At 34.8% G+C, this 144,179-nt stretch overlaps 2 protein-coding genes across 5 annotated transcripts in view; both read right to left on the bottom strand.

Moving 5' to 3' along the window:
• LOC107513427 (cytohesin 1 interacting protein) overlaps positions 1-48,773 on the bottom strand; it is a 66,952-nt gene extending 18,179 nt beyond the window's left edge. The window contains exons 1-5 of one of the 3 annotated variants that reach the window (XM_016150107.2): positions 48,759-48,773; positions 47,784-47,884; positions 47,155-47,272; positions 2,798-2,847; positions 2,445-2,499 (exon numbers count right to left, since the gene is read on the bottom strand). In XM_016150107.2, the coding sequence (XP_016005593.2) occupies positions 2,445-2,499; positions 2,798-2,847; positions 47,155-47,157 (108 nt within the window). In that variant the 5' untranslated portion in view covers positions 47,158-47,272; positions 47,784-47,884; positions 48,759-48,773. Of the gene's footprint in view, positions 1-2,444; positions 2,500-2,797; positions 2,848-10,146; positions 11,305-47,154; positions 47,273-47,783; positions 47,899-48,758 lie in introns of those variants that run through there. The other 2 variants (XM_016150109.2, XM_016150106.2) reach the window with 2 other exon arrangements.
• Positions 48,774-73,565: 24,792 nt separating this feature from the next.
• Positions 73,566-142,215, bottom strand: ACVR1C (activin A receptor type 1C). 2 transcript variants are annotated; one of them, XM_016150110.2, is made up of 9 exons: positions 142,166-142,215; positions 115,193-115,423; positions 97,141-97,380; positions 92,116-92,346; positions 89,336-89,503; positions 87,848-88,004; positions 85,991-86,115; positions 83,713-83,843; positions 73,566-80,669 (listed from the first exon to the last, which is right to left on the bottom strand). In XM_016150110.2, the coding sequence occupies exons 2-9, from the start codon at positions 115,344-115,346 to the stop codon at positions 80,544-80,546; spliced, it is 1,332 nt and encodes a 443-aa protein (XP_016005596.2). In that variant the 5' UTR covers positions 115,347-115,423; positions 142,166-142,215; the 3' UTR covers positions 73,566-80,543. The 2 variants fall into 2 exon arrangements, with proteins under 2 accessions (XP_016005596.2, XP_016005597.2); XM_016150111.2 differs by lacking the exon at positions 142,166-142,215 and adding an exon at positions 141,593-141,752.
• Positions 142,216-144,179: the final 1,964 nt, after the last annotated feature.

Raw genomic sequence — 144,179 nt, 5'->3', positions numbered from 1 at the left:
CCAGAACCACAAGTCTGTCATGTGCAAGCCACTTCTAGAAACTAGATTTTGTTAACTTGTAAGGGATTTCTATTCACTCTAGAAGGCATTTAGAATCCCCATATCATAAAGGTAAAAGGAACTTTTAAAGATGATGTAATATATTCCCCCATCTATGTCAGAGACTCTTTGACAACTTTTCTGTCTGTCTCCTTGACACAGCCCAGAACTTTCCTGAAACGGAAGGGTGTTCTAGTTCATGTGGCACATGAACCAAAGCTATAACACACACTCCTCTGGGAAACCACTTTTTTAACAACTCTCATTAGCAGTGAAAAGCTATCCTCTATGTCCAGTGACCAAAGTCAGTACAGTGAAGGGAAATGTTGATTTACGCAGCTGGCACCTGCGTATGTGTTTGCAACAGGTGTAAAAATTGTAGTTACAAATAGAGAAGAAAAAGCAGAGGCCCCAAAGTTATGGAAAGAAATAATTAGTCGAATCTCTCCCTCTCTCTCTCTCCCCGTGCCCCCACCACCATCTTCTTCCAGGTCCCATTTTTAATAACAGAACAATCCTTAAGAACACAAAAATCACATTGCCCTATCTCATGCCCAATGATCTTCATGTTAATATCTGTCATTTGCTGATCATCTACTGGTACCAGGTGCATTACTAAGTACTTTATATGTGTTATTTCATTTGAAATTCCTAAAAACCCCATAAGGCAGCACTGAGAGAATATGAACTCAGGTTCTGTGTTTCCGTCACTCTGAATGATTCTCAAAAGTAGCATAAAAGTATCACCCATGGAAATCAGAGAGGAGAATGGACTTGATCTCTTCCAACATGCCCTTCACCTGGTAGACAAGGAGCCAAATACGTGTTAACAAAGGGCGTACAGTGTGGGTGAATAAGATTCTATCTGGTCCTCAAAGTTCCCACAGAGTTTCCCTTATTTGATGACTACTCCAAATGTTATGAGTACTACAGAATAAATTATGGCATGGAGCTGGTAATGGAAAGCATATACCGAAAGGGAATGTACAGAGGAGTGGGTTCCTGCGTTACTGAGATAACACATGCATGCTCTAGCTCAGAGGTGAAGCCATTAGCTCATGCTGATCTACAAAGGTTCAGGGCACTGTAGTGTTGTCTACTAATGATAGCTTTGATTTCTGCTCCACGTAGAATAAGTGCTTATGGTATGTGGGAGAAACATGGGGAAGCAGTGACATATGTTATAGAAGAGTGAGAAAAAAAATCCTAAATTGTCACTTTAAATAAGGGTACATAAGTGGTCACTGACCCTGTTTTCACTAGCAATGGTTGTATATAGTTGTGAATAATTCTCATTTAAAAAGAAGCAGTCACAAGAAGTACAGAATCTATACAACAAAATAGGGAGTGTTTCATGTGAACGAAGAATAAGAAAGAGTATTATGCTTCTAAAACCTAATGGAATAATTATAGATTCCAACAAATTTAAAAGTAGATGACTTCAGAGAGATTTCCTTTCTCCTACAGCCTTCTCCCTATTCAGTGCAGGTAGAGTATCATTTTGTTTCTTATTCATAAAGCATGTTTTCTCAGCAGCTTCCTGTTCCTTATCTTAAAATACACGCTGAATTTCCAATTGTAGGGCTGATATTCAGTCACCAAGTTTTTCTGAAAAAAGCACTAAAGCTAAGCCCTAAAAGCTGATTTGCAATATAAGAAAATGATTGTGAAAAATGCATCTAAAAGCAAAAGTATAGTTTCAAAAACAGTTAATACCTGAGCTACTACTCTTGAACTTAAACTAGATCTCCTTTACCTAACTCACCATCTATACAAATACGGCCGTTAGAAAGCAGACAGCAAATGAGAAATGAAATTCTTAGGCTATTAGAAATCTATAAAGACTGTTAAAAAATGTCCTAGAGCACATATGTTCTTAAGTGTTTCAAATAATACTTATAATGTGCTGTCATTAATTTGAAATTACAAATTTCTCATTTTAATCTAATATGAAATCTTTAGTATTTTCAAAATGTAACAGGAACTACAAATATATATGCTTTCTTGAATACCAAAGTATAGATTTAAAATCTGACATACAGTATAAAAATGATCATGCAAACACATCAGAAACGCAAATATATAAAATGCACATCTATAAAAAAGATTATTTCACTCTCTTATTTAAGACCTGGCTGATATCAAGCATTACTGATCAGTCTCAGACTGAAGCAATTAAGAACAAGGACTCAGCAGGTCTCAGGAAGTTTATTTTATATGTTCTAATGTTTTCTTTCCTTGATGGTACCCAACACACAAAAGGACTACCAACACAACCACACACTGAAAAGAAGTAACAGCCTCCATTGTTCTCTGATCCTGACTTCATTTTTCTCTGCAGATATCATGAGACCACCAGTGCCACTTTCTTTATTAAAATTCTGGAATATTTGAAAACTGCCCACCTGAATTTCAAATCCAAATGTTCCATTATCCTGCTTTTCCACGGTAATAAGCTTTCTGCAATATAAACAAACAAACAAACAAATAAATAAAGTGAAAACTATGCATGAAGATCAAAGTATTACATTTGGCACATACTTATTAAAATAACTGTCAAATAAAAATAGCTGACATTTATGTAAATTATAGTATTATAACTGTGTGTGTGTGTGTGTGAGACAGCGAGAGAGCGAGCGAGAGAGAGAGAGAGAGAGAGAGAGAGAGAGAGAGAGAGAGAGAGATGGAGATAACAGTCTAAAGAGCTGTGTTCCTAAATATCTTGGTGAGAGACCAAAAAATAAATAAATCTCTTTACCTTTGAGACCAGGAAAAGTCACCTAAAGAACTTGATCTCGTCAAAGCAAGCTGAAAAATACAACAAACACACAGTTATCAAAAGTTCCTTAAAACACATCTGTAAAATGTTCTAAATCACAAAGGACTGTTCTTTATCACCTCCTTTGGCCCAACTCCTGGGAAATTGTTACGTAAAGGCAGTAATTTCCTTTCTCTAATGATAGCAAAGGAGAGCTGGCAAAGGGTGCATTCAGGCATTCTGTTTAAAAGATTAAAAGAGGCTCTGATAATAATATACTGTGGCAAAAGAGTTAATATGATGTGGCAAAACTCCAAAGTTTCCCCAAAGAACTTCATATCTAATCTGTATTTAAAATAGCCTCTGAGAGATTAACCACAGCAATTTATAACCACACTGAAAGCCCAAGAAAAATAACATCCATAAATGGCATATAAAACCCAAATAGTTGATAATTTAGGGAGATGCTGATGAGATGATTGTGTTTATTATAATAGTTCAGTATGTTATTATTTTTAGCAGGTTAAAATAATCTCTAAAGAATCAACACACATGTAGAAATACAATTCAGGTGAAACCAAAGACTCAAAACCTCAATTTTGTTTATGACGTGTTTTTGTAATAGTTGTAAAAGAGTAAAGTGAGATTTCCAACCAAGAAAGGCAAGGAAGGAACCTCAAAATTGTATAAATAGCGTAAACAATATCACTTTTACTCCTTTCCATGTTTTGGAAAGAGATTACATAAATGTAAACTTCCAATATACATTCTATCACTGTAAATTGAGGTAAAGTAAACCAAAGGTGGCATCTTCTTTTTAGATGACTGCCGTGTGTTTTTTTTTGTGCGTTCTGTGTTGTTTATTTGTTTAGAAATTAGTCAATGTTAATTAGCCTTTTCTCAAGTGTTGGTCCAGGGGCCCAAAATATAAGCTTATGCTACTAGCTATCCCATGATGGTTAACTGTCAACCTAATATGCTTGTCATCTACTAGTGAATACATAACATGTCAGGAGATCAATGAATAGATAGTTCAAACCAATAAAAATAAAATAAATAGAGACTGAGAACCAGAAGGAGAAAAACACATCAAAGAAATTAATGCACAAAAGACATCTTCGTCAAGGTATTTGTTAAGAGAAAAGCCTACATCACTGTAAAGGATTCTAATTAACAAGTACCAAATAGCATTCTGACAAATTTTTAAGAATGACTCAGTGTTCAGAATTTGGCTATTGGTCAAGTAAAGTTACTGTAATGGAGAGCTGATCTTTTCCCACCAAGCTGATATAAATTAATTACATTTTCTTTTCTTGTTAGTTCTGGATCTCAAATAATTTATATCATCCTGAAGGCTCAGATTCAAAAAGATTCTCTAGAGTTACTAAAAAGTACTTATTTTCAATTTATCAGAACTGACTGTGGAAAATCTACGACAATGTATGTGGTTCATTTCAGCTGATTTTGTCCTAAGTATCATTAACGGTGAGGAACATTCAGCTATGTAGTGGGCTGCCTTCTGGTGGAAGAGAGCAATAAACTTGATATTCCCAAGTGTTCTCATTCCTTTATATTGTACTCACATTTTCTTAATCTAGTCTTATTATCTGCATGTGCTTGTCTTTTATCCTTATTTCGGATTGTTAGGTATTTAGGTAAGTCATATCTACATATGTTATCTATAATCACAATGGGGATTTATATTTAAAAATATTACGCTTGCTATCAATATTCATCAGATTATTCATATAGTCATGTATATGGAGGTATAGATGTATATTTATATGAAGGGCATACTGGATTGATTACCTCACTTCTGTACATAATTATCTGTGTTATTGGGGCCTCTTAGAGGATGTATTTATTTTACTTTCTACCCCAAAACCTAATGCAGGGCCTAGAATTGAATGGAAACTTAAAAATAGCTAAATAGACAAACAGAATTAAACTACTAGATTAGAAAACAAGCAAGTAAGTGGTGGAGGGAGATCCAAAGTAAAATACTCATTTAGAAGGTTTGCATTAAGATATTCCTCTACTTGGTCCTTCACTAAATTACACATTGATAGTAAAAACTTGAGCAATCGTTAAAAAATACAAAATAAAATTTAGAAATTCAAAACACGTAGCAAGATTAAAAATAAAAGAAAACCAGTAAAAACAAAAAAAAAATCATTCTAGAAACATCAAGAATCATAGAAAAAGGATCAATAGAAAACAAAGCAAGGGAGTAATAGCTTAATACATTACTGCTAAATGAGAGAATGGTAGCAAGAATTAATGAATTATTAAAATTCCAAGCCTTGCTTCGGCAATTTAAAATGCCCTTTTGCTAGGCAAATAATCATAACTTTGTGTGAACCTCAAATTTTCATTTGGTCTACCCTCAACCTGCCTTCCAAATAAAAAATATTTCTAGGTAGATCAAATCTAAAATCTTTGAAATTCATAAAGTCAAGACCTCTATAGAGAAGGAAATTTCCCCCACCTCTTTCCTGTTAACCTTTCTTACCTAGCTAATTGACTAGTTAAAAATGAAAATATTTAACTAGCACAACACGAGATGCATAGCATATGCTTAATTCCTGTGGACTGATATGGGTTATCAGTCACACACACACACAAATCAGACTAAGTCGAAGTATAAATTAGTTTTCACTCTGGATTAGCAATGAGCCTGACTTAGGCACCTAACATTTAAATAAAAAACAATTTAAATAAATTAGGCACCATCAAATTCTCTGACACGTGCCACATCTTGACACAAAGCCTACTTCTTTTTGATCCGGGCTGTCAGACTCAGGCAACGTGGAAGGGAATGTTCTTTCAGAGTTCAGCCTTGCTCGCACACCAAACTATTTGCCTAAGTGAAAAGAGGGATGTCTAAGGTCTTCTCAAAGGTCTTAACATTTTGGGAAAAGTTTTCCCTGTACCCTTTTCCCAAAAGCGAGCAGCCCTCTTCTAGGATCTAACCAATGGTGTCTCTGCTCCCAGACTGCCCTCTTGAACCTTTTCTTAGGAATGTAGTGACAGCACCAAAACTCATGAATGAGGAACTTGTGTGCAATGAACAGCATATGCTGACAACAGCTGTCTTTTATTACACATTATCTAATATGAGAAATCTAGGTTTAGCAATTTGGCAGGCCTGCAAACTACACATTCAATTATGACTGCTGAGTACAGAAAGCTCCTTTAACCCATTGCTAACTGCTAACATAAAGAGTACGATTGAGTTTATGATCCCTCTTTTGTTTTTAGTCAGATGACTTAATAATCAGGCATTAATATTCAAACTGTAATTTTTCCTGCTATCCAGTGATTCACGGTGTCCCTTTTAACTGGGAAATCAAGATCATATACTTCAGCTGTCAGTTTGCAAAAGATAATGATAATCTGCAGCTCAGCCAGGTGGTCTGCCTGGCTCAAAGGAGCTTAGCTCAAAGATCAATACTGTAGTCACTTCTGCTGTTAACTCACAGATGGTTACTTCCTGGTCCCCACTCTGTACCCATTTCCTAAAAGTGTTGGAGAGGAGAGGGAAAGGTTCTTATCCATGGGTGAGTTTTTCGTTTTTCATTTGTTTTTGTTTGTTTCCAAAGTCCCCAAATCATGTGCTCTGCTCCCTTCCCAGTCCCCTGCCTCATTCTCCCCAGTTCTTCTATGAGTACAGCTTTTTTCCCCCTTTTATGTCATGGTTCTCTGGATAGCAGGGCTGTGCAGATGATTCTAGGACACAGCAAAATAAAAGAGCTGAACTCAATTGCTTAATTTGTAAGTGCCGTTAAAAAACCCAGAGGGTAGCAGCTTCCCAGAAAAAAAGTCACTGTGGGATCATGAACCTCTTTTTCAAGAAAAATTGTTGTAGATTGACTTCCAGCATACTACAGTATGGATTAAAGAAAACTCCTCAGATTCTTTTGTGGTGAAATTAATATAGTTTTCTACCTAAAAGTATTTATTAAATCAGCAAAATACCTCATTGTGGGAACACTTGCGAGTTTTGGTAACAGATGGGTGTGCAGCCAGAAATGACGTGAAAGCTCCTGAAGAACGGAATCCATCCCAGAAATACACGCATTACAGAGCCGAACACAATGTTTCGTATCTGAACTTTTAAGTAAAATTACCCTTCCAGAAATTGTCTATTTAGTAATACACTTGACCGTTGAACAACATGGGTTTGAACTGTACAGGTCCACTTACATGTAGATTTTTTTCAATAAATACTGTAAACATATTTACTCTTCCTTAGGATTTTCTTAATAGTATTTTCTTTCCTCTAGCTTACTTTATTGTAAGAATACAGTATATAATACATATAACATACAACAGAATATCTGTTGATCGACTGTTTATGTCTTCGGTAAGACTACAGATCAACCGCAGGCTGTTTGACTCCTTTTGGAGGAGCCAAAATTTATCCATTTTTGACTGTGCGGAGGTCAGCACCTCTAACCCCTACGTTGCTCAAGAGTCAACAATAATTCTATAGCCAAAAGAAAATCAGGCAAAGAGATTGAGTTTGCTGTACCACTAAGGCACATTCAAGCTTCTCCTGGTCGGGCCCTGGTCTCACTATAGCATTTGGCGAAAACTGTTTTCCAAGGGCAACCTACAGTTCTCAGGAGAGTAAGTGGTAAGGTCCAGCCGTTATTCCTAGGGCATTAAAATTCTAAAGATTATTCTTATTTCCCCCAGTCTCCTTTCTACAGTGTTTTCCATTGCAGGTTTGTTTGTTTGTGTTTTTTTCTAAAACTACATTCAGAAGTAAGAGCTGATGTCTGTCACCTTCTACAAATACAGGTATTTAAGATAACATCCTCACACATAAATCTATTTTTAAACAATTCTGAGTGTAAACACCCAAATGATTCTGAGGATTAAGCTGAAACTACAGGCTAACCAGATACAGCTTTGCAGAAACCAAAGCCAACGAAAACGAGAAGTATGAATTGTTGACATCAGTCCTGAAAGGGTTGAAAATAACAGTGGGCAGAGAAACACCTGCTCATGTGATTGCCTCACTGATATCGTATTGCCTGCAATTCAAGTAGTGCCAAATGGGTGGTTCTTCTCTAAAAAACAGTTAAAGGAAATGCACATCCATTTAGAAAATTGTGAATGTTGGAATAAACTTGCATCAAGTTTCATTGATAATAATTTTATACAATCAGAAGTATCATGTACAAGCGTATTGTTTTGTCTTTTTTTTTTCTTAAAGTAATTCTCACAACAGTAAGAAAAAGCTGTTTGAATAGGAAGAATCTAGCATAGGAAAGAATATGAGAAAAAGGGGAAGACTTCAAAAGATGACAACATAAAAATTAATTTGTGTGAGAATGAGTGTATATATGTGTATGTGTGTGTATATATACATGTATTACACTAAACTCATGTACACACATGCACATACACGTGTGCATTTCATATGCCTAAAGTCTTTCATTATCTTTTCCCAATAAACTTCTACTGATTGCCTTTTTATCGTTCATGCTGTCTTCATTTAGGCTTAAAAACCAGATGTTACGCCTTCATCTCCATTGCCTTTCATATTCAAGTCTTTGAGTGTCCTCTCTGTTCCCTCCTTTTTCCCTTTCTCCCCTACTGCAAAAGTTGTTCCCTCACCACTAGCCTCTACCCACTTACTGATATACCACATTTCTAGAATAAGGTTCCCGAAACCCTCTACTTGTTAAACACGCTCAGTGGCTTTCTCTGCTAGTCAGATTACTGCTTCCTCAGCAGACATGTCCAAGAGTTTCATAAAGCAGCTCATCTCTGATGCCTCCCCTCACCTTTTACACAGACTCTGGGTCCCTCTGACCCAACAATGTGCCATTACCTAAGCATGCCCTAAAGGCCTCAAGATCTGTGTCTTAGCATTAATTATTCCCTGTTCTGGAATAACCTTCCATATCTGAAATAGCTCTCCTTCAAGGCTGTATTCAAAGACATGTTCTTATATTCAAGAATTTATATTGCTTTACTTTGTATAATACCTGTTCATTATGCATACTTCACTGAAAATCCTACTTAATTGGAAATGTGTTCTCATTTTTGTACCTTGTACGCAGCTCCACATCTGAAAACTGAATGAAGACTTTTGTAATCCCCAGAGTTGCTTTATTTTCTAACAGGTAGTAAATTAATAGACATGTTCATCATTATATTAAACTTAACATCATAAATTGAAAAGGACTGAAAAGGATTGATAATCCAAACCATAGCAAATCATATATACCCTTATAATCATTGTGAGAAATACCAAAGAATAAGCTATGTACATCACTAAAAAAAAAAAAATCATGACTCTCTCACTATGCTCTGTCTAATCCTGAAATTAGAAGGCATAAGTGGAGCACATGATGCACATGCAAGGTTTAAGGGCAAAAACTTATGCCGTAAAGCAATTCTAAATATTTTATGTACAGTGCTATATCTAAATTCAGATATGTACTTGGGGCAAGTTATATTACTGAAGAGGTATTATGATTTTTTTTAATTTTTTAAAACAAATTGGATGTCAAAGAATAAAAAAAAAAATCACAATAAATTTAGTTAGACATGTATTGTCCAAATGAGTTTTACTCACAAGGGAAATACTTTGCAGTAAAAATAATAGCAGAATTATTGAGCATATACTACATGCCGGTTTCTGTGTTAAGCACTGTACATTTCCTCACTTAAGCAGCAGAAAGGCCCCATAGGGGGGTTCTATTATTATCTTCACTTTAGAGAAAAGAAACCTGAATATTAGTGAGGCAAGTGGCTTGTTCAGGATCCCATAGCTATTAGGTGGCTGAGCTGGTGTTCAATCTGGCACTCACTTACCCAACAAGTCTTATTTCTCAGTAGCATGAGTTATCTGCCTATGCCTCAAGGCTGAAGATAAATTAGTTCACAAAATTTGTCCTCAAGAAGAAGTACTCTCATTTGATTATGAACTGAAATGACTTTCAACAGCTGGGAGTGAGGTTGGAAGGGAAAGAATGGGAGACATACAGAGAAAAAAAAATCAATAATTCTCAAACTGGTCATGTCTATCTATATACAGCAGCTTCAAGTCTGATGTGCTTAATGATGTTCATTTTACCTGAACATCTATTCATACGAGAAAAACAATCTTCTTTTTGAGTTTTGCCTTGAAAGAAAGTTTTATTATGGTCTTAAATCTTTTGAGCTAATACACAAGCTCTCTGGGCTCCTCACCTTCTTCCTCACCCATATTCTCAGTCATTAATTTCAAAGCCTCTAAGATAATATTTTTAGTATGAAGCCAGACAAACATACCTCTCTACCCTCAAAAGAACATGAACACTTTATAAGGTACAAAATATCAATCATACCTGCTTTCTTCCCCGAGGCAAAGTAGCCACAGTGTCTGCCAGCATTTGAATTCTTCGATTATCATCCATTGGAAGGCTGCCTGTGAGTGTAGAGTAAGAGCTATACGCTGGACCAGAGCAGTAGTCCAGCAAATTGCCATTGCTGCTCTGTTGCATGAACCTTTGTAAAGACATTGTGAATGAAGATTACTCCAGCTGGTGCATGGTTGAATGGCCTTGCAGGAGAAGAGAAGCTAAAAGTATAACTCTCTGACAAGTAATCAGAAGTAGCAAAGCAGAAAGAGCCCCATGTGACTTTTGTGGTTTGAGGTACTAGTTACACAAACCATATCTTTCAGTTTACTCCCATTTCTCAGTGCTTTTTTCTTTGAGGCCCTGAAAGAGCCTAAAGCTGGTTTTTACCATTAAAAAAGAATCAACTTATTTTTTTTCTCCTTCAAACAGCCAGAACTCTTATGCGTTCATGTTCTATGGCAAGTTGTGTTCAAAACACCATCTGCTTTTTTTTTTTTAAAGGAAGAAAGAAAAACTTCCCCAAGTTCTGCCATTTGTTTCTCATCCATTTTCCTACTTAATATGAGCAGTGCAATGTAAAAGGCAGGATGTGTGAACATTCAGTTCTCATGAATATAAGCAAGAATTACAGGGTCCGGTCATAATGTTCTCTCACAAAGTCCTTGTAATGTACTTTCCCCGAAGTACACCATAGCTCATTAATGTTCATCAAAAAGACATTATGTCTGTAACTATGCAGCATTCTCCTGGTTGCCCTTCTACTACTTTGTCCTGGCTAAAATTACCCATCATCTTTACAAGGAACAAAAAGGAAGGGAAGAGCAGCCCACTTAGAACACGAAGTTGGCCATATCTTAGAATAGACTTTGCTGCTGCAGCATAAGTAAGTGGGCTCGAGGTAGGAATAGAGAAGGCAAGAAGGTTAACAAACAAACCAAGATGGTATAAGAATGTTGATAGTGGTCCCTGCGTGTGCAATATGGGTCAACAGCACCACCATGCAGTATTCAAGATCACAGTTGGTTTTTCGGTGGGTGTTGGGGATGTGTAGTTTCGAGAGAACTGGTTTCATAGGTAGAGCAGGGGACGTAAGTAGAAGAACTGAAACAAAAAGAGAAGTTTCACACAATCTAAAAAGTCAATTGTGATTTAAAAAATCATTTTGAAGGCCAATAGTAAAATTTAAAAGCATTAGAAAGTCTTTGAACTAAAATGTAAGTCAAGGTGAATTCGGCTTAAGCAGAACATGCCAAATGTAAAAATAGTAAAATCTTCTGAGTTAACAGTGTTTCAAGAGATGGAGCCGCCTCAGGAATTTTTAAAACCCTATCACAGTATGATGTTACTATTGGAATTGAATTAAACTTGAACAAAATGATGTCTCCAAAAACATAAAAAGATCTAATTGGGGATTATGAATGCATATGCTTCCAGGGGCCAGGTAGGTAAAATAATATAACATAATATATAAAACAAAAGGGAGTGGTAGATACTGGCAACTAAAGAACATATAAATTATAAAGACATTTATGTAGTGTGTGTGTGTGTGTGTGTGTATAGAAAGAGAGATTGATTTTAAAAACATCTGTAGGCTATAAAGTACATGACTTAAATCAACATTATTAAGAACAGCAGTCCACCTCTCCCCTAGGAATTTTATAAAGTTAGGTAAACATTTTAATATTTCAAAATACCAAATGGAAATTATACATTTGCTTGATGTTAGGGCACACAGGCCAACCAACAACCAAGTTTTATAGAAGATAATAAAATTTATCCATTTATATGTTATACTGATCTTAAGCTAATATAAATTATAGAAGTCTACTATTAAATTAAGAAATTGGAACACAAATTACTTTTTACTTAATTTATGAAATGTGTTTAACAGTAGAATCTGTCACATTATAATGTGCATGGCTATAAAATCAGAGTCTAAGGCAGGTCTGATATTCAACCAGCACATACCAGGATAGGCACACTTGTTAATTACATATTTATGATATGGTCTACTTTGATTGGCCAGTCTCCTGTTCTGATTGTCAGAACCTGTGTCATACCAGTTATTAACTATTTTGAATAACATCCCTGATCAAAAGTATCCTTTGTGATAAAATGTGGGGTAACACCAATCTTTTCATACAAATGTGACTTCAAGCCTCAAACCCTTTACTTACAAAGGTATTCTACTATTTACAATTTTTTTTTCTATAGAATATATCTTAGTAAAATTATAATTGCCTAAACTCTTTTCCTTTTATCTTTTCTTTTCTTTTATAAAGGTGATTCTGAAAAGCAATCAGATCAAGCCATCTACATACTCAAAAGATTTCAGGAGTGCCTCATTAATCATAAAACAAAATAAAAATAATTTCAAGTTCTTATCTAACTATTCTCTGGAATTTTATATCACATTTTTCAGATTTTTCTTTTTAGACTTAACATATTATACTTATATTACAGTTGATTGCACACAAGTCTATTTCTACAACATCTAATTTCATCTTATTACCTTGAAAATGAGGACTATCTCTTATCTGTATATATACACTCATTTCCTAGGTATAGAAAATGTTACATAAATCTTTGCTAATAAAAAAGAAGAGGGTAGAGCAATAGATATTTAACAAAATGAATTGAATAATATGGTTCTAAAGCATCAAAGAAGAAAAACTAAATTGTAGAAAAATTCGTACTATGAATCCATACCCTAAAGTAGTATAACCACCTACAGAGAGTGTTCTGAAAGTTAAAGACAGAATCTCTTTCAAAATATGTCTGCCATGTGTTCTGAAACTAGAATGTCATTATTGTGGGGGAGGGAACATTCTTCTTATTTGGAGTATTTTGTTCATAAATAAGCAAATACTATGGAATTATTTAATCTTTAGTACAAATTAGGTGAACTCTGAGGAGTTGAGACATGGGGAAGATTTGATGGAAGCAGGTGAGAAGGGTATGCCTAAAGTATGTAACATAGAAAGAAAGGTAGGAGGGTCTAGCAGACAACTTTGGCCAACTTTAAAATTATTCATGAGACTCAGTGGTAAGAAAGTTGACAGCAAGGGTTCCACACCCCAACTACTTGGATTCAAATATTGCTTCTGCTGCTTCGATGGCATTGTGACCCTGTGAAAGTCAGTTTACGGAATAAATTGTGTACCTCAAAAGTCATATGTTGAAGACCTATATCCAATATGACTATATTTGGAGATAGAGCCCTTATGGGGGTAATTAAGGTTAAATGAAGTGTAGGATGGGGCCATGATCCAATAAGACTAATGTCCTTAAAAGAAGAGACACCAGAGAGCTAATATATTCAATCATTCTCTCTTGCTTTCTAGCTCTCTCTGTCTCTGCCATGTGAAGACACAGTAAGAAGTGGATGTCTGCAAGCCAGCAAGAGAGCTCTCACCATGAACCCAATCAGATGGCACCTTCATCTTGGAATTCCAGCCTCCAGAACTATAGGAAAATACAAATGTCTGTTGTTTAAGCCACCCAGTCTACAGTATTTGTCATTATGATATTATGATATAAGCCTGAGTTGACTAATCACTCTCTAAACCTCAGTTTTCACATGTTTAAAACAAAAAAATTTGTCTGAAGGAATAGACAAAATATTCCATGAATGGCATTTGGTACAAGTAAACTATTACTATGGAGTTTTTTTTTTGTTGTTGTTGTTTTAGTAATAAGAATTCAAAAGGAAAAACTAAAGAAAATGACTGTAACCCTTTATGAACTGTCTTATCTATAACCAAATGCTCCTACATGAACAACGATGCCTTCATCCACCCTAGAGTAGTCTAAAGGCTAAAATACAAGTGAAAATTTATGCCGTCATGTGCCAAGGTGTGCTTACAAAGCGTTGTCAGAGCCAATGTCTGAAGTTTCTGGATTACTGTCAGCCCGATTCATCTATTCATTAGGGTAAGCCATGGGAGAGGAGTAAATGGTTGGTCAAAAAATAAGAAATCCTCTGTGTCCTTTCAATTTTAAGAGAGTTGTTGAGGTTTTTTTGTTTGCTTTATTTTGGCTATTTGCCTTTATTTGCACAAGAAGCCTTTATTTGGCTTCCTGGAATATTATAGGGTTTTGTTTCATTTTGTTCTTTTTTGTTTTGTCTTGTTGGTTTGTTTATGCACTTTATTTTGTATTTTGCCTTTACTTATACAGGAAGCCTTTTTTGGCTACCTCGATTGATGTAGGACATATATTAAAGTCACATAGATAGTATCTGAATATTTTATATTTGAATTTATATAAGATAAATTTAATTTGGTTAGGTTACTCTCATATACGAGAGCCCACTGACTGTGACAAATGCTCTGTCCTACTTCTCACCATATTTGAGTTTAGGCAGGTAGATGGGTGTCTCTATCTTCTCTAAACAGTCAGTGTGGATTACTGAGATTCAGAGAACATTCCTCAAAGAGGAGTAGTCCTCTAGAAAAAGGTACACTAAAACTCTACAACCAGAATTGGATCTGAGAAATAAATAGCTCAAGAAAGGGAAATAAAAGAAACAAGTCATGAAGTCCTTGTGTTAGAAATTTTAATGTGGATGCAAACCAAATATTAACTTAGAGTTGTGATATACATATTCAAAACAGCACACACAGAGAAAACAAACCTAATATAAATGATCATTAACTATAAATCATATCTATTATACTTTTAATACAAGTACTAGGAAACAATTTTCAGAACTATTAAAGTTTAATCCAATCAAATCATGAAGCTATGAATAGATTACAATATCATTCAAGAGATTAAGCCACTGAATTTATCCAGGGGCTTTAAATAGACTATGTAGGTCAGTTTTTCATGAATCCATTTAGATATTTTCAAGCCTTCTTTTAAACATAAAGTAAATATCTCAACACATTCGTTTTTGTGCACTTATCACATAGAAACATCGTTAACTGTATTTGAAAAATTCCACTTACTTTTTTTATCTACTTCAGGTTTAGGAAAAGTACTCTGAGCCAGGTGGGCACATTAAAGAAAAGAATCTCTAAGAGGGTCCATGCTGAAGGTGTAAAGTAACATGTGGGCCACTTGTAGATAATCTGGATGTGGGTAGATTTCTAAAAGGACTTTGTGGACTTGCCAATGTATTTGTACAAAATGCTCTGTGGGTGCAGGGGAGTTGAGTCTTTAGAAGACAGTCTCTGCAATAATTTTAAAACTGCACTCCTTAGAATGTAAGGAGATCCTTTGAGTTACCTGGGGAAGAGGAAAAGAGGATGAAAAAGAAAGCATGAGAGGAGGATTCTGGGATTTCGAGCCCTGGATTCAGCCACAGTAGTTTTACTTTTAATTGCTTTATATTGTGTTCCTCCTCATACCACATGGTCTCCTTGGGCTACAAAATAAAAACTGAATTAAAACAACAGGCTTATAGAATAGAATCAACACACTGTGCAAAGAATAATAGCCTACTACATCCTTCTGTAGGAAAGCACCACACCGCTAATGAGTTTTCCAGTTTCCAAAGACATGGCTCCCTTTTGGTGAGATAAAAACCTAATAACAAAAACTGTCTTTCAGCATAAACACAAAGTAATCATCGTAATCAGTAGTCAAAGGATTTCTAATTCTGGATTCATCTAAAACTCTTTTAAAGCAATTTTTCTTTATGAATTTATTAAGACAAAGGCAGAAAGAGTTTAACTGAAGTCCACATGTATCCTAAGAGAATTGTTTTATGTTATGAAGATGTCTTTCAGAGAAAGATTAAGGTTTTAAGAGAAATATGATTGGTTGCTACTTGTTACCAGAGTATTTTATTTTCTTTGCTTGAGGATTATTATCTTACACAAAAAGAAAGTAGGTATTTTTCTTTTAAAGTTACTTGATTTATAAAGTACTTAGGAATATTTCCAACCAAATATAAACATAAAGATCAAGAAACATATTATTTTTCACTGCCATAACAACTATAAGATAAATGAATACTATCAGCCAACCCTACTAAAAATAACTTTAATAAAGTAAGTTGTTTCCACTTAAATATAGGGGTAGTTTACAGAAATAATTTTAATCAAATCCATTTGAATCAAAGGGCAAGACATTAAATATTTGGACAAGGAAATAAAATATTTATCAGAAATATGCGTGTATGAAAGAGAGAGAAAGAGAAAGAGAGAGAGAGAGAGATAGTAAAAAACATGAATAGACTAAAGAGAGAGAGAGAGAGAGAGAGAGAGAGAGAGAGAGAGAGAGAGAGATAGTAAAAAACATGAATAGACCAAAAATTATAGAAGAAATTGAGAAAGTAGCCAAAGGTCATGAGATATAGATGATTTTATCAGTGCTATCTCAAATTCTCAAGGTAGGGATAAGTCTTATATTCATTGTCCCGCAATATAAAATCATTTGATCCTAAACTAGATATAGGCTGTGAAAAGGAAAAAAAAAGGAAGGAAGGCAGGAAGGCAGGAAGGCAGGAAGGCAGGAAGGCAGGAAGGCAGGAAGGCAGGAAGGCAGGAAGGCAGGAAGGCAGGAAGGCAGGAAGGAAGGAAGGAAGGAAGGAAGGAAGGAAGGAAGGAAGGAAGAAGGAAGGAAGGAAAGGAGGGAGGGGAAAGAGGGAGGGAGGAAACTAAGACAATCTTCACTTATTAATTCTGATACAAGTATCTTAATTTAAATATCAAATTTTATCCATTAGGGCATTAAAAATAATGTCTCTCGATCAAGTAGGATGTATCCCAGGAATACAAGGATAATTCAACATGAGAATATAAAATATTAACATAAATCACTAAATTTCTGGATAAAAGGAGAGATATGATGCAATAGATGCTATGAAGATTCACCTTTGCTTTGAAAAATCCCAAGTAAGCTAGGACTAGAAGGAAATCTTTCTTAACATAATAAAGAGGACCTGCCAGAAACACCCACCAAATCTCATCCTTAATGCTGAAGTGCATTTCCATTACAGGAGAAGGAGGGCAGTGATGACAGCAACCCTTCACCACTTGTCACAGTGTTACTTCATATCACAGATAGAAGGTATAGAATTTGTGAAGAAAGAGACAAAACTCATTTTGGCTTAATTTTTTGTTCAGGCAACAAACTTCTAGGTTTGGGTGACTTTACAATTTCTCTAAATTCTTTACTTTTAGAAGTAAATTCAAAGTCTTTTTGCTAATGAGGAAAAACTGCTGCTTCGCTAAAAAACATTTCATTTGTAACTATAAAGTGAAAAGCTTTTCTGACTCGGTATGTGTCAGTGGCAAGGGAAAACGAAGTACAAATTCATGGTTAAATGAAAACAATTTAAATATATTCACACTAAATGCCCCCTCAGTTGAAATATTTGTTAGTAAAATATTCATGCACAATTGTCACACAAAAAAAAGAAAAAAAGAAAAAAAGAAAAAGAAAACTTTAAGGTTGTTGTTGATATGGCTGTATAACTAGAATATCTAAGACAATCCACTGAAGAACAGACTTAGGAATATAGTTTTCTTAACCATAGGATTCAATGGACATATATAAAAAAATAAATTTCTCAAACAGCAGCAATGGATGATAAGAACTAGTCATAATGGGGGAAATAAACACTATCAAAATAACCAAAAAGTCATAAAACAAGAATGAACCTAGCCAGCACTTTTTAAGATTTAATGAAGAATAAATAGTATAAAGTCCACACTAAGGGAAAGAAATGCCATGTCCCCACATAAGAAGAGTCCTTCTGTAAAAGATGTCTATTAACCCCAATGTACATAAAAAAGACTACACAGATATATATCAACCTCTTAATAGTGATTAGCTCTGGAAGAAGTTGTGGAAGGAAGAGGGGAAGAGTGTGAATGAAGATTTTCAAAAATTGTCTCATATATACTTTGAACCTTTTATAATATGAATACACTCGTATATTATTTGGTTAACTTTAAAAATGCCAATAATTTCACAGATAATTTTTAAAAGCTGATCACATTTTGTTAATAATAATATCTTTTGGCTTCATAGGTCCTCATGCTTTTGTTTATGCTTACTGTTGTGAATTGTTGGTCCATCCATTGGATGTTTGGCATTTGTTTATAACCTAAGATTTTATATTTAATGGGATTTTTTCATCCTTTTAGGTAATTCTTTCATATTTCTTTATCATTTTCTTGCAACAAGTACAATTCTTCCTCAAAAAGGACTGTTGAAAGTCTCCACTAAGTAGTATAGTAAAAGAGAGTAACACAATCATGCACCACTAATTTTTATGGAGGTAAAGAACATTGGTTTGTTCCACTGAAATCCACTGTTTTTCAAAGCAGTTCACGACTGCCTAATTCAGTTCTCATTAGTCATTTGTCACCCCTACCCTCTCCCACCACATACGCAGTTATATTTCAAAATTCAAGTCTTTTATCAAAATTTAAGATAAACAAGTGACAATGCTCTTTCCACTTCCCTCAGTTAACGAACACTGTGCGTCATCCTCAGTGATGAGCTTTTACTTAACTTGCCCAATGGCTGGGAAGTGCCACCTCATAGAATTAGGAAGGGCTCGAGGGCTTTGCAAAGTAACTTCTTAGAAAGCAAGAAACCTGTTTGATACTGGAATTTTGTGTAAATACTTGGAACAATAAAACACCCAGGTGAGATCTAGGTGATTTCCCTCTGGCCTTTGAATAAAATCCAAACTCCTTAGTATATTGTTTGAGGTCTTGAATGTTCCAGTAGTTCCTATAACCTCAAATCATACCACATCCTGGTGATGCTAGCCTTCCTTCTAAACCTCCCAACAGAAAGCAGTTCCTCCTCAAGGCTTTTGCACTTACTCTTCCCTCTGCCCAAAACACCTCACCTCACCTCACCTCGCCTCGCCTCCTCTCCTCTCCTCCTCTCCCATCCCTTCCCCTCTCCTCTCCCTTTGCCCCCAAATCTCAGCTCAAATATTACCTACTAGCCTACTAGAGAGGTCCCAATTATACCCAATCGAATGGATAAAGGTGTTAAACAAGGCACATCCAAATGGAACAGCTCTGGAGAGAGCTTGCACCTTGCAGTTTCTAGAGTAGATCCCCCTTCAACCCGCTCATTACTCAGAGCTGCCTGGATTGTTCCTGCACCTGTAGAGGACTTGCCCTTAACTATAGTAAGAGGACCAGCAGAAAATGGGCAGCAGAAAGCAACTAGTGCGATGTTCCCTACCTCCATTTTTGTTTTCAGAGTGTAGAAAAGGGTGTGTGTGCGTGTGTGTACACATACACATGTACAGCAGAAAAAACTACAGAAGAGCAATAAGATAGCTTCTTAAAATATCATAATACTCTGTTTTATTTCTATCTCTGTCTACCTACAATTTTTAAAAAGACATGAAATCTCAATTTCTTTGAATTCAAATATAATACAGGTAAAAACGGTAATTTCTGTGTGCCCATAACCTAGCACAGAACCTAACAATCGGCATCAATAAATAGTCCTTAACTTTACTTAATTAAAATAATAAAGTCAAATAAAGACACAGCAAAAGTAGTAAGCACACGAGAGAAACCAATAATGATACATCCATCTTTAGTAAATCCATAGTATTTGTTAGGGGCTTCAATAAAGAATAAAATAAACTATATATAAAACTATACATAAACATCCTGAAGTTATAAGATCTTAGCTGAATTGACATAACGTTAGACTAAAGGAACCTCGGGGTGCTCTCATCTGACTTTCTTAATTTTCAGAAAGGTGAAAGAACTAAGGCCTAGAAAATGTAACAGCTTTGCTACAAAGACAGGGTAAAATAATGGCAGAGCTATGACTAGACTACTCGTTTGTGTTTGATTAAATTCTAGAAGCATTTACTCAGTATACAATCATAGCAACAGCTAGTCAATGTGCTAAAAGTATTTAATTTCACCAAACTATGAGAATAGCACTATATTTATCATTCTTTTCCACGTGAAGGTACTGAGGCTAACACATTTGTCTAACATTACACGGCTAATTCCTAGGACAGCAAAGACTGGAATCCCCACCATCATCCATTTCCAATGACGACGAGGTAACCACTGTGCAATATTCGCATAATTGTGCTAATACTGTGGAGATACAAAGATAAACCAGGAGACCCCTTCCCTCATGGAAATCAGTATCCAGTAGGAAAGATAGAGAGGGAAAGAAGTCTCAGTATGATAGTAATTAAAACAAAGGTTCTAACAAATACTCTGGATTTACCAAAGAGGGACAAAGTATTATCTCTACTGTAGCTCAGCTCATACCCCTAAGAAGTTTAAAATCTAGATAAAATGATATTATCTGTATATATTTAACCACAATAAAAGGAATAGTATCAAGTATCGGTTTCTATCTGCTAAGGTTTAAATTGGTCTCCCCAAAAATATATTGAAGTCCTAATCCTTGCTTGTTACCTGCGAGTTTAATTTTATTTAGAAATACAGTCTTTGCAGATGTAATCAAGTTAAGATGAGGTTTTAGGGTGAGCTCTAACCCAATATTGTGACTGGTGTTCTTGTAAGAAGACGGAAGTGCCATGTTGAAGACAGACATGCTGGGAGAACATAATGTAACGACGAGGCAGAGTTTTACATTGTAAGCTTTACAGATGCAGACCAAGAAATACCAAGGATCAGTACCCACTGCCAGAAACGGAAGAAGCAAGGAAGGGTTCTACCCAGTCTCAGAGAGAGTGTCACCCTGCTGACACCTTGATTTTAGACTTCTAGCCTCTTGAACTGTGAGGGGGGGAAATTCTGTTGTTTTAAGCCAGTAAGTTTGTGATAGTTTGGCACGGCAGTCCCAGGAAACCGATATAATACCCATTCATTCATCCTCATATTCGGAGATATTAGATAATAATAAAAGTGTAATGTGCTGTCAATCTCAAGAACAAGTGATTATTCAGCACCTCTTTAATCTGGACATTGACTAAAAACACAGTGGAAGTTCTTTGAAATTACAAGTATTGAAATTTTATATACAAACATATAACAAAAAAAAAAAAATGTGCTGGATTCAGAATCAGTGATACTTTCTCTTTAGCCAGAGCTGTGAACAGACCATCTTACTAATAAACTGGAAGGAGGGGCAGAAAGGTTGTGAAATGAATTATTTAACCTAAGACCATTGGACAGCTGGCCTAGTTCCCAAAGCAAGACGCCTGGGGAAATTGCCATGAAGTCTGGACACTGAGTTTCCAGAGGCAGCCAGCTAGGGCTGCTCCCTCCTCACCAATGGAAAAATACAGAAGCCGCTGCCTCCCTGGGCAAGCACCTGACCATGCGGTCCTACCAGTGTCAACCAGAGAATGGTCTGCTTATTTTGTCAGGAAAAATTCTACTCAGGAGTACTGATTTCCAGAGCAAACCCAGCAATTACCATAGGTACACTTGTTTCCACCTCTGATTGTAAAGAGAGGATTGCAGGGACAAAACCAGAGAAAGAGAGGACTGAGTAAAGGGCAGCAGCAATGGTCTAGGCTGCAGAAATTCTCGTTTCCTTCCCTTGCCCTACCACCTACCAGCCCAAAGGCTTTGGCAAAGTTAGTGCCCATTTGGGGAACGTTTCTCAGTACATATACACAATGCAGGGAGAAATGCAACATCATTGTGAGAATCAAAATAAATGACACAGGAAATGAAAAAGATCCTTGAGAATGATAAGTTTTATAAAAATTTAAGGGTTTAAAGAGTTCTCTGTGGGATGCTAGAATGTGACACCCCTCTTGACCATATTTCTAAAGGCCATTATAATTCCATTATACACATCAAAACAGTGGTGACGTAGTGTCGCAATCCAGAGAATGCTCTAATTTCAGCTAAAGAATAAATTTCAGACACCTTCACATGGTTTGTATTACCTCCCCTGACCTGTGTCCAGCCTCTTTTTATAGCTGCATATTCCTGTGTGTGCACCCTTACATGGATACTGCTTGCGAAAGGAGTAAGGCCAACTGGCTCAGCTTGGGCAAATTGTTAACTGATCTGTGCTTTATTGTCTTCAGCTAGAAAATGAGACCAGTTATACTATATATCACCAACTACAATTTAACAGTACTCAGCAACAGTAATTGCTCAATAAATGCTCTCTGCAATCAGTATTATTATTACTCATAGTTTGCCCTCCAGCTACCCTGGACTGCTGTGTTCTCTGAATACACATGGTTCTTTCCTAACCCTTAGCTTTGTCCACAACATTGTTCACTTGGATTTACCTACTCTACCTCTATTTGTATACATCCTACCCAGTCTCCCAGGCTCACCTTAAATGTCACATCCTTCATCAAGTTTTGCCTGATATCCCCAAGCAGCTCTGAGAATCACTTCCCAAGAGTATCCAAAGCATATCTTGGAGATCTCTCTTACGATGAATCACATTTTGCCTTGTTAAAATTATGTGTACCTGTCTTTTCTTCCTTAATAAATTGTGAGCTAACCTCCCTGACTCCCACCCCAAGACAGAATTATTTTCTCATTCATCTTTGTATCCCTCCAGCATTTAGAAGAGTGACTTTCTAATAAAAGCTGCTCAGTAAGCATTTGATGAATACCTTCATAATCTGCCCAAAGCTCTGACAGCTGATTTATTCTTCCAGTGATTCTTTACTTTGGGCAATGTAGGTATTTGATGAATAATATTTACTGTGTTTTTAATATTTAAATGTAATTTATATTTACTAGATTGTTTGGCTTACTTGTAATAAGTATGAAGCAGATTTCAATTTTAGATTGAAAGAAAACCCTAATATAATAATAATACATATTTTATTTTATATTTTATTTATTTGGTGGTAAGATGTCACATGCACCATTAATTTACTAACTATTTTTCAAGAAAAACTTCTTCATTAAAGGTACCCATTAATGGTAAGAAACAACCTAATTTCAGAAATATAAAGAGTGAAGAAGATATGCATCAGAATTGAAGAAGTGCAGGTAGGGCTCTCATCTCCCAAAATAGCCCCCTCCGTGCCCCGACATGTATACACATTAAACTAGACTCACCCAGCCAGTCTTGTAAAGCAGAACATAACCTCCCATCTCATTTGGCTCAGACTTTTTCTATTCGATTGGACCTCAAATTTTGTTACATCTGCCTCTAGAATGTCCAACACCTATCTCTCTCCTTTCCATAACCACCGGCATCTTCTAAGCTCTGGTCTTAGGTTCAGCCCTCAACACAACACAGTAACAGCCAATTCTTCTCCCTATATACAGTCTCCCCAACCCAACTCTTCCTATCTAATAATGCCATACCCCATGCCTACTAAATTGCATTTAAACATCTTAGCCTTGTATTCAAAATCACCCACAATCTAATTCATACCTAACTTTCCAGTCTTAACTTTTAATCTAAATAAATCGTTTTAAAGTCTCCAACCTGCGACAGCCTTCCTCCTGAGAATATATCTAGCATTGTCATGCTTTTACATCTTTGTTTAAACTGTTTTCTCTCCCTAAAACCTTCTCCCCATTTCTATTCATTGAAATTCCCTCCATTGTTAAGAGATAAACTAAAATGCCACCTCCTCTGTGAAGCATTTCCTGTTGACAGCAGCCAGAATGTCTTATTATCACTTCTGAACTCCTACACAATTTAGTATGTGCCCCACTCACGCAGCCCTTGACACATCACCATATATCCTATTATTTATTTGCCAGGTCATTGTGCTATTAGGATGCCAATCTTGTTTTACATATGTATATTTTTGACCATCATAAGTTCAAACAACATGTTAGTTTAGTAAAAAAATATGTCAAATAAATAAATACGATTTCTGGATCAAATATTTCAGCTGACTGGATGCTTCATGGAGGTTTATGAGTAGCATTGAGGAAGTCAAAGCAGATAAAAATTAGTGATACTAAGAATTTTGTTTCAAGTTACTTCACATGCTCATTCAGTGGGACACTCGGAAGTATGGTAAAAGAACACTGGGCATGTTAAGAGGTGCACTAGAGGGTAAAAAAGCTATTGTCCCTGACCACTTAATTTGTTATGTTTAGGCCAGGTAGAATAAGCGCAAAGTGGAAATTATAAAATGTTAAATATTTTGGGGGATGGGGAGGAGAAACACTAGAGTATATACAATCACCAAAATACCTGTTTTTGGTGTCAGAGAAAGATACCTGGCAAAAAAAATCTGCACATATTACACACCAATACATAACAAAATGAGAATGAGAATGTTTCCTTCTCTCTTCACTCCAGAAAACCAACCCAAGGTTTTACTCCCAGAAACAAGAGTTGTGAGGGTTTTTTTTGCCAGGCTATTGACTCTCACCTTTCCCTAGTTTAAAGAGTCAGTTTACTAGGTGAGTTTTAGAGTAAATTTTTTAAAATAGATTTTAAAATAGCCTTTCTAAAGTGCAGAGATAACAAGCAATGCTGTTCACTATAATTAACTTCGAATTGTATTCTAGTTAATACTAACTGATGCCTTTATTATATTCATGCATCTGGATTTTTCAAAAAGTAAAAATTCCCTTAAATAGCAAATAGTTCACTAGTGCATACCATTATAAACTTGTCACTCTCTACTGTATCCTTTGCTCGCTGCTTACTATCGTTTGCTTAATTGTTCAGCTTTTGGAACATGGCTCTCTTTCAAGCAACTGGAAAACAAAACCACCTAAATTAGTGAACTCCCCAGAAAAAAACAGTGTACTTGAAAAAATGCTGAGAGTGTTTAGGGACACACTAGGAGGTAAAATAGCTTTAGGCATTTTCAAGGGAATCACTTTGGCTTTGTGTAAATTTCTCTTTTCCTCCACTTTTGAAATGTGATTTCCCTGAGGAGAAGAATCATGTCATGGAACCTCTGGACTACATGGAACATTGACGATCATCTAGTCCTTGCTCAACAACACTGAGGACCTCTGTCATTCTCCAAGTGAATAGTAGTTAATTATTTACTTGATTCCATGGGCTCCTTCTGTGCTATTAGACACAGAAAGGAATGCAATTCTGTGTTATTTTGCCTTCAAGTACTGGTAGTTTGTTAATTTTATTTTGTTTTATCATCGTTTTTCTTTTTTTCATCTTTTATCCAACTTTTCGTAAAACTTTTAACAAGGTTTACAAACAAACGCAGAAATTTGGCATGCAAACAAATTTGAAAAAAAAAAGTAGGGCAGGTTGAGAGGAAACCAGTGGACTCCCCAGAAGAAATTGTACTTGGCATTAATTTTTCTATTATATTCTTGTTTTTCTTTTTTTATAGCTAGTATCTGAACACTGCTAAGAATAAGCAAGACATGAGGGGCTTTTTAAAGGGAAGGAAAAGAAGATAAGCACTGAACCCAAATGTCAACATCACGGATTGAATAAAATGTCCTCAAATTCTGTATGTTTCATCCCTGGCTTTAAAAATGCTTTACTTTTAAAGTCTAGCACCCATTTATGATAAAAACTCTCAGCAAAGTTGGAATTGAGGGAACATAACATAAGAAAGGCCAAATATGACAAACCCACAACTAACATCATACTCAATTGAAAAAGGATAAAAGTGTTTTCCTTAAGATCAAGAACAAAACAAGGATGTCCATTTTCACTACTTTTATTCAACATAGTACTGAAAGTCCTAGCCCCAAGAAAAAGAAATAAAAGACATCCAAATTGGCAAGGAAGAAGTAAAACTATTATTATTTGCAGATGATCTGATACTATATAGAGAGAACCTAAAGATTCCACCAAAAAACTAATAGGACTGAAAAATGCATTCAATAAAGCAGCAAGATACAGACTTAGTATTCAGAAATCAGTTGCATTTCTATACAGCAATAACAAACTATCAGAGAGAAATTAAGAAAACAACTCCATTAACAATTACATCAAAATAAATAAATAAATAAAATGCCTAGGAAGAAATTTAACTGAAGCAGTAAAAGACTTGTACTAAAAAAATCTGTAAGACATTGAAGAAAAAAAAAAAGTGATACAACTAAATGGAAGCATATACTGTGCTCATGGATAGGAAGAATTAACAATGGTAAAATGTCCATACTACCCAAAGCAATCTATAGACTCAATGTAATCTCTATTAAAATATCAATGACATTTTTCACTAAACTAGAGCAAATAATCCAAAAATGTATATGGAACCATGAAAGACAACAAGTAGCCACGGCAATCTTGAGAAAGAAGAACAAAGTTGGAGGTATCATACCACCTGATATCAAACTATACTACAAGCCTATAGTAATCAAAATAACATGGTACTGGCATAAAAACAGACACATACATCAATGGAACAGAATATAGAACCCAGAAATAAACCTATGCTTATATAGTCATTTAATCCATGGCAAGGGAGCCAAGAATATACAATGGGGTAAAGACAGTCTATTCAATAAATGGTGTGGGGAAAACTGGACAGATACATGCAAAAAAAGGAAACTGGACCACCTTCTTGCGTCATACACAAGAATAAACTCAAAATGGATTAAAGACTTAAATATAAGACCCAAAACTATAAAACTAGAAGAAAACATAGGCAGTAAACTTTACAACAGTGCTCTTGGTAACATTTTTCCAATATATTCCCTTGGACAAGGAAAACAAAAAAACAAATAAACAAATGGGACTACATCAAACTAAAGAGTTTATACAGCAAAGGAAACCATCATCAACAACAACAACGAAAAAGACGACTGAATGAGAGAAGGTATTCATCAATGATACTCTGCTAAAAGGTTAATATCCCAAATTTATAAAGAACTCATAGAACTCAATACCAAAAAACCCCCAAACAATCCAATTTAAAAATTGGCAAAGGACCTGAACAGACATTGCTCCGAAGAGGACATACAAATGGCTAATAAACATGAAAAGATGCTCCATGTCAGTAATCATTAGAGAAATGCAAATTACAACCACAATGAGATATCACCTCACGCACTGTCAGAATGGCTATCATCAATAAATCAACAGTGTTGGCGAGGACGTGGAGAAAAGGGAACCCTCATGCACTGTTGGTAGAATTGCAAATTGGTGCAGCCTCTATGGAAAATGGTATGGAGGGTCTGTAAAAAATTGAAAACAGAATTATCTTATTATCCAGCAATTCCACATCTAGATATTTATCCAAAGAGATCCGAAACATTAATTTGAAAAGATATATGCACCCCGAGGTTCACTGCAGCACTATTTACAATAGCCAAGTGTCCATCAATAGACGACTAGCTAAAGAAGAAGTGGTACATATAAACAATGGTATATTACTCAGGCTTAAAAATAAAATCTTACCATTTGCAACTACATGGTTGGACCTAGAGGGTACTATGCAAAGTGAAATAAGTCAGACAGAGAAAGACAGATATATTTGATCTCGCTTGTATGTGGAATCTAGGGAACAAAATAAACAAACTAAACGGAAATAGACTTATAGATACAGAGAACAATCTGATGGTTACCAGATGGGAGAGGGATCGGGGGGCTGAGTGAAAAAGGTAAAGAAATTTAGAAGTACAAATTTAGAAGTTACAAAATAGTCATGGGAATGTACAGTACAGCACAGGTATTACAGTTAATGGTATTGTAATAACTATGTATAGTGTCAGGTGGGTACTAGACTAATGGGTGGGGTGATCACTTCACAAATTATACTAATGTCTAACCGCTACACTGTACACCTGTGACGAATATAAAATAATATTAAATGTCAACTGTAATTGACAAAAAAAATGTTTACTTGTTCCTAACAAGGTGAACCCCATACTCTGCACATTTCTTCTCATTCTATATACCTGGTAGATTAGAGGTCATCATAATGCTTGAACTGAGAGATCTTAATAATCGCCTGATATATAAGAAATATTTGACACAAAGAGGTGAAGCAACTGGCCTAGAGACGTGACTATTGGGAGCAGCTGTAGAATAAGGCATAGGCCTTCCACTTTCCAAACCAAAGCACTTCCCACCAAACCACACTACCTTTTACTGGAAGGTCACCATCAGAACCCACTTTGCCCTTTCTCTCATCTTTCTTCATAAACTTAGCCTTCTAAACTTTCAATCATTTTTATGGTTTTTCACCTCATCTCTAAGATTTCAACATGGCATAAGATAACAGTTAAGTTTTCAACAGAACTTAAAATCATCAGTTCATTTATTCATAATGGCATCAAAAATTCCAGCTCTCTAAACTTACTATTTTTCTATTCCTTTTAATAAAAATAATTCTTTGCTGCTACTTTTTGACTTAAGACCAAATTCTCATACATATTTCTGTTTTTGCTCTTTTCCTACTCCTTTTCATTGCCACAGATCAGATTGCGAAGATTTCTGAAGCCTGACACAAGAATCGTTTAGTACTCAATCCTGCTGCCTACTGCCTGTCATCCATCCATCAATTTGAAAATGAATATGTAGGAATGTATTTCACAGTCTTGGCAGGACAAATTTTTTAAAGACTCTGACTGATTTACAACATTTTACCAAATTGCTAAAAATATATTCTGACAAGAAAAAATTCTCAATACTAAAACATAATTATAGGAAAGCAAAAGAAAAAAAAATGTCTCATTCTTTTGGTACCTGGCAAAAGTCCGAGATAAAGCAACACTAAATAAAATACTGATTTTATGTTCACCTGTTCTAAATATAAGACACTTTTTTGGTGCTTGATTATTTGAGGTGAGATAGGAAAGAAGATAGAATATAGAGATAATCATGGTAACTGAAATTTCCTTGGAAAATAAAATTAATACATTAAAATGATAAAAAGCATTTGTACTAAATGTGCACATGGAATTAGCATGTTCTTTTTTAAGAAGGAAAATGTTGTAGATATGGAAGGGATCTCACATGCTAATAAATATTCTCTCCTGAGCACTTGTTGTCTTAGGCGGAAAACTAGGGAAATGCAAAGTTAATTTAATATACAATAGTAAACATGGACACTGTTCCAGCGTTTTTGTTCAATATCAGTCTACATAAGAAGAGAAGTTTGGAGGAGTCACTACAAAAATGTTCTAAGTGGGCCGCCTAGAAAAATTATGCCTTTTTTCCTCTTGTAGAATCAAATGGAAATAAAGAAGAAAGAGGAGCATAACAGGAAAGGGGAGGAAGGAAAGCAGCAGGAGAAGAACGAAGGCTCCTCCTGAGTTATGTGAAGACTTTTTCGGAGGGAGAAAGATGAACCCAATTTGACTCCTCGATTTTATTAACTTTATAATTCACATTTTCCTGTCCAACTGTCACTTCAAATCATCTTTGTATCCACAACGAAATTCATCTAGAATCACAAAATGAAAATATATGATTAAATTTAAAAAACACCCTTGGGACAATTCTTGTCTTCTGCTTCATTTTACAGACAAAGAACTTAGGTAGAATCAAAATATTTGATTTTCCCCAGAACACGTAGAAAATTATTCTAAATATATTAGAAGAAATAAATTGATTCTAAAACAAAATTATTCTGGGCAAAAGGTGGGGAGAATAGTCCTTTAGATCAGTTTATCAGCAATTTATAACTGAATATTTGGAAGAGATACATTGTCTATCCTCAAGCGTTCAATCTCATACATAAGAAAATACTCAAGTTGAAGAACTAAGAATGTCTTTTGATTAAAAGCTGTCACAGGAATATCTCTTCCTGGTCCTTGAGTTTCTTAACTAGAAGAGCTAGAGCTGACCTAGGGGAAAAGCAAACTTCCTCACAAAATTTCTTTCATGTTGAAACCAATTTAAATATGTAAAATAACTTTAGAGTAAAGAAAGACCTTCTTTTAGCCTTTCATAGGTTGTGGGTATTTGGGAAAAGATCCAGGAAAAAAATTAGGAAGAAGCTAAGACTTGAATGACAGGGTTTAGCTAGAGCACGGAAGGCTAATTAATATGAGTCATTCAGTTATCTAAAAGAGGACATGACTGACACCCTCAGATGGCCAGACAAGAACAACCTGCTTATTACTCTTTAAGTGACAACTTGAGGTGGAACTTTCTCCAAAAGAAAAATCATTCAATATTAGCATGTCCTGTCAAGGGAATTTGTGGAGTGTCTTTTTCTGAAGTTTTATGAAGTTAGTCAAGACATCTGGGAGAGGGGGTTGGATGAAATTCGGTAACTGCATATAAAAACTGAACATAAAATAACTGAGTAACATCAAGTACCTGTCTAACCCTAACTAGTCAAGCAAAGAAACAAGAATGTGGGGGGGGGGGGAAATAAATCCTATTTTCTTTAAAAAAAAAAAAAAAAAGGAGGTGAAAAGGATATTGGAAATTGCCTGAATCTGTCTCCTAGCATCTGCAGAAGAGAACACATCGTTTGTATCTACAGGGCCTGGAAATACTATAAAAAAAAAATGATCAGTTGTGGGGTCACAGTCCCTGCCAGAGTAACCTAATTGTCTTTGACTCATTTTTAATCTGGGTGGATGTGGTGAGAATGGCTGATGTTGCTTAACACCATTTAGTGTTGGTGTTAAATATAGAAAATTCACAAAAAGATTCTTATCTACAGAGCAGTGGAAAACATTGTTAAACATGATGAACGAGTCAGAGAGAGAGGAAGGTGGGAAACGGTTCCCTTCCTGCCACATATTTCATCTGTGAATAAAGCTCCCACTGTCTTCAAAGGAAGATCTGTGCCCAAAAGAAATAGTTAAATGTGTGGTGGAGAATGAAAAGCAAGTTCATTATGAATAGCGTTACCAAAAATAAAAGTGTATATTACATGAAGGTAGTGATGGAAAAATAACACACTATTTCAAACTGAAAACAGGATAACTAAATATTGTTGCAAGGTGCAAAGAGAATCAATTCTGAACTCCATAACCTTTAATTAAAGAGAAGAACAATACGAAAGAACAAATCGCAAGAAAAAGATTTTCTTTAAATACAGCAGTTTTATGATTTTAACATGCAACTTTCTGTGATTATAATTCTCAGACTAGCTGACACATCATTTAGATCTTGCTAGTATAGTTGAAGATGAAAAGACTCATTGGTGGTCTCACTTCTCATAAACATACCACATGATAGAGCTCACCTCTAAAAAGAGATGAGGAAAATAAAGGCATAAGGTGTGTGTGTGTGTGTGTGTGTGTGTGTGTGTGTGTGTGTGTGTGTGTGAAAATATTTAAAGACTTCTTATATCAGCATGTTAGGTAAACAATCATTGGCATTATTACATAACTAGAGTTTGTGTCTACTAGAGTTGTTAATTAGAGTTCATAAGCTCTAACACATAAAAGCAATTGCTGTACATTCAATTTTTGAGGAAAGAATCCTAATGTCTTTTGACAATTACCTCTTAAATATCTTTTATTAAATCACATTTAAAATTTTTGACTTAGAAAATGTAATCAGAGTAATCAGTCACCAACCGATTGTACATTTTTACCATACTAGCTTTATATACTTTATATACAGAAAAACTGAGTTCACGGTCTGGATTAAATTTAACTTTTTCCCAGAGACAACCTATAAAAATCAAGTTCAAAACAACAACTCTTAGCAAAGGCCTACTACATTATCTGGCTTTAAGCTAGGGGAAAGTTAGGCTGAAGTTATTAAAACCTCATTTCTGCCCTGCATGAGGCTACAGTCTAGTAAGAGATCAACAAGCCGACTTCCACAGAGTACAAGTTACAAAGTACTTCAGGAAGACAGAACACGGAGATTAATTTATCCTTGGGATGGGAGCAGAAGTTGCCTTCGAAGGAGAAAGACAAGTTTAGAGAATCAGTATAATTTCAACAGTTAGATATGGCAGCCAGAGAAGAATCAGCATTTCACATGCAAATAAGAGTGTAAGGAGAGTTATCAAAAGGAGAAAACACAGAGGGAACTGATTAGAGATTGATGATGAGGCTAGTGTTCCAAGAATGTGGGCTACTTAGTAAGACATAGCTATCAAGCACTTTAATGGGGCTGGATGGGGTGAGGGCCCTTATCTTCTATGCTAAATAATTTAGACTTGATTTAATAATCAAAGGGGGATAACAAATTTTTTTTTTAACAGAGACATAAATTAATTAAATGAAAAATTTGGGAAAATTGACTTCTTAGCGGCTTATAAGATAATTGTAGGAGACAGAGCTAAAGACCAGTTCAACTAAATGCCATAATCTTGGAAACGGTCAAGAAAGCCTTCAACTAAAGCAATGTCAATGAGAAGGAAAAGAGAAAGAGTAAAAAGTTAGAAGCACTAAAGATGAATAAGAAATTGACTCTATGACTCCTAGATATAAGGAGCAATTGGAGAAGAAGTTGAAGATTCTGAACCATCCTGGGGAAGCAAGAAGGATGATGATATCATGGACAGTGATGGCAAGGAGCCCAGTGATTTTGCTTCTTTGTTTAACCCTAATTTCCCTGCCATGAACACAGTCAAGCTCCAGCAAACAGTCTTCCACCTCTGAGGTCCAAAAATTAAATCACATTGGGAAATCTTATAGTCTCTTTATCCCAAGCTACAGAAGCCATTTATAATGATAGGTCAACAAATACCAAGATTCTTTAGCTTTCTGAAAATAATAACTCCACTAAATGTATACCTTGAACTCGACCAGATAATTAAGTGTCTTACCATCCCGTCAGACCAATGCCCAGTAAGACTTTCACCTCAGCATCAAAGCATTTGATGTTTCAGTTGCTTCCTCTTCCTATGCCAAGCAACCCCAACAGTTACCATGAAGTCATACTCTTCCAGTGAAACTTATCTGGAGAAGAATGTGGACAGTGACAGGAAGGCAGCTAGAGGTTGGCCTTTAACGACCTCTTCAAAAGTAACAATTTAAAGTAGTTTAAATGTTAAAAAATAATAATAAACAAAATTTAAGAAAAAATGGAGTCAAGCAACACACTTGGATGGAGAAGTCAGTATAGGCAACATTACAGAAAGCTCCTACAGGTAGCCAAAAATATTTATCCAAATATATTGACTCTCTGATAGTTTTCCAAATACCCTTAAATATGAATACACAAACTCATTTTCAATTGTGTATCTGGTTCTAAGCTCTCACAAACACATCATCACTGAATCTTAATGACTGTTTGTTCTAATTCTATCAAAGCCAAACTGGGAAGATGAGCAGAGTCCTTGGAGCTTGAATGCACCAATTAAGATTTGTATGAGAGAAAACCACAAAGATGTGCATTGCAGATGTACATGTGAACGTTGGAGGGAGCGATGGCGGAAATTATTTCTGGGATCAGGTTGGTCTGATTATCAGGTTTCAGAATTATCAGGTTCAAATCATGTGGCACCAAGAAAGAGCAAACATGTCAATCAATGTCCAGTGAGCAAAAGTGGCTGAGAGCTGACTGAGGAAACCAACTATGAAAGTACAAGGGACAGTACAGAGGAGAAAACAAAAAAACAAGCAAAAAATACATAACAGAAACAAATTCTGTGAACGGGGCCTTCTATCCTGTCTCCACCTTTCTCTTATGCATAGCTTATTTTGCTTTGCATGGTCAGGAGATGTGTTTTTCAATACCAGACCTCAGTTGGTGTTACAGATCTGGTCTCAATACCAGAGGACCAACATCGATATTATTAGTTATCAGTCTGATAGGCACCTATAATTTATTCCCATAAAAATCTAAGAGCAAACAAGGTTGAGGCTTCACACTCCATCCTTATCTTTCCTACTGAGTTTCACCTTCATATCAATTTAGCAACTGTCAAACATACAACAAAGGCTTTTGAGCAATTCAGGTGAGCTTCATAGAAAGGGGCAGCGCTTTATACACTGACTGTAGTTTCCAGAGGTTGTAGTTTCAATGTACCTACTCACATAAAACTCGGCATCGCACTAGCCTGTTTCACCTTTACAATCAAAATGGCACTTCTCAGAAACTTCCTAGACAAAGAAGAAAGTCCAAGTCATCTGCTAGTTGCCCCAGGAGAACCATTCCATAAGCACTTTTTCTAGCCACCCCTAGCAATTGTCATGATGAGATTTTAGTCCCTGAATCCTGCTTTTGAGATAACAGGTAGCATCTTCACAAATAAGCCACCACCTCCCCTCCTTCATTAAACCAGAGAGCTGCCTCCTCCTAACCCTGATTCAACGATTTAATTTGCTGGACATTAATTGAGCATCTACTGTATACAAACTTGTGTGATAAAAGTCTAGACAGTAGAAGGATGAGCTAAGATGAAAAGATACTTGTGGCAAATAGTATTTTCCAAAGAGAGCCTCATTGATATAGCTCATCCCACAGGCTCTCCTTACAATGTGATTTTTGAGAGGTGGAATATACATTTCCCCCCTTGAGTCTGGATAAGCCTGTGATCACTGCACAAATGACACTATGTGACATCCAAGAGTAAGTTGTAAAAGGCAATACGGCTTCCGCCTGGTTCTCTAAGGGATGTTTGGAAGTCAGCCAGCATGTTCTGAGGAAGCCAATCTACTACATGGAAAGACCATGTATAGATGTTCTAGTCACCATCTCACTCAAGGTCCCAGATAAAAGCAGCATCAAACATGGCACACATAAGCAATTAAGCCTTCAAATAACTCCAGCCCCAGCGTCTAAGCCACCAGCCAATACTGAGTAGAGCAAAAATGGGATGTTCCCATGGAGCCCTGCCCAAATTGCAGATCTGTGAGCAAAATAAATGTTGTCATTAGTCTAACCCACTAGGTCTTGGGATCGTTCATTATTTAACAGTCAATAACCACAATAGTATACACAGCATGATCTCAGAGAGCTTACAGTCAATTCGGGGAAATAATCATGTCCACAAATGACTGTAATACGTCAAGGTATAACACAAGTACTTTAAGAGATCCACAAACTAAAATAAATATATGCGCATATGCAAATATAATCTGGTTTATACACAGACTATCTCTAAATGCATTAAAAATTAATAATAGTTAATCTTTGAGGAGTAGACCTTGGGTGTAAGGGAAGGAAGACTTTTTCGTCTATCTCTTTGTATGTTTTAATCCTTACCTTGTATATATATTTGCTTCCATAACTTCAAAAACTGTTTAAATTTCTAAAATAACTGTAAATTAAGAGGAAAGGGGCTAAATAAGTGCTGCAGACACCATGTGAGGACTGTACTTTAGGTGCCCCATGAGGATAGTATGCAACCAAACTATTGGGAATAGCTGCATTTTCTCCCTCTGTGCCTCAGTTTTCACATCTATGTAAAAATTGCACCAACCTCACAGAATTTTCATGAAAATGAAAGTATTGTAGAAGTACCTGACTAATACTAAGTACTCAATAAATATTAATAAAAATATCTAAAAAATCCTAGGTTGCTGAGCACTGGCATGGCAATAAGGACACAGGGTCTCAAGTGGCAGAATGAGATTGTTGCTTTAGGAAGAGACATACTCTCTTCCCTAGATTAAAGGATTAAAAGGAACATTTAGGGGGGGCAGTTGCAAGAGAGGGTATACGATGTCTTCAATAACAATGCAAGAACTTCTGCAAATGTCACATTGACTTACATTTTCCAAAATGTTACAAGGCCACTAAATTAAAACCTTTTCTCCCACTTCCCCATTTTGCTTCCCCTTCATGGTTTTAATCGAGTGTGACAAGTTGTCTGCATGTTACAGATGACTGCTATCCATGGGAGGCCCAGGAGATTAGTATTTATAATACTTTTGCAGGTAATATTTAGCTTCTCCCTGAATTTTGAGTACTGGAACATTGTTCAGTTATGGCAAAGGAACAACGATCTTTCCATTTGTTCTCATGTATACTTTTCCCATTCAAGTTATATAAGATGGTATAGGTCACCGAAAAGATAAAGTGGGGTTGAGTTAGCTCCCCTAAAGTGTCTCATAACCCAAAAAAGTTTACGAAAAGATGATCTAGTTCTAGAGGTATGAATGGTTAAAGTAGTTTGAAGAATATTAATAAGGTGAGGTTGTTTATGAGATTCATGATTCAAGAGCATAACCATAGTATTTTCATAATTGGCAATGAGTTATCTTAAGTTCTATAGATTTCAGGGCAATGGCATCATCATTCTGTTTGCAAAGCCAAATGAGTAATGAACATTTCCTCTCTGACTCAAGAACTTCTGTTTTTTCTTGTTTGGCTTAACTTACCCAAGTATCTTGGAAACAGATGAAATATCATTTCAGTTCCTTAAAGGTGGCCAGACTTGATTTTTTTCTTATGAACCAGGTGATTCACCTCATCCAAATTTCTAGCATTTCAGGAAAAATTTTAGATCTCCATTTTCCTTTCTTTAACTTAGAGATGATATCAGCCTCTCGAATACAAGAGAACTCTCTCTACTCTCAATTAATTAAACAAACAAAGAAACAAAAAATAAAATCCTTCCAAAGAAAAGAGAAATCATGCTAAGTATGGTCAAGAACCATCTTGCTGAATTTTACTAAAATTTAGCCACTTTAAATTTCTTTAGGTATAATCTGGGTGAGATTGAAAAATGTCGTGAATATGAGCAAATGTTGTGACTATGACTATGACTATGAGTATGACTATGACTATCTCGTGAATATGAGCAAATGTGTATTTAAATTGTAATGAATATGAAGCATAAACGTACAAAATGCATACACAAAATTCTCACTTATACATTGGGTGGAATTGTATAGGGGCATGAAGCATTCCTAATTAGCTCTAAAGGAAGTTCTCAAAGGGGAAAAAATTACCTCCAAAGATTTTGTAACAGTGCTTAGCTGAAACTTCTGAAAGCTGATTCGAACCATCAGCAAAAAAAAAAAAAAAAAAAAAAAAAAAAAAAATTGTGTGTAGGATTTATATGATGCAATATTCAGCCCCAGCCCTCTTCCCGACCATTTTTCCTTCCTTTCCCATTGTCTCTGCCTATGGAAAAGGAAGTGGAAAGCCATGTCCAGATAGCAATAAGCCAATAATTCTCTTTAATATATTCTAAGTACCTTTTTATCACAAACCTTGAACAAAGGGTTTCTTCAATAAGAACGCTACTTAGTATAAGATGAATAATGTCTGAGGATCTAATATATAATGGGACTATAGTTGATAATATTGTATTGTATAACTGAAATTTGCTGAGACTAAGAACCTAAATATTCTCAGCAAAAACAAAACAAAATGAACAGTAAATATATGAGGTTATAAACATGTGAATTAACTCCATAGGGGAATCCTTTCACAATGTATACATATATAAAATCATCATGACATACACTTTAAATATCTTACAAATTTCATTTGTAAATTATACTTCAAAAAACCTGAAGGAAAAAAGAGTCTACTGAGGTTGACATTTACTTCAAAACAACGAAAACTAGAGCCCAACTAACCCATGGCCTGTGGCTATATACATATTCTATTTTTAGCCTCCTCAGTCATACCTCTTTCTTCAATGACCTGATTAGAACCAATGTAACACCTGCTATAACTTCAACCTTCTATGTAAGGAATGTCTACACTTTCTTATCCACACACACAGCCCCTTACCAAACAGAGAGTAAAAATTTTAATTTGTTTCTTATATGTTCATTCTTATTTATGTATTTTTATATTTTTTTTATAAAAAAGATGGAGTTTTTTTAACAATAAAACTTTTAGAGCATACTAAAGCATCAGTATATTTTCAGGGTTGCATATAAACTGCTGATGCTAATGATTTAGCTGATAATTTAAGCACCTCTCTCTCTCTGTCTCCAAGAGTAGTGGTTTCAACTACAGCACTTCAGATTTTTTTTTTTTTTTTGCCAAGAGTTAACAGCTCTCAGCCCATAACAACCAACACTCAGCAGATAGTACAAATGAAAACAAAACAGAAAACTAATGTCTAGTGACACTTCTGCCCCAAAATGAAGTATTCAGGCCTCCTCACTGATTGCTGAGTCTGGAGGCTGACAGACTGTGTTTCTCCTCCTCAAGAAGACCTTTTGATTGCTTTGTGTTAAGGATTGCATATTTGTGTCCCTCAAAAACTCATATGTTGATACCTTAATACCTAATATGATATTTAGAAAAGAGCCTTTGGGAAATAATTAAGTCATAAGGGTGGAGCCCTAAGTATGGGATTAGTGCCTTATAAGAAAAGAGAGCTTGGATTTCTCTGCTCTCAGCACCATGTGGGGACACAGGAAGAAGGAAGCAAGTTCTCAACAGAACCCAACTATTCTGGCATTGTGATCTTGACTTTCCCAGTTTCCAGTCTAATGGTATTTTTATTACAGCCCAAGACTAAGACACTTTGAATGAATCCTCTGATAATTGTCAAAACCACCAGGGCTTTTATGACATGGAGTAAAATCCAGGCTGACGCAGCTCCACATTTCTAATGAGGCTTATAGATTCGAGAGGTATTTGAGCCTACCTATCAACCTTCCAGTTTTAAATTAGCACTTTACAATTCTGGTTGTTTCTTTTACAGTTACAAAGCAGCAGCTGTACTACAAGTCAGTGTGTATCCATCAAAAGATGAACTGGTCCAAGTGACAAGATATTCCTATAAATAAGCACCACATCATTTGTGTTTGAAAATTTGGCACTTGAGGTATAGTATTTGGTGGCAGCCAAAACTGCCTTCAGAGAGAAAGTCGAGATGGGAGATGAAAATTGAAGAGTGGAGGAGTGTGAATTCATATGCATCATCTCCTTGGCTCAGCAGAGCAAAGCAGCAAAACAATGTATATGCCATGATGATTAATGCCCTGGGACTCAGTGACATCATGCTTCGTGAATGCAACAACCAGAATCTCATCTCTTGGACTGATGGAGAACCACATGGACTCTTACTGAGACTGAGGGGACAGAAAATGCTCCTGTCTGTACTAAACAGTTCAATGATGACTCAATGGAAAATACAGTTTTAATTATACTTTGTTTCTTTCAAGTTTATTAGACATAAAAAAATCATGTTTATCTTTTAGCCAAAATACTTTCAAAAAAGAAATAAAAGAAAACAACCTTTTTTTCTTTCATGCTTGCCTAAGTCACTCACCGTTGGACTATGGATTAGGTGGTGATAGGCAAGCTAGTCCCAGAGAGGCCAGAAAGAGAGCCCAAAGTAATAGGAGACCAAAACTGAAAGTAAAAACTCGAGTGTGGACCACGGTTCCAGTATGCTGACAATAAGCATGTAAGGGCCTGATGCTGGAAGAGTTTGACTAGAATCAAGGGGTCCAGGTAAGAACTAAAAATGTGGGAAAAGAAATCTTCCTGGAATGGGGCTGAGTCTACAGACAAGAGGTAAATGCATCTAACTTCCCAGGAGAGAAAAATGTTTGAAGAAAATAATTAGAACTTCAAACTCCTGTAAGACATTTTAGAAAGTCTAATTTAAATGAGAGTAGGGAAAGTTGGAAACTTCTGTATATTTAGACTGTAGAAAAATACAAGCAACAGCTAATTGAAAAATTACATTCATTTTTACTGCTGCTTCTCCCACCCCCCAAAATTTATAATACAGCACATATTGAAAAGTTCACAAACTTAAACAAAATAAAGAGAAAATGCTAAAGACTGAATTCTAAGACTCATTTCTTTGAAAACATCTTAACCGGACATTTTAGAGGTAATTCTGAAAATCTATGTCACATCTGTAAAAACATGAGTTTGGGCAGGGAACGGATTTATTTTACAAAAACACTAGCATCTATCAGTATATCCCAGGATATGGGCTGGCTGTTCTCAAGTATGGAGAAAAGAAATATAGGTCTGTCCTTTCAGTTGTTTTATTGACTCCAATGCTTTGAAGGTAACCAAAAACATTAATTGTTCTAAAATTTTTATTTGGTGTAAACTCCATACCAGTTCTGCTATCATTTCAGATATGAGATCATACAGGGGTCAATGTTTCTGTACTGACCCCTGTATTTCTTACTTTTTTTCTTATTGAAAATAAGTTTTTCCCCATTATGATCTTGCTTGTTTTAGACAATTCGTAAAATATAGAGATCCCTTCACCGTTAACAGTGATTGTGAACATTCGTCATGACTTTTCTGGTCCTTTTTCATTATAATTAATTTTAACTAGGTGAGACAACTATGCTTAAATAACTATGTATCTGCTCTACGATAACCTCTATCTAATAACCATTTTCTTTTCTCACTAAGAACTACTCATAACACAATTTTAATTGTGTAGTGATGGTCCATCTTACACCTGTACCATATTTTCCAGTTATTGTCATCTAATCCAATTTTATTAAATATTAAGTTGTTTCTAATAGTTCAGTAATAGAAATAAAGGTAAGATGCAAATTTGGGTATACGTAAATCTTAGTTCACATATCCATGTTCTTAGGGTAAACTATTACATAAAAAATCTTTTAGTGTGAAAAATATGGCTGTTTTTAAGGCTCTTGATGGATATTGCTAAATTACTGGCAGGAGTTTGTACATGAAATCATTGATCCTGCAGAATTCCTGACAACCTTGATAATTACCAGGTAAAAATCTTTGTTATGTTTGCTCTGTGAAAAATGCTACCTAAATTTTGTTTCAATTTGAATTTTTGAAAATTTGCCTTTCTTTTGTTATAGAAGAGGGTGAGTATTTTTCACATTTTGTTAACCATTTATTTCCTCTTTTGTGATTTTCTTACAGGTATGTATTTTAAAAATCACAATTTCCTAAATGTGTTAGTTGTTATCGTTTCCTTTTGTTTATGACAGTCAGAAATTTTTATTTTATCCATTAATATTTTCCTCTGTGATTTCTTTAATTGCTTTTAAGTTTAGAAAACCCTTTTCCATCTACAGATCAGATAAACATTCATCTATATTTCCTCCAGTTATTTAGTTTAACTATTTAAATTTAACTCTTTAATCTGTTTAGAATAAAATGGGTAATTATTTTTATGTGGAAGTGCACTAAACTGAATTTTTTTATCTGAATAATCAATTTCCCCAAATAACATTATAAAATTACCATTCCTGTCTTACTGATTTATGGTAATTTATTTATCCCTTTAACTTTTCTATATTCTGGTTTCTATTGCCAGCCATCTTATTTTTATTACATTAATAGCTCTGATGTTTAGCTGGTACTATGTTGTTCTTACTAGTGTTGCTTTTTGCAACCCAGTAAGAGAGATTAAGAATCCTACTCTGGAACCAGGGTGCTCATTCTCAGATTTCAACTCTACCCATTCCGAGCTGTCTAACAATGTGCTAGTTATGGCCTCTCTGTGATTCTGTTCCCTTATCTGTCAAATGGTCATACTAATATTGCTTCGATCATGAGATTGTTATGAAGATTAAATTAGTTAATAACTAAAGAGTTTAGAAGAGTGCTTGGCACATAGAATGCACCACAGAAGTGTTAGCTATTATTACTGTTGTTATTCTGTATTAGCAGAGTAAGTCTTCCCTATAAACTCATCTTTCAAAATTTTCATAGATAGTTTATCTGTTTTTCTTCCAGGTAATTTTTGTTTTTAAATAGATTTCTTTATTTTTGTCTGATGATAAAAAGTGCATGTCTATTATAAGAATATTTTTTAGAAAATTCATAAATATAATTTAATATCACCTATAATCCCATCACCCAGGGGTTCACGTTCTAACACCAGTTAGGAGATTACCAAATATTAACTCTTTGTTGGTTGTAGAAAACTTCTTATTATGATAGAAGACAGTCTTAGAAACTATGTGTGCAAGAATAACATAATAGGCAAATGCCAGTTTCTCACAACTGGCTTAATTTCTCAGAACTATAACATGTCTAACTTGCCAGCTTCGATTAACTGTCTTTCTCTGCTTCTTATTCCTGGTTCAAAGACCAAATAATGTTGTGAACACAGAAGAGAGTGTTCTAAGAAAACAGAATCATGACTTTTGGGGACTGCCATTTTTTAGGTAATAATGAGTAACTATAGTTATATCATTCTCAGCAGTAACTGTGATGCAGAGTTCTGTGCATCCCTGGGGTAACTGCACTATCAAGGTGAAGGCTTCCAGGAAGAGGCATCTCTACTTACCCAAGTGTGCTCCTGCCTAGTCATCTCAAGATCAGTATCTACGAAAACAGAATACAGGGAGGAGGTAGAAGACTGCATCGTGTCTACCATCTGCTAGACATTCTATGTCCAAGGGATAGAGTTATAATAAAACACTACTCGGTTCCACATAAAAGTGAAGAAATCTGTTATCTGTTTAGAAAGAAGATTTCTCTATTTTGGCTAACTATAACTCTTTACAACAATATTTTTAATATAAATTAATTTTTTAATAGAATTTATGTTTTAGATCAGTTTTAGGTTCAAGCAAAATGGGACAGAAAGTACTGAGTTTTCACATATCTCTTGCCCCTACACAGGTGCAACTTCCTCTACTATCAAGACCCCACACCACACTAGGAGATTTGTTACGATTGATGAACTTACATTGACTGACATATCATTGGCACCCAAGTCCATAGTTTACATTAGGGTTCACTTTTGGTGTTGTACATTCTATAGGTTTTGACAAGTATACTATGATATATATTCACTACTGTAGTATCATACAGACTAGTTTCACTGGCCTGAAAGTCCTCTGTGCTCTGCCTATTCATCCCTTCCTCCTCCTAACCCCTAGCAACCACGAATCTTTTTATTGTCTCCGTAGTTTTGCCTTTTCTAGAATGCCATATAGTTGGAATCCCACAGTATGATTTTCAAATTGGCTTCTTTCACCTACTAATATGCATTTAAGTTTCTTCTGTGTTTTTCCGTGGCTTGATAGCACATTAATTTTTAGTACTGAATAATATTCCATTGTCTGGAGGTACCATAATTTATTCACTTGGCTGCTTCCAAGTTTTGGCAAATATATTTTGGATAACAATCTTTTATCAGATATGTCTTTTGCAAGTATTTCCTTCTAGTCTGTGGCTTCCCTTCTCATTAACTTGAGAGTGTCTCTTGTGAATAAGGAGTCTTAATTTTATATCAATTAATTTTTGCCCCCTAAAGTGCAAAATGTTAACAGGCTACTAAGTGCAAGTTTTCCTCTTCCCTCAAATTGGCCATTAGGGCCCCAATATTGGTATAAAGAAGCTGGAAAATTAATAACTAGAGCCACTGTCTCTTTCAAGGCTTACTAAGGGATAAGTAAATGGCTCTGCTGCTCTCAACTATCACCCAGACTGTGCCCTCCCCTTCCCCAATAAAGTCTAAAATAGGAAGACTAGACTGGAAAAGAAAAAGCAGGAAATCATCAACACAGTGAGGCCCCCTTGTTGAGGGTGGAAGAGAGTAATGCTGCTGGTTTTTCATCGACTCCCCTAATGACACGCCTTTTACCACTGAATCAAGCACAGGAGCTGCCAAGAAAGCCCTTGTTAAAGATGGGAAGGGGTGCCTGTAGTACATGAATGCTACAATTTCATTTCCAGCTTTGATGACTGCATATGCAGTGGCCTTGCTAGCCTACCTCCTATACCTGTTTAAACTAATGAAGGAAAGAAAAGGCAAAGAAGAGAGAGGGCACAGTCCTGGGACAACTCTTCGTGGGCTGAGTGAACTCCGCGGCTGTGGTCAGGTTTGTGTTGCAATATTCCATGCACAAGGGCAGACTGCTAAATGAGCAGACCCAACAGCAGGAGGCCAGAGTATTTGCATGATTAAAATCATGGAGTGAATCTCCCATATCAATGACTGTGTCAAGAGGAGGCCCCAAGGCCTCCGAAAACTCTCTTGGGGATGCTGACCTCACAGAGGGCCTCCTCCTTCCAGTCCCCCTGAACCAGCAAAGAGTTAAAATCTTACACTAAAGACTATTTAATATCAGAGACTCATCCTTTTCTTCTCCTTCCTCCCTGCCCTGAATCTCCCCAAACCATAGTTGTCTAGAAGGAGAGAGAGATGTAATCCCTATCCTTCTGACCTCAAAACCTCTTATCTAACCTGTGATGTCAGAGAGGACAGATTTAAATGGATCAAAATTAAATTTTTTATAACAAAAAATCAGTTGCGTTTTATTTTTGTTTCATTTTAATAGAAAAAAAACTGACCAAAAGATCATTGTATCTGCCCAAGGAAAAGGGAAATTTGACAAAGCTTAAGTAATCAGAGAAGAAAACAATTGTTAGTTCCATGTATAAGCCCCAGGCAAGTTACTACTGGTCGGTAAACTCATTAGTCAAAGTAAACGAAATAATATGATATTGCTGTTAGGAAAAAATACTCCACTAAAGTGGTCACAAGTGAAAAATGAAAGAGGAAGACATTAAATATAAACTTTACATGGTATTTTTGCTTAATAGTTAGGAGACCCTGAATCAAAGAGCAAACTACTCAGCACAGCACACTGACGGTTTTTCAAAGAAAGAGGAGCATGGGTTTTGGAATTATAAGGACCTAGATTCAAATACCAACTCTGCAATTCGCTACCTCTGTGACCTCTCAGAATCCTTATGGAAAAGAGACACAATAATGCCTCCTAACAAGGTTAGCATAAGAATTCATGTGACAAGCGCAATACTTAACAGATAGATGATAGGTGCTCAAAGAATGGTGGCTATCGTTATCAGCAGTTTTTTCTTCACCATTTATTTATCGTTAACATCTTTTACTGTGGTTATTTATCCAGAGAAATAAGAGCACTGGTAAAAACATATTCAAGTTGAAATTTAGGCTTAAGTAAAAAACAAAACGAACAAACAAAAAACTAAAAAATTTATAGCTCGGGGTAAACAAAATTTCTCAAAATAGCTAACATTTGACAATAACTTAGTTTCCCTAGTTGAGGGACTACTTTCCAGGTAAGAAAAATATAAGAGATTTAGGATTCAGCCCACCTCCTGTGGCTTATCATGGTGTATCAGGACTGGAAGGGGACTTAATAAGGCTGAAAAGAGCTAAATGATTTGCCTGAGACAGTCTGATCCCACCTCACCCCACCCATTCTTCGTATCTTCCATCTATTCACTTATTAGCTGTTTTACTCAGAGCATGTATTTAAATGCCACTCAATTTCACCTTGTCTTTTAAGAAAGACACTTAACTAAGGTGTCAGTCCTGTTTCCTCTAGTCTTTATGCTTCATCAGATAGAGCACTTGGCATCATCAGCTACACATGAGCCAGCCAGCCGATTCGGTCCAACCTGACACTGTACTGTATTACCAGACAAGGATGCCATTTAATTACAGTCTATTTGATGGGTGGTCATTGTTTCCTTCCACCCTTGACCATTTTTCTCTTCATTCATCACTCTTTCCATTTGGGGTGGATGGCAGATATGAACAAATTGCCAAATTTGATTAATTCCACTTTGTTTCACTTCAGAATATCTTACAATGGTTTTCCTGAGGAAAATCAATTAAGCTATTGACTTAAATACTATTTGGGAATCAATTATAATTCCAATGAACTGTTCCATCTGGGTTGTTCATTACTACTCTTGGGAAATATCTGTAATGATGAGAAAGTATGTCTCCTATCCTCATGTTTATTCATCTTCTATTCTAGGATCTACCTTCAGACATCGGCCCTGGACCCGCTACATCCAAGAGCTAATCTCTTGGTTGGTCACACCTTGGCTCTGTCTGTAAACCATTTTCTTGGCTACAGCGAGTTTATCACTGACAGTCCCCTTCTCTCCCCATCACAAGAGCTAACATTTACTAATGCTTTATTATATGTCAGTCACTCAGCTAAGTGTTTTGCCTGCATTATTTCTTTAAATTCCATGAAGTAAACAATATGGTTCTCCTCTTTTTTAAAAAAATAATAATAATAAAAAAAGGAACCTGAATCTTAGCGAACAAAAAACACTTCGTGCAAAGCCTCGGGGAATTCGAACCCAGGTCTGTGTGACAGGCACTGCTACTTCATCTAAGCAGCTCTGAGTCTCTCTCAGAGCCAGGCTCTTTGTCTGAACCAACCGTCCTCGAATGAGATAAACAAGCTAGAGAAACCCCACACATTTTTCTGAAAAGTGAGGTTCTCCAACATCTGCAGCTTTTACAAAATAAAGATCCCCAGGGACGCCACCCCTACCCTCAACTTCCTAAATCAGAATCACTAAAAGTTAAGACGCAGGAAGCTGTCCTTGAACACTTTACATACTTAGAAGTTTGAGACCCACTACCCTGTAGCTATCTTCTTTGACACCAAAAGCCTCCTTTAACAAAGCCTTCCTGGAAACAATGCCCTGACCCCTGGCGGTCTAAGCCAAAATCGTGACCCTGCCCTGTTGGGGAAATGCTCTGTCATGTGCCTGCCCACAGTTCACTTTTGGGCTGAAACTTATTTGATAAGCTTCAGCTGTCGCCGGACTAGCTCTGATTACCTTATTCAGGCCTATCTCACAGAAAGCACGACAAAGTAACTAGTGTGTTCACCTTTTCTGGTAGCAGCTACAAAAAGATACCTTTTGGATCAATAAGTATTTATTGATTGTCTCTTAGGAGATGATATAGAGCTGAAAGGACAGGATTCCTATTCTTACAAAGGTTAGCATGGATACAGATTTAAAAAAAATAATCAATTTTCTCTTTTTCTTAAACACACACACACACACACACACACACACACACACACACACACACACACACACACACAGAATGAGAGAGAGAGAGAGTAAATTTCCATGAGCTGCCTTACCCTGTCTTTATCATTAGAATATTATGTTTGAGCTCTACTGCTTAGCCAATTTAAACTTGGCTTTTCGCTAGCTCCCTCTTTTCTTTTGAAAAGAAACTTTAACTTTCTTGACCAGTTTTTTTCCCTTCCCCTTGCAATGATATCACACTCCTGTATTTATTGGACCTCTCTGGTCATTATCTAAAATTGTCTGGATGACATAAACTCCACATTTGACCATTATCAAATCCACTGACCATACAATATAAAAAAAAAAAAAAGAGGAGAGACCTCGTAACAAGAATGATAACAAAAACACAAGTAGAAAGAAGTCCAGAATATTTAGGAAAAAAGAAACCCTAAAAGCCAACCAGCTTACTCATTAAACACTTGAATATCGAATTCCCAGCAACAATTCCCTGAATATTTTATTTATCTTAATATTCAATGCTACAGTAAAACTTATTCACATCTTCCCCTCCTCCACATCAAAGAAAATAACGATAGTGCATAATAAGAATCAACCCTCACATTTCAAACCCACACTTACCATAGAACTTCAGTTCTCAAATGAACTTTGGTTGGCAAATCTCTGACAGTGATTCCTGGTTGCCGAGCCAGAGCTTATGAGGTTTTGCCTCTTCTGCTCTAAATGAATTTACAGCCCCCTGCAATGCAACAGGATACTGACCTTTTGAAAAGGAAATTCGATCCCACCCTAATTAATGCTGCCCTCCTCCTCTTTCCCAGAGGGCACTCCCATCTATTTATTGCAGGACAGGAACAAACCGTCTAGTATCAAATACCTTACAAATAAAAGAGAAGAAAACAACAAATATTCAGTAATGTCTATGTGATTCTCAAGCTCTATACAAACGGAAAATCAGGGTTCTTCGTTCTGTATTGAATCAAGTGTGTGTGAGGGGGAAGCTATTTCTTATCTGGAGTCACTTCCAAATAAATGTTCCACATATGGCTGCTATGGGGACGCTAAGCTTTCAGATTTTCAAATGCTCCTTGCTATTAGCTAACTACAAGTTTTACTCCATTTGCTTTTGTTTCAGATTAATAATGAGTACAATTTAATTAGAAGGAAGATTCCTTCGATCATTTGTTTGTTTTATAAAAACAAAACTAAGACTTAGTTAACTTCATGCTGTTAAATGAAGTCAGACTTACCTGAGTTTTTCTTGGAAGCAAAACAGATATCCTTAATGTAGTCTATCTTTTTGCCAGAAAATCAGGTTAGCTTTTCTCCACATAACTTTCATTTCCAGGCCCTAAAAACAATTTATAGAGAGAGCAAATTTGCCATAAGCACAGCAACCAGCATATGTATCACGGAAAAGTTTCCACACACAGAGAAAACCTCGTGATTTGGTTTGGAAAACAAGTCACTTCAAAGTTGTGGAAAATAGGACCTGTTCCTGCCTCAAAGGCAAGATCTGCTTCCGATAGTCTTTCTAGTTATTCTGCAACTGTAACTAGCTCTCTGTGCATTACTTTGAGGTATTTATTGTGCAAGATCAGTTGAAAGTTAATACCACCTCAACAGGAAAAAAAAACTTTTTTCTTGAATCTATTCATAAAAGACAGCAATTTTTAATAGAAAACAGATTTTGTTTTCCAAAACACATTTGAACTGTTTAATTATTGTTCCTAAAAATAAAGGCAATTTTATAGTAACAAATACAATCAAAAACATTCCAGCCTATGATTATCTATTGCGAGATAGAATCCCATTATTTGCCATCATCAAATATTTAAAAATGGGGGAAATTAATCATAATAGTTAAAATTTTTACCCATATGAAAGGAAACATGAGTTCCTTCTAACAAAACTACAATAGTTTCTGCCAGTTGGAGTCAAGGTTTTGTATTATGTGTATAAAACTATATGCACTTTATAAAACAGCTGCTTTGGCACATACAATCGCCTACATGACTCCCTCTATCTTCCCTTCAGGATTTAGTTTGATGTGTCCTTACGGATCAGCCCATCTGTCCCAATAGCTTCTTCCATGGCTGGCCAAGAACTTGGATTCCTCTATACACCAATAGTTCTAAGAGTCATTAAGCGCGACCCAAATTCCATTTCCCCAGAGCTTCTTGAGAGACCTTCAAGAAATTGTCCGACATTTGTTTTGTCCCTACCTTTCTTGAAAGGCTGGAGGTGACTGGAAGAAGTCAGTAAGAGCAGCGTGGCTGCCCTTTGGGAGATCCTGGCCCAGCAAGGAGCTGGGGGAGGGCACGGCGCAGGCAGCTGGAGGAAGAAAAGGAGGAGCAATTTGTGTGCCACTGCAAATACAATACGGTGCCAAGAAAAACACCACTCTTTTCCCCAAGAAGTTTAAAGTTCTTTGCAAATGTTAACTCATGAGACCAAGTCCAAGTAGTCATTGAGCAATTCTTACTTTATTATGCCAGTGCAAGCAAAGTTACTAGGGAAGAGAGTTTATTCATTGTTTTGTTATTCCTCAAATATTTATTGAGTACCTACTATGTTTTGGGTACCGAAGCTAGAAGAGTAAGAAAGACAGTCGACGCCTGTGCTCCTACAGGCTCTTTCATTAGTCCATGCCCACCTGCTTGCTTTGTCAGGACTCTAAGCACCTGGCTACACTACTTAATACACTTGTGTACATTTTATTTTGGCCAAAATTGTTTAATGGAATGCGCTCTATTCTTCAGAATGTCCATAATGTGCTAAGCGCTGAGCAAACACAAAGAAAATAATTTTAAATTGACTGTACCTCTCATTGCAATGATAGAAATTGGGGAATATCAATTCAAAGAGCTTTCTTTTTAAGTAAACAAAGCTTTATTGTGAGCAATACCGCCTCTTGAAATGTTTGTGGAAACATTGTAGGCATATAAGGAGAGTAAAGATTGGTAATAACATGCCAAGCAATTTATATAAATAATCTGGCTTTTAAAAATTGATCAATCAAATGAGCAGGCATGTTTGGTAAAGTCGAGAGCTTTTATCCGTGGGTCTGTTTCTGAACTCCTTTTTATTTTATGTGACAAAATGGCAAGTCAGATGTAGAAAGTGACTTATGCCATTTCTAAATCTTTCTCCTTAGGAAATGAGCTCCAGATATTTCAGAGTACATGGTTATTTACGGCTAACTAGACCAAAAAGACTGGTGGCTGTTTTATAAAACTGCACAGCTTTTCTGATGATTCGAAAAGGATTTAAGCCATCGTGTTTTAAAGATGGAAGATAAGGATTCTAGTCTGCTCTCAGAGTCACTAACCCAACCCAGTTTGGACTGAACATAGAGGCCTTTGCAGTTTTTCACTCAGAAATTTGCACATATTTTAAAAGTCATAGGGAATTACAATACCATCTAAAATCCAACTTTCCTCCTTAATAAACACTTCCTTGACTAAACAGAATATAATAGAGGTATAATATTGATTCGCTACTCAAGTGTACTAGTTAACACAGGTACCCAGTGAAATTCAAGCTCTATATCTTATCAATTAAAGAGCATCTTCATTTGGCCCCAAACTACCTTTCCTTCTTCAGCCTCACCCTCCCTATTACTCTAGCCAAAGCAGACTTTTATAATTTTCACTTATAGTTATCTGATACCCTCTGCCTTGAAAGTTGCTCCCCTCGCATGCTTCAACAAGTGCACACGTGTGCACACGCACACACACACACACACACACACACACACACTTTGTCCACCTGGAAAATTATTGATTTTTCAAGGTCAGATGACATCTTCTGGTTATTTCTTTCCCAATTCCCACAGCAGTAGCTTATCACATATTTATTTCTATAGGTATCTATTCTAACTAAAGCCTGAATATCTCATGTAGAAAGAGCGTATCATATGCCTTTATATCTTCAGCAATTAGTTTTAAATCTTTGTTGAAGACAAGTTTTCTACAAAACATCAATAGAGCACTTACTGAGGCTGGCACAGTGATTAATTACACTTGGGTTTACTCTGAAGCTGAAAGCACAAATGGGATGTTTAAAAAACCTTTATTAAGCAGAGCTGCTAATGAAGACAATAAAATCAATTAAATAAATTATTAAGTTAAGAACATCTATTTTTTATTAAAGAGCTACTATATTAACATCAACACCACTGTCACTCAGCTTTTCACCCTTTAGATGGTCAATGATTCAAGAGCTGGGACCATATTCTCCTGCGATTATAATAACAACGCTGAAAACAGTAGACTTACTGAATTGCTGAAGGAGGCAAGAAACAGCTAACCGTTGAGAGCAATGACAATTCTACTTGAAATTACTTATTTCTGGTTTCAAATCAAACAGGAGGAGAACAAGAAGAAAGAAATAGGGAATGGCCCAGAACAAAAGAGGAAAGGAGAAAAGGAAGGGATTAAATTGCTGTAAAAGATATCCTTAGACCTCATTTTGTCATTTTAATCTTTCTGAATATGAAAAATGTAGACACTCTTATAGGTTGCACAGAGTGTACTGATAGGCAGTCGAAGATAAACACTCCTCAATAAAAAAGTTATTCTGTCTCTAGAGCTCTCACAAAAATTATTTTAAGGGGATCCTGCTTTCTTTCAATATGTTTAAGAAGGTTCCTTCCATTTCTCTACATTTGAAATATTGATAGCTTTTTCCTATATTTACCCAAAGTAAATTTCAGGAAGTCAATAACTGAACAACGTTGTTCTGTATGTTTGTGTGAACTTCTTGTATGTACTGTGTGTGTGTGCTCTTGTGGGAACCTGTGCATAGCGTGTATGTTAAAAACGTCACACTTTTTGTGGGAATGATAAAGTTCTTTTATATATATTAGTAGCTCATTTGATCCTCACAGCAACCTTTTAGATGGGTATGGTAATATACAGATGAAGAAACTGAGTCTCAGACAGATTTAGCATCTCGCAGAATTAATATACAAACACAAACAGTCTGACAGTACCATCGAGGTTCTTTCTATCACATCATACTGTGTGAATATTTTTTAAATTATTAGAGATGCAGCTTCAATTCTTTACATTTCTTTAAAAATGCTGGCACTGCATGTTTTGCACCTGTTTGCTGAGCAAGAAATGTACGTCTAATACATATTTTTCCAAGATACTGGAAATCTCCTAAGAATCCACATGCCATTTAGGGGATACATTCCCTGATTAATTAGACCTGATCAACATGCAAGCAAATATTTATTTTCAGATTAAATGGAAATCTTTAACCTTCATTAATTCCTTAGCAGGCAATGAAAATTCATTTTTTTCAGCCAAATCCAGCAGAGGGCAGGATATTCCCATGGACAGCCAGCTGGCTGGAGCAAGCCGCCAACCAAACCAGTGGAACTCTGGTGAAAGACGTTCTGATATAAGAGCAATCATCATCGTTTTCTCATCTGGATCTGAAAAAAAACGGTGTAGGCTTGAGCTGAGAATAAGGGCTGTGTGACGTGGCCTGGGAAATGTCAGGAAAAGTTTTGCTTTTGAGGCTGCCTACATTTTGTTTGGAATTAATTTTGAACATACCTGGAAACTAGCCAATTCCAATTATCTTTCTGGAGTATCATGCTAAGAAGACTACACTGGGGAATGAATTTAAATATAGCATGATAATTTCTGTTTCTAGTTGTAAGGTGTCTCAAATTATAGCCGGGCTATTACACTCATATGCCCTTTCTCGGGCCCCCACCCCCACTCAGCCCATCATGCACCTACTATCCCTGTCCTTCAAAACTCCTCATGATTCCCCATTCATGGCCTCCTTGGTCTATCATCACTGCACAGCCCCCACTGATAAGAGCTAATGACCTCCTTGCCACTAATTTAAATCCTCTCTCCCTCCCCCGGGCCCACTCAGGAGCCACCTCCTCCGAGAAGTTTCTGGAGATCCTAATCTCAGTGATCATCATTAAGAAGCTTACACCAAGTGAACTACTAGGTGAGGGCTTTGTACCAAGTCTTGGATCTAAAAAATTATGGCCCATTCCTGTTAGTCCGGGTTGCAGTATGGTAAATGAAAAATGGAAGGGAGAAAGATTAAATGCCACAGCTCACAGGAAAGTCTAATTAGTTCTTCTGAAGGTGGCAGAAAAATTGTAGCAACTTTTAGTTTTGAAACTATGGATAGAAATTTGTCATTGGTACCTCAAAAGTTTCCACAGCTAGGTGGCATAAGACTGCATCGCTTCCCAGCCCACTCCCCTCCCCTCAGTTTTCCCCAATCAGATGAGAGCCATTCCATTGTTACTTGTATTTTTTATGCACACCTGTGAGTACTGTATACAGATTTCCTTTAAAGAAAAGGAGCCAGCAAAATTAAGCAAATAAAAGATCTACTCATCAATAATCACTACAACAAAACAAATTCGAAAAAATTTTTGAAAATCATTACTCAGCAATCCAGAGGCTTTTCTTTACTATTGAAGTAATCAAGCCTGGAGAGGAGGAAAGGCCTGAGATAGTTTATAGGATGGAGGGTGAGAGAACTGGGACCTGAATTCTAAAGCCCAAGATGCTTTCTACTAAATGCTGGGGCTTGCAGTGAGCCTGAAGAAGGGGAGGCATTTAAAAAAGGGATGAAACACTCAGTCACCTGTGGACAGAATGTTCCTACCAGCAGAGCTACTTGGAGCAAAGATAAGAGACAAAATGTGCTTGCATGGGCTTGACCAGCAAAAAAAAGGTTAAGGCTGTTTTTTAGCACATTCACCGAACAATAACTATGTCCAAGGCAATGCGTTGAGCACTGGGACAGAGTGGTGAATGAGATAGATGTGACACTTATCTGTGTTCATGAACTTACATTCTAGTGAGGGAGACAGACATATGATTATAATTTAATGATTGCTACAGTGGAAAAGTCTATGGTGGTGTAAGAGTATTCTTAATCTCAATGACTTGCATCAACTCCTGGATTATTCATTTGGCCTCAGCTGTTTAATTACTCAAGCAATCATTTATTCTAATAGCGCAGAATCCTGCCTGGCTCTCCAGAGAGCTTCCCTCAAGCCCAGTCTCCTCCAATCTGGGACTGTTTCTCAGCCTTACCTTTTCTTTGGCTTTCATGATCTTAACACTTTTGAAAAGTTATTTTTTAGAATGTTCTTTAAGTTGGGTTTGTCTGATGTTTCATCATGATTAAATGTAAGTTGTGTGTTTTGGGCAAGAATATCATTAGAACGACGTTATGCCCTTCTCGTGAATCCTATGAGAAAGTCCATGATGTCGATGTGTCACATTTATATCTACTTTTATATCTAGCTCTCCATATATACATTAAAAATTAGTAGTTAAAACTGATACTTGAAATTCTGACTTACAGGGTTCATTCTAGCTTTTCCTTTTTCCTCAGCTGTAACTCCTTTTCCTGACAGTGATAAAGTGGTTCTCATTATCTGCACTTTATTTGTTTATTTACTCAATATTAGAAACATAAAATAGTTTCAAATCATTTTGAATAGTTACTAATTCCTATCTCTGAGAAAAACAAATTTACTCAAGACAGTGCAGTATTGGTGTGTAGTACTTTTGTCTTTGGCCTTGTAAAATATATTCAAAACACTATTTTCCAATATTACTTAAGTTCATTATTATCTTTTTTTTTAACTCATTACTGTGGTTTTGGTATTTATTTCTAGTAGAGTTAGATTCACTGATTAGCATTTGTGTTCTGTTTGGATTCCCACACATTCTGATTGATTTTAATTATCTATTTTTTTTTAATATCTGAAATTGTACTTGGCTCTAAAAGTCAGAACTGTACAAGAGGGTGTGCTTAGAGAAATGTCTCTACGCATCCCTTTTGTACATTCTCACTCACTTTTTCTTTCCACTCCACTCTCAACCCTGTGGATAACCAATCACATTAGTCTCTATATATTCTTGCCATATTCCTTTCTTTATAAATGAGCAAATATATGTATATTTTCTTATATCTCCTTCATTTTTACTTGAAGGATACCATATTTAGATGTATTTTGGCTCTTTGCTTTTTTTCGCATCAGAGTACATCCTAAATATCCCTACATGTTGGTTTGGAATAGTCTTCTTCATTCTTTTTTACAGTTGCATAATACTCTTTATTGAGTGGATGTCCCATAGTTTCTTCAACCACTCTCCTGTGCATGGGCATTTAAATGATTTCCTGTATTTTGCATTTACACGTGGAACATTGTTTAATGTTCCACGTGTTATTTGTATGGCTGGAGGTGCGTCTCCCAAATAACTTCCTAGAAACAGGATTATTGGATCAGAAGATAAGTGCATGTATACCTTTGTTATATATTCCTAAATTTTCCTGGGGAGTTTTTAATACCTATTAGTGTCTAAGCCCTACTCCCCAGAGATTCTGAAACCACTGGCTGAAGAGTAGGGACAAGCATTGGCATCATCTTTATACTTTCCATTCCTTTACTGAGGTATAAATTCAAACACTTTATGTGTACAATTCAATAATTTTTTTAAAGTAAATTTATAGAGTTGTGCAAACGTTACCAGAATTGGTATCTTTTCAAAGTTGCCTAAGTAATTCTAACGAAAATAGTTTAAGACAACTAAACTAGCCCACTATCGTTAGTGCTTTTTGCTACCGCTTGGTGTCGCTGTTAAAGGCCCATCTGCAACTTGGAGGTACTGAGCTTTTCTTACACTGCAGCGCCCCTGCTACCTTAGATCCAATGGAGCATTTCACATTGAACAAAACCATGCTCAATAATTCAGCCCTCATTCTTCAAAGTGGAATCAGCATCGTTGGACTCTAAAGGCTGCAGCTGAGGGAGTTCCAGTAAAATTTACACGCTTGTCCAGACAAGTTCTCCACAAGGCTCTTGAGCTAAAACTATGTCATTATATCCAACTTCACTTGTGACTTCTTTAAGAGTATACACTTATTCATATGAATTAGTCCCTTCTATACCAGCAACCAGCTGAGCATAACCCTAAACAAAGGAGAATTTTAAATATCTTGCATGTAAGATAGTCCTTCAAGAATCTCCCTTTAGAAGCACTCATCTCATACTGTTCATATATAAAAGATCTGGCTAGCATAGACACAGTCCAGGTAATGTTGGGAATAGTTTCCTTAGGCAGGTGATATTTAAAATGAGCTTTAATTGATGACTATTAATTAATCTGGTGAAATATAGGGAGATAAAAGAGGATACATCCCAGACAAAGCAAGCAGCATGTGCAAATACACTGAAGGAGGATAGGACAGAAAGTTGTGCATGACTAGTGCTCAGAGAGGTGATAGGAGAATATGTTACTTGATAAGACTACACAAGCCGACCTGAGGCCAAATCATCAGGGTTCTTTTAGGCCTGAAGGATTTTGCTCCTAATCTTAAAAGCAGTGGAGATACACTGAAAATATTTAAATGCTGAATTATAGTAGATAAGGGGGATCATATGATATGATAGTATTTACTGAGAAAAGTTCACTGTGACTGCAGCAAAGAAAAACTGGCAAGAATAGCTTCTGGAAGACCAATTAGAAAACTAATGCTTTAAAATAGAGAGAAATGATTTTTTTAAAAATCCTACTGGTGACTGGAGTGGTGCTATTATTGAGAAAAGCAATAAATTGACAGGACTTAATGACTGGTTGACTCGGGCTGAGAAAGAGAAAGGCATCCAGAATGATTCAAGTTAACAGACTATACAACCCACTTTTCCTTCTTGTGGCCTTCTCCTCATTATTTCTCATTATTCTTTTGGAAGTTTTAACTCCTAGTTCTCTGATGCTCTCTGTGTCTTGTGATAATTCCTGACGTTCTCAATAGATGTGCAGATAATCCTCCATTACCCTGGTTGCTTGGTTCCCTGATTTCCACTCCTTCAATTGTTTTGTACTCTATGCTACCTTAGCCACTGATTCCTGTAGATGTATACTTGACCTTTCATTACTGGTAACTGAAATTTCTCCATAGTCTCATTTGCAAAAACCCTTTCTACTACTCCACCTCTAGTAATCCTTTGACTCTACTAGGCCCTATATTCCTCTGGGCATACCATAATTGCACCGTCTCTCATTTCATCATATGTTCACTTTCAATTACTAAAGAAATTCAATTCTCTTTTATATACCCTCAGATTACTTAGGTTCCTATCAATCTGTAGAATCTCTTGGCCTAGGCATATTATACGATTAAATGATTCCTTTTGAAGTTGTATAAATAAGGTATATGCTGGATATCTTCTGTTTTCCTCTTAAGATCTAATCTCCTCTTTTTTCCTCCCCACCCCATGCCCTGCGAAGCTAACCTATAAAAACTACATTGACAGAGCTCCCATGCTCTCTGGCTTTTCAATGGTCAATTAATGGAGGGCCCTGGTATGAAGTAGAAGGGACAGAGGATGATTGAATTTGGTTATTTATTTCACTTGTTCCATCCCTGTAAACTCACCAAAGGTTGTCTGTGTCCCTTGCTGAGGTCGGCTCACTGGCCTGCTATAAGTGGCTCTCTCTTCTTTTAAATTTTGGAAATCTCTGCTCACTCCTAGGCCTTCCCATTGTTGATGTTAGTAGCTCCACTTCTGGTAGAGCTAGCCTCTTACACATCCTTGTAGTCTGACAGCGCCCATTCACAACTTTTGTTTTACATTTATTACCAAGGTATAATTGACACAGCGACATACACACAAGCCAAGCAACTTTGACAAATGTATACACCTGGAGATCACACATTCATTGGAGATATAGGTCATTTCCATCATATCAGATGTTTACCCATGATACTTGCCAGTCAGTACACTCCCTGCCAAGGCAAGCAATGTGATGATATCTACTATCATAGATTATTCTTGTCTATTTTGAATTTCTATAAATGGAATCATACAATTTCTATTCTTTTATGCCTTGCTTTTTTTTCCTGAACATCATGTCTATGAGATTTATTATGTAATTGTATCTGTAGTATGTCTCCTTTGCTTTGAAGTCAATTATTTCTTTATTTTATTTATTTTATTTCCTCATATTTTAAAATCTTTAAAAGGCAATTAAAATTGCTCTAAATTACTCATGTGTTTATTAGATAGGCAAAAAAGCCTCTATTTCATTTCATAATTTTTATCTCACAGCAAATGATGACATAATTAATAGTTTCATATGATCTTTCATAAAATTTAAAAAATTTCTGAAGTTAACCCAGATCTTTCATATTAGGTTAATTCATTATTAAAATAAAATTACCAGGGGCGGCTCCATAGTGTAGCAGTTAGCACATCTGCTTTACACACAGAAGGTCCTGGGTTCACTCCCCAAGTGTGCCAGGCCCCCCAGGTGTGCCAGGCCCTGGATGCCCCAGGACCCCCGAGTATGCTGGGTGCACCAGGCTCCCCCAGCACTCTAAATATGCTGGGGGCACCAGGCCCCAGGTGCATGCCATGAGCATGTGGGAGGAGACGCCCCGCCTTCAGAGATCCAGTTCTTAAAGGTAAACAGCAACAACCATAGGTCAGAGGTTGAAGTAGGGGGACAGGAGAAAATTAAAGAGGGGGAAAAATAAAATAAAATAAAATGACCAGCTTTCCTAACTTCATCTAAAAATGATGCATATCACTCAATTTATCAGCTAATTTAAATATAAGTATAAATTGCATAAACCTATATTTCACAAATTAAATATTTAATTTAATATTTTAATTTAATGATACATGTGCAAAAACCTAAAATAATATGTCTTCCAAGTTCATATTATGAAAAATTATGGTCATAATTTATGATTTATTTTTTATATCTTTTAAGGTAACATTGGATGTTATTTCATGGAAGGTATAAACAAATTAAAACATAAATGGCATCTATGTTATCATTTAATTATTGTATATGCCACGTTACCCCCAACTAGGGCTATCTTTTTTAAATGAACTTCTAGAGTTTTATTTGTAATTTTTTTAAATTAAAATTATTGGGGTGGTATTGGTTGATAAGTATGTCTCCTTTCATCGTGAATGCTATCCCATTGTATGAATATACTGCAATTGATCTCTTCTCATGAACATTTGGGTGGTTTCTAGTTATTGGCTTTAATACATAAAGATACTATGAGTATTCTTGTCCAATCTTTTTGTGAGCATATAATTTCATCTTAGATAATTAAAGTGGAGTAAAATTGGTGAATCATAGGGAAAATCTATGTTTATCTTTGTAAGAAATTAGCAATTTTTCAAAGTAATTGTATGATTTTTATATTCCATAGGCACGATAGCTCTAATTCTCCATATTTTTGCTACATTTGGGATTGTTACATTGTTTTTATATTGTTAAGCATTTTACTGTGTGTGTAGTAGTATCTCACTGTAGTTTTAATTTGCATTATTAATATTGAGTATCTTCTCTTGTGCTTATTGATTTGTCAGTCTTCTTTTGTGAGGTGTCCCAGCCTTTGGCTCAGTGGAGAAGGGAGAATTTACCTTCTTTTAATTGATTTATAAAAGTTATTTTTTTCTATATTTAATGCAAGGCTTTTGCAGTATATGTTTTTTCAATAATTTTTTCCATTTAGCGCCTCACCTTCTCATTTTCTGTGTATTAGAGAATAGTATTGTATACATTAATTTCCTATTTTAAACATTATACTGTGATTAAAAAATATGCTGTGTTTAGATACATACTGAAGTAGATAGAGGTGAAGAAGCATCATGTATTTATACATGCATAAAAGAGAGAGAGAAAAATAATATAGCAAATGTGGTAAAATGTTAACATAGAGAATCTGAATGAAAAGTAATCAGTCCTTTATACTAACAAATTTCCATCAGTCTGAAATCATTTCAACACAAAGTTTTCTAAAAAGAATTTATTATCTCAAAGAAATCATGGGAAGAGTGCTTTTTAATAAGAAGGTAGGTGTTTTGGACCAAATGTTTGTTTCTCCACAAAAGTCATATGTTGAAGCCCTAACACCCAAAGTGATGGTGTTAGGACATATGGCCTTTGGGAAATAATTGGGTCTAGATGAGGTCTTGAGTGCAGAGCTCTCATGCTGGGATTCGTACCCTTAAAAGAAGAAGGAAAACCAATGCTTCCTAAATCCATATGAAGATTTAACAAGAAGGCTGTATCTGCAAACCAGAAAAAGGGCCCTTGCCAGATGCGGAATCTGCCAGAACCTTAACCTTGGAGTTCCCAACATTCAAAGCTGTGAATATACATGTTTGTTTTGTAAACCACTCGGCCTATGGTATTTTGTTATAGCTGTCCAAACTAAAAGAAAAAGATTGATCAGACTTACTTGTAAGAAGTCAAGTCAGATAAGGACTGAAGTATGTTAAACAGGTAGGTAGAAGATAAATTATAAAAGCCTTAAATGTTAGACTAAAGATAATTGATTTTTTCCCTGGGGACAATAAGGATCTATGAACAGTTATTGAACATTGAAACAACTTGTGTGATATACTATTTTAGGAAGATTAATCTAGCAAATGTATTTTTGGGAAGACAAGAGATTACTTAGAGACAACAATTAATAGATTATTGCAATAGTCCGACAAATAAAGATTTGGACTTCGGTGGTAATAACGAGACTGGCAAGGAAGATACAGATATAAAAAGCATTATGATGCAGGACAACATAATTACCTCTCTCTCTCTCTGTGATTAGATTCAAATAATTACTAATAGTAAATATATTTTTAAGAAAATAAAGTTTGGCAAATGCAGAAAGTAAACACACGAGTAGGTGATAGCATTAAATAAGAGCTACATCAAGTATTTGCAAGTGCTTGGTCAATAAATGGAAGCATTCTCCCCCACTCAACTCTATCCACTATGTGAGGAGGATAAGAGGTAGAAAAAAATTGTCACGGTTTAAAAATAAAGTCCATTTGTGTTTTGCTGCAAACCTTAGTTCTCTCCCCAGGCAAGAAATCATTCTATTGGTCCCTGTTGGGATATATGGTGTTTCCCAAAAGGGGTACAGAGAAGTTACAATGTAGCTTTTGGTATTTTTTTTTTTTTTTTTTTTACTAATTATGGGAGGAAAGAAAGAGTAGGCAAAAAACTCTGTGAACAAAATTTTCTCTCTCACTAATTCTATCAATTAGAGATTTCATAGTAGTTAATAAGCTGTTATTTTAAAGTCAAAGAGGTCTCATCTGCATCTGAATGTCATTAAACAAATAATCAATTTTAGCTAAAATTCAAGGCAGAAAAGTTTGTGGTAGGAGAATGAGATATCAAGAGCCTTTTTGAGGAGTTAAGGAACTGGCAGACTAATGATGGTTAGAGGCCTTGAAGCCAGTATCTGAGACTAGAGGGGGAGATGGCAGGTAGCAGCAGGATTTCAAAAGAGAAAAGGACAATGGCCAAGTTGAGTTTTGACGTTTTGATCAGTGGCAATGAATGTGTGCCACTCATATTCTAGCAGGACTTTCAGGTGAGTACATTAAGATATTCTGACTATTAACAGTTTATTTTATTTGTGTATAAAAATTACATTCCTTACAGTAATTTTGCAATAAAGATATTATATCATAACTTCCAGCTTGAGTAAATTTACACATAGAAAAAATTATATCATTTGCCCAAGGTCACACCCAAGTTTGTAAATATTAGAGCAGAATTTGACCATAAATTTTTTTTAATGCAAAGTGTGCCGTGTTTTAAGAAAAGCCCCTATGTGTTCGGCAGGCTACAAATTTAATCTTCCTTATTCTGGGCTCAATCTTCTCAGGCTAGAGGCTAATGATCTTTCTAGTTCAACTCAATGTCTTTTGGTCAACTTGCGCACTGTCCCAGATGTGAGTCAAGGAGTGAGAAGAATTCAAAGTGTGGATTTAGACACCCTGAGATCCACAGTTCACCTTTGCCACTTACATGATATGTGGCTGTCTGCATATTTCCCCATCTGTACAATAGATGAGCATACCTAGCTAGCTTACAGTCTTGGTGGATGTTTGAGTTAGCTATTGCTGTGTAACAAACTACCTCATAATTTAATGGCTTATAAATGTAATATTTATTTTTCTCTTAATTCTTTAATCTTATCAAAGCCTGTTACAGAGAGCTCATCTGTGCTCCACTCAATGGGACACCTTGAAGACTGAGGATCAGAATCATGTAAAGGCTTAGTTACTCCCAAGTCTGGTAATTAATCTGGTTGTTGTCTAATACTTAGTTGGTGCTGTCAGCCAGAACCTACAATGGCTTCTCCCTGTACCTTGGGCTCCTCACAGCTTGGGGTTTCAAAGGTAAGCATTTCAAGAGAAAGAGGTGTTAGGTGGAAGCTCTATTTCTTTTTATATTATAGCCACAGAAGCCACGCAGCATCAATTTTGCAGCAACCTATCTTTTCAAGTAGTCTATGGTATACCCAGGTTTTAGGGGATGAGACATATATTCCATTAATGGGGGAGTAGCAACATTCTGGAGGAGCATATGGGACCAAAAATATGGTGGAGGCTGTTCTTGGAACTAAAATCTGCCATGATCCATCTTCAAGCCACACCAATTCAAATTTCTTCCGCATGCAAAATATACTAATTTCTTCCCGATCACCCATCTCCCGAGCTGATCAAGCTTAGGCTTGAGGTCCAGGATATTGTTGTCTAAATCAGATGAAGTTCTTTGGGTATGATTCTTTGGGTGTAGCACTTTGAGTACCATTCCTCTTGATCTGCAAATTTGTGAACTAAAGAAATTTTTCAAATCGTTAACTTCTATTCCATTGAACAAAGGTCATCTTTGCAGTTCAGTGGTTTTCTTAGTCTGCTTCCTACACATAGACTTTGGGAGTACAAAGGCCTCTTTAAATTTTGTACTTTCCATCTCCTTTCCAGTACCAGGTGATAAAGTTCCTTTAAACACTTTGTGGGTTTCTTATGAATCAATTTATAATCCGCCCCATTAAACAAATGCAGTATGTCCAAATCTCATTGAGATAGGCCTCTTTCTAACTTGGCATCCGTTTAAGGACATTTACCTTAAGATTTCTGGAAACCCTATTGTTTCATGGAAGAAATCTGTGAAGTACCCCTTAAGATCTTTAGAAGGCCTTTTGTCTTTTTGAAATGGTCTACAAGGCACTATCTTAAAACTTTATGAGGCCTTAACAAAAGATTTTATATTTAGACCATGTTTTCCTGACAGCACCCTGGATTTGATCTCTGCTCAGAAGCCACATCTTAATTTTAGCATCATTTGCCATCTGGAGAGGCTGGGAATGAGAAACAGTTTTCTTTTCCAACCCAGCAAGTCCTGGAGACTTTATATATAACAGTTCTTTCTTTAGCTCATATCCCTTCTTTACATTTTACTACAGGCAGCTAGAAGCAGACATGAGGCAAAGCACTTTCAATCTTCTTTCTGCAAATCTTCTTAGCTCAGAAATAGGTATATTTCTTATTTTCCACCTTACTGCAGGAGACATTGTTGCTAAACTTTCCATTGCTGTGTAACAAGAGTCCTTTTTTTTCTAGCTTCCGATACTGTTTTCCTATATTCTTTAAGTCCTTACCAACAGCCTTTTCAAGGTCTATGAGGTTTCCTCTTATAGTCTCCTTGACCCCTTTAAGATTTCACTAATTTTCTTGTAAAAATGCTTTCTATTTCCACCAGCCTGCTGGTCCTAAAGCTACTACCATATATATTGAGTTCAGTTGTGGCTACACTTTACTTCCTGAAATCAATATGTGTCCAGGCATTGATAGCTGACTATAAAACCACCCTAAAACTTAATAGCCTGAAAAGATGATATTTATTTTGCTCAGAAAATCAAAATTTGAGGAAAACTCTGTGGGGTTGCTCATTTCTGCTCAACTAAGCCTTATCAGGGGCAACTCATAGGCTGAGGATTGAATTTACATTTTGTCTCTGCTCCATGATGTGCTTAGGACCTCAGCTGGTTGACTTAAAGCCTATGGGTGACTCCCAGGCTGGAGCCTGGGATCATCTGAGGGTTCTTAACTCACATGGTTGACACTGGTTGCTGGCTGAGATCTTTACTAGAATTGTTGCAAGAACACCTACACGTGATTTTCCATGTGTTGTGAGCTTCCACCATGTGGCTGAATTCCAAGTGTGAACATTTTGAAAGAAATAGTGAGCCAAGAAGATGTATTACCTCTCATGACTTAGCCTCAGAAGTCATACATGTCACTTATGCTATATTCTTTTCACTGAGACAGTCACACAGGACCCATTAGCTCAAGTGGAGGAGAAATAGATTCCACAGACAGGAAAGTAGTGAGTTTCTGAAAGGGCACGTGAGACCAAAAAATACTATCACCATCATTTTTGGAAAATATAGTCTACCTCAGAAGAGTTTAAAAAATAATTTATATTAAAAAAAAAAATGTTCAACACATGTCATTTCCCTGTCTCAGGCAAAACAGAAATGTCTCTTCTAACCTCATCCAGAATACTGCCTTAATATGGGATATATTCACAGCCTTTGATTCCTTGTATTGAATATAAAATCTCATGAGTGTATGTTTGTGTGTGTGTGTGCGCACGCATGCATGTCTGTGTATATGAAGAGAACTGATCAGTGACCAGGAAAAATGTGATAGGAAGTATTGCTGGGCATAGTTCCATAGTGTAGCACATCTGCTTTACATGCAGAAGGTCCTGGGTTCATGCCTCAGCGGAGCCACAGCCATGCCACCCTGAACAAGCCTGATGTCTGATCTCGGAAGCTAATCAGGGTCAGGCCTGGTTAGTGCTTGATGGGAGACCACCTAGAAAGACCAGGTGCTGCAGGCATAAATAATAATTAATAATAAAATAAATAAATAAAAGAACTATTTCTATGGTCTGGGTTATAGAGTATACTATTTTTAAAATATAATTTTAGAAAGGAACCAATTTCCTGTAATGCTGCAAGTCAATTTTACAGCTGTTTCAGAGAAATTAGCAGAAGGAAAAAAGGAGCATCAATATAAAAAAGTTGAAATTTATATCTTTTTTATAATCCAATCAATATGCTTTGTATATTCTTAAGCAAACACTTATTGCCTCTTTGCTCCATGCTGCCCTTAAATAAGCTCTCTCAACTGAAATCAAAATCAATTTGCAGTAATTCAGCATTCTTATATTATTAGAATGGACATCAAAAAAGCTACATTATGATAGTACTAAGAGCCACTTGGGACAGTGTTGACCTGCCCCCCAGAGTTGTTCTTTCTCAAATTTTAATAAACAAGCTCTGGTTTCATGAATCTAGCTTCAAAAAACTTCAAGCTAGATTTTTGTGGATCGTGATTTCGAGGTGAACAAGCAATGTGAAGGAGGAATTAATGAAGCAAAACTCTTTTCCCCTACTAAACCAATCTTAACTATTGTAATACCTATTTACTGTTTCTTCAATAACAAAGTGTGTGAAATGGGAGAATACACACAATCAGAAAGGAAAAGAATAATAACTGATAGTAAAAATAGGGAGCATAAGTACCATATTAGGAAGCACGTCAGTCACCTGCCTGCCATTCCAACACCCACCATTCCAGAGGAGAAAAAATTTGTAACTGTCAGAAATAAGATAGAGCGTGAAAAGTATATATAATTACTTACATCCATTTAGAATAATAATCCATGGTTCTGTTCTAGAGCTCTGAAAAAAAAAAAAACATTGCAAATTCTATAAAGAACTAACACTAAAGATTCAAGTAATGTAGGCCATGAAAAATATTATGTTCGAGCTATGCTTACAATGAAACTGAACATTGTGGGTACAATTTTGGAGATGTTTGTACTGCTTACAAGTATTTCATTCCTCAAAAGTTATTATCATTCACCATCTTCCACATCTGTCTGTACCAACCCTTCGATATGAACAAATGATCTTAAAGCTCTTCTTGTCTTTTTCTCATTCTCTCTTCCCTAGCCATTCTTTATATTATTAACATATTTTAATGAATTAAACATGTCCAAAATTTTATTTTAGGTACTTATTATATTGCACTTGACTTGATTCAGTCTCAAAAGACCTTATCCATAGAATAGACCAGCTTTTTAATAAGTAATTGGAAAAACAAATATAATACATTAAATTTTTAAAAAATAAAAACAGACTGAACAAACAAGCCTGATCCCATCTGATCTCGGAAGCTAAGCAAGGTTGGGCCTGGTTAGTACTTGAGTGGGAGACCACCTAGGAAGACCAGGTGCTGCAGGTGTAAAAAATAAATAAAATAAAAAATAAGGAACTCTAGGCTGACAAGGTCCTTGCAATCTGTGAGGTCAACTAAGGGTTGTCGTGCCTAAAAAAAAAAAAAATTTTTTAATTAAAATAAATAAATAGAAACAGGGACTTCTGTTTTCAGCCAAGGCAAATTATCATCAGTACTATAATTACCCTCCTGCCATAAACAACTTAAATTATGAAATAAATGAAATATATGTTGAGTATAAGTGCAAATTAGATATGTTAAATATACGTGGAGCATTATATACTTTGTTGTAAATACATATTTCAGACATACAACCATAGGAAGTACAGGATTATAATCCCTAAAACAAGAGAAATACATGAATCAAGCATTCCCACCTTTGCTCAGTCTTCCTGGAGGACTCTGAGGTAAAAGGAGGAACCAAGTTAGACCTGGAAGCCTTACTGAGTTGAGGAGACAGAGGCTGACTGGAGTTCGAGAAGGCTAAGATAACTCACATTTGCAGAACAGGAGGGAATTTTACAAAGGTATAGCTTCAAAAGTCTGCACTGAGGTACCCTTGAATATTCTGCAAAATGCTATGTAGTGCTTCTTAGGTGAATCTTCATGAGACGAGGCGAAGAACAATTATTGAAAAGCTTCAAACTCGACCATTCCTAGAACTCACAGAGGGCTGGGAGATGTTTGAGCACTGGCCAGGCAGAGTGTAAAATGCTGATTGAAACCTGTGGCATTCAATTGAAAATCTCAGGAAGGTCATACCTTTGTAATATGGTTAAATTAGCTCTAGAGTTTGGCTACTCTGTGTCTACCCTAAAAAAATAAAAAAAAATTTAAAAATTAAAAAAAAAACAAGACTTGAAAGGATAAAACTATTTTCCAAGCCCCTAAAATGCCTTCTAAATTAAACATCAACTCTCTAGAAAGAACTACAATAAAATCCAGACACTTAATAAGGTAATCCCATAACGTTAGCATCTAATAAAAAAATTACCAGACATGCGAATAAGAATTAAAATATGATCCATAAATAAGCAAAAGAAAAAGCAGTTAAAAGAAACTGATCTGGAGGAACACAAAAGACTTTAAAGCAGCTATCATAAATATGGTAAAGGGCTAAAAGTACACATAAACATAAGGAAAGAAATGATAAAAAAGGTCCAAATGATACTTCTAGAGCCAAAAATAAAATACAATAACTGAAATGAAAACTTCACTAGGAAGATATATCAGGAGATTGAAAATCACAAAAAAATTAAAATAAATCAAATTGAAGGAGAGAAAAAAATGAATATAATCTCAGTGACCAATGGAACACTAACAAGTTGTCTAATATTCTTGTATTTGAAACCCCCTACAAAAGAGAAGATAATCCAAGGGATATATAAAAATCTGAAGAAATTATAGGGTCCAGAAATTTTCCAAGGGTAGATACAGAGATTTGGTAAAAACTATACACATATAGGTCCAAGAATTTCAATGAAACAAAAGTCAGGGGAAAAAACAAAAAAACGCACCTAGTCCCAGCATAATCCGATTGCTGAAAACCTTTGAAGAGAAAAAATCTTAAAGATAGCAAAGGAAGGGTACAATACAAATAAAGCCAGATAAAATTTCCACTGACCTTATTAGTAACAGTGCAAGCTAAAAGATAACAAAACAATACCTTTAAAATATTGACCTAGAAACTGTTAATTTAGAATTCTATGTCTACTGAAAATATTCTTCAAAAATGAAAGGTATTTTCAGATTAATAGAAGTTGAGAAAATTCATTGCTGTATAAGGAATGTAAAAGGAAAATCTTCTGACTGAAGAAAATATCAGATTAAAACTCAGATAAATATACACAATGAAATAAAGAGCATTAGATATAGTAAATATAATGGTAAAATAGTCCTCATTTAAAATGTTAAATTAATTCATGGTTTAAGTCGAATTAAATCCATACATAATAAAATTATGACATATTTAAAGGTAAATTTTATGACAACAAAAGCACAAAAGACAAGAGAGGGAAAATAAAAACACATTCTGTAAAATTTTTACATTATATGTAAACTGATATGACAGTATTTGAAGGTAGATTATGATAAATTAAAGATGTAAACCCTAGAACAATCTCTGAAAAGAGAGATATCACTAAAAAATTATACAGAAAATAATGTAGAATACTGAAAATAATAAACTAATCCAAAATAAGATAAGAAGAAAAAGCAAAAAGAAAGAAACAGATGAAACAAATAAAAAAATAGCAAGGTAATAAATTAAAATCAAACATATTGATAATTTCATTAAATGTAAATGATCTACACACTTCAAATTCTAAAAGTCAGAAGTAGTCAGACTTGATAAAAAATAAGATCCAAATATATACATTCTATAAGAAATTCACTTTAATATAAAGACACAGATATGTTAAAGTAAACAGATACAAATGTATACACCATGCAAATACTAATAAAAATGGTGCAGTACCTATGTTAACAATATACAAAATAGATTTCAGCATAAGACTATTATGAAACAAAGAAAGAAACACCTCATGATAATAAAGGGATCGATTATAAAGACATAAAATCTAAATGTGCATGCACCTAAAAACAGAGCTTCAAAATACATAAACAAAAACTGACTAAGTGAAAGAAGAAACCAACAAATTCATAATTACCTTTCTTTCAGTAATGGTAGAACAGAGAAATCAGATTGCATAAGAAGATGAACATTCTATCAAGCTACTGTATTTGACTTTATTTACATTTATAGAATACACAAAAATTACAGAATACATATTCTTTTAAAATGCACTCAGAATCCTCACCAAGATAAACCATGTGCTGGGACATAAAACAAATCTCAATAAATCAAAGGAGATAGAAATTATTTGGAGTATAGATAACTCAGGACGAAACTATCAGTAAGTAGAACTAGATTTATGCTCACAAAGTGGGACAACGTGTTATCTACAAAGAGGAAATACTGTCAACTTCTGGGCAGATGTTCTGTTTTCCAGGGATCTATTGGTCAAAGTATATAGAACTTGCTTATCTATATTTAATAAGTAGAAAGAAGGAGCATGGGATGCGGCCCCACCTCACACTACCGTTTTATGACTGAGAACCATCACACTTGTTATTAAGAACAACTGCTAGTGTTACCTGAAAGGGAGAAAACGTACAGGAGAGGAAATGAATTAAAGCAGCAGCAGCATAAAGATGGAGAGGAGAGATAAATATACTAAGGAATTAGAAACAGTACAAGTTGTTTGTTGGGTGGACCAAAAGTGATCACAGGCAGAGCACAGGTTTATCATGAAGAAAATGAGTTCATTTTGACAAAATCTTTGTATCTAGAATGATTAAGAACACTCACAACTCAATAATAGGAAAACAACCAACCAATAAAGAACATGAAAAATAGTTTAACCTACCTCATAGTATATGAATCAATATTCACAGGAAAAGAAGATCAATATTATTAGCTATCATAAAAGTGCAATTTAAAATAACAACAAGGTACTACTACATTCCTACTAGAAAGGCTAAAATGAAAAAGTCTGGAGTAACTATATTACCTTCATACCTCGATAGTGAGAGTGTAAAATGGTACAAATAAATACTTTGGACAATAGCTTATACTTACCATTTGACCCAGAGATTACACTCCTAAGCAATTTACTCAAGAGAAATGAAACATAAATCCACAAAAAGACTTATACATGGATATTTATAGAAGATTTATTCATAATAGCTCCAAACTGGAAAAATCCAAATGCCTAACAGGTGAACAGTAAAACAAATTGTGATATGTTAATACGATAGAATTGTACCCAGCAATACAAAAGAATAAGCAACAGATATATCTAACAACACGAATGATCTCAAAAACACTGTGGTGAGCAAAAGAAGTCAAACACAGAAAAGTGCATTTTGACATCTGAGTCTGAAGTAACTATGGCACATCCAAGCATATATATCAGAAAGTGACTGGAAATTAGAACTGGATCTTAGAAGAGAAGTGTCAAAAAATAGGTAAATTTTTTAAGACGAAATTGTAAATGATATCACGAAGAAGAAAAGATTGCAATAAAGAAAGCCGAAGCCAGAATCCTGAGTAAATATCAGCATTTTAAGGACACATAGAAAAAGAAAAATAGGTGAAGAACAGCGTAAAAGGAAGATGGAGGAAGAGAACCCCCAAAAAGTGATAGTTTAGAGAATAAGAAAAATAATTCTGGAAGAGGACATTCTGTGTCCTCTTTCTGATCCTCTAGGAACCAGGAAAAAAAGGGTACAATGTTCTTTGCACTAAGCTGTAGCCTTCGTAAGTGTGTAGGAAGTAATTTTAGAGGAGCAATGAGAGCAAAAGTCTATTGTGGTGGATTGAGGAGTGAAAGGGCAGAAAGTAGATGAGGACAGAAAAATATATTCCAGTTCTACAAAAGTTTATTTCATAAAGGAAAGAGGAAACAAAAAACCAAGTCTGTGTATTTCTCAAAGTCATCTTCCTACCTGCTTGTAAATTCAGGATATTTCGTAAGTACTTCACAGTGAATGGATTCTCGGTAAGAGGTTCATGATATCACCCATGTATTTCTAGTAAAGAAAAAGCTGACTTAGAAAAAAGTAAATTTCATGAACTAGTTCATGTATTATGTAAAAGCAAAGATTCAGATTGCAGTATAGAATTGAAATGTGTTTTTGCAAAGTCTTGCTTTTGCTCTGTGCAGAAAACTAAGCTGTATTTCCCTGTTCTGGTTCACTCATATCTCATGCGATTGTGTCACCTTGTGTTTCTCCATTTAAAAATAAAAGGCAAACTCAGCAATTTGTTTTTCTTAAAATGCTTCAGTAACCAGCAGTCGCAACATTAAAAGCTTTAGCTGGAAGATTATAAAAATAGTTTAATGCTTCCTAGCAGGTAACTACTTTTGAACCAATTCTCCTTTCAGGGATGCAGTGAGGTCAAATCAAATGGCCAAGGAAGGACAGACTATGAAAGAGAAGAAAAAGCTGGTTGACATTCAAAGGGCAAAAGTACATTGTGTTTGGACTGTTTTGTGTAAATGTTAAACAGCGCCTACATTTAACCACCTGCTTCTTGTTTAGAAGAGTTCAAATGAACAATTTCAAGCACAACTGAGTAACACTCAAAAGAAAATCAAGTGTAATTTCCTAAGTTGCTGAAGCAGGAGTTCTTCTATGAAATCACCATTAGTATTTCTAAACCCAATTTGATTATATTTGAAATTTCCTGCACATAGTTCAGTGACACCTGGAAATTTTTCATGTGGAGATGGAATTAAGAGGTAGACCTTTCTAAATGATTTTTTTTTCTCTGTGTGTGTGTGTGTGTGTGTGTGTGTGTGTGTGTGTGTGTGTATTTGTGTTAAAATAAATCCCTGGGTTATTCTTTCATTTCTTTTTTGTGTGTGTGACTATATTTTGCTTGGCTTTTGAGACACACTAAAAAGTAGGAAAAAACTATATAAAGACACCTACATAACACCAACTGTACAGCTCACCTTGAAATTCTTCACCTGTCTGCTATCTCTAAATATTCACCATTTAAGGAAGAAAAGTAGTGGTGAAATCTTCAGATGTCTTTGATAAATCTCCTAAGAAGGTGACTCTTTTACTGTCTTTATTAAACACCAAACTCACATTATCATTACTGCTTTAAAGTCTTCGGTCTCCCTCAAAGGCAAATGAAGTTTAAATGCTATGATCTGAATCTCCTCCATTCTAGCTCTGTAGGTTACTCACTGCCATGAGCATTCCTGCTTTGTTTCAGACATTTTTTCTACCGCGGACTTCTTTTCTACCTATTAACACATACAGATCTTTCCCATACTACAGCATCAACTCATTTTCTTGAATCTTCCAACTTAACTCTACCTCATTTCTGTGTCTGTTATTATTCAATATGTGCACTCACAGTCAACCTTAATAATTTCTTCCTTATGACATGTCTTGCTTCTAAGGTTAGATGGCTATTACTGTGCATGTCTTGTCTTCCTGAACAGATTATCTTCTTAAATGCAGGAGATTATTGTTTTCTTACCACCACCTGCAGTGACTGTTATACTATGCAGTTAGCAGGAATGTTTGATAAAGATTTGTTGGCTAATATTTGAGAGAAAATATTTTCTAACCCATCTTGATTATAGAAGTGATTGTAATTAATATTTTGTTAGATATAGCATTAACCAAAAATAACTCTCTATAGAAAAATGTTTCTCATTAAATAGATTTTAAAGAAAGTATTCAAATCAAAGTTTTAATAACTATCTTTGTGCACAGCATATGTATGTATATTTCCTTTAAAAGTCAGACAGCATCTCTTAAAAATCTCAGTTTAGAACACCCCGTCGAACAACCTAGGTTTAGCAATTCCCTCAATCTCTAGGAATTTATACTAAGGGAAAAAAGGTAATTATTCACCTGAAGTTCATTCATTAGGTAAATTATGTCATCAATGTGAAAGTTCACCAACTTTTGCACACATTAGTGTTAAAAAATCAAAATGGTGGAAAGCTATTATAAAATTAGAACCGAAGAAAAAACACCACTACTAGTTTTCCTGAAACTACAGCATTTGTTTTATTTCATGTGTTACATTTCACAACCTAGATTGATGTGAAATAAATATTTTGTCTTTCTCTACAACTCCAGGAAGAAGCTAATGATGAAGCCAGATGAGAACCTGATTTCATGATTATTGAGCAAGAATATTTGACTTGAGAACCTGGTTAGTACCCACTTACTTTAAATTAATGAGAATACACTAACAAAATTGTCCGCAAAATGGGAAAAAAATTAAGTGAAAGAACTTAAGAACCCATAGCAAAAGTAAAACCAATGCAGTGTTCTGCCTCCCTTATGCTAAGTCTTACAGAAAAACATCATTGTAGGGTTAGAAATATAAACCAAACAACCTAATTTTCTTAAAATGTCGTTGTGGAACAGCCACTATGAATTTACCTAAACTATTCTCGATTGGGTTTTTCATTATCTCTTAAGGTTTATAATAGACTTTTTGAGGGGAGAGGGGAGGGCAATGAGTTCCATAGAATATTTCTCACTGTACAAAACAGTACGTTATTACTGTTTTAAAATTACATTTTCAAAAACAAGTACAATTACTTGTAATTCTAGTACTTGAGGATTTAGTCATTGTGAGACTATATACTATAAGATATATGATGTAATATGACACTTAATGCAAAATACTATAAAGAAAATCAAACCAGGCTAAATGAATAGTGACTAACAAAGGGTGCTACTCTAGAAATGATAGCAAGGTCTGTTTGGTGTTATGATACTCTAACAGAGACCTAAACCCTACACATACCTGGCAAGAACATTCCAGGATGAGGGAATAGAGTAAATTCCCTAGAACAGGTAAGTGTATGGCAAGTTCCAAGACAGCAAGAAGCAGGAGTTTGGAGAGCAATTGGGGCTGGAGGTAAGGGGATACCCGAAATGAAGGCAGAGAGGGTGCCAGGTTCCATGTGCCTAAGGCACTTGTAGTCCAGTAAGTGTTTAGAAATTTAGGTGTGAAAGAAGATATTGTAGGCCTAAGAGCAGGACAACCTAGTAGTCTTTGGGCAAATGCTTAAATAGATGCAAAAAAATGGTTACTCTAGAGGAAAAATCAGACTATTATTCTAAGTGTCATATAGGGAAATGATTGTTGAAGAAGCAAGTGTCTCTTCCAGGAAGGAGGAAAGCAAAATTCCAGTGCCCACTGAAGCCAGCATTTAAATTTCCAAAACCCCCCTGTATACTTCATACAAATATAAATACAATTTAAAAAATAATAGAATATAATTGCATAAAAACAAAAATATGACACATTTTCTTTTTATTTAAAATAGAGTTCTATATGCTTCACAGAAACAAGTGCAAGGAGTACTTAATTTATCTTTGCCACTTTATAAAACAAAAATACATTTTCAGAAAATGCATACATAAAAATATAACATTTAGGCAGACAAGTATTTACATCTGGAGGAGCCGAAAATTATCTTGTATTTTAAAAAAGCTTTACAATAAATACTTTTATAATTTTCTGTTGGTAAAGTTAAACATTTTGGTATAAAGGCCATCACTGAGTTCTTACTAAATTTAAAATGTTGTTATTTCTAAACAAAATAAGTATATATGTGTGTGTGTGTGTGTGTATATATATAATTCATATTTCCAGACTAGAAATTATTGAAATATCTGAATATTATTCATTTCTCTTTGAAATTTGGAATTATCTTTAGCTTCAACAATTAAATTGCAACTACTAAAATTGCCATCTGCATGTTTTTTATACAATTTATTGCACAATTCTAATTTTAATTCCTAATTTATTTCTTTATATTGCTTATATACATTATTTGGGCCTGTCCGTTGAAAGGTAATACCTTTTTATATACTTAAGAATAATAGCCAGCTTACAGTAAGTCTTTACAACAGCTAATTTTTTCACAGTAGTTCAAGAGTTCAGGGAATGTTTTGCAATGTCAAAATGCAATAGTTTTGACATTTGTAATATGTTCTTAGGTATAAGAAAAGTCACACTACCAAAAGAAAAGTATAATTAGTATTAGTACTTTGAAAGTCAATCCAAAATTCCTTTTTCTGAGATCTGAATCTAATTTTCTGTTTTTAGGACATTTTAAAACCTGAAACACAAATTAAGTTTAAATAATTTTCTCCAGTCTAGTATCAGAAAAGTACAGGAGCTTGACACTAGTCAATTGTGGAAATGAACTAGAATTTAATATTTTGGCTCAAATCCTTCACTTCATATAAAGAGAAGAAAAGAATTGGATTTTTAGAAATAGTTAATTACTTGCATTGAGCCTATTGGAAGAAATGGAGACATTGGTAAATCTCATTCTATACCTGCATTAGTTAGAACTTAGGCATGTAATTGCCTCTTTACAGACACAGTCAATGAATAGGTTTGCACATGAAATGAAAATGCAATGGAGATATCAAAATTAGGATCCATGTGTCTTGGTGCAGGTCGTCTTAGTTGAAATTTTTAATCAACAGGATAAACATACAACTCTTGCTCTTTTGGAAATGCTAAGATGAAAAATCTAAAGTATTTTTGTAAGTTGTCATTCAATTTGCAGATATCACAAACCATTTTGAAATTTTAATTCTCATTTCCCGAAGGTGTATAAACACATAAGGCGCTTTTCTGCAAAATATAAAAATATTTCTGAGTTAAGGACCCAACTGCAGTTTGGATTTCAGCCCCTACTGGGCCCTCAGCTGAGAGTATTTGTTCAGAACACACCTACCCAGGTGAATCTGGTGACACTTGAGATAAAGTTAATTGCCTAATACATTCGGATTCTTAGTGGCTATGTCAACATTCAGGTTCATGTAGCCCAGGGAAAGCATCATGCAGTTAAAACTGTTAGATCTAGAGAAAAACTTCTTGGAGAAGAACATTGACCAATAATCAGGAAATATAGTCATATCAGAAAATATTAAAATCTAGGATGAGATAGACTTCATAGTCTCCCACATGTACTAAATCTACAACTGAATTAAGAAGTATCCTTACTAACTCCCTGAAAATGGAGATTATTACCTAATTTCAATATAATATTATAGTCAAACCATATAGCATAATGGCTTAATTTTAAAAGACGGCCAAAGCAAAACAAAGCAATAGTATGAAACATAATAGAAATAAGGTTAGCAATCACATTATGGGACATATATTTTATATTCTTTGTTCAAGTCACCATCTCAAGTGGAATTTAGTATTAACGCAAATATAGACATTCTTTATATATTAGCTGAGAACTATAATATAACTAGATTGCTAGTCTTTTTAAAATTTAAAAGAAAGTCTTCTCTGCCATTAACAAATACCCTCTTCATGGTGTCAAATTAAAATTACTGGAGAATGTATGAGATGAAACCTCTTAAGTGTGGGCACAGAAAATTAAAATCTTGTTAAGAAGTTCAGTGTGTAGCAACCTGACAGGGGCCAGAACGCTAGAAGAACAGAAATTATAGCATAATTAGAATTGACGAAATCCAGCAAAGATTTATTTTAATGTACTAAAAAAAAAAAAAATTAATGCCAAGGACAAACTAATGAGAAACTAAGAAAAGAGAGAAGCAAGATAATATGCTACTAGACATGGTCCCAGATTCAACTATCAAATCAACTTTCACTCCCATTCCAATGCATAAAGAGAAACAATAATCCTTACAGAAAAGAGGGAAAAATCATTATGAAGCATCTCAATACTATTTGCACTGAGAAATCCCATGTTCTCACAATTCCTAAATTTTATTCAACACTCCAGTGGTTGCCTACCTAGCTATTTAAAACTCTCCCTTAGCCTGTTTTAGTTTTCCTCACTGACCTTACCATGAGTGAGCAAATTACTCTAGCCAAAACAAAAACAATGGGATTTGATCATCACCAGTAAATTGCACATTATGTAGTGTGCATTCAAGGTAGGTTTAGATGTATGTTAGTTATTTTTAATTAGTAAATATTAAATATGGTTGGGCACTGACTTGGTTCTATATCAGTTATGGTAATAATTACCAAGCATTTGATCTTTGATCTTTGGTTTCTTCATCTATAAAATATGGGGATTGACTTATAAAATCTCATATCTTTTACAATTCCCAAATTATGGTTTTTGTTTGTGTCTGCGACACATCTGAAATAATTTAAACTACCAAAAGATTCGCTTTCATTAGGAGGCTAAGTACTAGAATAAGTTAAACAGTTGCTGGCTATTTTTTAAGGTTAGGGACTAAAGAGAATTTTGAAAGATAGTAGGGAAAAGGAGATGAGAAAAATAATGAAAAGTAAAAGGAAAGCTAGAGGGAAAAAAAAAAGTCAAATATCTGAAAATTGGCATTGAAACATTTTTAAAAACTGTGTATATTACAGAAATTCTATTTAATAGTAATACTTTTATAGAAGTTTTTATATTCCAACTGACTTTTTCCCGTTTCAAAAAAGCCCTCAAGAGCAAAAAGATTGCTGTCTTAACTAAATAGTACATAAAGTCCATGTAGGTATTAGTGTATGGAAGTCATTAATACAAAGCATTGTCAAAAAAGTAGTATGTTTCACAAAAGATATCTTCGAAAACCACGATGACACCATTTTTGGATACTAATTCTCAAACATTTCCAAGTAACTTAAAATGTTGTATTTATAAATTTATTTAAAGGAATGATTATTAAAGACATCAACTGTCATTAACTAACAGTACCCATTTGCTACTGTTACTTTTTAAATTTCTTAGTGGAAAGTAAAATTTCCACACTTTAAATAAATTTATTTAAACAAAATACGTTTTCATATTTGTTTTAAATAATTAATCAAAAATTATTCTCTGCCAACCAATTTTACACTGAACTTCGTATAATGGCAAACATGAACCCCCGTCCCGCTTTCAGATCACCTGTTAGTAGGTGTCCTGGTCCTTTTCCATAAACTCTAAGCCCTGAGTTTTCTCTGCCCCAGTAAGTCACATGGTGGCAAAATTCCAGCATAGTAGAAGTACTTTAGTTTTGTTTTATTTTGTTTAATAATTCCATTAAAATAGGAGTATTAAAAATAATAAATTATTATGGAACTTCTAACCTGATGAATCTATTGTAGATTTTCATTTTAAAATAAAAGCTGATTTTGAAGTCTTCAGACACTGCCATCAGGTTACTATTTTCATACAATCGTAGAAATTTAAAATGCAAAGTTAATTGAAAGTGTAAAGATGAAAAGCAAGTGCTACGCCTAAAATAGTGCACGGCACAGTCATGTTTCACTTAACTTTCAAGTCAGAACATAAATTAAGAATTCTAGATGTGACATGCCAAATATTTTAGGCATAGGAGAAAGCACATAACAGAATCTGTACCAATTACACATTTAAACACATAGCTCATAAGGCAACAGTTCATGCTGAAATATTGACAACAAATAATGTTTCCCTTATTTTAAGGAAGTGATGCTGGATATATATTCCATCATTACTTTATACAGTACTGAAATTTCATAAATAGAATTTCCCCGAGCTTCATATTTTACCCAAAGCCAAAATATTTGAAAGGAGCAAAGAACACTGACACTTTGAGCCTAAGAAGAATATTTTTTGTTTTTAACGCAATTCAAAAGAAATATTACACAATAAGACTTCATCAGAAACAAATAATATAAAGTTTAACAACATAGGTATATACAGTAAATTTACCTTAATGTTCTAAACTTTATCCTATATTTGTGAGTATTTTGTTTTTATAAACATGTTAAGAATTAAGGAACAACAAAAACTAGAACTTTTAACTTTTCATAATCATTTTTGTTAATCTACCCCCTTTTCTTAAAATATATACTCGGTAATTGAAATATAAGATTATTTAGTTTGAGTTATAGTTAACCAACAAAAAAAGAAACACAAGAAAAATATCTTAAAATGTACAGATTTCTCTAGAATGAAAGTCGAACCAACAAAAATATGAAATTATATATGGACATGCTCTAAACATGACAAAGAAAATGGAGCTATTAAAACATCTTCTTTAAAAATTTAAATAAGTGTATTCACCCAACATAAGTGAATAAAACAGGAAATATCCTTATTTTTTGAAACTATAGTACAACCATAGTAAATAAATAATTTCATTCTCATATAAGTGGAAACAATCTTTCAGAAATCAAGACAATAAGCACAAGCAAGATTATCCCTTTTATAAACTCTTTTTAAAATCCTTCACATATGCACTTTTTAAAACAGCTTATAACATTTAGATTGTCTGGAATAGCCAAATAAAATTTTTTTTAAATGTGCTGCAAGTTGAAAGTAATTTTTGAAACCCACTGTCATATAGAACTCAAAATATTCTACTTTATGTTATATGTATTTGTCAACTTGCTCTTCCCCCCCACATCCACATCCCCATTTCCATCCCCAAATTAGACTTTAATAACCCTGAGGACAAAACCTATCCATCCTTTAATTTCCCTATTTGATCCAATATTTGTGGCAAGAAAGATATGGGATGCCCTATAATATTTAATGAATATATAATTCCGTGAATGAGAGTGAAAGTATATATAAACCACATTTGTCACATTGATATTACATCCTAATGAAATGAAGATAGGTTCAGTAACATATTTCCACACGGAAATGAAGTATAAGCACTAATTGTTCTGTATGTAAAAATACATAAGTATGTCCTTCAGAACACTGTTACCTATGTATTGGCAGAATACTAAAATGTGAACTAGTAAAATATTTCCCCTTGCTCTTAATTAAAGGGTTCTATTGTCAAATAATTTGGGAAACTCAATCTAAAGAAATTCAAGTAACATTTCTTTACTGCTAGACTCATCAAAGCACATGCTACACTAATATTCAGTGTCACCTTCTAAGAATCTTTCAAAGGAAACTTTTGGTCTTGGATCATCTCGATACAAGAGCATTCTAAGGGACAGTGTTTAGGAAACAATATTTTAGAACAACAACCACAACAAAAAAGGTACCATGTTAAATTTCTTCACCAAAGCAGAGTTATAGATTTGAAGGAAACATTTAATATTCCATATATTATTCAGAATTCATCAATCCTGTCTCCACGGGAAGTAGAATAAAGGCAAAATTATCACGAGCCACCTTCTGCATCCACTCGCTCATTTTGAAAGGGTGGGGGAAATATATACGTTTACGGTTACTGATACCCTTGTAGAATTTGGTCGTTATACTTTATTTAAGAGGTTTTTATTCTGAAATACATCTTAAAGCCATCTTTTGACAATGGATTTTAATGTTTGGTCAATCTCTGAGAGTGTTCAGAAAACTTATATAACAAACAGGGTGCCTATGAAGTTCTATAAGGAAAACACAATGGATAGTGTAGTAAGAGTTGATGCAGATCCATTATGATTCTGCAAAAATAACTCAATTTGTCTTCTGCTTTACTAAACTACAAATATCATCATAGAAGACATTGTTTCTACACAGGGAGAAAAGTACTGTGGGAATGAAAGAGGCAGTAGGAAGTCAGCTAACTCTACAGTTTGGATTGCCACACAACTTGGCTAGTAGTAGACAGCTGTACTACTAGCGGTGTGACTTTGGGATATTTCTCAATATCTAAAGATGTCACGTATCTCATTTGTAAATGAGAAGAAGTAACAATTTTAGTGGCATTCAAACTGTTTGCTTCAGGGACTGCTGCGGTGGTAGGTTATAAAGAGTAGGAAAAGGTGGAGGAGGACCAAGTAGGTAGGACTCTGACCTCAGTTCCATCTTCCAAGTGAACAGCCCCAGTTTTACACGTTTATACTAATGTTCAGAGCAATGCTTAATCCTTTTAAAAGATCCTACTTAAGTTAAAAAATAGAGAACACCATAAATTGCATGATCTAAAGTTTTGTTTAGACATAACGTACTCTAGTTTACATTTTTAATAAATATGTTTTCATCTCACTTTTTCAACACAATATTCCATTCATTCATGTGCTCTTGATTCAAGTAAAATAAAATTTTAATGACTTTTATTATTTTTATATAGCTTATTTTACACATTTATAATATATTTATTATTAAATAGATGAGTTGATGTGTTGCTTTTCAAAATAAAATTAAAGACAACATAAAGATTGGATAAAATCGACTCCTGCCCATGCTTGATTTTAGAGTTATTTTCTCATGCTGCCTTTGGACACTTAAATACTGTACTGTGTTATCTTTGAGGTAGAACAACAACAACAACAACAACAACAAAAGCAAAAAAAAAGTTCACATAAAAAGAGAAAATGAAAAAGAAAGCCGTGAGAGATTTCTTTTTAACATGATTATCATCATTAGGCTTTGCAGTCTTCTTTGACACAAAGTTGAGAAATAGTCTTCTTAATACGAAGGGCGGTTAGGCGGGCTGCCGCGTTGGCATACCAACACTCGCGCATTATCCTCCCCATGACTCGCAGTGCCTTTAAGAGAGAAAAATATCAAAGACTTTACTCACAAAAAAAGCATAATACAAGAGAAGCAGAACCGAAAGCCAAGAATTGATGCTAAGCTCTGATGAAGAAATAGTAAATTTAAAACAATATGAAAAGGAGATTAGGGCCAAAACCCTTCACAAATCTTGTCTCAACACATATATTTATCTATAGAGGTTAAATTTTAATTAAAAAATCAATTCACTGATTTTTGGGAATATGGTTGAATGACTATTATTTAAAACATTCTAAGAAGGGACATGAAAAACAAAAGGAAAATGAGATAATTTGGAAATGTACCATATATTGGTCTGGATGGTAAATACACGCATGTATACATTTTTTTTTTTAATCATCATATCATATACCAAGATTTGTGCATTTTACCATATGGAAATTATGCCACAATAAAATAATGATCTAAATATAAATATCGAAAATTCTGAATTTAAAAATCAGTATAAGTGAACTGATAAATAAATAAGGTGAATATTTAGAGGTGAAGACAATAGGAATGCATGAATCCAGAGAGATATAAGAAATCAGTAAATCAAGAGCCTGGTCTGATGGCACCTGCTGATCTCACATCTAGAGTCTCAGAATTGATGGACCTCATAGGAAAGACAGGAAACACAGCCTGGAGAACACAGAAGGTGACAGATCAAGATGTTTGCAAAGTTCTGAGTGGAAGGATGAATCGATCTTACAAGAAATTTTATTTTTTTAAAAAAGTCTCAATCTCAGCTCTTCATAAAGAAAAAAAAATGAAGCCCAAGTCTTAAAATGTTTCAGTAAGCCTGAACTCATAATGAAAATTCACAAGCTCATGAGGAAATAAAGTATCATAAGCAAGAATTAGCTGAAACAACAAACAGAAAATCAGAGCCCCATCAAAACATAGATGTTAGAAATAAATGATATAAACTATAAAATAAATATATAAAATATATTTGTAATACCAAAACAGTAATATAACTTTGCTGTTTTCTGGGCTTTTATTTTTCGCCTTCTTTTTATGGAGTATGCTAGATGTTTCTATAATTTTGTTCAGATGACTGCAGGACCTGAAAAAGTTATTGCTGTTATTGATGCATAACATATTGGTCTCTTTATATAAATAAATACATACATACATATGTATATACATATATTTTTTTAAATTTTTAAAAATTTAACTGTGTTGTCAAATTCAGAAAAAGTATTGTGGTTATACCATGTCAGGTTGGCTTTGTACAGAAATTAGCCATATTGGTATAGGGGTGACACACTGTATTAAATATTTAAGGTCTTATCTACATGGGTTTGATTATAGAAACTAATAAAGCATCTTCTAAGTAAAAAAAAATACATTTTTAAAAAGCAAAGAGGAAATTTAAACTATAAGTTAAATCAAGAGCACATTTTTTAAAAAGTACCAATAAAACTTATTGACATAAAAAATATAACCATTAAAATAAAAAACCAAATGGATGAGTTAAATGGCAAGATTTGCTAGATCTGAAGACAGATTAATGATAAATGTGAAAGATGCTGCATAAAGACACAAATATGGAAAATGGGCGTGAAAGAGAGAAGCGAAATAAAATGAAAGGTCTAACATGTACATAATGAGTTCTCTAAAAATGAGCAACAAGAAAAATAAAATTATTTAAAGAGATAATAGAATTTCCTGGAATTGAAGAAAGTCACAAATCTCTAGAATTGGAAAATCCAAAAATTCCAAGCAAGATTTAATCAAGAGACATCTACATCAAATGCATCATAGAGAAACTGGAGAACACTAAAGACACAGAGAAGTTCTTAAAATAGTCAGGAAGAAAAGATAAATTAACTAAAAAGAAACAAAAATTAGTTGACTTCTCAATAGCAATAATGAAAGCCAGAAGACAGTGGAATAATATCTTTAAAGTATTTAAAGAAAATAACTGAGTTTTTATGCCCAGAAAAACTATTTGTTTTAAGATTGAGGACGAAATAAAGACATTTTCAGACACCCGAACACTGCAAGAACTTATAACCACTTAAATAAATAAATAAATAAATAAATAAATAAGTAGGTAGGTAGATAAATAGATAGATAAATAAATAAATAAAATAGAGTTAAAACATGCACTTCAGGATAAGAAAATGATGTTAGAAGGAAGCTCTAAGAGCTAAGAAAGAATGTTGAACAAAAAATAATCGACATGTTTGTATGTCTAAATAAATAATGACGGTAGAAAATTATACCAATATCTCATATACAGGATTAATACAAAGTAAGATAGAACTAAAATACTGGGCAGAAATAGTCAAAAATTGCATATATTGGCCATATACAAAATTGATCACATAGAAAAGGGCTACCTTAGATCTATTTTAAGAATGTATGATTGCTTTAACAGTGGGAAATCTATAAATGCAATTTATTTTTTGCATTAAGAGACTAAAGCAGAAATATTATATCGTCACCTCACAGATAGGGAGAAAGTTTTTATCAAACAAGTCATCTTTTATTTAAGCTAACTGAAGTTTTAAAAAGCAAAACCCGAAACAAACACCATATTCAAAGGTGAAAAATGCAAAGTTTTAAGGAACAAAACAAAAATATCCACTATCACCACTTTCAGGCAACATTATACTGGTAGTTCTGGAAACTACAATAAGAAAGAAAAAAAAGGCATGAGGGAGGACTGGTCCCAGAACTCTCATTATTTAGAGATATAATTGTCCGTGTGGATATCCGAAAAGAATCTATAGTTTTATATCTTAAAGAAACATTTCCACACACATACACATATATATAGCAACATTATTTTAAAAAGTTAAAAATCACAGATGTGACAATCAACAGTATAGTGGAAAAATAAATTGTGCTAGGTCTGTGCAATGGAATACTACACAGATATGAAAATGAACATATAATAGATATACATATACAAGAAAAAGTAAAAAGAAAATTTAAGAATATCTACAGTGAGTTTCAATAAGTTTCACAAATACATAACAGTAGCAATATATGTATATAATATACTTAAGAATATAGCCTTACTTCACAGCTTTGCCACTGGTTTGGGATACTTGGTCGAAACTTCTGGTCACAAACAACCTTTCTCATTTCCTCTATTGAGGGATCTGAAGGCACCATGTCATAATAAGGCAGCTGGTACTCCTCAACAATTCCTATAAGAAATTTGCACAATAAGTTTTCCAGTGTAAATGATAAATAAAGATGCTTATTTCAAAATAACACCAATTAAATCTTCTAGGCACAACTGGCACCATAGAAAACTGAAAAGTCAAGTTTATTAAAATTACATATCACTATAAAACCAAGGATATAAGTTTAAGGTGCTCAGTTTAATAGTTATTATGTTTATTATAATTTTATATTATAAAAAATTTGATAATTACATAAATTATATATAAAACAAATTAGAGTAATGACTTTAGATAATATATAATTTTATAAAATTATATATTGTCTATTATATAAATAGTACATAACATAATTTTAATAATTATATAAAATATAATTTATACTATAAAAATTATGTAGATTTTGATTAACATGAAATGCCATTGTGAAATTCAAAAGTAACACCTAATCGAAAAATTTACAGCATAACCTCATTGCTCTGTGAATGAACTATATTTCTATGTTAAATAACCATTCAAGACAAAATAGCTTTCTCTTTTTGAAATTGTTAGGCAATCTTTTAAAATCTGAGTTTCTTACATTTGCATTTTACAACTGCTATATCTGAGAATGTTCGGAAGAACCGGCCAAAATATTTGAAGATGAATGGTTCAAAGTGAAGGTTCATATTTAAAGAGTCTCAAATACATAGACAAAGAGTTGACCTTAATTATCAGAATATTACCTGAATTAGAAAATTTCCTTATAAGATCATTTGAATAAACTACAGTCTTTTTAATTTAAAATATTTAAGATGCACCATAATATTAGAAGGTGAACTTCAAATCATGTTATCTAAATTACTATTTTAACAGTTGAAAAAAACTGACCAAAATCGAAAAGCAAACCTAGACAAATATCAATATAAAATTTTAAAATAATAACAAACATATTTGAATCTTACTATTTACCAAGCACTGTCATAGTCCTTTAGATGTTTTACTAATCATTCCTCAAAGACACTAACTAAAGAAGGTACCGTATTATCCCTATTTCAAAGAATGAGAAAACGGAGATACAAAGAGTGCCATGAACTCGCTCAAGGGCACACATCTGGTAAACAGCACATCTGTAACTCAATCCCAGGCTCGGGATTCCGCTGCCCATGTTCTACACCACAATAATTCTCCTGTTTTTATGAGTAGCTTCATCTTCCTGAATATTTTATTATCTCATCTATGAATAAAGGGGGGAAAGTATGTTTTCTCATTCACATATAATTTGCACCTTGTAAGCTTTTCATTTAAAAACAATGAGATTGATATAAGAAAAAAGTGACATCAATACAAAATGAAAATCTGACAGTTTGTTTAATAAACTGTCCTTTTCTCATTGAATATTTACTATGAGCATGCTCTGTACTAAAAGCTCCACATGAATTCACTGAATTAATCCATTAAATCCTCAAAGCCCAAGGGGTCAGTTTCATTATTTCTTCATTTTACAAATGAGGAAAGTGAGACCAAGTAACTTGCCTAAAGTCAGACATTCAGGAAGTTGCTATACCTAGGCTCAGCCCTAGGCCTGTCTCTCTTGAAAGAGAAAACTTGAAATCATTTTTCACTACTGTTTAACTTTTCTCTACTGATGCGACAGTTCCATCAAATTGTGTGTCTAGGGTTTCATTCTCTCAAATTCTTCCTATCTGCTGGGAGCAGTAGCATCAGGAACTTGGTCTTTGCTCATCTACACCCTTCACTTTGTACTCTGCACATTTTCTCATCACAGGAAAGAAGAGAACAAGAAAAGCCTGAGAGCCAGAAAACTTCAGCTCAAGTCCTGTGGCCTTGGCAAGTCATTCAACTTCTTTGGGTTTCATTTCTGGCATAAAGTAGGGATACAGCAAACTGAATACAAAATCAAAATTTCCAAGTGCTGCATAAAATATTATTATGAAAATAAAAATTATCAGAAGAACTGCCACCCCCACTTAAGCAGTAATTTTAACCTAAAATTTCCATTTTATAGAGGATGCTTCATTTTTGTCACTGAAAAGATATGACCAAAAGGTATTCTCTCAAATATTAAGAAATGATTTAATACAGTGCCTCAAAAAAAAAGATAAACTATCATATCTTATATTCAGAGCAGCAAGGAAAGGCAGACACAAGTACTATGTCCAAAATCTTACCTCCAACCGAACACCTTCGGGCTATTTCCCAGTAAACCAGACCAACAGAATAGATGTCAGCTCTTTTGAAGGACTCAAAGATATTTACATTCATTGTATCATCAAGCATTTCAGGGGCCATATACCTTCAAAAACATGCACATTTCAGATTCTGTGTATGACTTTATAGCAGTTCAGTAAAACACAATCTTAATAAATTCTAATATACAAGTTCAGATAGTTTACATCAATTTGACAAGTATACCTGAGCCACTATAATAGAATAAAATTAAATAATATAATTATCGACTCAACTATAATTTAAAAATATTTTAAATAGAACTAGAGGTCTTCTAAAATGTTCTAATGTGTGTGCCAGGAGCCAAATACTTAGAAAGTACAAGCCAAAGGGGATTCAGTAAGCAAAACACTCAATAGAGATAAATCAATTTCCACTAGTAGTTTGTTGCCAAGAAAAGCTCCTTGAGGGCAAACAGTATTTTTTATTCATCATGGAGGACCCAGTACTTCAACACAGTACTCAATAGCATTCCACAAACACCTGCTCTGAACGAACAATTTTATTAAACATTGACTCTAAGAAAATTACAGCCTTGTTAGAACAGTACTAAATTAACGAAATCTCCAGTCCATGAGACCTGACTGAGGTTAGTTTCTCTAGGGAGATTTTAAGGGTTTCTCAGAATACTGAGATGAGGATGCAATACTCTTCTACATTTTTAAAAAATTTTTAGACCCTCTAAGAAAATCTGACATCTAAGGTTTCCCTGAGAGTCCTTAACATGGGGATAGTCAGACGGACAAGTTAAAGCTTGCTTTTCATAAGGAAAAGGAAAGAATTCCCTCAGGGCTGCCCAGTCTGAATAAACTGTCCTGAAGTGTTTCTTGGGCCTCATTAAAGTTTCCCAAGAAACCAAGTGAAGGACTCAGAGAGACTGGCCTGGACTCTCAAATACAGCCAGAGGCCAACTATGCCTACTTAGAAATTCTCTACTCTCAAGGGACTTTAATGACTCCAGGAAATGTTTTGTTTCTCATTTCAAGGTCAAGAAAACCGGAATTATGCCAAAGTGAAGCGGAGCCTGAAATTCAAATAAAAGGAAATGGAAGTATGCTAGCCCTATGGCCACGGGTTTGTCACAACAAGAAAATACCAGAAATCCCATGACTAATGGGCCTGTCCTGACATACATGTAGTATGCTCTGTTTATATCACATTTGTTCTTGACTTTCAGAGATTTTGTTCCTTGAAAGTGGGAATTGTGTCCAAACTCATATTATCTTAATAGACATCAATTTGAGAGACTTAATGAGAGACTTAAATACAATTATAGGTAAAAACATAAATTGTTACATAATATTCTTAAATATCAAGAGAATACAATACACATATACACATGTATTGTATAGAGTTCCTCGCCTATCTAGTCCACTATATTAATTCTGTATCTGTTTTTAGAACCTGAACATATAGAACTAGCCTGAGTTTCAGTTCACTTATAAGGTATAAAGGCTTTGGAGGAGCTGTACACTGCTGACATTTTCCCTCCTTCTCTGTAGGAAAATGTATTCTCAGAATGTGGCACATTAAGAATAATATAACACCATCTCTTCTACCATTCCTCTCCACTGGCCTCCCCACCAAAATGGCTACTTTCTATATGATCAACATGCCAATTTTCCTTGCTTTATAACCATGGTGCCACTGATTCAGTGGCCCAGAGAAGACTTCTTGTTTCCTTGGGCCTATTGATTTTCCTTTTGCACCTGCTGGCCACCTCCCTACACATATTGCAGGCACTACCGTTTGTGGGGCAGTCATAAGTCTTAGTGTGCTACCAAAGTAAGTTTTCTTACCTTTTGGTTCCTACTTTAGGATTCTGAGGTATGTCAATAGTGTTCAGTACTGAATCATGCTTCACAGCTAATCCTAAGTCTGCTATAGCACAAGTTTCACACTTTTTCACTAAGATATTCTTTGATTTTATGTCTCGATGAGCAATAGCAGGTTTACCTATGAAGCATAAGAAGAGCGTATTCACTTTTTTGGTTATTGAAGGTTGAATCCCTCCAAAAAGAATCATTTTGACAAGTTGGCTCAAATTTCACTCCTTAGGAGAAGTCTTCCCTGACCACCCATTTCTCATCCCATCATTCTCCATTACATTATCTCATTGTGCCTTCTTCACAGCTTTTATCACTATCTAAATTATCTTGTTTATTCATATGCATGTTTAATTACCTATCTCTCCCAACTAGATTGTAAACTACATAAGGGCAGAGACTGTGTCTTAGTCATCACCATGTTTCCAATACTTAGGTCACTAGGTAACATTTAGCAGTCACTAATATATGTTTGCAGAATGAACAGGGCAAAAATAGCATTGATATGTATACATAAAAACATAGCAAATATTTTCTTACAAAACAAGTTTCAAAATTTTATTACCCTAGACCAGCAGTTCTCAAATGTGGTCTAAAGTGAGTCCTTGAGACTATTTACCGACTACATATCTGTGTGATGCCACTTTTTCTTCAAATACTTCAACCAAAACAACATATTGAAACAGATTAAATGAAGAAGAGTATAAACACCAAGACATTAAACCTGACATTAAAGAGATTTGCAAAAATGTAAAACAAAATCATCATTTTTACTAGATTGGTTTGTATTACAAAAAACTGTGTAAATTAAAAAAAATTATTTATGTTCATATTTAATTGACAAATTATTATTTTAAGTGGATTAATAAGTATTTTTAAATTTCTCAATTTTAGTTTCTAATATAGTAAATATTAAAAGATATAACTCATATACATAAAAACTTTCAGGAACCCTCATTAATTCTAAGAGTTTAAAGGGATCATGAGTCCAAATTTGAGAACCACTGTCCCTGACTAAACTAAAGACTTCCTATGGCTAATTTTTTTATTAACTCAATGAATAGAAAAGACCACAGTGGATATTATTTAGACTTCAAGTACATGAAATATATTTTTTCATGATCATATAACCCTTTCCAATTATTCTGATTATCAAAAGTAAACATTTAAATTATTTGTATTCTCTGAACATAGAGTATTTGCCACACACAAAGCAAGATCTCCCAGGTATATGTGCTAAATGGCAAAGATGGCACCACCAGGAATACAAATATTATTATGAATAATATACAAAATGACAAGTACATAGATGAAAGTTAACTATCATGACAAAATATTCAAAGTATCTGTTGTGTTTCTTTACATTTGATAATTGTAAAACCAAAACACAGCTAAACACTAAAAGACAACTGTTTCAATTCTCATATTCAAGGAGAAAAAAATTAAATGGACAATATATACCTTGTGTACCAACAATCTCCATATGAAGGTGAGCCAGACCACTAGCTATTGAAAGTGCCAGTTTGATCATTCCAGCCACTGTCACTATGTTTCTATTCAAATAGTCATATAAGGAACCCTGTTCATGATATTCTGAAACAAGCCAAAGTTGAGTCCAAGTTCCATTATCTATCAGAAAAAAAAAAATTGTTGCTGTAAATACATGTGGAAAAATAAGCCAAAACCATTTGACAAATATCAATGTTTAAAGTAAGTCTGTATTGGTAACAAAGCAAAGTTAATTCCTTCGGTGATAATGCTTACAGTCTGAGTTAGTAAAGTAAAAATTCTCAGTAAATTCCTGAAGATGTTGATATACTAGGACCTGTTATATGTATCCATCAAGGCAAAGGAAGGTATCTATGAGGCAGTGATTCTAACGACTGGACAACTTTTTCTTATTCCCTCTTTATCAATACCTGCTGGTAATGCTGGTAATAGCATCCACATTATAAGAGAAACTACTGAGAGATGCGCTTAGGCTCAGTGTTGTGTTATAAATTATTGTTGAGCTTTTAAGAAAGATTGTACCAATAAAAAACAGAAACATAACAAACTTATGAAAAATATTCTTACTATCATAAAAGTTCTAACAGTCTAAGAATGTTCATGCTATTCATCTTTTAAAGTACAGAGTTGTTGATTTTCCCTAAAAGCTTATGTTAAGAACAAAATACAATTATTAGACATTTTCAAATAATTTACCTCATTTAAACAAAAGCTTTTTGAGCTGATGAAAGACTTTTAGCTGAAGAGAAATTAACTCCAAAGTTCTCTCGGTATAAGAGTCCCTAGAGTTAGCTTTAGCTTTTGGAATAAATTGTCTACAGCAGCCCTGTGCAGTCCTGACCAATTCTGATGTTCATAGAAAAGAAACTATAGTGAACATTTGCTAAAGAGTTTTTCTACTTAGTGCTTTATATATAAGAGTTCTTCGTTATCTAAACATTTAATTTCAAAATCTGAGTAGTGATAAAATTTCCTAGGAATGTAAAAATCAACATAACATGATGAAGTTCACTAATAAACTGACCACATATAACCTTTAGTCACACATCTCTCCCAGCTTAACACCAGTGGCTATCTTTGAACTCTCACATCAATGTTTTTGCCAGAGAGTTGACCAAAAAGTGAAACTCTAAGTGTTGCAAAATATACAAAAATGCATGAAGATGAAAGTGATGTTAGAGACTATTTGGAATCAGGTACAATGTCACTTGACTAGTAAGTCATTGACAGAGGTATATCAGTTAACTGAAAAAGAGAAGATCAAGGATGATCATTGTTGTTATATTGTTTTATAATCCAATAAATATCATGATTAAATTAGCCCCAACAAGGTGGTCCATTTAACCTCAGTCATTACTGCATTCACAACATTGCTAATTAATCTAACCAGCAGGTAGTTTACCTGAATACTAGGAAGGAAAAGAAGTTGTTAACAGCTTAAAGAAAAATGTTTCATTTTCAATAGGTTGGATATACTTTCAAAGAATACGTGGTTAAGAATTTGGAAAGAATCTTTTTTTTTTTTTTAAGGTCAACTTGGCTTTACTTACTTTCTCCCTAGCAAATCAGATAAGACAAATCACCAGCATATCTAATTATGGCCAAACTATACAATAACACTAAGCTTCTCTTTTGCCATCTAATTAATAACAAATACCTTATTGACCAAGATTATATTAGATAAAAATAATCATAGCTTTTTAATTTTCATAGGTAGCGGTGGGTGCCTGACATCTACAGATAATTTGTTTGCTTTTTAGCTAGAGGTTACAATCTCTACCTCTCCAAAGTTCTTCATGAGTATTACTGATTCAAATTAATAAAAAATTGATTGGCATTTTGCTCACCTTTGCTCCCTGTTTTCCTTTAAGGAAACTAATGCATATTTAAGTGAGTAAAAGCTATGCAAAAAGAGAAAAGAGAGCATAAGTAATCCACAATCTTTATACCCAGTCCCTGATTACTCAGGGATATATACAATATTTTATGAATATTGATTTAAATACTAGAAAGTTGATGCACTGTCTTGTTCTACAAAACTCAAAAAATAATAGCATTTAGAACTGTTAAACTGCAAGATATAAATCATACTCAAAGTACATTAATAGAAAATTTCACTAAAACGTCTTGTTTGCCACCATTCCAATAATATTTATATAAAACTTGAGTCCTGGAATTGAATTCTATTATACAGATGAAAACTATAGTCTTACCAAAAGTAAATATTCTGCTAGCATTCAATGTTATGTTTGTACCAGTTATCAAACTATTGAAATACTTCTGTCCTGATCAGTTGATAGCTGCTATTGAAAACTCCCAGTGACATTTCTTTGTCCTACACAACCAAAGCAACACCCCCTCCACCAAGATGCCCCCAGATCTCTTCATGACCCAGTATCTAAAGAAATAAAAACCAGCATGGCAAGGTTCTTCCAGGACTCTGTTTCAGTGGAAGTTTTTATTCTAATTGGGTGGTTCCTGTGCCATATCAGTCTTCAGATATTTTAAATATCAACCTGGCTATAGCACCATCATGATTTCATATCACTCATTTTCCCTGTATTATTGTATGATTTTATGCACTTTATCTCTGGAAAAGAGAAAAACATTTTCTTTCCTCTATAAAAAAATTATACTTTTAGATAGATTTTGTTAAAACAAAGAGACAATTTATTCTCATTTGATAATAGACATAACATTTCATTTGCTGAAATCAATTAGATTGAAAATACCTTTGTTGTCAGCAGCAATGAAACCAAGGATGTTTTCGTGTCTCAACATAACAGTCTGATAAATTTCTGCCTCACGAAACCAAGATCTTTCATCTCTGGAGGAGAATATTTTCACAGCCACATCTTCTCCACACCATCTTCCATGCCAGACTTCACCAAATCTACCTTTTCCTACTATCTCCTGAAGTACAATTGTCCTGGCAATCGTCCTTTGAACCAACAGAGGTAGACCTAACCAAGGAAAAGACAGAATCGATTATTCAAAATAAATAAAGACCAGAAAAAAACTGTCAGAATGACTATTATTTTCACATAAAGAGCGAACATTTAAGCACTTTAACGACTTTACCGATTCTGAAGAGATAAGCACCTTTATACCAAACTTTAATGTCAAAGCATGCTCAAAAAATATTTCAAATTTTTATTATGAATTTTTCTTCTCATATTCACAAGTAAAAATTTCTTGAACATAGCCTGATGCTACAGATATCTGATTTTCCAAAACTGCTACAGATCTCCCTGGTTTATGCATGAAAGCCAATCAAGTTACTAAACAAACAAGTTTAGAAACTATGCTGTTAAAAGAAGTACAAATTAGTAGTTGATAGCTGGTCATGGGGAACGGGAGCATGGCAGAAGTAATGCAGTTAGTACTGATATGATGGCTAGGCGGAGGGCTAGGGAAGGGAAGGAGCAACTGGGGGGATTGTTTTATGAACTATACAGATGTCTAACCAATGCATTGTGTACTTGAAACTAATTTAAATTAATTAATTAAAAAATAAGCTGTCAGCCTCTAAAATATAACATATAGTCCCTAGCACTACTGGGAAAGCAGAAGAATGTTTTGAGAATTAAAAAAATTAAAATTGGGAAGTGAAGAATCAAATCCAACAATCAAGTGAGGTAAGTAAGCATGTTACACTAAAAGCAAAGTACAGTTATAAAAAATATCAAATGGATATTTCCTGTGGAATGAAAAAGTCAAAGAAAATATATTCTGAGTGCAAGTGAAATGTTTAGTTTCTGTGAACCAATAACTCCACTCTAGAATTTTATCCTAAAGATTTAATGCAAAATATAAGAGAAATTATGTCAAAATGTTTTTGATATTATTATTATTTATAGGAAAATTAAGGAAAAATATCTGATAATAGAAAAAGATGTTAAATATAATGCAGAGATTAAGAACGCAGATAAGAAAGACCTCAGTTCAAATTTCAGCTGTGCTAGGTGGTAACTACAGGCAAGTCATTGAATTTTTCTGAGCTTTGACTTCCTTGTCCGAAAAATGAGATACACTAATATTACCTGTCTCATAGGGTTACTGTGAGAATTAATAAACATGTTAAGGACTTAGCACAGTATTTGACATATTACATGCTCGATAATGGTTAGTCCTTAATATATGTGTTAGGACGGATTGTTTAGAGTCAATAATAATGACGCTGCTTATGAAGAGGCATTTCTTAGTGACATGGGAAAATACTCTTGCTACAATGTTAAATGTAAATAGCACAGTAAATTCTATCCATCTGAATAAGTGCATCAAAATATGTACAGAAAAGACTGAAAAGGAAATATACTAAATGCTATGATGGTTATCTGCTTAATGGAATCGAGGTAAATTGTGATATACTTTATAATTTTGTACATTTTCTTAATGTCTATAATGGGTAGTTATAACTCATAAAAAGGTTATAGTATAATTTATTCTGGAAAGTCATGTTTAGTTGCTGTCATTGTACTCAGATGTCTGGAAGGCCCTCATAGCAACCACTGTGTAAGCTCCTGCAGGATTAAGCCTCTGCTCCTGAAATGAGCCATGGTTTATTCAGATGTTCTCATCATCATGAGAACCACCCACTATGACAAAACAAGCACAGACTATAAATTTGCTATTATGAGTCTCAACAATTAGTCACAAAGCCCCACAACTAGAAAGTTCTTCTGAGATCATCTGGTTCAACTTTTTCATTTTAGAGAAAGGAAAATTGGGGCCCCACAGTACTGAAAGGCTTACCCAGGAATAACCTGATAGTAGGAGGCAGACCTACCACTAAAACACTAGTCTCCAGTCCAAACTCTTGTTCTCTCACCATGTAATGGATATGACTGCAGTCCTTCTCTGCTGGGAAGATTTCTAGCAGCAAACTATATAGGTTATTTTTGCAGGCTACAGTAAATTTTACTACTTGATTACACACAATAAAAGTTGTACTAATAATTATTAGGCCAGATCGCAATCTCAATCTCTCTCCTCCCTCCCATCTTGCAATACACACACACAAACATCACCACCAACAACCACTACCAACAACAACAAAAAAATGCAGCAATATTTAGCTAGAGAACTGGATAAGGCAATGTTTTCAAACTGCAAATTGATCAAGCACACAATCAATGCCACAGACCAGGGACAAAGTAAGACGACATTATCTAAAGTACTCAATACAGCAATTAAGGTGAGACAGTAAAACTCAGTAAAAGTTGCTTCAGTGTCTTTCAAAGCAGCCACCCAAAATAATCTAATTCTTTTGTTATATACTTAGAGATTTCATTTGAAGATACATGGACTTTGCTTCTCCCTGTAGGTTCGTTTCACATTTTTTATACCAGGATTGTAAAAGTTGATGTCTGTCTGATGGAAAGGCACCTTTCAGTAATGTCAGAAGTGCTATAACACAAGAGGAGAGCAGCAAGCTACCCAGTCTCTTGGAAGTCACCTGAGACACAATCCACTCTCAAAGACAGCCTGGTAAAACATCAGTTCATTTTCCTCTCTTGCAGGCATTATATTTCTTTGAAATTTGTCTTTGACCAGGTCAAGGATAAGCTTCACAATTTTTGTTTCTCAACATCTGACAAAGTTGCCTCTCATCTAAGGTCACTGGCCAATTAAAAGAAGCAGAGGGGAAGCAGAATGACCTGATTCCATCCCCATGGGTGAGCTTTTGTGACAGAAGCCTCGTTGCCAATAGACCCATCTCTGATTATCAAAGGCCGTGCCGCCATTACTTACTTTAAGCCAGTGATCTCTGCCAAGCACGTACAGCTGACTTGGAGAAAACTCTTTCAAATTGCTCATTTAAAAAAAAATCATCCACACTTGGGTATATTTACAACTTATTTTAAGAGAAATCTTAGAATAATCTAAAGAGGAGAGAGTCCAGCAGTCAATAAATCCAGATTTGGGTTTAAAGGTTGCATAAAAGCACCAAAAACAATGTTAAGTTTTTTAGGTTATGCCCTGGCTCATGGCTGCTTTCTTAAACTAAATATTCAGTCTCAAGTTATAAAATATCTATTATGTTTATTGGAAAGGAAAATGCTTTAGGAATTTTGAAACCCATATTAAATATATTCAAGAAGTCACTCCAAAATACACATTTCTACCTAACATCTCCAGACGAACTGAAATGTTTTAGTGGTAATTAAATAGATGGCATTTAATCACTTGAACCTTATAAAGAAATTATATAAGGTTTCGAAGAATTTGGCACAAATCAGAGCTCTCCGTGCACATATTATGTGCCTAGAATGTTGCCAGCACTCAAGAAATTAGGACACAGTGGGCCCCAAAATGTAATACTCCAAGAAGAAAAGAGTACTGAATCTGAACAAGTTTTATTTTTAAAGGAAGAATGCCAGCTTTCTATCCAATAATTTAATTTGGATTTCAATTTTAAAAACTTTGCAGTTTGGAGACATTTTTCCAATATTCCTCCCTTGAAAACATGCCACCTAATTTGTGCAGTGACAGCGTAAACATTGAAACTTTGGTCAGTGAGAGAGCAGGCGATCTTGCCCCCCAGAAGCAGCAAACTATCTGAGCCCTCTGGATGACATGATTGGGCCTCTCTTTTCTGGACTCTTTGGTGAGTCCATGGCTGCATCATGTCAAATGCAAATGCTCATGTAGATGCTAACGCCCCTCTGTCATCTGTCACTGTTCATTATGTCTGCCTAGATGTCCTAAAGGTCATGGGAGTTACTTAAAATCTGTTTGGGGTAATAATCATCCTTCATGATCCTTCAAAAGCAAGAGGGGCTGCAGGGGCTTCAGAAGTGGTTCCCTTAGGCTTACCCTAGTTTGTGTTTCTGCACCACCACATGCCGACAGGATTTCTGGAGATGTAAAAGAGAGCAGGGAGCCTGCTGCCATTTTAGGGAATTGGTGATTACAAGAGAAACTCTTTTTTTGTGGCCAGAAACCCAAAAAACTCTAGACATTTTGTGCTATGAAAAAAAGCGCACTTAAGCTATAATACAGCCTGGTACTCTAAAATACACATTTCTACCTAACATCTTCAGAGTAACTGGTAGTGATTAAATATACCGTTATTTAATCACTTGAACCTGAGTTGCTTTACCAGAGGCTCTGGAGTTCCATTAAAGAGGAAGAGAATTATCATACAACCTTAGCATCAAAAGCCAGTACAGGAATGCTGTGTTGCTCCCTTTCATCTTTCGTTTCTATGATTTAAAAACATATTCTTGATTTTAATTTCAGGTGAACTCTCTGGTAACTTTTCTCACATGTCCCAGGGGTGCGTACAGACTCTGAAGACCTTCATAATCACAAGCAAATGTGCTTTAAGAAAATTATTTTGAGTAACTAGCATTTCCCCCGCCCTGCCAGAACTCAGCTCCTCAAATTCAGTAATTCTTTTGTGCCTATGAAACATTACCAAGAGAGCAACAATGATTATTACTAATCATATTGGAGAAGAGAGGAAAGAAGAGCCTCCTTCCTTGCTTCAGAAATAAATTGTGAAAGAATGTCAAAATGAGCATCTGAATACCTAAAGTCACAAAAGCCAAATAAGAAGACTTAATTCTTTAGGCTATGACTGTATTTTCTCTTCATCAAATCGCAAAACATGTTTCTATACTTACCATATACCCTATCAAGTATTTTAAATGATGGAATTCATCATTGAGGCCCTTTTTTGTTTAAAAAATTCATTTTATTTATTTTTAAATAAGAATTTTCTTGCTGAAAAATGGACCACAGGCACATACCGGATCCGGATCCAGAGGTAGTCACATCGTAAATCAGATCTTTTAGAGTTTTTCCAGCATTTACCAGATTGCACTCAGAGAGGGGCTCCTCCACATTCTGTCTCTTTTTCTTTCTGTATGTGCACTGTCGACCTTGGCATGCCCATATTGTCAGCACTGCAGCTACGAACAGGAGGCAAACTGGCACAGTAATAACAACAGTCAGCTCCATGGGTCCAAGTTTTGGGGCATTTTGTGAGGCTTCAGTAAAAAAAAAAAGAAGAAGAAGAAGAAAAAGAAAGGAAAAAAGTAAGAACATGACCATAAATCAACCCATTTACAATATTTTAGAAACTTGAAATGCAGTCACCAAAATTTCACATCTATAATATACAGCCTACACAGTGCGCATGTACATTAGACTCTCTGTGTCCTAAGACTTTCTGTGTCTTAAGCAAAGCTGGGGAAAGGGAGCTAAGGTTAGGCTATAGCTAGGAATGGTTATGGCCAGGTGACAACAGTAGTCAGAATTAGGATCATAAAAAGCACTACTCAGGGGGTCCTTTTTAAAACCTCCAAGCAGTTGACATTTTTCTACAATTTTCTCCCCATTGTCAGCAGTCCATCCTCAGAGTACATTCATTCATTCACATCATAAGTAAATACTGTGCTCTTGCAATATGTTGCCACCATTCCAGGTGAGGAGGTACAGTAGTGAGTGAGAGAGCACCAAGCTCTGGTCTTGTGGTACTTATGTTTGCATGTACCTATATTTAATATATGCAATGCAAAAGCAGGAGGTAATAGTGCTATGAAGAAAACTGAAGCAGAGGAAAGAGATGGAGAGATGGTAGGATGCTATTTTAGACAGCATGGTCACGGAAGGCCGTTCTGGTAGGTGTCAGGGAGCAACAACAGAAGGCATCTTATGCCCAGCAGAGGAACAGCAGGTGTAAGGGGCCCAGAGATAGAGACCTACGTGGCATATTCAGGAACAACCTGGGCATAGAGTGTAGTAAATACGAAGGATACAAATGCGGTCAGGAAGGCAAAAAAAGAGAGAGAGAGAGAGAGAGAGAGAGAGAAAGATCACATGGGGTCTTGTAAGCTAAAAGAAGGACAGTGAATTCTAAGTAGAAGTTGTTGCAGGGTTTTGAAGAGTCAAAGGTTACGATCTAACTCATATTCAGTGTGGCTACTGTGTGAAGACACTAGGAGCACAAGAGTAAAAGCAAAGAGAACAATTAGAAACGGAATGTAATAACTGACAGGAAATGATGGTGTTGGCTGACAACCTTATCTAAAACAGTCCTTCCTTCTCATTCCCCATTCACTCTCTATACCTTCTTTCTGTTTTATTTTAATCCCTGGATCTTATTGCCACCTGGCACATCTCATATTTATTTATCTATTATCTGATTTCCTCCAAAGAACATATGCTTCGTGAGAAGAACTTTGCCTGCTTTGTTCTCAACTATATCCCAGTGATTACAATAGTAGTTGGTCAATAAATAGCTCTTGAATAGCAGAATCGCTAAAAGTTTTTACTACTTTTGTTGTTAATGAGTAAAGGATAAGATTTTTAGTTTTAGAAAAATGAATATGATAATTGAAACCAAATAACATAAGGAAATAATTTGTCGTTCTAATTTTAAAACACATATACCAAATTTTTTAAAGTTAATCCTGCATTTAAGAAATCTTTTTAATTAGAAAAACAGTGATACATGAAAAATATATGATTATGGCTATTTCCCGTGTTTTTCAAAAAAGTTATTTTGACTCTTGAAATGAGCATATAGTTCATTTCATTTTCATTCACTATGGACAGCCACAGCATTGATTTAATTTTATTTCCAAGTCCTTCCATTGGGGATGTTGATTTTTGTTTTTAATAAACTTAGTGTGCATTTGATAGGGAACAGAATTCTGGAGCCAGGTCCTCAAACATCAAGAAGTAGAAAAATGCAGGTTTTGGAGAGAGAAGTTTACATGTGGCTTTTGTGACTGGAGCAAACTGCACCCTTCCTCATCCCATCCTCAGCTGGTTCTGCTTAGGCTACTGAGAGGGTTAGAGACAATGCACAGAAAGCAATAGCGTAACACCTACATCTTAGACTTTAGACAAATTACAATGATAATGGACCTTGTGATTTCAGCCATTCCTCAGACTTCTTTCTTTGCAATGACAATCATAGAGTGTGTATATCAAATATACTTACATTTTACTTATAATATTTCAACCAGAATGTATGAATACAATTTGAAAACAAATATCATTTAATTCTAAAGAAAAAAGAATCAAATTCCACAGAACAAAGTGTATCCATAGAAGATTCACTAAAAATAGTAGTCTATCTACAACCAGTGAGTGAAAGGTTTAAAAATGTTAAGTGAACTTTAGAAACAAACATAATCCATGCTCTTCTACTTTGCCTAGTGAATTTTGGCAGACCACCAACTTGCATTCTCCTGAGTGTTTCAGGATTCCTCTGAAACTATTAGAAGTTGTACAGATGTATATAAGAGCTTGGCCATGAGCTTTCTTATGACAAGGTGCTAAAAGAGTTCTCTAAATTGACTTTGCTTTAGAATCATTAACTATGGTACCCACAACTTCTCGAGTTTGCTTATAAAAGAGTTTTATTATCCATTTCACTATAAGCTTTTAAATTTACATTTCAATTGTATCTTTTTTTTGTCTTCATAAAGGTATTCTAAGAAAACCACAGTGTACTTAATTACTTACAATTTATATAAATATCTGTGTAAACATGTTCTTAAAAATAAAATTCAACTATTAGATACATTTACACAGCTAAATTTTATTTGGATATATGTTATTTGGAACTATCGATATAAACATTACAGTTAAAAAGCATATTGATTGCCTTCATCTTAGTAAAGCTCTCTTAAGCAGAGCTCAGATCATCACCATGGCAACCAATAAGGAGGCAAAAGGTCAGCAACCCTGAAAATAGAATAATCTCTATAAAAGTGCACTGCTCCAATGATGGCTACTGCTCTCAGGGATGTTTATTACATATGGACAATGTTTCTTCTTTTGTGAACCAATTTACTGATACGAATTAGTAAAAAAAAGATTAGGAAAAAAAAGCTTACTCAGCTAGATAAAAGGCTAGTAACACCATCCAGAAAGAGCTACTTAAACACTGAGCAATTTTTAAAACAAACATTTGTAAAACTATCTTCTAAACCAAATGTTGGTTGCAATCTCTACAGGAGATAAATGAAGGAAAACTGTAGTTTACACCCCATAAGCCTTGGTAGGAGACAGTAGTGTCATTAAGAAGATAATGTAATGTTACCACTGATGAGTGTATGAATTTCTCTAGAAGGTTTTACATTTTTGATCATAACAGAACTCTTATTATTTGATAATTTCCAATTTTTGAGATTGTCTGTCCAGGAAGTAAGTAGCTCCATGGGGGACTATGCTAATCCCCAAGGTGAAATCTGAGTAGTGCTGCATTGCTAATTCAAGTTATCTCACTCTTTAGTAAATTAAATAGAAGAGGATGGGGGGAAAAAGAGAGAAAAGTACTAGCCCAAAGGGTGACAGCCTAGCTCACAAATATCTTCCCTATTTAAATTGTGCAACACATTAAACCAAGACAACGCGGGGGGGGGGGGGGGGGGGCGGTGTTAACCAGGCAGGGAGTAGGGAACTTGACCTGAATGGGGTGGAAGGATTCTGTATCACTGGAGAGAGTCGTGTGAAAGGCAAAAGAATGTAAGAAGGTAAGATAACAGGGGGGAAAAAAGAAAACAAAGAAGGAAAGAAAGAAGGAGAGAAAGAGAGAAGAAGAAATGGGAGAACATTTCTTTCAGCTTACTTTTGTGAATTTTACAACTTTTCCTAGAGACAAGAGTGGAACTGGTGGTGGTGAAAATCAATGGTCGTTGTCACTGCTCAAATAAAATTCAGAACCAGTTTAGATGTCTCAGCTTCTTCCAAAACACTTTATTACTCCCATTATTACCTCCTTGCTACTTCTTATTTCTGGCTTTAGGGGATGCAAACTCTTCAATACGAAAAGAAAAAGATGAGAAGTGGGCACGATCCCCATGTTTCTTCCCCTGCTGACCTCTTCTTTTTCTTTATTAAAAGTATGAAAAGTTATTAATGTTTATGAGATTTATAGAACCTTCAAATTAATTAACTTACATTTCTCTAGTATGTGCTATTAGGAGGAGATGCCTTAGAACTAAGTGGCGATAGGGACTTGATCAATGACTTCAAATAATTCACATTGACCATAGGCACAAAAGCTTGTACTGTATTAACTATATTCACCTTAAAGACCCATTTCTTCACAATATTTGAATGGCATTCAACTGACTAGAAACTCGGATAAAAATGGAGCAAAGTATAGAAACTCTTTGCGGATAGAGTAACTGAAGAGATATGTATAGGCTGGGCAACTGTTTGAAAACATTCAGACAAAAACAAAACAAAACAAAACAGAGATGTTCATCTAGACAAAGTATATTTTTGTGAAACATTTCAAAGTTAATGCTTCCTTCCCAAAAGTTGTAGCAAGTAGCTACAGAAAATTTAATGGGTTCGAAATACCCCCTAAAGAAACCACAGACTAATTTAGCATTAAAACCACTCCACTTCCTTTTATTAAAGGTTTTTTCCCAAGTGAAAAGATACCACTTTGCAAGGTTGAATCCATGAATGTAGATATATTAGATCTTCAACTGCTTCCCCATACCTCTTAAAAAGGGAAGCATTTCTTTCTCCAGCTTGTAGTTTTGAAATATTCTCGGGTAATAAGCCAATCGAAAAGACAATGTCACTTGAGATGCTTTCTGCTGCGTCTATTTCTGTCCTGGTACCAGGAAGAAATACCACCAGTGTCAACTGAATGATGTGGTGATGTTCTGATCATCCGCCTGTCATACAAATCTTCTATGACATGGACCTGTGACTTCAATTAAAGGGCATATGTGTAGTTCACAGATTTCTGAAGGTAAATGTGGAAATAATATGTGCAGTTGAAGCAGAAGAGAGAATACATTATCTCAAAGCTATCTCATTAATTAGCTCAACAGGAATAATTTCTTTTGTCAAAAACAGAGTGACATGCTTAGCAACGAGAAATCGCCCAAATCTTCATGGTGAACCTCCTTTAACCTGCCATTTTGAAGCTTCTTTAAATGGGGGTACCCTCATTATCATGTCAAACATTGGCTTGATGGCAATAAAAATACGTTTCTAATTGGTGTCTTGTTGCTTTACTAAATTGGTTTTAAAGACTGATTCCAGATGGATTGGTTTGTATAATATTGCACCCAAAACAACTCAGTAGGTGGGAGGCCAGAGAAGTGGGGCAAGGTCCACATCCTTGTGGAATTTAAAATCTACTAAAGAATATAAGATCCAACTAGGGAACAATTCCAAAGCAACTTTGCAAGTAAAAATATGGAGAGAAATTTATGTAAGAGCAAGGGAAGTTGGAGTTAAGAAGAATATGTAATTACAGTTACATGTATGAAGTACACACATGTGAAGCAAAACACGTCTGAGCTAAGTCACAAACGCCAGTTTGATTTGTCTAACATGCTCAGGTAATTCCGTACTCACTGATGACAGGCAGCTCTTCCTCAGCCCAAGCTTGTTCTAGCCTCCTACTTCTTCACAGTGACCCTAATAAATGTCATCAGGACTATTTCAGTTGGAAGTTAATTCGGTTAGATCCCTCCAACATGCACAACTATAGGCAGCAGCAAATGGTCTCCCTTTTTCACAGATAGAGAATAATCATGTCAAACAGGTTGTTTTTGATTAACATTAACCTCAAGCACTGAACAACAGTAGAATATTTTCTAATCTAGAGATTCAACTGAGCTGTGACAGTGACAGAAATAACATGAGAATTATTTCTGCCTTTTAACTGAATCGGATGAGTTACAGGCGGGGACGGGGGGGGGGGCACTCCATTGTTCAGTGCTCAATCTATAAATGGCTATTTGTATACACTGTCTTCATCTGGCCTGATTCCATGAGTGTATTGCAAGCAGGGAGCACTGCACAGAAAGATTTCCTGAATAGTTTGCTTTGTGCTGCTGGTTTTCTGGAAGGATGTGAGGAACACTGAGAAGTTTCTAATCTTCCTTTGTCCACTAGCATCTGAATTTAAGGATAATAAAGATTTTGTTTTAAGGAAACAAAACATCAGATTGGACAATATAATCTCTGGCACAAGAGGTATGAAGAACTTTGACTCAAGCAGAGGTGAGATTAATAAAACATAGGAAGGAGAATTTAAATTGGCTCTATCATTTTTTTAATCTCAGAGCATGCACTCAGAGATTAGGTTCTTAAACTGTCATCAAAACATGCATCCTCAAATGATACACATCTGTAAAGAAATGAGATAGTAATTACTCAAGGAATATTTTGGTATTTTTTCCTTAAGCAAACCTTTTACATGGGAAAACTGAAACCTCCTTGGAAATGGCACCCATATCACATATCTCTGCTTCCCCAGCTCATGGCAGACAGCCTTGTTCAAAGAAAGCACTAAAAATATTGATGACAAAAGAAAAGTTACACTTCTCTGTCTTAAAGTTCATGCTAATAGAATTTCTCCCACAGCTAATACATTCACACAGAGCAGTTTGCCCACTTGGAAGAGACTGATGAGTGATAATCCTATTTTGACCCAGCTCAATGTCTTGTACATGATAATCACCCCGAAAATATTTGAGTAAATAGGTAATAGTTCTGACATACCTGAGAGAGTAAGGGCTTACATAATGTTAAAATCTCCAATTTAGAATTGGTTAAAAATTTTACTTTTTGTTTCTCGTTATATTCCTAAAAACAAAATTTCATAATTGAAATCAGTATACTTGTTTCTTGAGATAAGAGATGCTTCCTATCTTCCTTTATTAAACTTTTAAAGCATAACTTTGACTTCTTCATATGATTATATATCATGGCACTTTCCAAAATATAAAAATCATAGTATCTTTCAGCTTATGCAGAAAAAAATAAATACCCACCTGGCACACCTGTCAGGTGTGCACTGAATCCTTAGAGAATGAGCTATAAATGGATTTGTTCTTGTAGTAGCAGAACAATTCCACAAGGGGACCCGTGAGCGTTTCTCAGCATGTAGATGTCACCTTACACTGACTAGATCAATGAATTTATGTTTAAAATAGAAAACCATAAAAGTTAAGAAAGCATCGTGGATTTTTTTAAAGAAATAAAAATAACAAGACTTTTAAACTCCCAAAAGAATACTACTCTCTAAGTTTGCAATTTTTAAAATTATAGCATGCTTTAAAATGATTAATTTTTGATAAATTCAAGTTTTCTATTTTGGCAGTTTATTATCCTTCAGTTTGGTTTACATTGATGTCTAATTTAGATATGTGCCTAATCAATATGCACTGTTTGCCAGAAACAGAACAGGAAAGTAGAAACTGAGGTTAATGAAGTAACTATGTTTTAATGTTATATATATATTTTCTTTATTGAAACTAATTATTTGACTTAATCAAAAATATAATAGCATTATTAAAATACTATATTGAAATCTTAAAGGAAAAATCAGAAATTACTAATACATTTACCCTTTCAAGCACTGTATATTTTTGTAGCAAAATGGGAACAAAGATACCTAGAACTTGAATATTTTTATTGAATAGTCTATTTCCATGTGAAGGATGGTAATTTAGTGCAAGTATGAACTAAATAGGGGTGCCTATCAAAATTAACCCTATAAATAATTAGCTTCTCCAGCCTAGGTTTCCTGATCTTATCCTGGATGAATTTTCATAGACAATTTTAGAGTGCCCTTGATACTCTCTGACATTACTATTTCTCTGAGCATGTCTCAGATATCACCTAGAGTCACCAGAAATCATTTGTTACAAAATGAAATGTAATCCAGCCATGAAAGAATCAAGCAACAAAATGTGATCCCTTCACATGAAAAAAGGAATATGTTTTAATAATAAGGGAGAGAAATAAGATATAAAATTGTATTATACAGAATAACTCGACTATACTTAAAAAGAAAATATACTAAACTATTACAGTGAGAACTCTAGGCCAGTAGGTATACACTCAATATATATTGAATGAATGAATGAATGAATGAAGAGGGAAAGTTCACGCCCAATAAGGAAGAGTCACTCACATCAGCTTCAGCCAACTGATAACAAGAGGGAGACCTCGAAAAATGTCAAATCTTCTGTTTCTTCAAGATAAGCCAGACATCTGGACTTTTATATTAAGGCTCTTAACTTTAAACATAAATAAATTCACTGTCCTTTTCCAGAAACTGTAAATCAAACAAAACCCATCTGTGGGCCAGCTATAAAAAGCAGGTAGAATTTCTTTTATCAAGGAGTCCGGTAATGTTAAACTCACCTTTTTCTGTTACCTTGAAAATGTATTTTCCTTTACCTCATTTTTTAAAGATATTTTTGTTGGGTATAGAATTCCAGGTCATCAGTCATTTTACTTCAGAATATTGAAGATATAGTTCTAACTTTTCTCTTTTTACTTTTGCTACTAAAACAGTCTCAGTTCTTCTGTAACTCCTTTGAATTTCATTTACCTTTCTGTCCATCAACTTTTAGCATCTCCCTTTGTCCTTAATTTTCTGTAGTGTTACCATGCTATATCAAAGTTTAAATTTGTTTTTATTTCTCCTCTCCATATTCACTGAATTTCTTGGATTTGTAGACTGATGTTTATCAATTCTGAAAAATTCTGAGCTATTATCTCTGAAGATACTACTTTTGCCCGATTCTTTCTGTTCTCTCCTTACAAACCACTATGTAAAAGAACAGGTTAAACTTTCTTATGCTTTCCTCTATTTGTCATCCTCTCTTCCATATTTTCCATTCTGTAGTCTCTATAAACTGCATACAAAATTTTGTCTGACCTGTATTTCAGATCCTTAATTCTCTCTTCAGTTACTTGTATACCCATTGTTATTAAACCCACACATTAAGTTTTTAATTTTTGTTATTATATTTTTAATTCTTGAAAGTTTTTTCTGTTATTATTCAAATGTGCTTTTTTACAATTTCTTATTTTCTAAAAATATTTCAGAACTTGTCTATTCTTAATTTAAAGAATAATTGCTCTATAATTATTGTGTAATAATACTAATGTATGAAACCTTTGTTATCTATTTCTGCTGTGTGCTCTTCTCTGCTGGTTCATGTTTATGCTTTTCTGTATTGTTGTGTGCTTGGGGTGCCTATTCTTCACTAAGTACTGTTCATGTCCTTGCCAAAATTTTTGTTCTGTCTCTTTGAGGCCTATTAGTAAAGTACCATCCTCTAGAGAGTTTGTACTTTCTTCTGGCAGGTAGCTGCTGGACTAATACTCTGGCACTCTCTGAAAGAAAGTTCTTCCTAGGAGAGTCCCTATACTACTCAAGCAATGGAAACTCAAGCCAGAACTCTGTGTGATGGCCAGGCTATGTTCACAGTTTCTCAGGAACAAGGTTTTTTGTGCTTGATGTTGTTTCCTCCCTCTCTCTCTCTCTCTCTCTCTCTCTCTCTCTCTCTCTCTCTCTCTCTCTCTCTCTCTCTCTCTCGTTCTATTTTTCTTTCTTCCTGCTCTGCTTAGTAATAAGCCCAAGCCTCCCTACTCAGGTTAGAGGAGATAAACTTACATCTGATCTAAACTTGCAATAACGAAAGAGACTTTTGATATCTCTGCTAAGCATGGGGGTTTCTATTAGGCAACCCAATTTGGGCAAACCATGTTTCTTAACTTTTGTCTTCCTTGAACCTTGACATCCCTAATAACAAAACCCAACATTTTCCTTATTAGAAAAAGAAGACACACATGAGGAAAAAGTATCAGATAAAAGTATCAGAAAGTCAGATGATAATGCCTTAATCAATAAGGATGTTCATTGATTCACATAACAAGAAATCTGGAAGAAGGCTGGTGACTTTATTGAGTCTCTTTGTTAACAAATCATAGAATCAACTTTATAAATAGTTCCATTTTTCCAGTCATGTATGCTATTATTTCTATCCCATACTTAATTTATCGTTGGTGTTATTTATGTTGTCTTTTATTATTCATTTTTGTTTTAGTTTGCATGTAGACAATTATATCTCTCTTTTTCTTTTATAGCAGTTGGATTTTCTGTCTTATTCAAGAACAGCTTCCATACTATAGTCATAAAATCTTTTTTCTAAATTTTCCTCTGACATTTAAATCACTTTATATTTCACAATTAGATATATAATCAAGTTGTAATTTATTTTTATATATGGTATGACACTGTCGTACAGCCTTGTTTTCCTCCAGATGGATAGATAATTATGCCAGCACCATTTCAAAAATAAACTGTCCTGGAATTTCCATTTCTGCCGAGTTACACTTAGATGTCCACAGACATCCTTCTTGGTATAGCACAAGGAAAAATGCTGAGTAAAATATAAATAAAAACTTTTTTCCTATTACATGATTAAGCTTGTGGGAAAATAAAAAAAAGTATTCAGCAGCCAAAATTAAAGTGTGAATCGAGAGAGGTGCCTGAGTACTAGGGCTGCTATTTACCCTGGAGGCATTGGCTGGTTCTTGGTGGTTAAGTGCTCAGTTTACCAGACTGTATCACAAGATCAGGAGATAAAAAATGGCTCCCGAAATAGTAAAATGTCAGATTAGAGATTTTTGTACTATGAATGGCATTACATTGGAAACAAAACAAAACAAAGTATTCTGCAGGGAGAGTCGCAACTTGATTTGGAGTAGAAAGAAAAAAAAAATTATCTTCCAGAATTCCTTACCACAAGTGTGTACCAATGTAGGCAGGCTTAGAGATGGAATTTATGCTACATTTTGGCCAAAAAATTCAAAATATTACTCCTGGATACCTGACAGAAACTAATGCAAATCTTCTCTAAAATAACACATTTTAAACAAAGGCTTCAAAAGTTTCATCCAGATATGATTCCCTAAAACACGAGCTCACAACCAAAAATCACACAAATACACACAAAGAAAGTATCCACTAAGAATATGAGTCAGCAGAATCAAAAACAACAGATCAGAACTCACAAAAGCTATAGATAGTAAAATTATAAGATTTAAATGTGGAAATAGAGTTTAAGAGGCATAGAGAATAGACAGAAGGTCCAACTTACTCAAAATCAGTGAAGGAATTGTGAGAAAAACTAAGAGGAATTTATTAGCTCAAAGACAGAACCCACTATAGGGACACATACACAAAAAACATCTTCCAATGTGAATAGAACTGTTTTGCCTATTATTAGCTTGTTTACCCTACCTGAATCTCCCCAAACACACCAAACACACACTAATTTATATAAATAAATATTTTATTTTTAAAATGAAATATTCTTGAAGAGTTAAGAATATGTTTATTTTTGAAGGCGATTTTTTCCCACCAATGTGGCTTCTCTCCTAATTTCAGAGGAAGCTGAAAGTGGACAATCTGCATGAGTTACTGTACAGGAAATATGACGATGTCTGGGAATATTAGATCAAAATTCACTGGAGTCAGAGCAAGAAAAGTAGCATCTGGAAAGGTGCAGATATTTTTGGAATTTAAGATAGCTATTCTTATCTGGTTTAAAAATAAACAGAAAGAAGAAATTAGGGTACACTATATAAAGTGTACATGTTTCTCTTATTTAACTGATTTGCATAGTCTATATTTAACTTTGAAATATTCAGTACTATATTTGTTTTGAGAAAATAATAATATATTTGCTATTAGTAGAGACATGAACTCAAAGCACTAGTCAAATAAATGGCTGTTTGTAAAAACTGTTGTCTTTCAAGTTTTACATAGAAAAAAACCTCTAAATATTTATGATAACAGTTGAACTTGGAAGGTTACTCCAGTGACATCAAAGATATCTACTTCAATAAGTTTCAGGAAAGGGAGCAAATTTTCTAATGTTATATTTCCACCAAGCTATAAAATGAATTTTATCAAAAAAATTTAACTCCTAAAAATTAAACCTGCACACAGTGTCAAAGAAAGTATTTTTTTATGGGCAAGTGACTGAATTTAATAGGCTCTAAATTAGATACTATTTACAAAGATCTGAAATAATTAGACAAATCTAATCCAATTTAGGATTAAAAATGAATGGATAAAAAGGTTTTTCAAAAGGCCATTTAAAAGAAACATATTTGAAATGAAAATAGTAATTAGATTCTTAATAGATTTTTTAATAGTAAATTAAAATAATAAATGTCCTTGCTCCATTTAAAATCACTACATTTTAAATATTAACTAAAATGGTGTTTCTTAAACTGCAAACATAATCTATTAGTCTGAAGGGTCTGAGGGTCTGAGGTTCTGAGCAACATTTTTATTTAATGAAAGAGCATAGAGTACCTCATACGTGTTAAGGGTAAGAACATTTTGTAAAATTCTTCTTTTGGTTGTGTGTGAATGGAGGTTGGGAGAAATTATGTAAAATTTATGACTTTCCATGTGTCACAATGGAAACATTTATGAAAGTCACTAGTCTAAAACTTAAGGAATTAATAGGCAAACACATAAGAGGATTTTTAGGAGGATGAGAGTGAGTGCCCACAGTTCTCCAATTGCCACATTACTAGGGAACCTGCAGGGAGAGGATAGGAGAGAAAAATGTCATGAGCTATATTCAAGGCAGGAACTTTGGTCACGAAGAAATGAAGCAAGAGCCCAATCATTACATAAGGATCTAAGGACACAAGAGAGCCAGCTGAAATATGATACGAGTTGCCACACTTACATCAAGACAGCTATCCAGAAATGGCCCCACAGTCTGGGGTGATAAATGAATGAGCCTGAAGAGGCAAGGATCCACTTGGCTGTCAGCTGGAACCTCAAAGGGAACGCTCAGATGTTCTCCAATCTATTCTGGTCACCTCACGACCTTTCCTTCTTTTGTCCATGAAAGCGATGCAGAGTATTAGTACTGTAGAATGTCACACTATTTATCAGAGCATTCATATATTTTACATATATGTGCTCATATATAAAATCGATAAATCCCTACTAGGCAGAGCAGGGGATAGCCATCACATTCACTGATGACATGGAAACAATGGAGTTCTTGGCACTGGCTGTGTCAGTGTTCAGCCTGGATGTTCCCAACGCCTCTCCAAATAGCTGATATTCCAAATACAGCTAATAACAATTCAGCACTGCTTTACAGAGAGAACACCCTACCACGAGATGACTACACATGCAGTCCTATTCACTTTAATGTCAATTTACCATACAATGTCACTAAATGAAACACATTCTTACCTTTTTAAAATTTATTTATTTAAATTAGTTTCAAGTATACAGTACATTGGTTAGACATCTATATAGTTCATAAAATGATCCCCTCGATTTCACCCTTCCTCCCTTGGCCCTCTACCTAGCCATCATAATAATGCGAACTGCATTCCCTCTGCTGTGCTCCCCATCCTTGTGCCCAACTATAAACTACTAATTTGTACTTTTTTAACCCTTCGCCCCATTATCCCAGCCCCTCAAGTCCCCCAACCTGTCCATCATGAAATTGTCCACTATATTTGTGAATCTGTTTTTGATTAGTTTGTTTTTTTGTGTTCCTTAGATACTGCATATAAATGAAATCATATAATATTTATCTTTGTCTGACATTTCATTCAGCATAAGAACTTCTAGGTCCATCCATTTCATTGTAAATGGTAGAATTTCTTTTCTTTTTTAATGGCTGAGTAATATTCCATTGTATATATGAACCATAATTTTTTTATCCAATCATCTGTTGATGGGCATTTAGGTTGCTTCCATATCTTGGCTATTATAAATTGTGCTGCCATGAATATTGGAGTGCATAGATCTTTACGAATTATTGTTTTGGTTTTCTTTGGATAAAAACCCAGAAGTGCAATTGCTGCATCAAACACATTCTTATTTTAAGAAAAGAAATTTGAATTCAATTAAATATCACATAGGATGTTTTTGTAGATATTAATTACTGGCTAGACAACACATATGTTCCCTGTTATAAGTAATATATGAAAATCAATATGATTACATAGGCTAAAAAAGAAAAACTGTAGTCTCAATAAATTCATAAAAAGACATGAAAACTTTAATATTTATTCACAATAAAAACTGTCCCCTAAACTAGGAATAAAAATAAATTTCCTCAATTGAAAACAGGCATCTACAAAAAATCTATGGTTAACATCATACTTAATGGTAAAAGACTGAATATATCCCTTCTATGAGCATGAAAAAGGCAAAGAACTTCACTCTCATACCTCCTATTCATCCTATTGGCAGTCCTAGACAGTGAAAAAAGGCAAGACAAGGAAATGAAATGCATACAGATCAGAATGGAAAATGTAAAACTATTCGTATTCACAGATGATTGTCTACGTAAAAATGTCCCCTAAAAATATCCAGTAATAAAAGCTACTAGAACTAATATAAGTTACTGTGGCAAGCTTATAGAAAATAAGGTGGATATAAAAAAATTAATTTTTAAATACTAGTAATTAACATTTAGAAATTGAGAGATGAAAATACCATTCATGAACTCTCTCGGTGACTCTACTCTGTCCCTCTCTCACTGTCTCTCTCACTGTCCCTCTCACTCTTTGCCTCTGAGAGGAGACCGCACTCTGTCTGTAGAGTTTTATCCCTTAAAAATAAAATACCATTCACAATAGCATCAAAAATATTCAATACTTACGAGACAAATTCAATGAAATATGTATAAGACTTGTTCTCTGGTAACTACAAAACACCACTAAGAGTAATTTTAAAAAAAGCAAGTAAATAGAAAGACATCGTGCATTCATCGATCAAAATATTTATTGTTGTTAATATGACTGTTTTCTCTAAATTAATGTATACATTCAACTCAATCTAATAAAAACCTTAACATATGTTTTATAAAAATTCTCAAGCTGATCCTAAAGTTTAAACAAAAGACTTAAAATAGCCTAATCCATTTTGAGAAAAAACTCGAAGGGGTCATAATACCTAATTTTAATACTTAATAAGTATAGACATATAGAACACTCGAACAGAAGAGGCCAGAAATATACCCACATATATATGATCACTTTATTTTCAAAGTGCCAGGGTAATTGAAAGGAAATATTTCTTAAGAAATTATACTGGAAAAACTTTATATCTATTCAGAAAAAAAAAAAAAAAAACTCCACCTTAACCTTATGAAATAACAAAAGTTAAGGTGCAACTGAACATAGACCTAAATGTAAAAATCTAAAATGTTAAAATTTATAGAAGAAAACATAAACATATATTTATTATCTTTGGATAAAGACTCCTCAATTAAGACATGAAACAGTGAACCATGATAATAATTTAAAAATAAAATAGACTTCATCAAATTTTAATCTCCTGCTCTGCAAAAAGACACCTTCAAGAAAACAGGACAGTAATCCACGGAATAGGAGAAAATAGTCATAATACACACATTTGAGAAAGGACATATTCAGACTATATAAGAATTCTTAAATTCAACCATAAGTAACACAATTTTTTACATGTGCAAAAGATTTGACAATTTATAAAGGAATATACATAAATGTCCCAGATGCATATGTAAAAAAATTAAACATTATTAGTTATCGGGGAAATGAAAATTAAAACTACAACAAAATACTACTATTCAATCTCTTGAATGCTAACAATAAAAAAAAAATGATTATACCAAGTGCTGGCAAGAATATGGTCTAACTAGAACTATCATACATTTCTGCCATGGATGTGAAATGGTATAAGCAGTTTGAAAACTACTTGGGAGAGTATATTTATATATAATCCTGCAATTCCACTCTTAGGTTATTTTCTCAAGAGAAATGAAAACATATCTAAAAACTTGCACATGAATGTTCAGAGCAGCTTATTGTTAATAACAGAGCCAAAATGTAAAAAACCTAACTGCCCATCAGTGAATAAATAGATAAAAAAAAAAAATAACAAACAAAAAACAACTGCAATATAGTCATACAGTGGACTATTAACCAGAGATTTTAAAAAACAAGCTACTGATATACTCAAAATGAATAAATCTCAAAAACATGCTGAGTGAAAGCAACCAAAGGCAAAATAATATGTTCCATTGGACTCCATTTATGTGAAACTCTAGGAAAAATAAATCTCATCTACAGCGATGGGAAACAGATCAGTCATCTAGCTCTAATGAAAGTGGGGACTGACAGATCGTCATGGGGTAATGGAAATGTGGTAGTGGTTACATAGGTGCATGTGTGTGTCAAAACTCATCAAACTGTCCACTTCGAATGTGTGTGTTTCATTATATCTGACTTATACCTCAATAAAATTGGTTTTTAAAAAAGGAAAGGCTGGTTCCCGACTAGACCTGAGACTAGAATAGTCTACTTAGTTGGGCTGCATTCCAGCAGCATTAACTACCTCTAACTTGCCCACCTACATATGAACTGCTGGGTCCTTAAAGTTCATTTGTTGCAGTCAAAAGACTGTCCTGTACTGCTACTGACTGGCAGAATGTGGTTTTGTGGATAATTCATTATTGAGAAGATATTAAAGGGGCCACTGTCACATATTAATGAGGAGACTTCTCTTCCCCTCCTTAATTTTTTGAATCTTGGTCATGGGTAAGACAAGCATCAAATATAGGGAGCCTTCACTTTAGGGTGTCCAGAATAGATATCAGATCACTACCAAATCATGGAATCTATGGAATCTGAGACAGAGATTGTGGTCCAAAAAAACAGACTGCAAGTAGCCTTGAGGTATGAAATACGCCAAGTATGCCTTTTGAGGTTGCAATATGTACATAATGCCTCAGAATAGTGTTTCCCAAAGAGTTGGATAAGTACCAACATACATAACATTATTTTAAGGATTCTTGAGATGAACTGGAATGGTAAACCAAACATGATAGTAAATAACACTGAATCACATGATAATTTCTTCTCTAGTTCTCTTAGTTTTTCTAATTATGTATCAAAAAAAACTTCGTTTCACACTAGTATGTCCTTAACACCTCTTTATTCTCTATTTAAAAATACAAAATACATAATTGAAATTCAATAGAAATGTTTTATGCTTATTTAATGTAGGTATCTTCTATTTAGGGCAAGTAAACTAGTTTTTCATTTGTGGAAATAATTCCAAAGTTCTGCATAAAATAAATGTTCTTTGATAAAAAAAAAAGAGGTAGCTAACTTAGTTTAAAAGTAGGTTAAAATACTATTATGAAATATGGATATGGTGACATATGAACACCTGAGATTGGATAACAGTATCTTAAAATGTTAATTTATAAGGAAAAGTATGGATCTGTGTATAGATAGTAGCACATCAATAAGCAATGAATTATTACTGCATAAATAAATATTGAAGAAGATTCACTAACTTGACATTTTCATGTCAAAAGTTAGTTTTTAATTTGAATTACTTGCCCTTTAATATCCCCCAAAGTTTCAGATTCCAAATTACCGATTAAAGGCGAGATTAAGGTTTTCAGTATTATGTAAGTTGAAATAACTACTATGAAATTGAAGGAAAGACAGGAACATATAATGAAGGGTCAAATCCTACTCTACCTCTGTTTTTCTGCTAATGAGTGCTCTCATCTTGAGTGTGGGTAAAGAAGCTAAGCTGTAGGTACTTATAAAAAAAAAAAATTCCGTCTCCATAAAAGTTGAGAATCTATTATTTTTAGTTTTGCTCTTTTTCTTTTTTTCTCATTAGTATTCATTCCAACATACTTCCTTTAAAATAATCCATTAAAATATACATTTTACTTTAGGTCCACTAATCACTTCCAAAATACATTTCATGTGGACAAATTTCTTCAGAATTGTAATGATGATGTCAGTGTTTTGACAGTCTTGTGCAATTAAAAAAACAAAACGAACGAACAAACAAAACCTTATTTAGGCTCTAGAGAATATTTCCAGCCCCCTCCTCACAAAATGTGAGAGAGAGAACTGTAAAACACAAAACAGGTTAATTTCCATCATGCTTATGATTTCTCAAGAATAAAACTAAATTGGAATGAACAAAGGTAAATCCCTTACCTGTTGGAAGGTGCAGTGTTATGTTGTTGCAGAAATCTGTGAAGCAGCATTCAGTTTTGGTGACATTGTTGGAGCTATGACAGAAGACTTGAGCATTTAATTCTGGGAGAGAGACACAGGACTTGGTCACCTGTTCTTTTCCATTGGTTAGCATAACTGAAGCCCAGCATGCTCCTTCAGTTTGGCAGGTGAAGTTTGAAGAGTCACATAAGAGACATACACACTTCAGTCCTGGAAAGTGTAAGACAAAGAACTTTAAGGTACAAAAGATATCATGCAAATTTGTTTTATAATACTTGAGTGCAGAAATTCAATCTAATGAAAATTGAGGGAGGATTTAAACAAACAGCACTGGATAAACACATGCTAATGCTGTTCCTCCCTCAGTCATGTGTTTTTGTTAAACGGGTTGCCCGATCATCATTTACTTGCTTGTATTTTTGTGAATTTATTTAGTTGCTATTACATTTTAAAACAATTTTCTCATTTATGGTCTAAATCCCTCCTTCTTAAGCTTGATCAGTTCATTCCTAAATCACTAGTTTCTATGAAACACTAGGATACAGTAACATGGCAACCACGGAGTACTATCTGGCATCACTTGTAGAACATGTAATGTGGTTACAGCAGCAGTGTAACCAAACAGTGCAGTGTATTCTTTTTGTTTACCCTTTCTCCTTTAAACTTCTAAGTAATGTGCTAAACACAAGCCTAACCACTGATATTCACAGCTCAAATAAAAAATAATGATTCTTTACGTGTTGAATGTTCTGTAATATTTTAACATTATTGTTATTGTTGTGGTGCCTTTAAGACACTGATGAGCCATTACACGTCTCCCTTCTCAACAAGGAAAGCATCTTAGAATGAGAGGTTTTTTGAAGATAGACCATGATCTATCAGCAATTTTCTTTAATGAATACATGTATTCAATAAAGCAAAACATCAATTGTAAAACTGCATGTATCTAGAGTAATAAAACTTTCAAAAATTAGACTTCGCTAAATTTAATCTGTTCTCTTCATAAGTTTCCTCCACATTCTCCACTTATCACTCCACACACACACACACACACACACACACACACACACACACACTCACCCCTCATTAACTTACATGTTTAAAGCGGTGCAGTACTTCTGGTCTAATGTAAAATATCTATCAGCATGAAAAGTCCCGTAGTTGTAGGCAATTTAGTTAAATTTCGTTTAATCATATTGTTCTCAAATGGAATAAGCCTTTTGTATTACTTTAATGAACTTCTTAAAACGTAACTGCCACCTACAATTATCTGAATGTCCAAAATTTTACCATATAATCATTTTTTCTCAAGTTAAAGTCTTTAAATTACTAGTTAAATTGCAGCTGATTTTATACCTGTAAAATATTTGATACATAAATGGCAATTTTTATACTCAACTTCAAATACCAATACAAAAGCAAATATGAACAATATTCCTGTATAACTGGGTAAGAAAGAACAAATTACATATTAATTAATAGGAATTATCTCTTTTTTTGATAATTTTTCTTGACCAGTAAAATGTTATCCTCGAGCATTTTTATTTCTACGTGTTAAAAGAAATACAATCATAAAGTAAAATACTATTTTGTTATCAACATTGGACCAAGCAAAATAGCTCATTCTTCTATTCCAATGGCAATCAATATAAATAAATATACCCTGATGTTGATATTTATATGCTAGCGTAGAATCTTATAATCTAGATTGATTGAAATCCAGTAGACGTTGATATATAAAATCTAGGTGATATAAATTTTAAGTCAGTTTTTTGCATAAAAGACAGTTTATATAATAAGGATCCATGCACCCAGATATCTTCTGAAAGTGAAAGCTCTCTCTTGCTAGCATCTTCCAATTCCAACCTAACAAAGACCTTCAAATTCTGGTTACACTAGCTTTGTAATCTTGGGCATTACTTGGCCCCTCTGTGCCTCCATTTCCTTATATGAAAGATAAGAAGAATATACCTCCTCATAGTGCTTTATAAAAAATAAATTAGTTAATCCATGTAAAGTCCTCAAAACAATGCCTGGTACATAGCAAATACTATGTTAATATCAATGACTATGTCTTCTATTGAAGGGGATAAGGCTGGTTGTTCTATGTAAATAATCAAAATGTATTTGTAATCCATAAAGGAATGACTGAATAAACTGGGGTACACAGACCATTTAAAAGATTTAAAAGGCATAACAAAGAAATGCGTGTCTTTCTGCTTTTCTCAATGAGTTCAGTGTTCTCATTCTTTTAATGGTCCAGGCTAAAACCTAGACAGTCACACGCAAAATGGCGTCTGGTAATGGTCCAGATAAAGTTCAGGAAAAGATAAAGTTCCCAGTCCTAGCTCTGTCACTCACTTGCCGATTGACTATGAGAAGATATTTAACTTTACAGGGTCTTGGTGCCTTCCTCTGAAAATGAGAAATAAACTGGGGGGAGGGCAGTGAGTCCAGAAATCTTGAAGTCTCATGTGGTGCCAACATTTATAAATCCATGAATTTACAATTTATTGATTTTCACAATTACAAAACACGGAAAATTCTTTGACATTAAGAAACTGACTCCATTGTAGCTATTCTTTGCTCTCATATTTTAAGGGGCTGAAGTTGGGAAGAATAACTCTGCTGACACACAATCTCAAACCATTTGCTATTCGACTCCTCGTTGGAGTCTTCTTAAATTTTCTATTTCCAGAGAAGGCTAGCCTGGAAATCAAGGCAACTAAAGAAAGTGGACCCACTGAGTGAAGATAACCATAAAGCACTCAACAACTAAACATATGTTAGTCTCTCATGTGTTTACCGTTGCATATAATTCCCAATTAAACTGTGGGAGTCATCTATCACTATCTCCATTTTATAGATAATTAAATGAGGCTCAAAAAGATCAAGTGACTGAATTAATGTGGTCATTAGACTACTCAAGCAATGTTGCTTTTATCCTACCAAAACTTATATTTAAAAAATAAAAATGGGTACAGAAACCATTCTTCCACCTCACCGGTTTCTAATAATTGTAAATAAAATATAATTCTAAGACAGGAGAAAGATATTAATAATTAGCAATTGAGATCTTTATCTGAATTGTCCTAATTACCTTTTAGAACAGTTGATATTTTTAAAATAAATTCTACCAACCTATTTTCTGAGGATACAGGTGGTCCAATAAAAGTTAATAGCATGTGCCTTGTATCAAGCATAAATAATCTTACCTTTCAGGTTGTCTGAGTTTTGTGTTAAGTGTAAGTTTCTAAGTACCTAAACTGGTACTTTCTCTCTAGTAGCTCCTTATAAAAAATGATTGCATAATAGTTCTCATCAAGAAATAATATTAATGCTCACTGACTAACAGGCCATAAAAATTTCCTTTACTTTAAAGGTTATCAATCAGAAGAGTAATATAGACCTAGGTAATACAGTTAAGATACAGTAAATGACACCTTACTTTAAATGTTGCACAATGGAAAACACTGACAAAATTGAAAATTTGTTGATGATAATGCCTTCAAACATCTGCTAAATGTTCTCATTTATTCCAGGTCAATTGGCAGTACTATAGCACTGACAGAAAACAAACAACAAGCTAAAAAGCCAAAGATATATATCTAACATACAGCATATTCAGTCTTGCATTTTTCATTCCCCACCAATGCACTTTATGGTCACATTGGGTATATAATTAAACAAGATTTATGTCAACCATCCTCAACACAGAATCCTTGTGCTGCCAATTAAAATATAAGCTGCCATTAGTGATAAGACTTATGCTTTCATATTTTGTTTTTTTAAAAACCACTTTTAAATGAGTCAATTATCCTAGACTATTCCATGACAGGATAAATCTGATTGTTAGCACACAGTAGTCCAGCCTGGTGTTTCTTTATTTTATACTTTCCCATCATATTGTACTTGAGTCATAAGGAAAGAGATAGCAAATGAAGTTGAAGAAGGAGGTAATTACCCGTAATAAGGAGCTCTATTCGATTTTTCCCCATAAGGAAGACTGCACTTTCCCTGCGTCTCCTCCCACCCCTTTAATTATCGCCTTTCCCCCAATTGCCTATTAGTCTGTAAAAGCCAAGACATCTGTTACCCACAAGACATCTGTTACCCACATGAAACCGAAGGATGTGCACTTCCCTAATCCACCAGAAAATAAACTTTCATCCATATTTACATCTAGTGGCAAGCACACTCTGTGGTCCAGAAATGTGAAAACTATCAGACTACAAAAAAATTATCAATTTGCATTTACATGTTATTAAAAAGTCAAATATTTGCTTGAGAAATATTAATAATTTTTAATTAGATATAATTTTCAATAAGTTGGTTTTATATTTCCTAGATTTCCCACATTTTGGTTCCATATGATAAAATATCAGTTGACTAGTGTGTTACATTAATTTCTGACACATGTGCCTTCCTCTTTTCAAAGCATTAGGTGATTCAATTTCCCTAATTTTAGAGCAGGCTATTAAACACAAAATATTTTTTTAATTTCAGAAAACTCTTAAATTTGACCTGTTGAATATGCAAATTTTTCATTATTTGCAGGCTTTTGGGTTAACGAAAACAACATTCCAAACTCATCAATGCTGAATATGAAAAGTATGGCAACAGGAAAGAAGCAGGAATGACTAGTAATAGTGTATGTGAGGCAAAGGCAGACAGGGAGGGGCAAAGGAAATCAGACAAAGATCTGTTTTCCTTTCCTATTCCTTTCAAAACTTTGTTTTCTTGTCCTGTGGTCATTTAAAAGCATTTTTCTTCCTTAATACTAAAGAAAAACAGAATAGAGGGAGAAAATAGCATTAAAAATATGGGCAATATAAATGCAAACTTTTGGCCCAAATGAGCTTTCAATAGAGATTCGACTTTTAGAAATTCTATTTGCCAGGCTATATCCAAGGAAATTCAGAACTCCCAAAATACAGAAATATACCCAGCACAAAGGAAAATTGTCCCTTCGTGAAAAGTGGCAATTATGTTCCCTGTTAAAGAGGACTTCATTCTTCTACCTGAGAAGGGATGGAACCACCCTAACTGGAGGGATTCTGTCCCGGAGAACTGCTCTCACTTCCAACTACAGAGCTCAATTTAGGAAGAGTCCAGCACATTTTGGATTGTAGTACTAGCCATATTGAATGTCTTCAGTCCAAAAGCAGCACTACATAAAACCTGAGGTTTCAGCTCACCACCTCTACCAGAAATCACCTAAGACTTAACCTCTCCACATCTTAGATTCCTTATCTGAAATATCATAAGGTCAGGAAATAGGTTAGAAGATTTCTAAAGACCCCTCCAGTTTTACAGCCCTCTGTTGCTCTGAGCTCACATCTCATTTCTCAATATAAGTAACTTTTGGGTTATCTTATCTAAGATAGATAAAAAGAGAAAGCTGGGGTTAGAATTATGATCACCCTAAGAAGGTCAGGTTTGTACTCCAAATTTACGAACTGATATTTCAGTGGGTGAGAGGATCCTACCAGTTTATAATCCAACAAAACTTCACCAGTCGATATTAAAGATTATTTATCTCGTCCTACATTGATCACATGAGAATCTAATGTTCTTTCCAATATCAGCACAATAATACAGGGAAGTAGAGGGAGAGTTCACAGCCTTTCTTAGTTGGGCTAGACATTCAGACTCTTGCCTAATCCCTCAATCACAATATATACATGCTAACAACTTTAGACTTTGACTATAGCCATGTAAGGAAGAAAATGACCCTGTTTAGGGTCTCTCACCCTAAAAAAGCATCATGTCAAAGAAACGAGTGTCCCTAATCACAGGACACATGTCTTCTGTTGCCCTTGCATATAATTCTTACTGAATTTAAGAAGTTTTTTCTTTTTTTCATGTGCAGCCTAAGTGGTTCTTCATCAAACTGTTCCCTCAATCTTGAAATATTTTATTGTCTTCTGCTTAGAAGAAAAGCAATACTCAATAGATTCTGATTACAATTAGAATAAAATAAAATCCACAATCATTATTATGACCTAATGGGTTCTTCCTACTTCGCGAACCTCATTTATTATAACTCAGCTCCCCGGATGCACTGATGTATTTTTTATAGCTCTAAATAACAAGTTCTTTCCCACCTCACGGCCCTTGCTCTGGCTGTTCCCTTTGCCTGTCATGCTTTTTCTTTCCTTCTACTTCTTCAGGTCTCAGCTCAGATGTCACCAAGACAAATCTTCACAGACCATAGACCACCTTTGACAAAGGATCTGCTCACCATTTTTTCTGATACTTATTGCAATCCATAATTAGCTTATTTATTATATCAGCCCTACTAGAATGAAAATGCCACAGAAACAGGGATCTTTTCCTGTCTTATTTACTATCATATCCTCAACACCTAAAGTAGGGTATGGCCTAAAAGAAAAACCCAATAAACATGTATTAAATTAAAAATTGTAGAAAACTGCAAAGAATAGATAAATGAAAATTAGCCGAACTCATAAAAAGACTCAAAACCCTATAACTAGAGGGTAGGAGGTGGGGGAGGGGGAGGAAGCTCGAGTAAAGGGGGTCAAATATGAGGTGAGAGAAAGAAATCTAATGATGGAAAGTGAACACACAGTGTAAATATATATATTTGCCTTACTGTTAAAGTGTACAGCTGGAACGTATTGGATTTCATTAACCAATGTCACCATAAACAAATAAAAAAATTTTTTTAAAAACCCTATAACAATTCTCATTGTGGTATATTCTCTTCCAGTTTTCTTTTCCATATCAATTTTTTTCATAGTTGAATTCTACCTACAAACAATTTTAAGTGCTGCTTTTTTATTTTTTCAGCATTACCTATGAGCTTTATAATCTCTTTATAGCCATTTGACAGCATTTACAGATCTGCCATCATTGAAAATGAACAGGTTATATAGTATTTCCTTACTTTCAGGCATTTAAGTTTTCAGTTTTTGCAATTAATAACACTGTTGAGTATCTTTGTGGATTAATCTTTAACCGAATTAATTTCCTGGGCTAGAGTCCCAGAAGTATAACATCATTCTTTTAAAAATATATTTTATGTTTCGATTATAGTTGGCATACAATATTGTATTAGTTTCAGGTATATAGCATGGTTATTAGACATTTACATAATTCACTAAGTGATCACTCCAATAAATTTAGGACCCATCTGACACCATACATAATTATTACAATGTTATTGATTATATTCTTTATGCTATACTTTACATCCCATGGCTATTTTGTAACTACCAATTTGAACCTAAACCCTTCCCCTTTTCCCCCATCCCTCCTAACACCCCTCCCATTTGGCAATCATCAAAATGTTCTCTGTATTTATGAGTTTGTTTATTTTGTTTATTTTTTGTTTAGATTCCTCATGTAAGTGAAAGCATATGGCATTTGTCTTTCTCTGCCTTATTACTCCACTCAGCACAATAGCCTCTAGTTCATCGATGTTGTGACAGATATAAGAGTTCATTCTTTTTTATGGCTGAGTAATAATCCATTGTATATATGTACCACCTCTTTTTTTATCCATTCATCCATTGATGGACACCCAAAATGCCTCCATATCTTGGCTATTGTAAATAATGTTGAAATGAACATATGGATTAACATGTCCCTTTGAAGTAGCATTTGGGGTTTCTTCAGATAAATACCCAGAAGTAAGATTACTGGATTATTTTTTTGTCTCTTGTTATAGCCTTTGTTTTAAAGTCTATTTTGTAACATCAGACAATCTTGATAGATGTTATCAAACAGCCTTCGAGAAAAGCTATACTGATTAAGATTTCCATTGGCCCTGTAAGAAAATATCTTTGTTAAAATGCATTTGTCAGCATTAAATAGTATCATTAAAATCTTAATATAAGACATAAAAGTTGCACCTTATTTTAATTTGGATTTCCCTATTAATAGAGGTTAAACTTTTTTTTTTTTTTTTTTATAATATTTCCTCTAGATTTCTTCTTGGGTGAATTTTTTGTCCATGCCTTTCTCTCTTGAATGAATCTTAAATTTTTTCTCAATTTGAAAGAGCTCTTTATAAAATAAAGCTAGAAGTCCTTTGTCATACATGTTACATGTAACTTTTCCCACTTCCATGTTTATTTGCTTTTTCTTAACATGCCATCTTCACTGTTTTTGAAAAAAATAATGCTCTTACTTTTTTCAAATATTCCCTCTGGATTAATAGTCTTTTACTTAGCACTTTATTCCTTTGTCACCAAGCTTGGAAAATTCCCACCCAGATATTTTTTAAATGTTAAATATCTCCTTCTACTTTATGGCTTGTTTTTATACTCAGTCCTTAAACTCACATGGAATTTGATCGTGTTGTGAGATAAAATACATAAACCTCTTTGACAGGTGATAAGTGAATTACTGTATGGTAAGTTCCTGGATTTTAATATACATATATATGTGTATATGTATATTTTTAAAATCATTATTCATAGAATATTACAATTTTAAAAAATTTAAAGAATTTGCATCAGGGAAATGCAAATAAAAACTACAATGAGATATAATCTCACACCTGCTAGATGGCTATTATCAAAAAGACAAAAAATAAGTGTTGGCAAGGATGTGAACTAAAGGAAACCCTTGTGCGTTGCTGATGGTGCAGACACTATGAAAAACAGTATAGAGATTCCTCGAAAAATTTAAAATAGAATTACCATATGATCTAACAATTCCTCTTCTGGGTATTTATCTGAAGAAAATAAAAACATTAACTTAAAAAGATATATGCACCCCATATTCACTGAAGCATTATTTACAATACCCAAATACAAAAACGACCTAAGTGTTCATCAACAGATGAATGGATGAAGACAATTTGGTAAAACAGTCCCTCTTTATCTGCAGGGAAAATGTTCCACGACCTATAGTGGATGCTTGAAACTATGGATAGGACTGAACCTTATATTATACTATAATTGTTTTTCCTACACGTGCATACCTATGATAAAGTTTAACTTATAAATTAATAATAAAATAGAATGATTATAACAACATACTGTACTAAAAGTCATGTGATTGTGGTTTCCCTCTTGCTCTGATAACCAATTTAATAACTGAGACAGCTACTAAGAGTCTAACCGGTGGGTAGAATACAGAGCATGGATTTAAAACTTACGAATTATTTATTTCTGAAATTTTTCATTTAAAATGACTTTCAGTTGACTGCCAGTAATTGAAACTGCAGAAAGTGAAATGACAGATAAGGAGAGTATACTTATATATAATGGAATATTATTCAGCCATAAGAAGGAATAAAATCTTGCCATTTGCAACATGAATGAGTCTTGAGGGCATTATGCTAAGTGAAATAAATCAGACAGAAAAAACAAACACCATACAATTTTACTTACATGTAGAATCTTAAAAAAAATGCATATGGTGACAGATGTCAACTACACTTAAAGAAATGGATATTGTATTAAAGTTTTTCAGAGAAGCAGAACCAATAGGATAAGTGTGTGTGTATACATCTATAAAAAATAAATATTTTTGTCTTCCTTTTTCTAGATATAGATAAGATACATCTATAGCTATCTTTCTTATCTGTATCTATATCTAGAAAAAGGAAGACAAAGATTTATTTTAAGAAATTGGCTCATTGGATTATAGAGGCTGACAATTCAAAAATCTGTAGGGTAGACAAGCAGGCTGGAGTTCCAGCTGATGTTGCAACTCAAATCCGAAGGCAGTTTAGAAGCAGAATTTCCTCTTCTTTAGGGAATCTCAGTTCGTTTTCCTCTTAAGGCCTTCAACTGATTTGATTATACTCAATTATGGAGTATAATCTACTTTACTCAAAACTACTGATTAAAATGTTAACCTCATACTAAAAATAACTTCACGGCAACAACCAGACTGGTGTTTGACCAAATATCTGGCTACCATTGACAGTTGACATATAAAATTAACCATCACAAGTATTTACTACATGTCAAATACTATGGTAAGAACTAAGAAAGGGAGGTAGAAAAAAAGCCAAAGGAGCATTCCCTAAAGGTGATGTGGAATTAAAAGACATCATGATCATGTGCTAAACCAAGTCAGGGATGTGCACATGCGTGTTGGGATACAGAGGCCAAGAACTGCTTAATCCAGCTGCGGTTGTGGGCAGAGGCAAAAAGGGAAAGCTTCTTCCTGGTGAGTACTTAGGCGCACAATTGTTTCTCATCAACCCCAATCCCCTCCCCTCCCTCAATCAGAGTGCCAGCCCCACCCCACCCCCCAGCAGGTCTCAAAGACCCTCCAGCCCGCCCCCACCAGCCTGGGGAAACCACTGCAGGCCTCACCCACTTGACAGTGTGGAAATATCTCATCATGGAGATGAAATGTATGGGCGCTAACTTGGCTCTGCATTGCCAACGAGTTCTTGTTTCATCCATCCATTCCCAAGATGGAACTCTGTTGCCGGTCCAAACAGGCATCTCCTGTCTAAGGTACTGCCCTCGTAGGGGTCCCTGGACTCTACGGCTGGCTGGGAAGTTTCGGTCACCAGCCCTGGCGTTATAAGTTGGGGCCGAGCACTCTGCCCCTATGCAAGGCCCAGGGCTTTCACCTCTTCTTCACCTGAGTGGTTTGCAAGCCCTCCCTGGGGTTTTCAGAACCCCCAAACTTTCAGTTGGGCATGGGCATGAGTGAATTTCAACCCCTATCAGCTCCTGGCTGGTTTTGCCCCTTGCACGCCAGAGAGAGACTTACTCTGTAGATGCTTTCCCGGCTCATCCAGGCACCATCTAGTGACAGCAGAGAGAGGACTGGGCTACTTTTTACAGAATGTCTTCAACTCCTGAGTAGCTTTTCTCAAGCATTTTTAAAACTCATATCTCCTTAAAATAAACATAAAAATCACACACCATTAGTTTTCTCTTATTTAAGATTTTGAAATAAAATGTATAGTGTGTCTAGAAACAAATAAACCTAGTGGTGATTTGAATGTACTTTTTCATTGGAAAAATGGCCCTCTGCTCTCCAATCCCCTTGAATATCACCACTCTAGCCTGGGGAAATGGCTTTGAAAGCCACTGCCCGATAAATCAAAATTTATTAAGAAAAATGTCTTGCTTGCACCAAAAGATTCTAGCTATCCAAATATTGCTAGCGAATTCTTTCCAAATTATAAGAAAAAATAACAAACCCTTAATACTATTACAATTTGCCTACTAATTTAAGTCCTGTTGGCCATAAAACTCCTATGTGGATTTTCACGTGAAGCCATACTTGATAACAGCAGTTACCATATTTGGGAATTTCACCTACCAATTCAATTTCAAAAATTGTTTTAGAACTCTCAACCAAGGGTTGCACTAAAGTTTTGCTTTCCCAAGGAAGAACACTGGAGAGAGAGAAAGAAAAAAAAAAAGCACCTTCTATTACCATCACTTCAAAAAAAAAAAATGATATTATTATTATAATACCAACCAAAGAAGGAAGGAAATAAATCTCAGAACTAAGGACTGACTCTCTACCAAGATCAAGGCTACCTTTTTAAAATTTCAAATGTTGAAAAACATAATTGTATTTTATAATGTTACATTTATTTTGTCTTTTTATGATCCAAATTGTTAATCTCAGGTTGATTGTGCATCAGAGAGTGGAGCTTGAGTTCCAACCTGTTTCTGTATTTTGTTTTGTTCCTAATCAATGGCCACGAACCAAATAGGAATGTTCTCTAAAATGGAAAAGGCAATTTTCCACAGTGCCGTTTTCACTCAAGGAGGGATATTCTGGAAAACTGAAAAAAGCTGAACAGTAATAGCTACCCATCCCAAGCCACAAAGAAAGCTAATAGTGGCTAAGTTATGTACGTTACGTAAGTTAGGTAAGTTATGTGGCTAACAGGGAACTTCCTAGCTTAGGGAATGGGCTGCTGGGCCTTCTAGACTCAACTCAATGAGTTCACACAAGAAATTCATCCTGCAATGCCTCCACTGGAACTGGGGTACAGAGTTTAACACTGTATTCAACCTGTATATTTAGGTCTATTTTACGGGACTTCAGGGATGAGGTACAACTTTTAGATTACTACAGACCTACATTCAATATATTGCTTGTGAAAATCTATGATTTCATTGATGATAAACTCTTCATCAGTAGCATCCCACATTATTTTAATATTGTTTCCATGGGAAATTATGACCAACTATAACCAACTCCTGAAAGATACAATTTTCAGAAACATCTTGTAGAGATAAATAGATATTGCTACTCTGCTGTGTGGAGAAATGAACTTGAGTAAAGAAAAGAAATGTGCCAGGGTTCTGATCCAGTCTGGTGCATTTAGGGTTCATGTCTGGAGATCTGGGTTTCTCATCCTGGTCTATTAACACGGCCTTTGAGGCTTCTTTGTCCTCGACTTATCTGTCCAAGAAAGAATTCAATTAGATAATTCCTAACTGTTCAAAAGTTCTATGAGCCTAGAAACAAATGCATCAATAGCCACCATGTAGCATCAGAAAGAGCAATCTCAATGATTACATACCCAGAGAACAAAGAAGTTGCTGTTCTAGAATCGGAGTTTACAACAAAAACTATTCAGGGCAATATTGTATCAGTCTGATAAGGATTGAAGTGAATACTCTGAGTTCATATTTAGGAGGTCCAGTAAGGCATAGAAGCTTAGTTTTATATTTTTAATCTCCATGAAGTAGAGAAGATAGAAATGAAATGGGAGAGGATCACAGAGAATTAGTAATAAAAGAACAGCCACACATGACATAGTCAATCTGCTTGAGAAAGAAAGAATTAAATACAAAAAGTTAACGATAAAAACATAAAGTTTTAAAAACTAATCAAGCTCTGACTTATTTAAAGAAGGCAATTAAAAATAATCAGTAAAGGAAAAAAGTAATAATCGTCAAACAACAGGGCTAAAAGAATATGCAGATAGAAAAAGAGAAAAAAAATTGTTTCAAGTTTAGAATAAAAGTAGCAAAGAAAATTGAAAAGTTAAAGTCCTCAAGAGTTCTCAGGGGCTCACTTGTCAGAAATTTCTATCACGATCCACAGCTATTCATTTATACGATCAGATATGGTAAGGAATAGATAATTATTAATCTAGAAATAAAAGGAAACTATCCAAAGTAAGAAGCTCATCTAACTAAAAATAGAGTAGCAAGTGAAGAGTTGAAAGGGGAAGAGGAGGGCAAGTGATATCAATGCAAAGTTTTTTAAAGGCTGATTCCAACTAGGCCTCTTTCCAAGAATGACCCAAAGACTCAAAGGTTTGGCTTAGATACTCTGAAGTGCAAACATAAAAAAAGGTGGCATTGCCTGCACTCCACTCAAAGAAGATGGGTGGAGTGGGAGTTGAGTGGAAAACAATATTTTTAAAGCCGTAATTCTTTAAAAATATAATTCTCAGACTTCCAGGATTGTCATAGTTGCTTTAGAAGGTAGATCACATGGATTCTTCCAGAATTTTTATTTTCCTTTTGTTTACCAAAGCATCATTAAACAAAATAACCGATTTTCTTGCAGCTACACAGATATAAAAAGAAATTGGAGGACCTCAGAGAAGTCTCAAAGAATTCACATTAGCCAGAACAAAAGGCAAATCTAAGACAGGTTGTCCTGAGTTTTGCAGATTCTTTTGTGATGAGCCAGTAAAAAGCAATAGAGAACAGAAAACAATAGCAGATAGACAACAACCTTATATTTGTAGCTGTGTTCATTGAGTTCAATATTGTTGGAATTCAGAATTCAGCAAGATGTAGTGCAAGGATTCTGTGCTTTGGAAGACTGTGACTCTGTCATTGAAATCCTGAGCCACTGCAAACCAATCAAGTGGTCCTGGAAGTGACTCCACCTCTCTAAATGTGACTAAGCACTGGGGAAGTACAGATAATAATTCCTATCTATTGGAGTTTTTATGTAATTAAAATATATTTTAATAAAATTTTGATACACAGTAGACATTAAAAAAAAATCTCGAAGCTAAAAATTAAACTACTGCTGTTACAAGTTACAAACAGTTGAAATAATTTTCTGTGTTTCTGACAGTTCTTTTTGGGTTTGAAGAACTTTTTCTTTGGTAGTGATACTGTCACACTATGGTGATAATCAGGAGCTCCAAAACAAAATACCCAGTTTTGTTAAGGAAAAATTTAAAAACAAAAACAAAAATTTGACATTTGAGCATAATCAAAGACTAGGAGTATCTAGAAAGTTAACTCTCATATTGGTTACTATATTCATTCTTTTCACTTCTCAATCAATTATTTCTTGAGTTTGACAAACATTTTGGAAAAGACAAATTTGTCAATAGAGAAATGGAATCCGTAGTCTAAAAACAGGCTAGCATATTCGAATGCTCAGCTGTCTGAAAATTCAGACACTGAGTATCACAGAAAGACTCCGGTCTTTACATTGGAAACTTATCTGATCTCTAGCCTGATGATCTTTCCATAACTTTTCATCTCATATTTTAATTTGCCTTAAAGGAGAGTCAAAACCAACATAGTGACTTTCCTTGAATGTGTAGAAAACAACCAAGAAAATGCTTACTGCCCACTGTGTGCATGGCACTGTACTGAACAAGGGGTACCTCTAATCTGACTCAGCAAAATGAGGTTTGTTAATGCATTAATGAGCCCGTGTATAGACTGCAGATTCAAGCAAAATTCTCCATAAGCAAGCTTAATGCTATAGTAAACCAGCTAAAAGAGTCCAAACAGCCCATAAGTGCTCCCTTGTAGGTGATAAATGACCTTTCAAGTTGAACCAAATGCTTTTACCTAAACAAGCAGGTGAGTAATGCTGCATTTACAAAGGGTTTTATCTATGTATGGATAATGTCCCTAAGTTGTCATTTTCTTTGCTAAGAGAAGAAATTACTACTCCATGCTAATGAACAAAACATAGCCTAACTTACCCTATTTTGATTTCATTTCTCTCTACTTTATGTCATTTTACAGACTGAAGATGATACATGCAAAACACAATTTAATATGTACAGAAATCCCTTGCTTACATAGAACCTATATAACAAAAGTAAACTATTTGTAATTTTAAATATTTTTATTTGTGTTTAATCAACATTATAAATGCACATGAAAAAGATAGTATAGGAAGAATTACAATAAAAAGTATGTCTAGTGACCCATATCTACCCAAGTCTCACTTCTCAGAGGTACCCACTTTGAGCTATTATTGTTTTTGTTCTTTAGGACATTATCTTAGTACTTTCTCTAAAAATATATTGCCATTCTTGATTAACCAATTTGAAACACTATCTGCTAAATTCTCTATTTATGTAAGGGTGCTTAGTGCATACATACACCCTCCAGTTAGGGGAGGAGAGTCAAGTATATTGAGATATAATTTACATATGGTAATCATCTTTTTTTAGTACACAGTCTTATGAGATTTCACAACTGCAGTCAATCACCCCTCCCCACAAATTTCCTCATACACTCTTTTAGACAACTCCCCCCACTATCCCAGTCCCTGGCAAGCAATGATGTTTTCTGTTTCTATACCTTTGCCTTATCCAGAATGAAAGACAAATGCAGCCTGTTGATTCTAGCTTCTGTCATTTTCCTTAAAGGATTTGAGATTCATTCATATTGTTGCATACATCAACAGTTCATTGAATGAATGTACAATGGTTTGTTGATCCATTCACAAGTTAAAAGACTTTTTTTTCCCAGGTTTTGCCGATTAGGAATAAGCCTGTCATAAGTATTAATATACAGATTTTTATGTAAAATAAGTTTCACTTCTCTTTGCTAAATATCTAGGAGTAGGATTCCTATGTTTTATAGAAAGTGTATATTTAACTTTATATAAAATTACCTACATATTTTTCAAAGTAGCTGTATATCATTTTAAGTGCCACCAGTAACATATGAGACTTCCAGCATTCTAGCCAATAATTGGTACTGACATCTTTGTCTGTTGTTTTGGGGTGTCGGGTGTTTTTAGGTCATTCTAACAAATGTGCAGTGGCATGTCATTGTTTTCTAAAAGTGTATTTCCTCAGTGACTAATGATTCTGAGCATTTTTGGTGTGCTTTCTTCCACTCATATACCTTCTTTATACTTGTTCAAATCTTTTGCCTACTTCCTATTAGATTCTTTGTTTCCTTATTATTGAGTCCTGAGAATTCTTTATATATCCTGATTCAAATGCTTTATCAAATATGTGTCTTGCATATATTATCTTCCAGTCTGCATCTTGTCTTTTCATTCTCTTAACAACATCTTTCAGGGGATATAAGCTATTAATTTTGATGAATTTCAATTCATCAGTATATTCTTTTATAAATTGTGCTTTTGGTGCCGTCATCTAAGAAATGTTGCCTGAACCAAGATCAAAGATATTCTTCTGTTTCTTATTAGAAATTTTTATAGTTTTAGATTTTATTTTTACATCTATGATCCATTCTGAGTTAACAATTATAGACATGCAAAGCCTGTTTTTATGTTCTTTTTTTCTGCCTATTCCAGCATCATTTGTTGAAAAGACTATCATCTCGCTATTGAGTTGCCTTTATACCTGTGTTAACAAAAAGAACAATTGATCATATATGTGTGAATCTATTTCTGGTTTCTTTATTCTATTCCATTAATCAAAGTGCCTCTTCTTTTGCCAATATAGTACTGTCTTAATTACTATATGTTTATAAGTCTTGATTTCAGGCACTTTGAGATTCCAACTTTGTTCATTTTCAAAATTGATTGTGTTATTCTAGTTCATTTGCCTTTCCATATAAGTTTTTAAAACATCTTGGTGAATTCTGCAAAATTCCTGGGACATTGATTATGATTACATTAAATTTGGAGGTAACTGATATATTAACAACATCGAGTCTTTGAATCTGTATAGTTTTAGGTCTTCTTTAAATTTTTTCAACTATATTTTATAGTTTTCAACATATAGATTTTCCATATATTTTATTAGATTTATATCTCAGTATTTCATGAATTTTATGTGCTACTGTAAATGGCTCCTTTTTTCCAATTTCTAATTTTTCATCATTACTATATAAAAATACAATTGATTTTTTAACATTCACCATGTAGTTTGCAACCTTGAACTTGAACTTGAACTAGAACTTATGTTCCAATACCTTTTTTGGAGATTCTTTAGTATTTTCTATATATAAAATCAAAACATCCGTGAATAAAGAAGTTTTATTTATTGCTGTCCAACCCATATGGCTACTGTATATTTTTCTTGTTATAATGCATTGGCTAGGACTTTCAAAGCAGTATTGATTAGTAATGGTAAGTGTAGACATTCTTCCTTGTTTGCACTCTTAATGAGATGCTCCAGTCTTTCACAGGTAAGTGTAAGGTTACTTGTGAGTTTTCTGAAGAATCTCTTTGTTATGTTAAGGAAGTTCACTTCTATTCCTAGTTTGATGAGAGTTTTTATCACAGATGTTTAGTATTGACATCTTGTTCTTATGCATATATTAATATCGTCATATGGTTTTTCCTCATTAGTCTGCTGAAATGGTGAATTATAAAATTAAATCTTTGAATATTAAACCAGCCTTGTAGTCCCAGGATAAATTCCACTTGGTCATGATATATATATTTTTGGATTCAACTTGATAAATTTCGTTGAGGACTTTTGCATCTCTGTGATAGATATTAGTCTGTAGTTTCTTTCATTGAAAGGTCTTTACCTAGTTTTAGTCTTAGTGTAATGCCGATCTTATAAAAATGAGCTGAAAAGTGTTCCCTCCACTTCCATATTCTGAAAGAGTTTTTGTAGAATATACATTTTTTCTTCACCAAATTTTTTATATAATTCATCAGGGAAGCCATCTGTGATTAGAGTCTTCTTTGATAGATGCTTTCAAGCTTTGAGTTATGAAATGAATTATGTGTGTGTGATTGTATATGTTCAGATTATTTATTATTCCTTGAGTGGCCTTTGAAAGTTTTTGTTTTTCAAGTAGTTTGTTCTTTATACCTAAATGTCCTAATTGTAAGCATAACAATGTTTGAAATATTCCCTTATTTTATGTATTTTGAGTGTGTAGAGATAACTCCTCTTTCACTTCTGACAGTGGTAATTTTTATATTCCCTCTTTTTCTTGGTGAATCTAGCTACAGGTGGATCAACTTTATTGATCTTTACCAAAAATAAAATAGTTTTGTTTCCTTGATTTTCTTTAATGTTTTTCTCTTTTCAACTTCATTGATCTCTCTTATCTTTATTATTTCCTTCCTTCTGTTTGCTTTGAATTTATTTGCTGTTCTTATAAATTTCACTCTGATAACTACTTTAGGTAGGCATATTTTACAATTTTTGACATGTTGTGTTTTCATGTCCTTCAATTAGAAATATTATCTAATTCATCTTTTGACTTCTACTTTGATCCATGAGTATGTAGAAGTTTGTTGCTTAATTTCTAAATATTTGAGTTTTTCAGATACACTCTTGTTGCTGATTTCTAGTTTGTTCCCACTGTGTTAAGAGAAAATACTTCTAAATTTACTAAGTTTGTTCTATGGTCCACAATATGGTTTACCCTGACTAACATTCTATATGCACTTTAAAATAATGTATGTTCTGTTGTTGGTTGAAATGTTAAATAAGTGTCAACTAAGTCAAGGTGGTTAAAAGTATTTCTCAGATCTCATATTTCTTTACTAATTTTTGACCTATTTATTCTATCAGTTATAAGAGATGAAAGTCAAAGACTCAAAATATAATTATGAATTTGTCTGTTTCTCCTTTCAGTCCTATCCATTGTATTTTCATGCATTTTGAAGCTCTATGATTAGGTGCAAACACATTTAAGATTATTGTACCTTTTTTGTTAAGTGATCTCTTTATCATTATGGAATATCCCTTGCAAAATTCCATTTTCTGAAGTCTACATTGTCTGTTATTAAGATAGCCATGCCAGCTTTCTTATGATTAGTGTTTGCATGGTATAATTTTTCCTTCATTTTTACTTTCAACCTATTTGTATCTCTATAGTTAAAATGCATTTCTTATATTGAAAGTGAGTTTCCTATAATCAGCATACAGTTTGTTCTGGCATTTTTGCCCAATATGATATACTCGATTTTTCAATTACTATATTAAACTACTTATATTTAATATAATTATTGATATGGTTGAAATAAAATCTAGCACCTTGATGTTGCTTTCTATTTGTTTGATCTATGTTTGGCACCTTTACTATTTTATCATCATGTTTTTTAATTAATTGAATATTTTTTATTTCATTGTATGTACATTATTGGCTTCTTATTTATGCTTAATATTTTAATTTATATTGTAATATTTAGTGGTTGTCCTTGGTTCTACACTATGTCTATTTAATTGAGCCCTATATAACTTCAAATAATACTATAATCCTTCAATATAAATAAGAAACCTAACAAATGTATACTCCTGATTCCTCCTTCCCATTGTTTGTGCTAAGAATATCATACATTTATCTATACATATGCTATAAACCCAAAGAGCCCTGCTACTATTTTTGCTTTATAGAGTCAATAATCTTTTAGAGTGATTAAAGTTAAGGAAAATACATTTTTATATTTATCTTTATTTTAGCTATTTCCAAAGATCTTTATTTCTCTGCGTGGATCCAAATCTCTGATATTGTATTCATTCTGTCTGAAAAAAAAAAAAGTGATTTTAATCTCTCTTGCAGTGCCACATATAGAGATAATGAATTATCTCAGTTTTCATTCATCTAAAAATGTCTGTATTTCTCTTCATTTTAAAAAATAACTTTATGTAGTATAGAATACTAGGTTGACAGTTTTATACTTGCTGTACTATAAAGTGTCACTTAATTATTTTCTGATTTGCATGGTTCCTGATGAGAAGTCTGCTATAATTCTTACCTTTATTTTTATATATGTAATATGGCTATTTTATTTATGCTGCCTTCAAGATCTACTCTCTACCTTTAAATCTCATCAATTTGTATATGATATGCCTACCACTGTGGGCTTGGGAGGCGAGTATTACCCTGCTTGGGCTTCTCTGAACCTCTGTGATTGGTGATTTGACGTCTTTTATTACATTTGGAAAATTATCAACCAATATCTCTTCAAATGTTTCTTCTATCTGATCCTCTCTCTTTTCCATCTAGGATTCCATTCACATGTTATAATACTTAATACTATTTCACACCTCTTGGATGCTCTATTTTGTTTTTTTTCATTTTTCCTTCTTTATCTCCTGACACCACCTAGTTTAGTGTAATGACTTTATAATAGTATAATTACACAATTATAAGGTAATTTCAATTGCTCCATCTTCAGGTTGAAAAGACAAAACAGCATTATTTGTAGATGAGTTAAAGCAGTTGCCAAGAAAGAAATTTAGAGCTTTAAATGTTTGTGTTAGAAAATAAGAAAGGTCTTAAATGAATGGTTTAAGAAAAGTTCAGCAAACTACAGTCCACTGGCTGGCCCATTTGTAAATAAAGTTTTACTGAACCAGCAACGCCTATTTATATATTATTTATGACTGATTTTACTCTTCGATAGCAGAATTAAGTGGTTGCAACAGAGCCTATATGTCCCACATGCCTAAACTATATATTATCTGGCCCTTTAAGAAAAAGTTTGCTAACTCTTAATCTAAGTTACCAACTTAAGAAGCTAGGATAGAACATAATAAATTAAATTCAAAGTAAGTAGAGGATGGAAATAATGAAGATAAGAGCAGAAACAAGTGAAGAAAAAAAAAACAGAGAAAATCACAAAACAAAAACTTATTTGGAAGAAATCAGTAAAATTGATAAGCCTCCAGCTATACTGATCAAAGTAGAGAGAAAATTCAAATTCTCAATATCGGGAATATAAGAGGGTAGAGCACTACAAATGCCATAAATATGAAAAAGATAATAAAGAAATGTGATGAAAACTTTATGATAATGGCAATATCCAAAGCAGAGTTCAGAAAAAGCAATCATAAAGGAGTATCTTTATCTTGTTTTGGAACCATAAGTATCAATACTTTTAAAGTGGTCCAATTGATTTAATGAAGTCAACTTTCTTCTCTGTGGGGAAAAGAGCAGGGCCTTTTAATATAATTTAGCGAATATATTATAGCTAGAAAACAGCTGTAGAAAAGAAAGCTTAAAAAAAGAGAGATGCTCATTCAATTATGCATTTTATTATTCTGTAAAGAATCTTCTGTTAATCATATAATTGTTGATTATTCAGATTTACAGTGTGTCTACTTTCTAGAAATACATACAACAGACTGAAAGTAGAAGCTGAGTGAGAAAGCTGTTTCCCTATGATTATTGGAGCAGGCAAATGCTCACAGAGTAGATCTATACTCTTGAACAATAATAATGAGGATAGAGAAAATAAAAACACTTCCAGGAGAGTAGGCCAGGAAAGTGTCATCATATAAAATTGTGAGGTGAGTTAATACTGTTTAATATATTTTGGCTCTGTTTTAAAACAGTCTGGTCCCTTAAAGCTGTACTAATCTGGATTACTAAATTATCATTTCTTGGATAAGCATGCATTCATGAAACTGAACATTTTGCATTAAAATGACCATTGTTCAGATCCTGATGGATACTATTGTTCTCTAATACTGTTTTTGACCAGAGTATTTATTTTGATCAATGATAGCTTTGAACAAAAATTTCTAAGAAACTTAATCAACATGTAGAGATGTGGCACCTATCTCCGTCTTTTACTTTGTCATGAGATAAGGATGATAAAATAGATCAGTAGAAAATGTATGTGTTTCACTTTTAAAATTAGAGCATCCTAATCATTTTCTCGGTGTGAAAAGTTTAATGAAAAAGTAGACTGATCTAATTTGGGATGCTTAAGTCACTGGCAAATTTAATTTTTAAAAAATAATAAGCCAAGCTCTTGAGTCATTCGAAATGATTCACCCATGAATTCTTGAGGGGATTAATTTAAAAGTTCCAAAGAAATGGTCTCTTCACATACTTACTCTAAAAAAACAAAAGAGATCAACATAAAAGGGGAGTTATTCCAGAGGAGAAAAAGTGAAGAATCAGGACACAGCAGATCCTTGTTAGTCTGGTTTGCCAATCAGAGCAAATGAATTTAAGAGCCATGTGATAAGGCAAGGGAGAATCCCCTGAGAAATAGCAAAGGGTTGGCTTCCATGGAAATAAAGTCTTCCTAGTCTGTTTCACACTCCTACTCACCTTTTCCCTCCCTTTTACTTTTTATTGGATTCCCAAGTAAGAGGCTTAGTGATTTAAATTGTTCAGATTCCAGAGAACCAAGAGGCCCACATGCTTTAGGAACAGTCCAGCTTTCAAAGAACACAAAAGGCACAAGGCTCTTGACCATAGTCCCATTTTCCACCCCTTTCATATCAAGTGTGGGAAGGGCAGGACTTGCTTTCTCAGAGGAGAGAAACAGTCACCTTTGTCCACAAACTCTCTACCATATCCTCATTTAGCAGTCACTCCCGACATTATCACCTAGAACTTTCCAGAGCAGCCATGAAGTATTGGAGATAGAGGTCCCCTGCTCTGTTGCTCTGGCTTCAATTTGCCAGATATTGCATGATCTTTCCATAGAATGATATTGTCATACTATGAGTTATCAATATTCTGATTTATCATAATCCCCCTTTCTTTATTCTTAGGCTATTTAATTATTAACAGTTTAGAAGAGGGGAGTGTATTAGAGTTCTGCCATGCAATTTGGGGCTAAAATACCAGGTAACAAGAAAATTATTTGGCTTTACATTGCTCCCCTTTTCTAGATATTCCATTACTAACCTCTCTCAGACTGGAAGAGCTAAGTGTTTGAGATTTTTAATGGCCCATGCCTATAGTTATTCATTTACCGGATACTTTCCCCCACAAATACCAAAATCAAGCAAATACTAATCACTTGGTAGCAAGTCAACACTTAGGTAAAGCAAGAACTAAACAGCCTCTGGCTGATGTTTAGGTGATCCCGCCCCTCTTCTCAAAAACTCAGTGATCGCTCTCTTAGGAACATGCTCTCCAACTGTCAAATTAGCAGGTCCTGTGGGGCTCATGGCCTCTGCAGCCCCTGGCTCTGTCCAATCTCCTCTCCTCTTAACCTTCCCATTTACAGTAAGTGATGCAAGTACTGCCTAGAAAAAATACAATAAATGATCTAGGCTACTGCCTGGAAGAATTCCCTAAAGTAGAAATATATGAACATGTATTCAAAAAGAAAACTTTCTAAAAATACATTTGAAAATAAAAATCACATTCAAAGACAGTAAATTTGGGAAAATTCGCTATTTTCATATAACAATCATTTGCAGGGAGTCTAATGAGTTATTCTTATCTTTTTCACACATTATTTCTGCTAGCAAAGTTTGGGTTTCTTTCCCAGTTTAATCAGAAGCAGTGGAAACATCAGTGCAAAGAGCTGGGAGTGACCTGTTCAGAGATGTATATGGGGATGGTAGCAGAGCTATAGAACAGAAGTTTTAAGAGACAAGGACTAGAAAATAGGTCTGTACTTCTCTTTCTAATGCAAGAGCTGGCAATACATTTATAAGAAGCTGGTCATCTTACCACGATTATTTCTTTAATGTCGAGATGTCAGGTAAAAGTACAGAAAGCCCAGTTAAAGTGGAATTAAACAGCAATTAATTTTTAATATATGTATGTATGTCCCATGTCATATTTGGAACAAACTCATACTCAAAAATTATTTGTTGTTTACCTGTAATTCAATTTAACTGGGTAGTCTGTGATTGCTAAATCTCCACGTCTATTTAATGTCTTTTAAAATTATCTGTATGTGCTCTTGGTTTTAGATTTTTTTAAATCTTCAGGCCAGTCTTATCTTCTCAACTCCAGACCCATAAAATCAATTGCTTACTTGACATCCCCACTTCAGTGTCTAGCAGGCATTTTAAACTCAACATACCCCAAACTGGGTTCCAGCTGTCTGGCACTATCCCCCCTACAAACTTGCTCCTCTTACAGTTGGCCTTACCCCACTTAAGAGTCTAGTCTTCCATTCCTTGGGTCAAAAATTTGGTGTCATCCTTTGCTCCTCTCTTTCTCCCACACCTAAAATTCTTTATTTATGTATGATCATAGTAAATCAGAAGAACTCTCCATTTTATACTTTGTAAGTCTGAGGCTAGAAAACAGGTCGAGGCAGTAAAGTCGGTGAAGACATATGCCCTCAAGGACTTCTGCACAGTTTCTCCTGGGCTAGAGAAATTTTTCTTGGAACCAGGGAGGCTCTCGTCACATTTGTGTCCATCAAGCAATAAATGACTGTGCAAAGGTAACAAAGGTAACATAAATGAAGGGCAAAGGTAACAACACCTTTTGCATTTATAAACTCAGTCAGTCTAAGGCTTTCACTTTCACTTCCAGAATAGCTTAAAATGTATAATGGGATGTGCTAACTGTTGTTGGGGGGTGGAGGGTGGGGAGGGAATCTCACTATCTGAAATCCCCCCCCACCCCGTTATTAAATGAAACAGTTATCTTTTCACTTTTAGAGTAACAACAATCTAGCTTTCCAGACTCTTAGTAATCCTTTCCCAACCAGAAAACAGGATTTCATAAAATTAGTGAAGGCACAATGTATAAATCTATATAATATTCAGATTACAGCTTCAAATTTGAGACATTTTCTTCCAATTCTTCATTTAGTACACATGTCAACTTGTGAGGTCTTTCTTATAAAATACCAAGGAACCCAGAGACTAGATAATTAAAGCAACTCAGAGCAACCTAGTTTTTGAGCCAGTCCAGACAAATAACTTATCTAAGTTTCCACCAGTGGTTACCATCTGAGAGTCTCATCGAGGAGTAATTATTTCTACTCCACTGTTAATGCATGACACATCTAAGGTGATAGAAATGCTAGAAAGAACAGCCAAATAAAAAAAGCTTTTATTTTGGTTTATTAATGTCTTAAGATCCTAGGCCTGGTGCTCAGGATAATCAAATTGGAAGGTGGTGTTTTCTGTCATGTGGTTTTGCTATATCATCCTGTCAAAGAGCAACTTCTCATATAACACGTCAACAATGGCATATTCATTTTCAAAAATGGCATATGATTAATAAAGTAATTTGTAAAAGTGATCAGGTCAAAAATAATGTAAGTAACCACATGAGAAACACAATTTTAAAAGATTAAATAAATAAATAAATGGACAAACTACCTTGAATCCCTCTACTAAATAATTAAAGATTTATACAAAATTGAGAATCAAAAATGTATATAGCAATAGACATTTTTTTCTGTGGGACACAAAGAGAGATAACATTTGTTAAAGAGATTTGAAAATGATTTCATTTGATATATCCAAGTTCATTGTAAAAGTTCAGTTTTGATAAGTTCTTCTCTATTATATCAGGTATTTTTCTTAGCCTTCGAATTTTGAGGAAATAATCAAATTTGATTGGGCAATCTATTTTTTTTCTTTTTTGCACATTTCAATGTCAAAAGTTTCCATGCCATTTTAAGAACATAGTGGAGCATATGTTGCCACATTACTATGTCCAAAGTCCCAGAACTTTTCTAAAAGATTGTTATCTAACAACATATAACTTTTAAGCTAGATAAAAGATAATTGAGTCTATTCTTTTTTTAATGTCTGCAGTAAGTTATTAGCTCCCCAAAACAAATAGAACTGTATGGATAGCCTGCGGAGGCAGTTTCATGGATGCCGACTCAAAATATCTAGAAGACATTTTTTTTCCAGTAAATTCTATTAATCAAGAGCAGTTTCCATCCATTTCTTATAAAAACTCCCATAGTCAGTTTTCTTCCCATTAGTGAATTTACTAACTCTGAATGCAAATATTTCACTTTATCTCATCATCTTCTTAACAGTCTCTGGGGAACTGCTTTCCTAATTTACCCCTTCCAATAATCAAAATTTCACTTAAATGTAGTGATTCTCTCAGGCCATCTGAAACATGGAAATCTGCATATGACAGTAATCATACTACTCAAAACATTCTCCTGCACATGTCACTAAGAGGAAAACTACCCATCCTGGAGTATAGCTATTAATATCAAACAGATTATCATCTGGAGCGGTGGAAGGAAATGCATTAAAATAAGCTTCGGACAAAGTACAGCTTTACGGAAAAACACCAGGTTTTTATGTGCAAATGTCTTAAATGTCTGATTGAAATGCTTCAAGAATGAGTTAGTAAGGAATCTGCTCCTGGTCTCCATAATCCAGGACAATGTTATAATGAAAACAATTTTAGAGTTTTAGGGTTTTTCATCATAGCACACTATGATTTTACCAAAGATGCATTTGCCCCAGTTTCTAGTAAACATTATAAAGAAACGTTTGGTTTTGAGCTTGGGCGAGGGTTCTATTTAGCCTACCAAGGAACAGACCTGTTATAAACGCTGGGACTCTTGCCAGAATTTTTTCCCAGCAACTCTAAGTAAAGATCATACCTCGAAAGCAATGTGTGTTGCAAACCACGCAATTTAAGCTCCCACTCCCGCCTACATAGCTTGGCACAGGCGGCTTTTGGGGTATCCTTCGCCTTCTCAAACTCACTGAATCGCCAGCACCACTCTCCACCTTCCCAGAACCACAAGGCCGTCCTGCTTGTTCAGCAACCCGGAGCTCTCAGCACAGAACGTCCCCGGAGCCCTTGCAGAGTGAACTCACGGTGCCACCGAACTCTCAGACCTGCGCACACCCCAAAACACACTCCCTCCTCTGCAAACTGACCCAAATTTGTCATCCGGCGCACCATTCCTACTACCCATATCCTCGTATCCCTGCTGTTGTCTCCCTCTTCCTGGCGGCTTGGTCCCCGACACACCTGTCTTCCCCCACGGCTGCCAGATGTCAGGTGCCCACGCTGCGCCCTATCTGAGCCCCCTCAGTCCAACTAGCGCTTCCCACTTCCTTATCTGTATAAGGTCAGTTTGCTCGAAGCACCTCTTCCCCCGTGCCCACCCGCAGACCGCCCCCGACTCTCACTCTCAGGAGCACTGGGGAAGCAGCGCCGGTCATACCTCCAGAAAGAGCGGCGGCCGCGGCGAGCAGCAGGAGAGCCTGGCGGAGCGCTCGGGTCATGGCCACCAGGCGGCCGCGCGGGGGCTGCGAGGCCCCAGAGCGGAGCTAGGCGCCCAGGCAGCGCCGGCCGCTTTGAAGTTCCCGGGGCGCGGGAGGGAAGCGCAGCCCCACAGCCTTTAGAAGTGTGCGGTTGGCTCTAATCCTCAGTGAGGGCGTCCCCTCCTCTGCCTCCCCCATCCCACGCCCCTCGCGGCTGGCGGTACGCGGAGCTCCTGCCACTGGCCCCAGCAGCCCAGCTGCGAGGGAGGGTAGGGGTGACAGAGCCCGCCCCTGCCGCGCCTCCTCCTCCTGCTTCCTCTAGCAGCTGCCTGGGGCCTGCCGCTGCGGGGCAGGCGGGCAAAGGCGGCCCAAAGGCGAAGCAATGAGATCGTTCAGAGCAAGGTGGAAGAAAGGGGGTAGGGTGGAAAGGGGATAGGATGGCGCGGAGCTCCAAAGATTGGAATTGCGGGGCGGGACAGGAGGGAAAGCCCTACTAAGACTTTAAGGAAACTTAAGCCCTGCCGCAGTTGCTTCCAGGTGATCCGCTCAGTAGTTTCCTATACAAGATCCACCCGTCCAGGTCTCTTGGCATTCGTTTGTAGTCCAGTGCCCTAAACGTTTTCTAACTAGAGAGAGCCATGAGACACCCTAGAGTATTCCCGCCGGGTTCGTCCCACCACCACGTCCCGGCCGTGCGCGCGTCTATGGAACTACTGTCCAGCACTGGAAATAGTTGTTCAACTGCATTGGCTACGGGTAGCTTTAGTTTAACAAACTTCATCTTTTATTGAGGGCTTCCTGCAACTCTCACCTCTATGGATGGTGACCAAAGCTAGACCATCCGTGCCCGGTGATGTGGTCATCTGCAGTGTTTGGAGCTTGAGGACCCATCCTATAGAAGATATCTCGGCAGTTACAATTTCAGCAACTGAAAAATGGGGTTAGTGAATATTCACACACATGGATTAAGAGAAGGTGAAGAAGGATTTTCAGAACTATATTAAAAACTTGTTTGGGTATTGTTTATATCCCTGGAGCTTACTCTCTAATGGGTGTGTGTCCCATGTGGATTGTGATTGAAAATAATACAAGGGCGATGTTACCAATTAATAGAAATTAGCCTAAATTCAATCCACATATTTAGCCTACACGTACATTAAAGTAAGTGGTATTATTTTAACCTGGACAACACAAAAAGCTAAGAATCTAATACTGGTACTATTGCTACTGTTATCGGAAGTCTTGAAAATTGATTGTCACATAGGTTAATTGCTTTAGAGTAAGTTATTTAGACCTAGCTCAGGTCTAAATAACACAAGTGTGCTTTCTGAAGTCTATGAAAGACCTTTGCAATTAACTTTATTTTTTGGTTTCACTCTTTAAATTTAAATTATTGGAGTGACATTGGTCAATTACAATTGACTTTACAATCAGAGGACTGCAGTATCAGAGGTGGCATGTTTGTTAGACTTCAATGCATGGTGGTGACAGCCCTTAGGATCTTACCCCGCTACCACCACCACTGCTTTGGATGAATCACAACATTCCTAAGCAATTTTATTCGGATCCAAGTAAACAAACAAACAAACACAAAATGGAGATAAAGTACAAGTCTGAGCCCTTCTAGACACCCACAAAAAAAGATACTTTAAGAAGAAAAAAAAAAGCAACAAATTTCTAGAACACATTATATTTTGGCTGCTTTGGCTCTCTTGTTATTTGGTAACGCTACCAAATAACACGAGATTTGGAACTGAAAGAGCAGAATTTCTTGTCCTCTATAGGCCTACTTCCTCAAAAGTAAATGGAACTTTCACCCCTCCCTATTTCTCAGACCCATGACCAAGTAATGAATGTGAACACACTGTCAAAACATATGACATTATTTAAAAAAAAAAATTTAATTAAAAAAAATACATCATTTCACTGTCAGGTATTTACTCCCCGCATTTTTACTTTGATTCTTGAATATAA

This window comes from Rousettus aegyptiacus, unplaced genomic scaffold (assembly GCF_014176215.1).
Source record: "Rousettus aegyptiacus isolate mRouAeg1 unplaced genomic scaffold, mRouAeg1.p scaffold_m13_p_2, whole genome shotgun sequence".
Taxonomy (NCBI): Eukaryota; Metazoa; Chordata; class Mammalia; order Chiroptera; family Pteropodidae; genus Rousettus; species Rousettus aegyptiacus.
Note: the sequence above shows the minus strand (reverse complement) of the source record. Positions and strands in the feature narration are given on the sequence as shown.

Bases quoted from the DNA above. Each gene is read 5' to 3' on its own strand.
- ACVR1C (XM_016150110.2), bottom strand. From the start codon at position 115,346: ATGCTAACCAATGGAAAAGAACAGGTGACCAAGTCCTGTGTCTCTCTC. The intron at 92,347-97,140 runs GTATGTGCCTGT...TTCCTTGGTTAG, and splicing joins TACCTCTGGATCCGGATCCG to GTCTACCTCTGTTGGTTCAA. The intron at 86,116-87,847 runs GTAAGAAAACTT...ATGTTTTTGAAG, and splicing joins CCTAAAGTAGGAACCAAAAG to GTATATGGCCCCTGAAATGC.